The sequence below is a fragment of the Lathyrus oleraceus genome, chromosome 3 (assembly GCF_024323335.1).
Source record: "Lathyrus oleraceus cultivar Zhongwan6 chromosome 3, CAAS_Psat_ZW6_1.0, whole genome shotgun sequence".
NCBI lineage: Eukaryota > Viridiplantae > Streptophyta > Magnoliopsida > Fabales > Fabaceae > Lathyrus > Lathyrus oleraceus.
The window spans coordinates 513,342,469-513,486,647 of NC_066581.1; the positions used below are offsets into that span (position 1 = coordinate 513,342,469).

At 36.6% G+C, this 144,179-nt stretch overlaps 1 protein-coding gene and 1 non-coding gene across 2 annotated transcripts; both read right to left on the reverse strand.

The window, feature by feature from the left end:
* Window positions 1-57,992: 57,992 nt before the first annotated feature.
* Window positions 57,993-58,099, reverse strand: LOC127132928 (small nucleolar RNA R71). Its single transcript, XR_007806932.1, has one exon. It is a non-coding gene; the product is annotated as a small nucleolar RNA R71 (small nucleolar RNA).
* A 33,539-nt stretch (window positions 58,100-91,638) lies between these two features.
* Window positions 91,639-116,632, reverse strand: LOC127131900 (uncharacterized). The gene is made up of 4 exons (XM_051060788.1): window positions 116,255-116,632; window positions 112,613-112,787; window positions 111,668-112,561; window positions 91,639-92,138 (listed from the first exon to the last, which is right to left on the reverse strand). The coding sequence occupies exons 1-4, from the start codon at window positions 116,630-116,632 to the stop codon at window positions 91,639-91,641; spliced, it is 1,947 nt and encodes a 648-aa protein (XP_050916745.1).
* Window positions 116,633-144,179: the final 27,547 nt, after the last annotated feature.

Here is a 144,179-nt window from a genome sequence, read left to right on the forward strand (position 1 = left end):
CAGAGAGAAAACTCTACAGAAAATATTTTTCTTCTTCTCCAATGTTCTTTCTTTCTTTCTCAATTATTCTTTTCTTTACATTGTCATTGTATGAGTGATAACAATCTTGTTAACCAAGATTGATTGAAATTCTTCACAGATTGTGGTGGATTTTCAACATCTGGTACCAAGAACTCCGGTTTAAGCGATCCGTGGGAAGAAAATCACAATGGCAATGAATCATCCAACCGGGCATTTTCCAGCAAATCTTCTAATTCTTAAGAACAATAATTATGAGAATTGGTGCAAGCAGATAAATGTTGTGTTCTTTTATCAAGATATTTGGGATCTTGTGAAGGAAGGAGTAACAACGCTTGCAGAAAAAACGTCAGATCAAGAAAAGGTTGCACATAAAGAATTGAAGAAGAAAGATTATAAAGCTCTCTTTATAATCCATCAATATGTTGATACAAATAACTTTGAAACGGTTAGTGATGTAGAGTCAGCGAAAGAAGCATGGGAAATCTGGAGAAGTCGTTTGGAGGCACAGAGAAGGTGAAATAGGTGAGGTTACAAACTCACAAAAGGACGTATGAATTGCTTCAGATGGAAGACAATGAAAGCATAACTGATTTTTTCACTAAGATTACGAAATTGGTGAATCAAATCAAGGTATGTGGAGAAGTGTTGACATTAAGATATGTTGTTGAAAATATCTTGAGGTCATTGGCTCCAAAGTTCGACCACGTGGTAGTAGCCATAGAAGAGTCAAAAGATTTGTCAAAACTGACAAAGGAAAAGCTTCAAGGGACGCTTGAGTCTCATGAACAGAGAATGGATGAAAGAGTTATAGGAAAGTTAAAGAGTGATATGAATTTGCAAGCGCAATCAACAAAAGAAAGGAAATGCAAAGGAAGTTGGAGTGACAGCAAAGACAGAGGAGGATACAACAATTTGACTGTCTGAAATCAGTAAGAAGGAAACTGGTCAAATCAGAGAAAACCCTGGAACCAAGGCAACCAAAAAGGTGGTGCTGCAGGTAGAGGAAGAGGTGGTGGTCGAAATCCTGACAAGAGTCACATTCAGTGTTACAATTGTCAAAGGTATGGTCATTATTCTAGTGATTATCCAGAAAAGCAGAAGAATCAAGAAACTTATGCAAAGCTGACGAAACATGAAGAAGAAGAGATGTTGCTGATGGTTACAATGAGAGGTGAAGAGAGATTTAAGGACCAGTGGTACTTGAACTCAGAATGCTCATTACACATGTCTGGAAGGAAATTTTTTTTGTCAACATAAAGCCCTCAATGAAGAACATGGTGAAATTTGCAAATGACAACACTCTAGCAACTGAAGGTGTTGGCGATGTTCTAATTATCAGGAAAGATGGCAAGAGGTCAGTAATTTCAAATGTGTTATACATACTAGGCATGAAGAGTAATTTCCTCAGCATAGGGCAATTAGTCGAAAATAACTACAAGGTGTTGATCGTAGACAAGATGATGAAAGTTCTCGACTCAAATGGAAGGTTGATCTTGAAGGCTCCAATGTCTCAGAATAAAACCTTCAAGATTGAGCTAAATGTGATGGAGCATAAGTGTCTTGCAACAGAAGCCAGTAGAGGTGAATGGATATGACATTATAGACTTGGCCATCTCAATTTAAAAGACATCAGAGATTTGAAGAGAAGAAATATGGTTTTAGGATTACTAGAAATCGACATTCCAAATGAAGTGTGTAGGCGAAGCAACACAAGAACAACTTCAGTAAGTATGTGTTGATTGTAATTTTAAGTGTCGGGTTTTTGTTATCGTCTCCACAGGGATTGTGAGATATCGCCGCCTTTCGACAGTTGTTTTAATTCTTAGCTTAAGGTAACAATGGTTTTTGGTTTTAGTCACGGTATCTTGCATAAAAGTGTAAGAAAATGCGGTAAAAGATTTGGTTTTAATATTTGAGAAATATTGCCAAAGTTAGGGTTCGACAATCACTTTACATGCATATGTTCGATCGACAAGACTTATAAACTCCTTTAGATGATAAACTATTTCACAAAGTCCTCCCAATGTATTTATCTCTAACACACATTGTGGGTTTTCCCATTTTGATCCATTGTTTATCTCTAACACAATCTATCAAAATGACAACTTTTTGGTTCAACTTTATGGTGAACAAAATCATTCATTACTATCTCTAGCTAACAAACAAGATTGGATGAAAACCTAGGTAAAGAGTTGGTAAACATCTCTCGATCATAAACCAACACAAAGAGTTATCGATAAAATAAAGTTTTCACCATATATTCATCATTAAAGAGTTTACAAATGAAGATCATCCCATTTACATACAAAGCTAATGATTATCTACATCTAACCTTGACAAAATGAAGAACTTAGCTACTCATTTTCAGGGTAGCTTGGTCAACAAGTTTCAGAAGAAGGTTGATCAACATCAGAGTCGAATAATCGAGATTGGATGGGAATCCACCTTTTTTTTGTGAAAGATTGTTAAGAGATGAAGAGAAATGATAAAATGGGTTTCTAGGTCACAAAATGATCCAAAAACCAATGTAGGAAAATATCTAAGAAAATCTAAGTTGTTGTCCAAAAAGTAGCCCTTGCTACTTATAGTACTATGGTTTGAGTTGTCATGCTCGCTAGGCGATGCCTCGCCTAGCGAGCCCCCAAATGAGGCACCAAAGGCACCTGCGCCCAGAAATATCTAACTTCAGACTTCACATGTTCGCTAGGCGAACAAAACCTTCGCTAGGCGAAGCCCACGCTTCAACCTTCGCTCCAGCGAGCTTAGGAGGTTTTGCTACTGGAATTGCTCGCTGGGAGCTCGCTAATGGCTCGCCTAGCGAGTGAGTGTTGGTTGCGCTTTTGACCAAGTTTGGACGTGTTCGCTACCACCTTCGTTGGCTGCTCGCCTAGCGAGAACTTCGCCACAGCACTCGCCTAGCGAGCATGCTGATGAATGCTTTCTTTTCTTGGTCCCTTTGCCAACTTTCTTGTGCCTTCATTTTCTATTATTTCATGCCTAATTCCTCCACAATAACGCACAAATCAAAGGTACCAAGATCGTTTAACATTGTATTGCGATTCATCTAAAACAAAGGCGGTTTCGAACGCTTTAGCAACAAAAAGGAGTGAAAGATGCCCACATTTGATAACTCAAATAAGCACTTTTGGGCATCTAACAACTCTCCCCAACTAGATTCTTGCTTGTCCTCAAGCAAAGTATGCCTCTTGAAGGACAAGAGGATTTTCTTTAAGAAAAAAGTTTCTCCGAAGTCAGATAAAACGGCTCAAACACAAGAAAACCAACCAGGCATAAGTTCCCAATGGTTAGAATAACATAATGCACAAGAACTAAAACTTAATAGCAATGTGAAATATGTATCTATCCACAACAATATTATCTTGAATGAATCACCCTATCTCTCCTCTTCGAATAAGGATTGAAGAAATTACGCGTTTGCAACCACGGGGACAATCTCTCTCTCCCACAAACAATGAAGAAATCAATTCAATTCATACAATATCTAACAATTATAAATGGAAATACGGAAGCGAGAAGATCACTAAGGACTTTTCCGGTTGTAGCTTGGTTAGGTTTACAAACAAGAGTCATTTCTAAGGCCATTGAAAACGAAATTGCCGATGCAAAAGAGACATTCACTGTACATTATTCACACATCTCAACTTCGTTCCATTTGTTTCTCATTTGAAACCTTCACAACTCTTATTTCACAACTCAATTTTTGTTTTTCACTATTTTTCTTCCAAGCAAGCATTCATTTTCATTTTTTCTATTTTTTCTTTTCTTTCACATCATATTTACAAAACAGATGTTTCTCTTTTCTATATTTTATATATTTTTTTTTTCAATGCTTGCTCGGTTTTTCAAGAGTTGTGGCACTTACCGATTCTCATTTTCGTTCTCCCCAACTTATTTCTTTTACTCACCCTAAGTGAATGCTCTTGACTTTTACGGCAAAAGAACAATTATCAAAATTTTCCGGGTTTCAAGAAAAAAGATTTTTGACATCTCGCTTTATTTCAAGCCGAGATTCAACTGTTTAAGCTCAAAGAGGTTAACGAATACTCTCTCTGCTCACGGGTAAGTTGTATTTGGAACTGGTTATGCTCATAATAAAACAAGCGCCTTGATCATTTCTAATTGCTTCCACAAATTCACAATAATAAAAGACCAAGCATGAATCAAATGAATCAACAAAGTTTATTAGAATCCAACATTTAAGTGTACAATGGAGGTTTCCTCACAATTTGTGGTTCTAAGTCCTAAGTGAATCATTCTTTCAATTATGTTGCAAAAAGAACATACAAAAAAGAGTAAAGTTCTTAATGCATTCTAAAATTCTAACCGAAGGTAACCATGTATCTTAGCATTATTTGCCTGTTATTTTTATCATTGCCATCCAAGTTCGGATGCACCTTCATTGGATACTTCTTTGAGGAGCAACCAATCTAGAAGGTTTGACACTCACAACCAAAATTTTATTAAACAAAAGAAATTTGAACCAAACACACAAATTAAAAACATAAACAATAACTATTACTTAAAAATTTTAAAATGTGCATGGGGGACAAAACACCCCAAACGTACATAACCAAAATCAAAATACAACAAATCTGAAAAATACAATAAAATAAAACAAACTTAGCCCTCAAAGGACTCAAAACCCTCATCACTACCGGCTTCAGAACCGGTAGCATCATCATCATCATCATCGTCATCATCACCATCATCCTCAGCACCACCTGAAGCACCACCACCAGATGCACCGACACCCGCCCCCTCTCCAAACATAGGCTTGTCCACAGGCCAGCTAGCGTTCTGCAGAAACTGCTCACGCGTCATCATCGAGTGATCACCGGAGGGGTCACGTGCCTGCAACAGCAACAGCTGCATAGAATCGTGCACGTCATCCAATCCCAATTGTAGTTGCAGACAGCCTGCTGGAAAGGATCGGATCCATGAGGAAAAGTACCAGGACCATCAGAAGTCCTGGTATTACCAGCAGCTGCACCACTTCTTAAGTTCTTAGGCTTGCAAAACTTGGCCACATATCTATCATTGATGGCCGTCAGGATCCTTACTTGACTCCGGGAGGGTAGCTTCACCTTCGCATGTTGGCACAAAGCCATGATTAGACACGGGAAAGCAAGGGGGCAGTTAACTCGTGCCCCCGACTTTAGCCCGCTCTCGACCACGGACTTCATCTCCAAAGCAATTACCCTCGCCACATCAATTTGAATATTCGTGAAGATGCAGTGAACCAGATGTGCCACTGGGATCGGCACGGTAGAGGTGTGAGACTTGAGTTTTATATTTGTGAGAACCAACATGAGTATCAGCTGAGCCATGGGAATCATGTCCTCCCTATGGTATCTCATCGGAACCCCAGATGGGTTCAACTCAACTGATTTCCCTTCAAATAGTAGGGCAGTAGAAATGGAGTCAGTGTCTCGGTGAAGCCTCAAATCCTGGTGGTATGCGTCTCTCTCGTTTGCCCCCAGGTGGAGCGGTTCACCTAGAACACGGTTGATTGTATCCCGATCGAATGCAACCTGACGGCCAGACACTCGTGTTGTCCATGTGAAGGGCTCGTCGTCGTTAGGCAGTGCGTTCGCGTAGAACTCACGCACTGTTTCGATGTCATAGTGTTCAAGCGGAGATATCAACCGGTCCCACTTCTTACTATGAATCAACCCGGCAAATGTACGGTAGGTGCCTTCTGGGTTGATTATGAACCTTTTCTCCGGCAAAATCTTTCTCTTTTCCAAAGCCACATATCTAGCTGCTTGCTTAGGCCCGACGAATTTGTCGCTGTCGAATTGTATGGGCACGGTACGGGAAGTGCTCCCGACCTTTCTCTTTTTAGGCGCGCTTGATCTGGATGCCATCTGCAAAGACATAGAGAGGAAACAACACAAACACAAAACAGATTAGAAAGCAAAATAGAATATCCAATTACTGTCATGTTCGCTGCTGCTTCGCCTAGCGAGGTGCTAGCGAATCTTACGGGTTTTGGGTTCTGCAATGTTAAACAACCAAATTCCATAAAACCCAAAGTCTCATTGTATCCCTTTCAGAACAAAATGATTTATCATGAAAGGCATCGTTCTAAGGTACATGCAATTCTACACCCACATGCAAAACCTAATGTACCTATTCCCCCAAATTCACCCTAAATGACATATACATTAGAAATTTACAAAGTGAAAACATAAAGAAATGGAATTAGGGCAAACCTTAGTGAATGAGATTGATTGAATTCGAAGTGCACAGTGAGGTTTGCAATGCAATGTAACAGTTTAGGGTTTGAGTGAGATGAAAAATGAGAGAGTGTTTGTGAGTGCTAATTCAGACTACACCACTACAAAGAAAAATGGTATTTGGGCTCAAAATAGTGGCCTGCTGAAACTTAAATTGGTTCTGTCATGCATCGCTCGCTACTGCGTCGCCTAGCGAGCAGCTAGCGAAGCTTCGCTACTGCCTTCGCCTAGCGAGCAGCTAGCGAGCATGACAGTATTTTGCTTTTCAAAACAGAATGCAATGCACAATTCAGCAAGTTTCTTCAAGTTGAACACCAATACCAACACAACAAAAAAACTGTAAATACTTACAATGTTGGGGTGCCTCCCAACAAGCGCTTGTTTAACGTCGGATAAGCTCGACGGCTCGATGCTCACAGAGGAGCATCCAAGGGAATTGTGCAGCTTCCGCAATCCACTTTGTTGTTTGAGCTTCCGGGATCCATTTTGTTGAGCAACTTCCTCAAGGGCTTTGTTGTCTTCAAGAGGTTCTTGATGAACCTTCGATAAAATCTGATACCACCCTTTTTCGGAACTATTTGCACAACGCTCACCCATTCACCATCGGCGATAGAACAATTCATCCCGGCCTCTACTAGTTTGACAATATCCTTCTTTCTCAGCACCCACATCAATTGATTCTCCTCCTTTGTGGACAAAGTGCTGCTAATGATTACCGGTTTGGTACAGTTATCACCCAGGAACACATACTTCAAATTTGGCTCTAGTTTTGGCTCCTCCACTTTCTTTGTCATATCCAAGCCTTCCCTTGTTTCTTCATGATAGACAAGTTCTCCACAAGCCTCTAATTCATGCAACAATGCTTCCATCTCTTTTCCTTTATTTTTGGTCGAAACTTTGTAGACTCTGATAAGAGATCTTTCGGAAGGATTAGAAACATGAACCTGGTTTGCGACCTCCACTAGCTTCTCCTTGGTGGCATCGATTCGGAAAGAATGATGCTTCTCATTAAGATGCTTTTTGGCTTCAAAAAGATGGAAGGCTGCCTCTTCATTTTGGACCCTTACTTTCATCAAACCGTTGTCAACGTCAATCATCATGCGTGCGGTTTTCATGAATGGTCGACCGAGAATAAGCGGAGCATCATCGTCCTCTTCCATATCAATAACAATGAAATCAACCGGGAAGAAGAATTTATCAACTTTGACTAACATGTCTTGAGCCACTCCATATGGTGTAGTGGTAGACTTATCAACTAGTTGTAAAGTCATCTTAGCAGGTTTGATATCAACATTTCCCAATCTTTTGACAATGGATAGGGGAATTAAATTGATGCTAGATCCCAAGTCAATCAAGCCATTACCCGTGTAGGTGTCTCCGATGGTTACCGGTAAAGCGACTCGTCCCGGATCGGATTCCTTCCTTGGGAGAGTTTTTTGAATGATGGCACTACATCGTGCATCAAGCAAGATTGTCTCTGGTTCCGTGTACCTCCGCTTTTTAGTAAGTCTGTCTTTCATGAATTTTGCATACTTAGGCATTTGCTCCAATGCTTCGACAAACAAAATGTTCACTTTCAATTGTTTGAAAATATCCATGAATTGGGCGTAATGCCGTTCATTCTCCCTCTTAGATGGAGCATGTGAGTACGGAAGGTTTTGGATTGGAGTAGCGCTCACTACCTCCTTTCCTTTAGCAACTCTAGAACTTCTCCATCTAGGCTTTTTCACTGGCTCCACCTTCACTTCATCACTATCGTTTCTCTCAATTTCCACACTTTCTTTATTTTCAACTGCACCATTCTTTTCATCCTTTTCAACTTCTTCATCACTCCACTCCCCAACTTCATCATCAATACTATCCTCTATTATTCTCTCCTCATCAATTTTCTCATCCTCTTTTTTTTTACTCTCATGTCTCTTTTCACTCTCACTAATCAACTCCCTTCCACTTCTCGTCGTTATCGCTTTACAATGTTCCTTTGAATTCGTTTGCGTGTTCGCCGAAAAAGATGGTCCAGGTTGTTGTTCCGCTAGTTGCTTAGCAAGTTGACCGACTTGAGTCTCGAGATTTTTGATTGCCGCATCGTTACTCTTTTGATTAGCCATTGACATTTGCATAAATTGTGTCAATGTCTCTTCTAACTTTGAAGCAACGACCGGCGGTTGAGGTTGGTAAGGATTTTGGGGAGGGTTTTGACGGTTAGAAGCACCACCCCCATAACCTTGGTTATGGTAATAGTTACTCCTTGGTTGGAACCCTTGATTCCCTTGAAAGTGTTGTTGTGGATTTTGAGTATGTTGTTGGTTTTGAGGATGTTGTTGATACGGTTGTTGATACGGTTATTGTTGTTGTTGCCTCGGTTGGTAGTCTCGTTGGTTCGCCATGTAATTCACTTCTTCGAACCCGGGAGGTGGACAAAATCCGGTGTCATGCTCACCCTTGCAAAGCTCACAACAATCTATTTGTTTAGCTCTAGAAGGCTCTTTCAACTCTTTTATTTGTTGAGTTAAGAGTTCAACTTGTTGTGAAATGAGTTTGTTTTGGGCAAGAATGGCATCGTTCGTCCCAAGTTCAAGCACTCCCGGTTTCTTCAAAGAGTTGCCTCTACTTTGACTTTGGAGGTCATTTAGAGCCATTCGATTAATGATATCAGTAGCTTCTTCGGCACTTTTAGACAACAAAGAACCACCCGAGGTAGCATCCAACAAAGTCTTACAATTCGGTTGGAGGCCATTTTTGAAAATGTGGATTTGAGTCAATTCATCAAAACCATGTCCTTTACACTTCCGAAGCATGGATTTGAATCTTTCCCACGCCTCATTCAATGATTTGTTGGTCCCTTGTGAAAACACGGAGATTGCTGTTTTGGATTCCATGAAACGGTTGTGGGAGAAAAATCTTTCAATGAACTTCTCTTCCAACACGTTCCAATCTGTCATGACTGCAGGTGTTTGATCCAAGTACCAATCTTTTGCTTTGCCGAGCAAAGCGTGGGGAAATAATCTTTTGAACAACGGTAGCTCTTGAGCTTGATCAACTCCGGCCGCCAATGCTATCTCATAAAATTTGGTGAGAAAAGCAAAGGGGTCTTCATGGTCCATTCCGGTGAATGGACTTCCATATAGTAGGTTAAGAGTTTCCGTTTTCATCTCGGCTTGCCTTCCCGTATGGTTGGCAAACTGAGCAGTATTCCTTGGACTGTTGACACATGGTGTGGAAATGGGCGGTGGTTGTGGTGGTTGATCCATGATAGGTGTGAAAGGTGGTGGATGTGTTGTAGAAGAACTTTCTCCTTGTTCTTGTTGTTGTCTAGCTTGTTGCCTCCTTCGTCTCGTTCTACTATTCAGTCTCCTGGCGGTTCTTTCGATCTCAGGATCAAAAAGAAGTTCGTCCTCAGGAACCTGCCCTCGCATAAAACGAAAGCTGCACACTAAACCAAACAAATTACAAGCATATTTTGTTGATTGTAATTTTAAGTGTCGGGTTTTTGTTATCGTCTCCACAGGGATTGTGAGATATCGCCGCCTTTCGTCAGTTGTTTTAATTCTTAGCTTAAGGTAACAATGGTTTTTGGTTTTAGTCACGGTATCTTGCATAAAAGTGTAAGAAAATGCGGTAAAAGATTTGGTTTTAATATTTGAGAAATATTGCCAAAGTTAGGGTTCGACAATCACTTTGCATGCATATGTTCGATCAACAAGACTTATAAACTCCTTTAGATGATAAACTATTTCACAAAGTCCTCCCAATGTGTTTATCTCTAACACACATTGTGGGTTTTCCCATTTTGATCCATTGTTTATCTCTAACACAATCTATCAAAATGACAACTTTTTGGTTCAACTTTATGGTGAACAAAATCATTCATTACTATCTCTAGCTAACAAACAAGATTGGATGAAAACCTAGGTAAAGAGTTGGTAAACATCTCTCGATCATAAACCAACACAAAGAGTTATCGATAAAACAAAGTTTTCACCATATATTCATCATTAAAGAGTTTACAAATGAAGATCATCCCATTTACATACAAAGATAATGATTATCTACATCTAACCTTGACAAAATGAAGAACTTAGCTACTCATTTTCATGGTAGCTTGGTCAACAAGTTTCGGAAGAAGGTTGATCAACATCCGAGTCGAATAATCGAGATTGGATGGGAATCCACCTTCTTTTTGTGAAAGATTGTTAAGAGATGAAGAGAAATGATAAAATGGGTTTCTAGGTCACAAGATGATCCAAAAACCAATGCAGGAAAATATCTAAGAAAATCTAAGTTGTTGTCCAAAAAGTAGCCCTTGCTACTTATAGTACTATGGTCTGAGCTGTCATGCTCGCTAGGCGAGCAGAATGGCTCGCCTAGCGAGCCCCCAAATGAGGCACCAAAGGCACCTGCGCCCAGAAATATCTAACTTCAGACTTCACATGTTCACTAGGCGAACAAAACCTTCGCTAGGCGAAGCCCACGCTTCAACCTTCGCTTCAGCGAGCTTAGGAGGTTTTGCTACTGGAATTGCTCGCTGGGAGCTCGCTAATGGCTCGCCTAGCGAGTGAGTGCTGGCTGCACTTTTGACCAAGTCTGGACGTGTTCGCTACCACCTTCGATGGCTGCTCGCCTAGCGAGCACTTCGCCACAGCACTCGCCTAGCGAGCATGTTGATGAATGCTTTCTTCTCTTGGTCCCTTTGCCAACTTTCTTGTGCCTTCATTTTCTATTATTTCATGCCTAATTCCTGCACAATAACGCACAAATCAAAGCTACCAAGATCGTTTAACATTGTATTGCGATTCATCTAAAACAAAGGCGGTTTCGAACGCTTTAGCAACAAAAAGGAGTGAAAGATGCCCACATTTGATAGCTCAAATAAGCACTTTTGGGCATCTAACAGTATGAAGGAAGCAGGTCGAAGGCAACTCTTGAAGTCATATACTCTGATGTATGTGGCCCTATCCAGGTGGATTCGATTGGAGGTAACAGATACTTTGTTAGGTTCATGGATGATTACAGTCGAAAATTATGGACTTACTTGATCAAGAAGAAAAGTGAAGTGATCGAGGTATTTACCAAATTTAAATCTATGGTCGAAAGATAAAGCGGTCAAAAGATCAAGATTTTAAGGACTGCTGGTGGTGGAGAATATGTGTAGAAAGACTTCGATGCATTATGCGTGAAAGAAAGGCTTGTGAATGAGGTGGTACCACCCTACACTCCACAATAGAATGGAGTCACGGTAAGGAAGAATATAACCATCATGAATATGGTGAGAAATATGTTGAAAGGTAAGCATCTACCCAAAGAATTATGGGGAAAAGATGTGTCGACTGCAACATATATCCTGAACAGATGTCTGACGAAGAATCTAGAAGGAATCACGCCAGAAAAATGTTGGTCTCGTTTCAAGCCTAGCTTGAGTCATTTGAAGGTGTTTGGATCTATAGCACATAGACATGTGCTAGATCAGTTGACAAGAAAACTTGATGACAAATCGAGTCAGATGATCCTAATAGGATATCATTCGACTGAAGGATACAAGTTGTTCGACCCAGTGAACAAGCAAGTGGTGACCAGTAAGGACGTGATCACAAAATGAGCTTAAGGAATGGGATTGGGCTGAGAATGTTATGAAGGATTCAGTGAGAATCTTATGAGAGGAACCATCTAGTGAAGTCGAAAGAGAAGTTTGACAAGAAGTCAGAGGTGAAACAGGCCCAAGCAGACCTCAAATAACAAGACACATGCCTGCAAGGTTGCAAGAATGTATGATTACATCAAATGATATGGTCAATGAATAAGGTGAGCTGGTACACTAGGCTTTCTACGCAGATGTCAAACCAGTCAATATAGCTGAGGCATTGAAAGATTCGAAGTTGATGAAATCAATGAATGAATAACTGAAGTCAATCAAAGTCAACAACACTTGGTCACTTGTCGAATTGCCCTAAGGGAGAAGGATATTGTGAAGTGCATAACTCAATATGGAGTATATGTAAGAAGAAGCAAGATTGAATTGCGTATATTATCTCTCTATGTCGATGACTTGTTGATAACGGGTAGTTGCAAGAAGGAGATCGAAGACTTTAAAGGTGATCTCAACAAGGAATTCGAAATGTCAAATCTGGGTGACATTTCATATTTCCCTAGCATCGAATTCTACAAGAGTGGTAGGGGTTTGATGATGCATCAAAGAAGGTATGCAGGCGAAATACTCAAGATATTTGAGATGCAAGATTGCAACCCAACTTCAGCTCAAACTGATCCCAGATTACAGCTGTCGAAAGATTCAGATGAAGATGATGTCGACCCAACCCAATATAGAAGACTTATTGGGTCACTTCGATACCTTTGTCACACAAGGCTTGACTTAGCATACAATGTAGGTATGGTGAGTAGATTCATGCAAAAGTCAAAGGTATCACATTTAGCAGCGACGAAGAGGATATTAAGGTATTTCAAAGGAACTCTCGACTATGGTATTTTATTTCCTGCAGATGATGAAGAAAAAGAATGCAAACTAGTAGGATACACCGACTCAAGTTGGCGTAGTGATACTGAGGATCAAAAATCCATATTTGGATATGTGTTTATGCTAGGTGGTGCGCCAGTTGCTTGAAGTTTGAGAAAGGAACCAATAGTGGCATTATCATTGTGCGAAGTAGAATACATGGTTGTTTCCCTTTGTGCATGTCAAGTAACGTGGATGGTGAATCTGATCGAAGAGATAACAATGAAGAGTCATGGAGCAATTACCATGAAGATCGACATCATATCAACTATCAATCTGGCAAATAATCCAATAGCACATGGTCGAAATAAGTACATCGAAATGAGGTTCCATTATCTTCGCGAGCAGGTAGCAGATGGGAAGATGAATTTGGAACACTGCAGAACTGAAAATCAGATTGCAGACATCATGACGAAGGGAGTGCAGGTCGAAGTGCTCAGAAGACTAAGAGTTATGATGAATGTAGATAGCTTAGATACAATGAATTAGATGGTGTGTTAAATTGTAATTCCTTGTGTCGAAGTAGGTTGCTAGACAAAATCAAGAAAGTATCGAATCACCTAATGTGTTAAGTTGTATTAGTGTGTCGAAGTGTCGAAGCATGTTGCTTCACACATGATTTCGACTTAGGCCTATTTTTAGTAGCGTTAACTATTTTGAGCTTTTATAGTTTTGGGATTTTGGCTTGGGATGCAAGCTAACCTAAATCTATAAATAGAGGGCGTAACCCATATTTTTGTAATGCATAAGTCATAATATTGTATTCACAAAATTTTACAGTTGCAAAGTGAATAAAGAAGTTTTCCACAGATTGTGTACAGAGAGAAAACTCTACAGAAAATATTATCCTTCTTCTCTAACGTTCTTTCTTTCTTTCTCAATTGTTCTTTTCTTTTCATTGTCATTGTATGAGTGATAACAATCTTGTTTATCAAAATTGATTGAAATTCTTCATAGATTGTGGTGGATTTCCACCAATGTTAAAATATAGAAGAAATCGTGCATACCAAATATTCAAATCTATCGTTCAAAGATTGCTACTAAAGTGAAAACATTGCATTTCCTAGGAATATTACTATCAATTATTCTATTCATTCACACATATAATTACTTACTATGTCGTGTCGTATTTGCACCAGCAATCAATTAAAGCACTTAAACATCTCTTATAACAATATTTAAGGTTTCATTGCTTTATTAGAAAATCTCACCGCAATTACTAGAGTTAAACATCTCTAATAACAAGATTCAATGTTCCATTCCTAATGAATTGGGATTCCTAAACAATCTCACAAGATTAAATCTATCTTCCAATAGATTCAAAGCTGAGGTGCTTCTTTCAGTAAAAAAAATCTCACGAAACCCATTCATCTTAATTTGTACTTTAATTCTTTGTAGGTGACATCTCACTTTCACTAGCAAATTGCACACAACTACAAGAGCTAGACATCTCTAATAACAAGATTTAAGGCTTCATTCTTCATGAGTTAGAGTTTCGTAACAATCTCATAAGATTAGATCTATCGCATAATAGACTCAATAGAAACTTGTCTTTTTCTCTTACAAATTTCACCAAATTAAAATACATTGATATCTCTAACACTTTTCTCAATGATTCTCTCCCATCTTAGTGGTGAAATTCCTTCTCAACTTGGATATTTTATGAAACTTATTTTAACTAATAATAATATGACTGAAGTGATTCCTCAATCTCTCTGTAATAATACTTACGTAGAAAGTATTATAGAATTGTGTTGTTATGGTAGCTCAAAAGTATGTATGTATCCATGTCTATTGGTATTTTAATTAAGTTTAAAGAATGAAAGATATGCAATCACTTCATTCAAAACAGCAACGTTTAGTCATTCGCCACTTTTTTAAGCTTTACCTAAAAAAAATCGTTATAAAATATTATAAACAATTTTTATATGAATAGGAAGAATTGATATGTGTAATCACGTATTTTTCTAATGAAAAATAGATAGTTAGTTTATTCTTTGACGAAAATCATGTGTGGATAAAGGTTATTAATCATCAATTTATATACTTATAAAGGAAACTACAATTTATTTTATAATAAATTTCTAAATTTCTATAAACTTTTATATTTATTTTAGAATAATAACGTAAATCTCTACATGACTTTTTTAATTATATTATATACAAATAACAAATACTACATAAATCACTTAATTAATATCATTTATAAAAATAATTATATTAATGAGGACCTCATGCTCTACTTCTTTATCCTAAACATAATATATTATATTTGTCTCCCCAAAAAGTTGGTTTAGACGTATTTATTTCTTTAGAATCACAAAGCACTACATAGATCAATTAAAAAATATATTTTATATACCTAATTTATCGTGTTATTCATAAAAAAGTTTAAGACATACAAGCGATTAAAAAAATCTTGTCAGCATATTTTAGTATCAAATACTCTGATGTAAAATATAATTATAGCAATGCTATTCTTACACTCATTTTATACACCAATACTTAGATCATATATATTGTTCACCGTATTTATACGCTAAATAATATTTTTTAATAAAAAAATATATTTTATGAACAGTGTTATGAACAATATCATGAATAGTATCTTTTGAATATTATTCGTGAACAGTAATTTGAAATGAAAAAAATAAAGTTGATTAATAAAATATAAAAAAACTGGTTAATAAACACACAACTATTTAAAATAATCTTTAATGTAAAATAAAATTGGTTAATGAAATGTAAAATAAATTTGGTTAATGAAATGTAAAAGGTTAGTTAATGGAGTGATGAAAGTGATTAATAAACATCCAGATATTAAAAATATTTTTTTATAATAAAACAAAGTTGATTAATAAAATATAAAATAATGATTAATAAAAATATAAAATATTAAGCATATTAATTTTTCAAAAAAATAATAATAGTTTTTATATTTTTATAAAAAAAATATTTATTACTATAATATTTCAAATACATTTATGTTTATGTAACTGTAGCAGGTATATATATATATATATATATATATATATATATATATATATATATATATATATATATATATATTTCCATTAAAATATAAAGTTATGTAAATTAAAAATAAAGGCACATGTAGATGTAACAGGAAAGAGGAAAGAGAATTTAATAATAAAAAATTTAAAAAATATGATTTACGGTGTAGATTTAAAAGGGCCGTGTAAAAATATTATTTCTGTAATTATAATAATCTTTTGACATAACTTTTCATTTTGTCTTAATTTCCCCTAGTTTTTGTGATAATAGGAATAATGCATTGTGTATGAGTTATTATAAATATGTAATAATAAGGTTCATCATAGTTGATTGTTAGTAAAGAAATATGTCATATAAAGTACACTATTTCCTCCTATAATTAATGGTTGAGGTGAAAAATTAGATAGCCCATCACTTTTCCCCAAGTCTGGTCTGTCAACATAGGTGAAAAGTAACTTGATTATAGTTATTTACATACTTTTGGATGTGTGTATTTTGTTCACTTACCTCAGTTTGAACGAAATAAGTTTGGAGCACAGTCTATTCAATATGCATTTATGGGGTATAGCAACTCTCATAAGGGTTTTGTGTGTTATGATGTGTCTAATCACCGCTTTCGAGTTTCTAGGAATATTACATTTTTTTATAATCAATTTATGTTTCATTCTCTTTCTCCTGTCAAAAATGAAATTGTTATTCTTCCTAATTTTTCTGTTATGCCTCGATCTATAGAACGTTACAAACCAGGAATCACATATGTCAGACAACACAGAAAACAGGTTCCCACTGCCCCTCCCGACACAGATGCGCCACCTGATCCTGAACCGGTCAAACAACGACGTTCTAGTCGAATATCTAAAGCACCAGATAGATATTCACCAGACAGGTATGATTCCTCACATACTTCTCTGACCGCCTCACTGTCTAGCATATCTATTCCTACTTGTTATGCACAGGCTGTTAAAGACGTGCGCTGGATAAAAGCAATGAATGAGGAACTTCAGGCTCTTCAAGAGAATTTTACATGGGATAATGTCTCTTGTCCCCCTGATATCAAACCTATAGGTTGCAAATGGGTGTATTCTGTGAAACTGAATTCTGATGGGTCTCTCAATTGTTTCAAGGCTCGATTGGTTGCCTTAGGAAATAAGCAAGAATATGGAATTGATTATGATGAGACATTTGCACCGGTTGCCAAAATGACATCTGTTCGTACAATACTCTCCATAGCTGCTTCTAACGGGTGGTCTCTTCATCAAATGGATGTGAAAAATGCTTTTCTTTATGGTGACCTGACGGAAGATATTTATATGACTCCTCCTCAAGGTTTATTCTTGTCATCTAAGGGTGTGTGCAAGCTCAAACGCTCCTTATATGGTTTGAAACAAGTGCTTAGATCATGGTATGAAAAATTCCGCTCAACTCTACTTGGGTTCTCCTTTACTCAGAGTCAATATGATTCTTCTCTATTTCTTCATAGAACATCTACTGGAATTGTCCTACTTCTTTTGTATGTTGATGATATGATTATTACCGGTTCTGATCATGCTTCGATTCAAAGCCTTAAACAACAGTTACAAGCATCGTTTCATATGAAAGATCTTGGTAATTTGCATTACTTTCTTGGTCCTGAGGTTCATTCTACATCCAAGGGTATATTCCTCCATCAACACAAGTATGCCACGAATTTAATTTCTATGGCTGGTCTACAATTGGCTAATCTAGTGGATACTCCTCTTGAGGTTAATGTTAAATATCATCGTGATGATGGTGATCTCTTGCCTAATCCCTTATTGTATCGTCAACTCGTGGGTAGCCTTAATTACCTGACTATTACTCGCCCTGACATATCTTTTGCTGTTCAACAAGTAAGTCAATTCATGCACTCTCCTCGTCATCTTCACTTGGCAGCAGTTCGTCGCATAATTCGCTACCTGAAGGGAAGCTCTCATCGTGGTTTATTCTTTCTCACTGGAATTGCTCATAAACTGAGTGCTTATAGTGATGCCGATTGGGCAGGATATCCTGATACTCGGCGATCTGTCACTGGTTGGTGCATGTTTCTTGGCTCTTCATTGATATCATGGAAAAGTAAGAAACAAGCGAGAGTCTCTAAATCTTCTACTGAATCTGAGTATCGTGCCATGTCTGCTGCCTGTTCTGAAATAATTTGGCTCCGTGGTCTTTTGGCTGAACTTGGATTTCCTCAAACAGAGTCAACTTCACTTTATGCGGAAAATACAAGTGCCATCCAAATCGATGCGAATCCTGTTTTTCACGAACGCACCAAACATATCGAAGTTGATTGTCATTCGATCCGTGACGCATATGATGACAGACTAATATCACTTCCTCATGTCAGTACTCAGTTGCAGGTTACAGATATTCTTACCAAGGCCGTTCCGCGTCCACGTCATTAGTTTCTTGTTAGCAAATTGATGCTCATTGACCAACAACATCAATTTGAGGGGGGATGTGAATAGGAATTAGTTTATTCATAGATTAAGGGTTTGTTCCTAGAATAAGGGAAATAAATCAGTGTGAATAATAATTAATTTATTCATAGGGTTTGTTCCTAGAATAAGGGAAACAAATCAGAAATTGATTTGTTCTCATTAAATGTAATTAATTAATGTAATTACTTGTATAACCCTGTAATCTCTATATATACCAGAAATAATAATGAGAGAGGGATAAAACCTATTTTCCTGACAAATATTATTTTTATCTTTAGTAATTTAAGATTATATTATATTAATCAATATATATATATATATATATATATATATATATATATATATATATATATATATATATATATATATATATATATATATATATATATATATATATATATATATATATATATATATATATATATCTTTTATCATGCAAGATCAAAATTTGATAATTACATACACAAACTGGTATTGAAATAATAGTAATTATGAAATAGATACAATAAATAGAATGTGATTTTTTCTTTATATGTGAAAGAAAAGGATATCGTAGCAAATTTTAAGTATTTTCTTTAGATCCTTTAATATAACCATAGTGATTCGATTAATGCAGAACTTGGATATACTATGGTTGTGAACGAAAAATGTCCCATTATTCACATTATTTACTTTCCCATTTTCCTCTTGATTCTCATGGTTCCCTCCTTGCACCTCGTGCCTTTGTTTTTACTTGATCGCCTCACTTTTTTAACCATTGTCCTTTGTCTTATGCTACCCTATTGTTCTTCATTCAATTCTTTCTCAGTTACTTGTTCTTATCTATAACATCAGTATTAGGACGGAAGTTGGATCTCCATTTCTACACCGCAGGTAGTGACATAGATTCGCCAAGGGCCTTCGTAGAGCATGGAATTCTTATCTTCTTCACACATAAAGTTGACGAGATATCAAATATTGACCTTCTTTTTCCTTATGGTAGTGCTTTTTGAGCTGAGTTAGAATCAAGGGAGTTAGGGATGATATGGAGAGGAGGAGTGATTCATCTTCTATATGTTGCCGATTCAGGGTGTTTCCTTTCCAAGTTTGTAGAATATGTCGAAACTGAAACCCTGTAACTTTGTTGTTCTGGTGTTTGAATTGTTTGGACCAAAATATTTTTCAAACTCTTTTGATTGGTGAATATATGAAAATGCCTTCCTATTAGATACTAACACCCATTTTTAACAACTTCTGTGATGGTGATACTCCGCAAGCGTACGACAAATGTTAGAGTAATAAAAAGTATCGAACCTCCGAGTCAAATGGTTAATTACCAATTTCTATCTTATCGATGTAAAGCTAGAGCGGCCGAATAGTGAAAAAGCACTTAAGTTAAAATAGCTTATTTGAAAAAACACTTTTGTGAAAAACAACTTAATTGAATAAAAACACTTAAAATATATAAGACAAACAGAACTTAGGGTTATGACTCTTATCTTAGACGTCTCCACATGACTTAAGCATTTCTATTACGAGAATCTCGACTAGATTATAGAAAAATATATTATTATATACCTACTTTCGCCAACCTATTGCTCTACCTCTAATGAACGGGACGCTCCTCAGCTTTTGCTCGCGCAGAAACGTTCGTTAATGGTCATTACATTTGCACAACTATTAAAAATTGGAACTTTTCTCAATTTCGTCTGATTACTTTTGTGACTTTGGACTTAATTGTTTAAAAACCGCTTTCCGACATTCACCTATACCCTTTCAGCGTAAGAAAAACACCTAAAATCACTCCTACTTTCGTAGCGAGGTTTGAGTTAAAAATTTAGACTTTTAAAATAAAAAGGACGGAATTCTCGCAACTAGCTTAAGTTCATGTGAATAGTAATACGATATGGTTCATAACACTTAGTCCCTAGTGGACTACTCACTCATGGTGAGGCATAATCTAATAAAAGCAGTTACTATAGACAAAGACATAATTGATAAACATATCAATAAAATGATAAACAAAAACCCAGAAAACATAAAAGAAGTACTTGAATTAAGATCTAAAAGCAAAGGAAACACAATGCCAAAGCATTAAGCATGGTAAAATGAATGGAAAGCAAACGAAAACGGTAAAATAGGAAGAAAAAACAACTAGTAAAAACGATATAGAACCACTTATCAGATGTCGTGCATTTCTCTAACATAGATTGATGAGGCATGCATGCGATTATACATCTTGTTACTGAAGAACACTAAGGGATGACCATCTTGCAAAAGAACTGCACCAATGGCTACAATAGAAGCATATGTTTCCAGAATGAAGACCTTTGAGAAATCCGTAGTGCTAGTATTGGAGTTTCTATCATTTTTTTTCTTAAGTGTTATAAATAATGTATTTGCTGATGTACTCCATGTAAACTTAGTGAAACATAATAAATCGTGAGCGAAGCTGTGTGAGAGGCGTATTGGCGGACAAACCGTCTATAAAAGTCAGCGAGGCCTAACAAATCCCTAAGTTTGGTGAATGAACATGGCTTTGGCCAGTCCAATATTGCTTAAATCTTTGCCGAATTTAGGGTTACACCATGCAAGGAGATAATATGGCCTAAATAATCAATACTTGAAACAATAAACACACATTTTGACTATTTTGCAAAAAAAGTGATTAGAAACAAGCAACTTTAAAATCAATCGCAAATGACACACATGATTAGATAAGAAAGAACTGTAAATTAAAATGCCGTCAGAAAAGACTAAACTAAACCATCATAAATAAGGGCGAAGAAAATCATTCATCGTCAATTGAAGAGTACTAGGAGCATTAGTCAAACCGAATGGCATAACAAAAAACTCGTAATGCCCATCAAAGGTTCTGGATGTTGTTTTGTGGTGTCTTCTGGTGTCACCTTAATTTGGTGGTAGCCTCACCTTAAGTCAATCTAAGAAAAAATAGATGAAGAACACAGATCATCAAAGAGTTCATCAATGGTTGGTATAGGGAAACAATCATGTATTATAAGTGCATTAAGTGTGCGATAGTCAACACTGTTGGGGGAGGTTTTACTAGAGAGCATTGAACATTGTGGGACTTCTTTTTCTAGAGAAACACCTTTGTGAGAGACACACCACATATTCACCTAAAACCTTTGGGTGATAGTTGGGTGGGTTCTCTCACTTATAAATTCTCAAGTCTCCATATTACCAACCAATATGGGACTATTATCCACACTACTCACACTTGATACATTCTCAACACTCCCCCTCAAGTGTGAGTCCATAATGCTCCCCCTCAAGTGAAAGCTCTACTTACTTCTCTTGTATCGCACCAAACGTTTCTTATTCACCACACTGGCGCCATTGACACTCTTCAACGGAACGTTTCTTATTCACCATCCTGGCGTCGTTGACTTTCGATACAAGCAACTCGGTCCCTTTCTGAAACCAAAGGCTCGTGATACCATTGTTGGGGGAGTTATTTTATTAGGTAGCATTGAACATTATTGGACTCACACTTGAGGGGGAGTGTTGAGAATGTATCAAATGTGAGTAGTATGGATAATAGTCCCACATTGGTTGGTAATGTGGAGACTTGAGCATTTATAAGTGAGAGAACCCACCCACCTATCACCTTAAGGTTTTAGGTGAATATTTGGTGTGTCTCTCACAAAGGTGTTTCTCTAGAAAAAGAAGTCCCACAATGTTCAATGCTCCCTAGTAAAACCTCCCCCAACAAATCCCCCAAAACCTATGGAGAATTCCAATCAATCTTGATAAACAAGATTGTTATTACCCACACAATAACAACGAAAAGAGAAGAACAATGGAGAAAGAGAGTGTATAGAACGATGAAGGAGAATAAGCATTAAAATTCTGCAGAGTTTCTCTCTGCCCACAAACTGTGGAAAACTTGTTATTCACTTTGCAACTGCAAAACATTGTGAATACAATATGTTGTGAATACTATATTCACTTCTATATGAAAATAAAGGTTACTCCCTCTATTTATAGATTTAGGTTAACTTGGACCTCAATCCCCCAAAACTATAAAAGCCCAATATAGCTAACACTACTTAACACACTAGGTGGTTTGACACTTCCTTGCTCTGTCGAGCAATCTGCTTCGGCACAAGGAATTATAATTCAACAAACCACCTAATTCATTGTGTCTAAGATATCTACATTCATCATATCTCTTAGCCTTCTGAACACTTCGACCTGCACTCCTTTCATCATGATGTTTGTAATATGATTCTCAGTTCTGCAGTGTTCCACATTCATCTTCCCATCTGCTACCTGCTCTCGAAGATAATGGAACCTCATTTCGATGTGCTTGCTTCGACCATGTTTCACAAACCCAACTAGTTGTGCAACATAAACTTCTTCTTCTAAGGGGCCATTCAGGAATGCATATTTTATGTCCATCTGGCACATCTTCCAGTTGTTCATGTTTGCTAGACAAACAACCAACCAGATTGTTTCGATCCTAGTAACAGGTGTAAAAACTTCATCGAAGTCGATTCCTTCTTTCTGAAGAAATCCTTTCGCCACAAGTATCACCTTGTGTCGTGTCACTTCTCTTTTGGGATTCAACTTCACCTTGTATACCCATTTCACATCGATTGCCTTATTGTCTTGGGGTAATTCGACAAGTGACCAAGTGTTGTTGACTTCGATTGACTTCGGTTCTTCGTCCATTGCTTTTATCCACTTCGAATCTTTCAATGCCTCAACTGCATTGACAAGTTCGACATCTATGTAGAAAGAATAATGTACCATCTCACCTTCTTCATCGACCACATCATCTGATGTAATCACATATTCTTGCAACCTTGCAGGCATGTGTCTTGTTCTTTGAGGTCTGCTTGTACTTGCTTCACCTCTGACTTCTTCTTGTCGAACTTCTCTTTCGACTTCACTAGCTGGTTCATCAAAAAAGATTCTCACTGAATATTTCTTGACATTCTCAGTCCAATCCCACTCCTTAAGCTCATCTATGATCACATCCCTGCTGATCACTACTTGCTTATTCACTGGGTCGAACAACTTGTATCCTCCAGTCGAATGATATCCTATCAGGATTATCTGATTGGACTTGTCATCATGTTTTCTTCTCAACTGATCTGGAACATGTCTATGTTCTATAGATCCAAACACCCTCAGATGACTCAAGCTAGGCTTGACACCAAACCAGCATTTTTCTGGCGTGATTCCTTCTAGTTTCTTCGTCGGGCATCTGTTCATGATATATGTTGCAGTCGACACGACTTCTCCCCATAATTCTTTGGGTAGATGCTTGCCTTTCAACATACTTCTAAACATATTCATAATGGTTTTATTCTTCCTTTCTGCGACTCCATTCTGTGTGGATTGTAGGGTGGCACCACCTCATGCACAATCCCTTCTTTCACACATAATGCATCAAAGTCTTTCGACACATGTTCTCCACCACCATCAGTTCTCAAAATCTTGATCTTTCGACCGCTCTGTCTTTTGACCATAGATTTAAACTTGGAAAATACCTCGATCACTTCACTTTTCTTATGGATCTGGTAAGACCACAGATTCCGACTGAAATCATCTTGAATGTAACAAAGTATTTGTTACCTCTAATAGAATCCACCTGGAGAGGACCACATACATCAGAGTATATGACTTCAAGAATTGCCTTCGACATGCTTCTTGCATCCTTACTGAAGTTGTTCTTATGTTGCTTTGCCTGCACACATTCTTCACACACTTCGTTTGGAATGTCGATTTCTGGTAATCCTGAAACCATATTTCTTCTCTTCAAATCTCTGATGTCTTTGAAATTGAGATGGCCAAGTCTGTAATGCCATATCCATTCATCCTGAAACCATAGTTCAATCTTGAAGGTTCTATTCTGAGACATTGGAGCCTTCAAGATCAACCTTCCATTTGAGTCGAGAACTCTCATCATCTTGTCTTCGATTGACACCTTGTAGTTCTTTTCGACCAACTGTCCTATGCTAAGCAAATTACTCTGCATGCCTGGTATGTACAACACATTTGAAATTACTGACCTCTTGCCATCTTTCCTCATAATCAGAACATCACCAACACCTTCAGCTACTAGAGTGTTGTCATTTGCAAATTTCACCATGTTCTTCATTGAGAGCTTTATGTTGAAAAACCAATCTTTTCTTCCATGCATGTGTGATGAGCATCCTGAACAAGTACCACTGGTCCTTGAATCTGCCTTCTTCTCTTGTTGTAACCATCATCAACGTCTATTCTCCTATGCCTTTGTTGCCATTCCAGCTTCCTTTGCCTTTTCTTTCTTTCTCTAATTGAGCCTGCAAAGCCATATCACTCTTCGACTTTCCTGCAGCTCTTTCAGCCATTCTTTGTTCATGAGATTCAAGCGTCCCTTGAAGCTCTTCCTTTGTCAATTTTGACAGATCTTTCGACTCTTCTATGGCTACTACCACGTAGTCGAACTTTGGAGCCAACGACCTCAAGATCTTTCCAACAACAGATCTTGATGTCAACACTTCTCCACATACCTTGATTTGATTCACCAGTTTCGTAACCTTGGTGAAGAAATCAGTTATGCTTTCATTGTCTTCCATCTGAAGCAATTCATACGTTCTTTTGTGAGTTTGTAACCACACCTCTTTCACCTTCTCCGCGCCTCCAAACGATTTCTCCAGAACTTCCCATGCTTCTTTCTCTGACTCTGCATCACTAACCTTTTCAAAGTTATTTGCATCAACACATTAATGGATTATAAAGAGAGCTTTATAATCTTTCTTCTTCAATTCTTTATGTGCAACCTTTTCTTGATCCGTCGCGACTTCTGCAAGTGTTGCTACTCCTTCCTTCACAAGATCCCAAAGATCTTGATAACAGAACACAACCTTCATCTGCTTGCACCAATTCTCATAATTGTTGTTCTTGAGAATCAGAAGATTTGTTGGAAAATGCCCGTTTGAATGATTCGTTGTCATGTTGGTTTTCTTCCCACGAATCGATTAAACCGAAGCTCTTGATACTAGATGTTGGAAATTCCCCAAAACCTATGGAGAATTCCAATCAATCTTGATGAACAAGATTGTTATTACCCACACAATAACAACGAAAAGAGAAGAACAATGGAGAAAGAGAGTGTATAGAACGATGAAGGAGAAGAAGAATTAAAATTTTGCAGAGTTTCTCTCTGCCCACAAACTGTGAAAAACTTGTTATTCACTTTACAACTACAAAATACTGTGAATACAATATGTTATGAATACTCTACTCACTTCTATATGAAAATAAGGGTTACTCCCTCTATATATAAATTTAGGTTAACTTGGACCTCAAGCCCCCAAAACTATAAAATCCCAAAATAGCTAACACTACTTAACACACTAGGTGGTTGGACACTTCCTTGCTCTACCGAGCAATCTGCTTCGACACAAGGAATTACAATTCAACAAACACAAAAACTCTGTCTTCCATCTTTTTTTCACATGAGCAAAAAAGGTGATGAGTAATGGCTATCGTTGGCTTTATTAATTACCTCCTACAACATGTCATTAATGATTGTAGCCATAGATTCCTTTTGAGAGTGAGGGTATCGGTAAGGCTTAACATTAACAGGGGCAGTGTTGGGTGCAAGAGGGATGTGATGATTGTATGGTCTTTGGGGGGAGGGGGAGTTCATTAGTGTGTTGGAAAACTGAAGAATGTTATTTTAAGATTGTTGTGATTTTGGTTGGTAATGTTTGGGAGAGTGAGTCTAATGTATGTGTGGGATTTAGTTTGGTGTTATGAAGGTTTTCTTCGGTTGGTTAGTTAAGTAAAAGCTGTAGGGAGGCAATAAAGTCTGTTAGGATTAGGTGGAAAAGTTGGTTGTAGGTTGAGGGAGTTGGGAAAGTTTTTGGATCACCTATAATTGTAGCATCTTTGTGGTTATAGGTGAAAGAGATTTTAGGTATTGAAAAATCATCTAGGAGATAACTTAGTTTTCTCTACCATTCCATTCCTAGGACCACATCAACTCATTCAATAGGAAGTAAATATAATGGAATAAAAAATAAGTGATTTTACAACGTGATAAGGACTTGATGACATAGTCCCGAGTAGTGTAATTGAGAGTCGTTTCCAACCAAAACAGAGAAATTAGGAAATGGGTTGGTGGTAGTTTTTAGGTGGTGGGCTATATGAGGTAGAAGGATATTGTGGGTGTTGTCTGTATCAATTAACACAGTGATTGTTAATCCGTCTAGTGTTCCTTTAAATTTTAAGGTTTTGGGGGGAAAATTGACCGTTAATTGCTTGGGGTGAGAGCTGAAAGTAAGTTTCCTCGAGTTCAATCTCTATTTCCACACCCTATATAATGTCAGTATTAAGTTTTGTGTCCATAGGCAAGTCGCCATCCACCATGACCAAGAGAAACTTCCCTGCTGCACATTTGTGCCCTTGAATAAATTTCTCATCACTGTTAAAACGTAAGCCTTGAGCTCTACGTTCATCTCTTTGTGCAGCGGTGATACGTCTTATACGAAAACGATTTGGGGCAGTGTATGAGAGGGATGTCGCGGTAGGTTTAAATGGTGTTGGAGTGTTTTGGTTAGAAATTGGTTGTTTGGGGTATGTTTGGTGTGGTGTGTACAAAGAGTAAGGGTTTGGGTTGAGTGTTTTGTGAATTTTTGTTTAGAATCCTTCAACTTTGACTCAATTAATAGTCCCATAACACGTGAGATTGACTAAGGGTGGTGGATAGCTATTTCATTGCGAATTTCTGCTATCAAGCCATATATAAAGCAGTTGAGAATGGCCTATGATAGTAACCCTAGGAGGCATTGTGGAAGAAGTTGAAAGCACCAATGATAAATGGGTTATGCAGCTACTCCTCAAATTAGGATTTCACCATGAAAAAAAATTTAAACTAAGAAAATAAAAAACTATTATGAATGTTCATATCCATTGATAATAACCTAAGCCACTTGAAGGAAATCCAATATCTCATGGACTTAAGTCACTTGGAGAAATTCAAAATAAAAACTAGAGTCAATCTTTCATCTAAAAAAACTTTGTATTCATTCTTTTGGGTCTTCTATCACGTATGACCATCTTTGTATTACTTGTTATTTTGTCGACCCTGTGGCATAATATTCTAGGTAGTTTGGGTGGTGTTTAGTATTACCTATGAATATAAAAATCTAGTATCAAATGAGTAACAATTAAATTGTAATAAAAGATGATCAAATGCATCATTTGTTGCCGCAATTTCAGGCTCTCTAGACAAAGCTGATGACAAACACAGCTTACACGATTCTCCATCCCAAAACTCAGATTAACAAGACAGCATGAACCATTAGATATCACATAAAGGTTGTGAGTCCCACATTTCAACCAATAGTTAGCAAACTTCAAAACAACATTCACTTGAATTGATATATTAATAGCCTACACTTTCGCAACTTATAAGGAAACTCAACCTATGGATTTGTGCATATAGCAAGAGGCAGACAAACATACCATCCAAGAATAATTAGTTGCATAATTTATTGACATATTTTATATGTATCTTTCCATGTTTTCTTGGCACTGACTCGTATATTAATCATAACATTTGATTATATTAATAAGGATTAGTTATGGCTACTGTCTCTTGATTAATCTTCTTTATTTTCATTTTCACTTTAATTTTAAACAAGAATTTGATATGGAAAAACAAAATCACTTCAGCACCATGTGGCGGATTCATAATTTTTTTTATAGTATATAAGGGCAAAAATAAAGTCTTTGCCTATTCCTAATAAAATTTAAGTTTTTACAAAATTCACAACTTTATGAACAAAATAGTCTATAATGAATGATTTTTTTTTTGTTTTGAAAAAATGTCATAATGTTTAATGTTAAAGAAATTTTAAAATGATATATATTTTTGTTATTATGCATGTTTTTTTTTTGAAAATATTGCATAATGTTTAATGTTAAAGAAGTTATATAAATTGAAAAGAATTAGGAAAAAATAAAAAACAAAAAGATTAGATTATTTAAATTAATAATACTAATTTATTTTTGGTTTATCTCATTTAACAGTGTCATTAAATGACTATTTTACAATTCTCACCATTGGAATTTAAATAGGTGAAACAATATTTTAAAAACAATTAAAAAAGAGTTCTAAAATCGAGTAAAATGTAATCTGTTTATGATAACAACCTCTTGAACTTGTTTAATTTAAAGGCATGCTTTCATTAATGATCTCCTAAACAATAACAACTTTGTGGATTGGTGAGATTGAGTTTCCATTAACATATCATTAGTCATTTGGTACTTAAGGTGCTCACAACATATTTTTAAAACTTTTTTGTGTCATACTTTTTGTTTATATCTTGCCAAACTTCTTAGACAAACTTACAAAAAGTTATAAATTCGGTAATAATTATACACAGTATCAACTAAATTATTTGAGAATAAAATTGTTACAAAGGTACTTGATGACATGACAGTTTGTCATTACATGATTTTTATGAGTATTTATGATGAATTCAATGAAATATCAAGTTAAAGATGAGTTAAATATGAAGAAGTATGAAGAAAATGAAGAAGTCGAAGAAACTGAGCAGAACCAAAAAATTAGGAAGAAATTATGAAGAAACGAGTAATTTTAAACATAATTTTTACATCTTTACGTCTGTCAAGTAAATTGATCATATATGGAGTTCCGTAACTTGTTTTGACGTTGACTTTTTTTTTGCAAAATGAAGCGAAGAGAAATATCTTCATTCTGGAATAATCACGTGCACGATAGAAAGTATCGTGTGTGTGATGGTAATTTCTTGGGCCTTTTTCTGATGCATTTGTGATCCATTCTGACAGTTTTAAAAGGGGATTTTCTGCACTTTTTCAATGGGAGGGTAAGAGTTACGAAATTAGGCACTAGGAGCATGAATTTACAGCATCAAATGGTGATTTTGAGAGCATTGAAAACCATTGAAGGTCAATCCTTCAAGGAAATTCATATGATATTCTTCTTTAATCAGTTGGTATTGTAATTTAACTATGAGTAGCTCTAGGTTAGATTGTGTGATGATGAACCTTATTCAATCTTGTTGGCATTATATGTTGGTTTGACTTTGTATGAATCTTTTGAATTATAATCTTATCCAGTTGTTTCTTAATCTTAATGCTTTTTATTTGAGATACTCTATTAATCTGATATTTGACACATAGGGATTACTGGCCCTTAGCCTATGTGTTAGGTCTAGGACAATTGTTCTACTTACGCTGGTTGAATAGGGATATGAGACCCCGAGTAATGGCATAGGGAATTAACATTTTGTACATCGCCTAATCCTGCTTACGCTGGTGGACTAGGAATAGGAAGCTCCGAGTAGTGATTAATGAGTTATTTCCTAAGGAATCGGTTATAACGGTTTTGTTAATTTATCGTGAGATTATAAGGATAAGATCATTCATACAAGGCATCATACATCAACGAGAGAGGATAAGGGGATTCGATACACACCCTATTCGTCTAAATATTTCTGTTAAAACTCTAGTTTTGTTTTTCGTTCTGAAACCTGAACCCCTCCCCCCTCCCATTTACTGTTTTCCTTTATATTGAACAATTGTTGGCTTGTTCGAACACAGGCCATATGGATTCGATCTATTATTACTGCAACATTATCGGTACACTTGCCGAGAAGTCATCAAATTTTTGGCGTTGTTGTCGGGGACTGTTGATATTTCAACAAGGCAACGTTTGTGTAACGTTTAATTTCGTTTTGTTTAGGTTACATTTTTTTGTTTTCAGTTGTAAATATTTTTTTGTAATTAGTTATTTTTGTTTCTTCTTAATTTTTATTTTATATTCTTTCTATTTTCTATTTTATTTTTGTTTAATATTTTTATCTAGTGTAGTGCTACTAAGGTATTTTTCTTTTTATTTTGTATGTGGGGTCAAGATAGTCATGCAAGACGATGTTTATGCAACGTTTGCAAAATGTGAAACTTTTACAAAGGAACTTGCAGCAAAATCTCTCATTATGGAAAATACTAGTAATTATTCATAACCAGAACCTTACATCAACACTGATCATTCATGGGAAGAGGATTCATCATCTCAACTTGAAGAATCCTTGACTTGATTTATAAGGATGACTCAACTCAGTTTCGAGAAAATCAACAGGCATCAAGAAACCGTGCTAAGTGTCACGGAAACATCCTTCGAGAAGTTAGAGATGCAACTTGGTCAAATATTCAACCAATTAGCATTAAAACTAAGAACTAGTGGGAATTTCTATGAAAGTATGTTAGATAGTCCTAGAGATGCAGAAATTGAAAGAGAAGTCAAATAAGAATGTGAGGTGGCTGATGAGGGAGGAATTGATAAATAAAAAGAAGAAGAAAAATGCACAATACAGGATAAAGAGATAGAAGCAAGAATAGAAGAAGCTGAGGTGAAAATTATATGTGGGAAAAGAACCAGAATGCAATATAAAGATTATATAGTTTTGGATGAAGCTTCAAATTCAATGAGCCGTTTAGGCGTAGATGTCCAACTACAAGATCTTCAATAAAATGATAGTCCTGCACCTAGCAACAAGGTTGATAAAAGAGGAGAAATAGATGAATTACTGGATGAGATTTATGTCTTGCTCAATACTATCAAGCTGAAGAGAATATGGAAGAAAAACCTTTAATTCCTGAAAGTGATGAAATTCCTACCAAACAAAAGAAAGAAGAAGGATGTTGTGTTTTTCATGTCATATATGTCGTCCTAACACAAAATTCGAAAGGTCAAGCTTAGGACCTTAAAAAAGCACTTAATTGGAGGCAACCCATCAGATAAGTTTTTATTTCATTTGCAAAATTTAAATTTCAGTTTATTTCAAATAACTTTTTTTGTTTTGTAGCATGTCACATTTTGGAGTAGTAGGACAAAGACTTGAGAAAGGGATTGAAAGAAGAAAGAGAGACTAAAAACTCTCTCTAATCCTCTTATTTTTTTATAATCTCCTTATATTTTATAGTGTTGTTATTTTTGTTTTAGGGAATGGATCCAATGAGAAGTCGATCCTCTCGAGCATCATCATCAATCAGACGAGACCATAATGGATCAAACTGAACCAAGACTTCAACAACACTATGTAAGACGTACAAGACTTTTTCCGCTCCATTGACATGTTAATTTGGAGTCTTCTGAATTTGTATTAATTTATGTGATTCCCTTTTAAGTCCAACAAGTCAATCTCTCAATTCAATATAGCGTATTAGCTATAATACTTCATTCCCCTTTATACCAATAAATATATGTTTGTCTTTAATAAACAAGTTTTTTCCTGCTGTTTCTTTCAGATTTAAAAAATTGCAATTTTAGCAGTGAACATATGAACCATAATCATCATCAAAAACAAAGGTGATCATCAGGAAAGTTCCTTGTGGATTGAGAGTTAAGGAAGAAAGGAACAACCAACTACCTTGTACTCAATCTCCAGATACCTCAACTAGTAAGGTTCGAGCAAAATATTCTATTATTTACTTTTCCTTCTTATGAGAGTATCCCTGCGATTGCTATTTTCTAAAATTTGCATTATTTATGATTTAATCTATTGGTTTGGTAAATACACACTGAGACACTTGTTTGTGGTAAACTTTAAGCCTTTTCAAACTAACTCGTATATCATGTTTATATCATATGCTAACCACTTTGAGGTTAAGCTCTTTCTTTCGGTGACATAACCATAATAATTAGCCAATTGACTTGAAATATTAAATCTTTTCACCTTCTATTTGGAGTTACGTAGAAAATTTAGTTCTTTGATCATATGCAAAAGAATAAGTTTGGGGTTGCTCTTGGAAGTGAGCAAAGTTTAAGTTTGGGGTTGCTCTTGGAAGTGAGCAAAGTTTAAGTTTGGGGTTGCTCTTGGAAGTGAGTAAAGTTTAAGTTTGGGGTTGGTATACTAGAGATTTTAATCAAAAATTCAAAAATAAAAATCAGAAAAATCAAGAAGTCAAAGAAACTTCTTCAAAAAAAATGAGAAAAGCAATGTTTAGGACCATAAAATGTTAATTTCTAGTACCAAAGTAATTAACCAAGAGTTGATATGAAAAAAAAATATGATAAAATATGGAAAACTAGGTACCTAACTCCAAACATTTAAGCCTAATATTCTAAATTATCCTACTCTGACATAAGCCCCATTACAACCTTGGAAGACCTCCAAAAGTGTGTTTTTATATGACTTTGATTTATTTTATTATAAATTTTACAAACTTATGGTAAAATACTTTTATACGTTGACTGTGTAATTACCCTGTCAATTCGAGTGAAAAATTAGTGAACTGAGAGACACGTTAAGTACTTATTGTGTTGGAAGAAATTTTCCAAATTTGCTCGATTGAAGTCGATAACTAAATAATGATCAGGTGACACAATTGATGATGCTCATTTGTTATTGCAATTCATTTTTCTGTTTGAAATGTGCAGTTGCAGACGAGTTACTTGTGGACAAGCAACGATTCAAGTTTGGGGTTGTGATGACAGTTTCTCATTACATGATTTTTATGAGTATTTACGATAAATTCGATGAAATCCCGAGTTAAAGATGACCTAAATATGAAGAAGTGTGAATAAAATAAAGAAGTTGAAGAAATAGAGCGAAACCAAGAAGTCGGGAAGAAATTATGAAGAAACGAACAATTTTCAGCATAATTTAGATCTTGACGTATGTCCAGTAAATTGATCATATCTGGAGTTCCATAACTCATTTTGACGTGGGATTTTTTGAAAAATGAAGCTAAGAGAAATGTCTTCATTATGGAATAATCATGCGCACGATGGAAAGTATCACACGCACGATGCAGTGTGCGGGATGGAATAGTGACGCACGTGATGCTACCTTTTGGGGCCTTTTTTGACGCGTTTCTGATCCATTTTGACTGCTTTAAAATGATCTTTTCTTCACTTTTTAAGAGGAGAGTAAGAGTTACGAAATTTGGCACTGGGAGCATAAATTTACAACATCTAAGGGTGATTTTGAGAGTATTGAAAGCCATTGGAGGCCAATCTTTCAAGGGAATTCATATGATATTCTTCTTTATTCAATTGGTATTGTAATTTTAGCTATGAGTAGCTAAGATCATCTAGGTTAGGTTGTGTGATGATGAACCTTATTCAATCTTGTTGGAATTATATGTTGCCTTTGAATTATAATCTTATTCAGTTGTTTCTTAATTATAATGCTTTTTATTTGAGATACTATGTTGATATGATATTGGACACATAATGATTACTGACTCTTAGCCTATATGTTGGACCTAGGGAAATTGTTCTACTTATGCTGGTTGAATAGGGATAGAAGACCCTGAGTAGTGGCATAGGGATTAATAGGTTATTTCGTGAGAGATAGGTTATAACGGTTTTGTTAATTCTCCGTGAGATTATAAGGATAAGATCATTCATACAAGGCATCATACATCAACGAGGGAGGATAAGAGGATTCGATGCACAACATAATTATCTTAATATTTCTGTTAAAACTCTTATTTTGTTTTTCGTTCTGAAACCTGAACCCCCTCATTTATTGTTTTCCTTTACATTGCACAAATGTTGGCTTATTCGAACACGGCACATATGGATTCGATCTTTTATTACCTCGACATTATCGATACACTTTTCGGGAAGTCATCAATACTCATTTTCAATCCATAGAAGTATCATTCTCTAGCTTTTCATCCATTTCAAGAACTATAGGGATTTCATCTTTTAAAACATTAACAACATTTTCATTATTAAGAACTATATGTCTCTAATGTTTTTATTTTTAGATTATCTACACAATTTTGTAACGATTCTCGTTTGGGGTTTATTTAAATGAATGTCTTTACTTGCCTTCTTTGTTATTGTTGTGATATTATTTGTTAGCATTTTATTTGGGAAAATGCCTTAATTTTCATTTAGATTGAGAGGTAAGCAACCAAGATTTCCATTCTTATCAGAAATGTCTTCAAGAGCAACTCATGATTTGGGTGTGGTGCATTCTGATGTATGTGGTCCATTTAAGGTACCTTCACCTAAGGGAACAAGTGATTTGTGTCATTTATGGATGAGTTCACAAGAATGACATGAGTAACACTCATTAAGTTCAAGTATGAGGTGTTTGTTGAGTTACAGAAGTTCCAAGTGAAGGCTGAAAATTAAAGTGGACAAAGGTTGAAGATCCTTAGAATTGGTGGTGATAGTGAGTTCAACTCAACAGAGTTCGAGAAGTTATATGAGGAACATGGTATTGAGCATGAGGTGTCTGCCCCATACATTCCACAACATAATGGTCTTGCTAAAAGGAGAAATAGAACTCTGTTTGACATGACATTGAGCATGCTGAAGGAAAAGAATATATCTAAGAAAATGTGGGGAGAAGCAATTATCACTTAAGTATATGTGCTCAACAGATGCCCAACAAAGAAGTTAAAGGAAGTAGTTCATATTGAGAAGAGGTTTGGAAGAAAGCAAAATGCCATCCATTTCAAGGGGTTTGGTTCAGTATGTTACAAACATATACCCGATGTTACTAGAAGGAAATTGGATGACAGAAGCAAGGTCATGTTGCTTATAGGTTACCGTAGTACTTGTGCTTATAAGCTCTATTTCTCAGGAACCAACAAACTTGAAGTCAACAGAGATGTCATAGTGAAAAAATGATAAACATGGGATTGGATAAAGTCTAAATCCAACTCTAGTGCAGTGTCAACACTAGAGTCTGATTCTGCCTCTAAAGGAGATTCTGCCTCTGAAGGAGATTCTGCCTTTGAAGGTGATTCTGACTCTGAAGGAGAGTCTGAATCTGAAGATGACCTTGACTCTGAAAGTGAGTCTAAATCTGAAGATGACTTTGACTTTGATGGTGAGTCTAACTATGAAAGTGGAACTTCTGAAGGTGGAGCTTCTAAAGGTGGTCCAACCTCTGAAGGTGGAATTTCTGAAGGTTTCCAAAGGCCACAGAGAGATAGATAGATACCAATGAGACTTATAGATTTTGAGTTGCTGCAAGATATTGTGATTGATTTTGAATGGGAAGTCATACAGAGTATCATTATTGTGGAATCTGAACCTGTCAGCATCAATGAGGCTCTGGAGAGTAAGGTGTGGGTGAACGCCATGAATGAAGAGTTTGAGGCTATTGAAAGAAACAAGACATGGGAATTAACTGTTCTACCTCAGAAAAAGAAAGTCATCAGTGTGAGATAAGTTTTCAAGATAAAGTTGAAGTCATATGGTTTAGCTTCTAAGCATAAAGCAAGGTTAGTAGCTAGAGGATTTCTACAAAATTCTGGTTTAGACTATTTTGAAGTGTTTGCACCTGTAACTAGACATGAAACCATAAGGTTTGTTATTGCTATAGCTTCAAATAGGAATTGGACTCTGATACATTTAGATGTAAAGTCAGCTTATTTGAATGGTCAATTACAAGAGGAAGTTTATTTGTTACAACCTCTTGGATTTGTGAAAGAGAACAAAGAATGGATGGTATATAAACTGCATAAAGCCTTGTATGGGATAAAACAAGCTCCAAGGGCTTGGAATATGAAGATTGATTCATTTTTTAAGAATCTTGGATTCAAGAAATGTGAAATGGAGTATGATGTGTAGGTGTGGCATAATTCTGATGTCAATGTGATTCGGGTGCGTCTTTATGTGGATGACATACTTTTGAAAGAAAATTGTACTTCTAAGATAAACAAGATCGAGAAGGTGTTGATGAATGCTTTTGAATGTGACTGATCTTTGAAATATGGTATATTTTCTAGGGATGGAGATTTTGTATTCTAACAGGGGAATTATTATGCACCAACTGAAGTATGAACTTGATTTGCTGAAGAGATTTGAGCTAATGAATTGTAAGTCTGCAATCACGCCTGCTGAGACAAATCATAAGTTGGACTCTGATGATGATGGTGAAGATGTAGATGCTACAACCTTCAAACAGTTGGTTGGATGTATGAGATATATGTGTAACATTAGTCCTGACATATGTTATGCAGTTGGAACATTAAGTAGGCTTATGAGTAAATGTTAGGGACCAATTTGTACTACTTTTTATACCTTTTTATTGGTCCCTTTTACCAAGTTTTGATGTAATTACACACTTTTATCTTCATTAATTTGTATAAATGCAATTAGGTTTAATTTATTTTGTTTTGAATAGTTATTTCACATTTTTTGTTAGTTGTGTAGAATTATGGATAAGCAAGACCTTGGTTTCAACATGGCATTTTGGAGGAAGCTTGCCAAACAAGGAAGCTGGGAAAGCAACAGTTCGCGCCGCGAACTCCCTTCGCGCCGCGAAGGCTGCGAATCCAGCAAGCTGACCAAGGGTCAAATGTGCTGCTGTGCAGAAAAAGTAATTGCCATTTTGATGTCTGCCTGAAAAGTGCTTTTCTGCTTTAGATGACAATGTCCAATTAGGGAAATGTCAACCTTTTAGGTGGAGACAAAATAGTTTAACCTAGGGTATGGAGAGAAGGCCATTCATTCACACATTGGGCTGTAGAACTTTTGTAATAGAGAAAACCAGAGTTTTTCTTCTAAATCCTTCTGCTTTATAACAATGGTGATGAGGAGCTAAACTCCCTTTTGTCAAGATTGGAGGTAGTAGCTATTCTCATCTATCTATGTATTCACTTTGATTTATATATGAGATAAAGATTGTTGATGTATTGGAACTGTTTTTGCTTTACTTTGAAAACCAGATTTGAGTAGTTGTCGAGAGAGATTACTCGAGTTTAGACATAAAACAGATTTTCAAGTAGTGAATAAGTTGTAGAGATAGATTTATTCATTACTATTCTTTGATATTGAACATTAAAGGTTACTATATTGATAGTTAGGTGGAGAGATCGTCTAAGGATCAATATAATAACTATCACGATATCATTTAGACATAAATGACTTTGAGAGGATATTTGAACATCATCAATAATCTTGAATCTAATTATTCGTCATAGGGAATCATAGATATGTGAAATAGTGAACTCCAATCTTGCCAAGCTTTTATATTTGTCCAAAACCACTTAATAGTTTATGTTAACATTTATTAACAAGATATTTTTCCAAACAAAACAACCCTGTTACTTTCTAAACTTAAAACATTTGAATTATCGAACGGCGGTAATATCACCTAATCTCTGTGGATACGATACAAAAATATTTGCCAAAGATATACTCTTTCAACAAATTGGCGCCGTTGCCGGGGATTGGTGTCGATATTACAAGCATTGCAATAATTCTTTGTTTTTAAGTTTTGTTACTTTTATTGTTATTCCTCTTTTGTTTCACTTGGTTTGTTAGTTTTGTAGATTCTAGTGCATGCGAGGAAAAGTAACCGAGGAGCAACTTCAATTCGATCCTGAAATTGAAAGAACACTTCGGAAGCTCAATAGCAAAACACGAAGAAGAAGGAAACTAGCCGAAGAGAGGAACCGGAGAGAAGAAGCATCTACTTCCGCACTTGTTCCAATCGAAGAAGTGGTTGTAGAAGCTTGTGAAGGAAACATGGCGGAGGATAATCGTACTGAAATGTCCGCTAATAGTCCAAGAAGGAATGCTCAATTTGCCCGTGGAGGAAGAAATACGGAGATGAAGACCGGAATCCTCCAACTTCTCTATGCAACTCCATTCACCGGAATGGATCACGAAGATCCGTATACCCATCTCATCAAATTCTATGAGATTGCGGGTTCTACGGGAATAGACGAGGCAGGTGAAGAGACGTTATTCAAGAGGATGTTCCCACACTCATTAGTGGGAAAAGCAAAGGAGTGGTACCTTGATCAAGAATCAAGAGTGATGACGGATTGGAATCTCTTAGAAGAAAAGTTTTTAGAAAGATACTTCCCTCAATCCCGATTCATGGAAGCCAAGACGGCGATAGCGGTATTCACTCAAGGAGGAAACGAATCTCTAAATGAAGCTTGGGAGAGATTCAAATCAATGTTGAGGAAGTGTAAAGGACATGGTTTTGATGAGCTTACTCAAATCCACATCTTTTTGAATGGTCTCCAATCAACCCATAAGACACTTCTGGACGCCACCGCGGGTGGTTCGCTTATATCAAAAACTGCGGAGGAAGCTAAAGTCATTATTGAACGGATGGCCCGTAATGATCATCAAGGTCAACATGATCGTAGCCCTTCACAACGTAAGCCCGGAGTTTTGGAGTTGAATACCAATGATGCCATCCTTGCACAGAATAAGCTACTCTCTCAGCAAGTGGAGCTTCTTACTCAACAAATGGCCAAGCTTCCACAGCAAATAAAAGAGATTCAAGGTTTTCAAGTTCAGCATCAAGTAGCATGTTGTGAGTTGTGTCAAGGGGATCATCCTACTGGTTTTTGTCCTCCACCCCAAGAAGAAGTCAGTTATGTGAACAACCAAAACCAGGGATATCAAAGACAACAGCCTAACAATCAAGGCTATCAACCAAGAAACAATCAAGGGTATCAACCGTCAAGGTTCAACAATCAGAATTATCAACAGCAAAGCCCTTACCAACAACCAAACTCTCAAGGTCAGCAGTCGCAAGGAGGAAATTCCAAGCTAGAAGACACTCTTCAACAATTCATGCAAGCTTCTATGGCAAATCAGAAAAGTAACGAGGCGGCAATTAAAAATCTGGAAAATCAAGTAGGCCAACTCGCGAAGCAGCTGTCGGAACAAAATGCAGGGCCTTCTTTTTCTGCTAACACTCAACCAAATCCAAAGGAGCATTGCAAAGCAGTTGTCACAAGGAGCGGTAAAGCGTTGGTAAGTGAAAAAGGTAAAGAAATTGTAGAAGAGAACACCACTGATGGGATTCTGGAAGAAACAGATATAGTTGGTGAGAGGAAAAATGATTCTGGAAATGCTCAGTTCGCGCCGCGAACTACCTTCGCGCCGCGAAAAGAGCAGGTTCTGCCCACTGCTGTACAGACTGATTGTGAAGAGAAAAAAGATGCTGAATCGAAGAAAAAGAAGAAATCTGAGAAGGGAGTGAGTGTCATCCCAACTCAACATCTACCCTACCCACATGCTCCATCAAGGAAAGACAATGCTAGGCACTATGCACGATTCATGGACATCTTCAAGCAACTCCAAATCAACATTCCATTTTCTGATGCACTAGAACAAATGCCACGATATGCTAAATTTATGAAAGACATTCTTACCAAGAAAAGGCGACATGTGGAAAATGAGACCATCATTCTTGATGCACGGTGTAGCGCAATCATCCAGAAGACTTTACCTCGGAAGGAGTCCGACCCGGGCCGGGTTGTTCTACCGGTAACCATTGGAAGCACATACGTTGGGAACGGTTTGATAGATTTGGGCTCTAGTATAAATTTAATTCCTCTTTCTATTGTCAAACGATTAGGAAATGTGGAGATTAAATCAACAAGAATGACATTACAACTAGCAGACAAGTCTACAACCTCACCATACGGAATTGCCCAAGACATGCTCGTAAAAGTGGACAAATTTTTGTTTCCGGTGGATTTTGTAATAGTAGAGATGGATGAGGACCGCGATGTACCCTTAATTCTTGGAAGACCTTTTATGAAGACCGCTCGGATGATGATCGACATAGATGATGGGCTTATGAAGGTTAGAGTGCAAGATGAAGAGGTGACTTTTAACCTTTTCGAAGCAATGAAACATCCAACTGACAAGCATGATTCTTTTCGAATTGATGCAAGTGAAGAGGAAGTAGTGGAGGTCGTGAATCAAATCCATATGTCTAACCCTTTGGAAAGATCCCTTATCGGAGCATACAATGTGTTAACCGACAATGAGGAACGAGAGATCGAAGCGATGTTGCGTGAGTTAGAATCTTGTGGTGAGCTGGCCTATCAAGAAGAATTAGTGGAAGATTTGGATGCAAAGAAGGAAACTGAAGAGCAAAAGTTAGAATTGAAGATGCTTCCGTCGCATTTGAAGTATGTGTTTCTTGGAGATGAGTGTACCAAACCGGTGATTATAAGCAACACATTGTCCACGCAAGAGGAAGATAAGTTGATTCGAGTTTTGAAAAAGAACCAAGGTGCGATAGGGTGGGTTTTATCCGATTTGAAGGGTATTAGTCCAGCATATTGCATGCACAAGATAATGATGGAGGAAAACTTCAAACCGGTTGCACAACCTCAGAGGCGTTTGAATCCATCAATGAAAGAGGTGGTTCGGAAAGAAGTTGTTAAACTTTTAGAAGCAGGAATGATTTATCCCATATCTGATAGTGCATGGGTGAGTCCGGTACAAGTGGTCCCCAAGAAAGGCGGAATGACGGTGATTAAAAACGATAAAAACGAGTTGATTCCGACGAGAACAGTGACAGGGTGGAGGATGTGCATCGATTATAGAAGGTTGAACCAAGCCACAAGGAAAGATCATTTCCCACTACCTTTCATGGATCAAATGTTGGAGCGGCTCGCCGGCAAAAACTTCTACTGTTTCTTGGACGGATATTCGGGGTATAATCAAATTTCAGTAAATCCGGCAGACCATGAGAAAACAGCTTTTACATGTCCCTTCGGCATTTTTGCTTACCGAAGAATGCCTTTTGGATTATGTAACGCACCGGCCACATTTCAACGGTGTATGCAAGCTATCTTTTCAGACCTGATAGAAGAATGCATCGAGGTGTTCATGGACGATTTTTCTGTTTATGGATCATCTTTTGAAGTGTGTTTGAAGCACCTTGATGTAGTTCTAGAGAGATGCGTGGAGACCAACCTAGTGCTCAACTGGGAAAAATGCAATTTTATGGTCACTGAGGGTATAGTGCTTGGTCACAAGATTTCTTCTGAAGGGCTAGAGGTGGACAAGGCCAAGGTGGAAATTATTGAAAAGCTGCCACCTCCAACCAACATTAAAGGAATAAGAAGCTTTCTAGGACATGCCGGTTTCTACCGGAGATTCATACAAGACTTCTCAAAGATCGCAAAGCCACTGAGTAATTTACTCAACAAAGGTACGCCTTTTCTTTTTGATGAGTCATGTCTTAAAGCCTTCTTAGATTTGAAACAAAAGTTGATCACCGCACCAATAATTGTAGCACCAAACTGGAATCTTGATTTTGAACTCATGTGTGATGCTAGCGATTATGCAGTGGGTGCGGTGTTAGGACAAAGAAGCGATAAAGTTTTCCATGCCATACACTATGCTAGTAAGGTGTTGAATGACGCCCAAGTTAATTACGCAACAACTGAAAAAGAATTGCTAGCCATAGTATATGCATTGGAGAAATTTAGAGCTTATTTGATTGGTTCAAGAGTTGTAATCTACACTGACCATTCTGCAATCAAATATCTGCTTACCAAGCCGGATTCAAAACAAAGGCTTATTCGTTGGATCCTTTTATTACAAGAGTTTGATCTAGAGATTAGGGATAAAAAGGTTCCGAGAACTTGGTAGCAGATCATTTGTCTCGATTGGTCAATGTAGAAATTACAAACAAAGAAGAAGAGGTGAGAGAAGAATTTCCAGATGAAAAACTCTATGCGATTCAAGTGAGGCCTTGGTTTGCTGATTTTGCTAACTACAAAGCAACTGGTTTAACACCGGAAGACCTCACTTGCAATCAAAGAAGGAAATTCTTAGCTGATGCAAAATATTATGTCTGGGATGACCCTTACCTTTTTAAAGTAGGGGCAGACAATATTTTGAGAAGGTGTGTAACAATAGAGGAATCAAGAGACATTCTGTGGCACTGTCACAACTCTCCGTATGGAGGTCACTATAGTGGTTTGAGAACAGCCACTAAAGTACTCCAATCGGGTTTTTATTGGCCATCTTTATTCAAAGATGCGCACGAACATGCGAAGAGTTGTGATGCATGTCAACGGAGTGGCGGAATAGGAAAACGGGATGAAATGCCTCTGACCAACATGCTGGAAGTAGAAGTTTTTGACTGTTGGGGTATTGATTTCGTTGGCCCATTCCCCTCTTCCTTCTCTAATGAGTACATTTTAGTAGCTGTCGATTATGTTTCGAAGTGGGTGGAAGCAATTGCCTCACCCAAGGCCGATGCCAAAACCGTGATCAAATTTTTAAAGAAGAACATATTTTCACGTTTTGGTGTGCCTCGAGTGTTGGTGAGTGATGGAGGCTCACACTTCTGCAATACACCATTAGAAAAAGTTTTGCAACATTATGGTGTAAAGCATAAAGTGACCACTCCCTACCACCCACAAGCGAACGGTCAAACTGAGGTTTCAAACCGGGAAATCAAACGGATACTTGAGAAGACTGTTTCAAACTCAAGAAAGGATTGGTCCTTAAAACTTGATGAGGCTTTGTGGGCATATCGCACTGCTTACAAAGCACCTATTGGGCTGACTCCGTTTCAACTGGTGTATGGGAAGACTTGTCATCTTCCAGTTGAAATGGAGCATAGAGCATTATGGGCTCTTAAGTTCTTGAACTTCGACTCCACTCTAGCTGGAGAGAGAAGGAAAGGTCAACTCCATGAGTTGGAGGAACTAAGGAACAATGCATACCATTCCAATAAGCTGTACAAGGAGAAGACAAAAGCCTACCATGATGGGAAGGTCCGCCCCAAAGAGTTTCATGTTGGCCAGATGGTATTGCTTTTTAATTCAAGGTTAAAGTTGTTTCCGGGTAAATTGAAGTCCAAATGGTCTGGACCATTTGTTGTCAAAGAAGTACGGAATTATGGTGCCATTGTGATAGAGGACCCGAAGTCGCAAGAAAACTGGACTGTCAATGGGCAAAGACTGAAAGTCTATCATAGCGGTGACATAACCCGTGATGTGTGTGTCCTTTCCTTATCTGGATCAAGCTAATTGAGGTACCGTCGAGCTCTTAACGACGTTAAACAAAGCGCTGGTTGGGAGGCAACCCAACGTTGTTTGTGTGCATTTTAAATTTCTTTGTTGTGTGATTTTTAGCTCTGTTGAAGTTTTAAAAAAAAAAAAAAAAAAATTTTGAAGTTCTGTTTTTTGCAGTTCGCGCCGCGACCTCATGTTCGCGCCGCGAACTGAATGAATAAATTTGAGTGGTTTCTGTTTTTTGCAGTTCGCGCCGCGATCCCCTGTTCGCGCCGCGAACTGAATGAAAATTTTTTAATTGGTTCTGTTTTATGCAGTTCGCGCCGCGACCCCCTGTTCGCGCCGCGAACTCTGCGTGACAGAAAGCATTTAAATACTGTTTAGGTCAATTCAGTTTCATTTCAAACTTCCTCATTTCAAACCCCTTTGCCGCGCTTTCACCCCAACCCCCAAATTCCACCATTTCTCAACGTTTTTCGGTGTTTCACTCTTCCAATCTTCTTCTTTTTGCAAGTGTAGAGATTCCAAAGGTATGTAATCTTCATTTCCTCTCTTCCAATCCCTTTTTGGGGTTTTTCAATTTAGGGTTGGTTAGAGATCGTATTTTTCTGTGAATGCTGTTTGGAATTGCTATGTTTGTGTGAAATAGAATAGGATTAGGTTAGGGTTGTGCATTTTGACTGTTTGGGTATGTTAAATCCCTCTTTGGAGAAACCCTAGGAAGCAATTGGGGATTTCCTGAAATCGCAGGGTTCGCGCCGCGAACCTCCCTTCGCGCCGCGAACTGTGATTTCCAGCAACCATTTTCTTTTTGCTTTTTGACTAATGCTGTCATTTGTGTTTTGTGGTTGTGCTGGTTTTGATTGCAGATGTCTAAGAGAACTAAGACCACAGCACCTCCTCAGGCCCGTGCTACCCGAAGGTTCATCAGTGAGGAGCACGAAGCACGCTTTGAGAGTCTTGTCAAGAGGACTATTCTACCGGAAAGGTTTATCCGCCTGGCTCCAACTGGAGTGTATCACAGAGTGGTTGAGGTTTTCGAGCAAAGAAAATGGATGAAGTTGTGTGAGCCGGAAGCCGCAATCAACTACGACCTTGTCCGAGAATTCTACGCGAATGCGATGCATCGTGAGGAAGGTACGACCTTCATTCACCAGTCCAGGGTAAGGGGAAAGATTGTGTCATTTGGAAGGAATGACATTAATTCTTATCTAGGTCATCCCTTAACTCTTGGAGAGGGGGAGAGTTGTGAGTACAATACCATGGTGGCAGCTGACAGATGGAACCTAGAAGCAGTCAATGCCACCCTTTGTCTCAGAGGAAAATCTTATGAAGTGAATGACCAAGGGCACCCGAAATTGTGGAAGAGGGAAAATTTCAATTTGGAAGCTAGAGCTTTTTTGGTGCTACTGTTAACCAATATCAGACCAAGAAGCCACACCACCACAATTCCTATGGATGTCGGGTGTCTCTTGTACTGCATCATGATCGGGAAGACGGTGGATGTTGCAGCCCTCATTTCATGCGAGATGAGAAAGATTGTGTTAAGTGGAACAAATTTCGGGGGCAAAGCTGGTGTGCTAGCTTATCCAGGACTCATCATGGGATTGTGCCGTAGGGCCAATGTTCACATCCCTGAGGAAGTGCACTACTCGATCACCAGTGTGATCAGTGACGCTTATTTGAACAGGTTTCTGCAGAACCCGAATGAGAAGACTGATGCATCTGGTACTTCTTCCTCTCGGTCCCGAGCCAGATCCCGTTCTCAACCTCAACCTCAACCTCAGAGTACCCCAGGTTTTGATCAGATGGCTTTTGCCAACTACTGCTGTGAGAACTTTGAGGCCTCCAGGAGGTCTCAATCATTTCTTTTTGATGCCATGCAGCAGCAGTTCCAGAACACGTTTCTGGCGCCAGAGGCCCGCACTTTTCCATCGCAAGCTAACTATGCAGCTTATGCTAATTGGCCTGTGGGCAGGCCAAATTTTATGGGGGGTGCAGGAGGTAGTGCTGACCCAAATGAGGAGATGGAAGATGTTCTCGGAGGTGTAGGTGGTGATGAAGAGGAAGAGGATTGAATTTGTGGAGTTTTGAAGAGAATTGTTTGTTTGAATTTCTTTTGACTAATTCTGTTTTTGTTTTGGGAATTTTGTAATGTACTTTTTGGTGGCTCTAGTTCACCGTGACTTTATCTTAGCACTTTAATTTTTCTTTAGTATTTTTATAATTGCATGAGTACTTTGTGAAATTTAAGTGTGTTTTTAATCAAATTGGTTTACCAACAGTTCTAGTTAATTGTTCTTACGCTTAAGTCAAGCCTAAAGCAACCAAGAGTTGTTCGCAAAGAAAGAAGCATAGGATACTTCGAGTGGTGATGATAAGAATTAGTGTCGGCATTTCAAGGTACACTTTATCGCTTTCTAGACTTAACATGAGTAGGTTGATGTTGTGTGCAAATTTCATTTCATAAATTCATTGAAGTATATGTCAGTTTTGAATCAAAATAGGACTTAACCATTTGTGAGGAAACTTTCCATTGTGCACTAAAAAAGCGGGAAACTGAGCATTATTTTGACTCATTCTTATCATGCTAAATCATGCATCAATCTAATGTTGTGTGAAATTTTTGAAAATGATAGAGGCAATTTTTGTGAGAAAAACCACTTGACCAGAAAGCTTAAATCAACGAACCTTGTGAGGAGTAATCCTTAGTTAACCCCCTTTGAGCTTGTTAGGATTCATTTGATTGATCATTGTAAAATCAATTGAAAATTGTGGAATAAATGAATCCTAATTTCTTTCGCATCAGTTGAAACCTCAAACCGAGTTGTTTGCAAAAATTTTGCCTTTTGCTTATTCTTAAGTAGGGAGCATTATTGAATAAATCGGTTGTGGAATTTAAAGTTGGGGAGAGTAAAGTGAAGAGTTGATAGGGAACTTGGAATAGTGAGTTTCTTTGGAAGGGTAAGAATATGAAAAGAAACAAGAAAAAGAAATCACCCTCGAAACCATAGAGCATACAAAAAAAAAAAAAAAAAAAAAAAAAAATATGCTCATGGTTGTGTGGATTTGAAAAGAAAAGATAGGGACCAAGGAAAAGGAAATTGGTAGAGTTGAATCTTTGGGAATGCTCCCTTAGGATAGGCAACCTTTTTGAATTCTCTTAATCATATCCTTTCTTGCAACCTAAGCCAAATTACAACCTTTGAAAGACCTCTTGATTCTCATTTTTCACATGATTTGGTACTTGTTGTGATAGCCGCATGATTCGATTTGTTGTTGATTTAACTGCTTGGATGAGTGAAAGTAACCCTTCATGTTATTCATCAACATTGATGTGTGCGTAAGTTTGATTCAATTTTGACATGTATAACTTTGAGATACTTGGAATGATTTTTGCACTTTACCATTTCCCTTATTCATGTTTGTCTAGAATTGAGAGAGGTGAATTGAGAAGAGGCCAAACACTTTTGAACCATTTGAATGTCCTTGATAAATGCTTGTTTAAATCTTTTGTGTCATGATCTTGGTTGTGAGGGTGGAAACTTTTGTTTAGGGACAAACAAAATGCTAAGTTGGGGAGAGTTGTTAGGGACCAATTTGTACTACTTTTTATACCTTTTTATTGGTCCCTTTTACCAAGTTTTGATGTAATTACACACTTTTATCTTCATTAATTTGTATAAATGCAATTAGGTTTAATTTATTTTGTTTTGAATAGTTATTTCACATTTTTTGTTAGTTGTGTAGAATTATGGATAAGCAAGACCTTGGTTTCAACATGGCATTTTGGAGGAAGCTTGCCAAACAAGGAAGCTGGGAAAGCAACAGTTCGCGCCGCGAACTCCCTTCGCGCCGCGAAGGCTGCGAATCCAGCAAGCTGACCAAGGGTCAAATGTGCTGCTGTGCAGAAAAAGTAATTGCCATTTTGATGTCTGCCTGAAAAGTGCTTTTCTGCTTTAGATGACAATGTCCAATTAGGGAAATGTCAACCTTTTAGGTGGAGACAAAATAGTTTAACCTAGGGTATGGAGAGAAGGCCATTCATTCACACATTGGGCTGTAGAACTTTTGTAATAGAGAAAACCAGAGTTTTTCTTCTAAATCCTTCTGCTTTATAACAATGGTGATGAGGAGCTAAACTCCCTTTTGTCAAGATTGGAGGTAGTAGCTATTCTCATCTATCTATGTATTCACTTTGATTTATATATGAGATAAAGATTGTTGATGTATTGGAACTGTTTTTGCTTTACTTTGAAAACCAGATTTGAGTAGTTGTCGAGAGAGATTACTCGAGTTTAGACATAAAACAGATTTTCAAGTAGTGAATAAGTTGTAGAGATAGATTTATTCATTACTATTCTTTGATATTGAACATTAAAGGTTACTATATTGATAGTTAGGTGGAGAGATCGTCTAAGGATCAATATAATAACTATCACGATATCATTTAGACATAAATGACTTTGAGAGGATATTTGAACATCATCAATAATCTTGAATCTAATTATTCGTCATAGGGAATCATAGATATGTGAAATAGTGAACTCCAATCTTGCCAAGCTTTTATATTTGTCCAAAACCACTTAATAGTTTATGTTAACATTTATTAACAAGATATTTTTCCAAACAAAACAACCCTGTTACTTTCTAAACTTAAAACATTTGAATTATCGAACGACGGTAATATCACCTAATCTCTGTGGATACGATACAAAAATATTTGCCAAAGATATACTCTTTCAACAGTAAATCAAAATGGTCACATTATCAAGTTGCAGTCAGGATTCTGAGGTATGGAATTTTGTTTTCATTTGGAATATCAGTTGATGCTGAGCTAGTATGCTACTCAGACTCTGAATGGTGTGGTGACAGAGTACACAGAAGAAGCACTACAAGATAAATGTTTATGTATCTAGGAGCCCTAGTTTCTTGGTTTTCCAAGAAGCAACCAATGGTTGTATTGTCAACCTATGAAGCTGAATACATAGTTGGTGCTTTGTCAGCTTATCAGGCTATTTGGCTGATGAATTTGTTACAGGAACTAAAGCTCAAGGTGAACAAACTAGTCAGATTGATGATTGACAACAAATTTATCATAAGTCTTGCTAAGAATCCAGTGTTGCATGGAAGAAGCAAACACATTAATACCAAGTAATATTTTCTTTGCAATCAAGTTTAGAATGGAGTACTTGAGATTGTGCATGTCAACACTCAGAAGCAACTTCCAAATGTGATGACCAAGACAATCAAAACTGACCATTTCATCAATTTGAGAAATGGAATTGGTTTTGTTGATTTCTATACGTGAATGTGAATTAAGAGATGGTTTTGAATGTAATTCAACATTCAAGTTAGTTTAGTTTTGAATTTCATTTGCACATTTGAATTAGAATTTGCATTTAATGTGCATTTCAGTTTGGGTGAACCTATATAAACCCAAGGAAAGTGAATTTGTAATAAAATTTGTAATTTGAAGAAAGTTAGTTAGAAATTTCCTCTCTCTCTCTCTCTCTCTCTCTCTCTCTCTCTCTCTCTCTCTCTCTCTCTCTCTCTCTCTCTCTCTCTCTCTCTCTCTCTCTCTCTCTCTCTCTCTCTCTCTCTCTCTCTCTCTCTCTCTCTCTCTCTCTCTCTCTCTCTCTCTCTCTCTCTCTCTCTCTCTCTCTCTCTCTCTCTCTCTCTCTCTCTCTCTCATATTTTTCATCTCCTCCAAATTCTTATGCATTGTTAATGGAGGTTCCTTGTTGAACTATAACAGGGATTAGAGAAAATAAATCCATTTATTGCAATACTATATCTTTGTAATATGTTTTTCATATTATAATTATTAGATATTTGAATATACATATAGACTAAAAGTATATATATATATATATATATATATATATATATATATATATATATATATATATATATATATATATATATTGACTGGTCAATACGTAATATCGGAAAAAATCAGTGAGGAAGTAGGAATGATTTACACGGAAGTCGAGTATTAGTCAAACTAGAACACGAGTTTGCTTACGGAGTACGAGATATAATCCGGTCTAAGAAGGCATCAACTTGTTTGTTGGGTTGAGGGTCTTGAAGGCCGATGTGGTGAGTCTTGCATCATGGGATATTTAACCCGAATAAGCAGGAATGATGATTGGAGGGCTACCGTCTAGAAACGGTTTTGAAAGATAAAAGATCATAAAGGCTCCATAATGAAAGAGACATTACTGGTGATTAAGAAGTGAAATTGAATAGACAAAGCGGCGGCGGTTTCTAGCCTTTGAATGCTGAAAGGAAGAGGAAATAATTTTTCATAATTGATGGAGGCAGAGAGTGAGCCTATAAAAGGGCATAAAGAAATGAGAGGATGGACTAGAAAAAAAATACATAAACAGACATTTAAACCGATTATTTTAAGTTCTCCCTTACAGATAACGGGGAAGTCTTTCTTTTAGTATTTTTAATTATATATATATATATATATATATATATATATATATATATATATATATATATATATATATATATATATATATATATATTATTATATATATATATATATATATATTATATATATATATATATATATATATATATATATATATTCTTACTTATTTTAATAGAAAATTTATATTTGCATGAAAATAATAGAAGAATTTTTTACAAAAATAATCTAGTTTTTCAAAAAAAAATCCTGTTTTCAAAAAAATTCTCAAACTACCCCACTTTTAGATGAAGGCACCAATCCAATTGGCGTCTCCTCTTAAAATTAGAGTGTCGGGGCCAGTTGGATTGGTTAGGGTAGATGGTGCAGCCAATTTAATTGGCGTCCATGTGTATTTTTCCAAAGGAGGCGCCAATTAGATTGGCACCTCAGTGTATTTTGCAAAAAAAATTGTTAAACAGTGTACGTGATACATAATTTCGAAATAGGACTAATTCATGTTAATATAAATTCCCGTTTACACAAAAAAGCCTAATGTTGATGACCCGGATCACCTAAACGACCTCCGGTCCCACATCCCTTAGCTACCCGAACCCGTGGCCCTAACCCACTTTGATGATTCACCACTGGTGTTTGAGCATCTGAGGGGCCAGGAACATCACTACCAACTACAGGAAATGGCCTGTTGAAATAGTCAGACAAATCAGCATAGTCTTCAGTATGCATCGAAGGTGTACCGCCATAGCTGAGTTCATGACCCATGCCAAAGTCGTTGGGTTGTGTTTAACTCATTGGTGGGTGATCGGGACGGTTGAAGGGAGACATGGGTGTAAATGATGCATCGAGGAAAGGTTGGAAAGATTGTTGGGGTGTTTTGTAGAGATAGGATTGTTGGAGGTTTCGATTTTGTGAGGTTTGGGCTTCTTGGCTATGGTAGGAGGCGGGATAGTTGGTGTTGAATGATCATTGAGTGTTCTGGCTAAGGCGACTTTGGTAGGGTGATGTGTTGGGTGCGAAGTGATGTGGGTCTCTAGTTGATGATCAATTTGTTGGTGGTGGTATGTGGTATGCTCTTGGTATTGTGGTTGGGTGTATGACATATTTGGGTTGTATGTTTGTGTGTTTGTGGAACGGAAAGTTTGACGGACAAGGGGTTGTGTGTATCCGGTCTGACAATGTTGTTGGGGGTTATATGTTGAGGCGTCTGGTGTGTAAGTTTGTTGGCGTGGATCGTACAGGTACATATCCTCGGCGATGAACTGAAAACCAATTGATATGTACCAAGCCATATAAGTACGACTTAGTTTTTCTTCATTTGGCATCACTGCGTCAGTTAAGACATGGTCATGATGGTGCTTCCATTTGAGACACTCGGATCTTGCGAAGCTTTGCCATGGATTAAAGTTCCATTGGTAGTTAACTTTGTGCAGATGCCATTCTCCTAGGCTTGTTGGGGGATCTGGGATGTGTTGAAGCATACCGAACTGCAACTTCACACAATCACTGTTGTGCATCTCCACAATTGTGAATCTTACTATCAGTGTGCATGCAGTCCATACGGCTGCGTCTTCTTCGTTGACTTCATGGTCATGATCCAAATTTAGGTATGGACGGCAAATGAACTGAAATGAGAAAGTAACTTGGATTATAAAATTGGTAGAAGAAGTTAACAATTTATAACAAAATAATGAGGTTATTATCCATACGTCTGTCGGTCAAAGGTGATCCAAGAGATTGCGATATTGGGTAATACAGTGTCAAGGACATCTGTTATAACTCATATCACGTGTCAACCATCTGCACCAAAAAGGTAAAAATATTAGTTAGAGATGATAATCGTTAAAGTAAGTAAATATATAGAATTTTAAACAACTTACTTTTGTGCATATGGAAATGTGAAAGGGTTGTTGTTGACAGACGCTGGGGACGGTAGTCTTGACCAACCCCATGCTTGGAGCAAAATAGCACATCCAGAAAAGATAGATGTGTCTTTGTGTGAGTTTTTACACAAAGAACTATAAAGATAGGCCAGACAAGCGGATCCCCAACTATAACTTCCCATTCTATCTACATGTCTTAGTAAAGGTAAATACATAACATGCATACTAGAATCACTACCTTCGGGAAATAGAAAAGAACCAATTAAAAGCATAATGTAACACCTAGTTTTTATTATTTGAGACTCTTCGGTAGAATGCTCATCTAAATGTAAACTGTTATAATATGACTTAAGGCGTGAAAGGAGTATATCTTGACCTCTTGAGTTATCATCTAACAAATCAGTATCCAAGAGGTCCATGCAAATTGAAATTCGCATAGTTGGTTTTACCATTTACAATTTTACCTTCAATAGGCAGTCTCAAAAGCATGTAGACGTCTTCTAACATCACGGTACACTCACCGGTTGGAAAATAGAATGTGTGTGTTTCGGGACGCCATTTTTCGCATAAATCAAGAATGAATTTATTATCCACTGACCAAGACATAATTTTGCTTATATGTCCAAAATCGGCGAGTTCAACATAAGGTTGAATCATCGGGTCCATGTGGACATATTCGTGGACCCGAGTACGGAACCTTGAAACATCCTATAAAAGAAACAAGAAAATACTTTACTAAGTTGATATGTTATTAAAAGGTACTCTATTAAAAGGTACTCTAGACAAATAACAAAACAATAAAACGCTTACATAAGTTGTTATGTTTGAAACTGTTCCTCTGTGCGATTTGCCCATTGTGAGGATAGACATCTTGTGGAGATGAAAGAGGTTGGTGCATATGAAAGAGGTTGTTGCAGATGAAAGACTTGATGTTATAGAGGAAGTAGTGAGTGATGGTGTGGAAGAAGTGTTAGAGTTATCTTTCTATCTATAGGCAAAAGTGTGGAGCATAGAAAAATGTGATTGCATGTGGTAGCTAAATGAATTGGCGCCCATGTTCTATTTTGTACATGGTGTCGCCATTCAAATTGGCGCCTCCATAGGGACATGCATGACACACCTAGGTTTGAATGCTTGGTTACGAGGTTTGCATGCATGCAACATATGGTGTAGCCAAATGGATTAGCGCCCATGTGCAAGGATTGTAAGGAGGCACCAATTCATTTGGAGCTAGTGCTTGCATGTGTGACACGTGGCTTTCCTCTCTCTTGCATGTTGGACACATCACTTCAGAGTAGATTGCATGTTTGACACATCATTTCCGACTAGCTTGCATGTGTGACACATCATTTCCGACTTACCTATTTAAGTGTCTTACTATCAACATCCAACACTCAACACACATTCATCTGCAGCAAGAAATTAATTTTCATCTGCACCAGAAATATTACAATGTCATTTTCACCTAAATATAGTGTCAATGTTCACTGCAATGGTGAGACATACGAGTCTGAGTTATACAGATTTTGTTTTCGAAACATCGATACCATTCGACTTACGATCAAGAGAAATTCAAATTTCTTGCATTTGAAAAAAAGAATACAATCCTGCATAAGATCGGGTATTGTGTCAAAGATCACATATCAAAATCCAATATTTTTTTAGAATAGTCAATGCAAGTTTTTCCCGCTTAAGGTACGGGATGATGAAGATGTTGAATACATGTTTGTTAGTCATGAACATTCAGGCTGCAATTGTATTGAGTTTAATATTACTCTTCAACCATGTATACCATCTTAGAAATCTCAAATAACCAATAAGGATGAATCTGGTGAATTTGATTCATAATGCTCAGATGACGTCGACCCAGAAGCAGAAGCAGAAGTCAACGTCGTTGATGAAGAAGAAGAGGAGATCGAGATATAGGTCGATCATATGTTGAATAACGACATTGAAGATGATGATCAACCAGCGCCAATACCTCCTAGTCATGTCTACAATCCGTCTCAACATATGACAAACTTGGATCTGCATGACGATGAAACATCCAACAGTGTTTTCTATAACCCGTATCCACGATCAGAAGGCGAGTTAAAGATGGGAGACATGTTCCGCACTAAAGAAGAATGTGTGCGAGCTATCAAAAAATTCCACATGAACAATTCTGTTGATTTTACAATGAAACACACTGATTCGAGAAGGTATGTCATCGAATGTCATAACATCCTTTGTAAGTTTCGGTTGGCTGCATCTTACAAAAATAAAAACGACTCTTGGGAGATATCTTCAATAGACCCACCTCACAGTTGCATTGCAACTAACGTTGAACAAGATCATCGTAAATTAAGCATTGCATTGATATGTCAAGACATTCTGCCGCTTGTTAACAAAGACCCATCAGTGAAGGTGAGTATAATTATATCCCATATCAGAACAAGATATAAATATACTCCATCTTACAAGAAAGCGTGGATTGCAAGGACAAAGGCTGTTGAACAGGTATTCGGCAATTGGGAGGATTCATACAAAGAATTGCCATGATTTTTATGGGCACTAAAAACATATGTCACAGGAATTGTGGCAATTATGGCGACATTTCCAGCAATGACGCCGGACGGAACCTGTGTTACATGTAATAGAATCTTTCACCGTCTCTTTTGGGCGTTTGACCCATGCATCAAAGGTTTTGCATTCTGCAAACCTATTATTCAAATTGATGGCACTTGGTTATATGGAAAATACAAGGGTACTTTGATTATGGAGGTTGCACAAGACGGAAACAACAATGTATTTCTCATTGCCTTTGCTCTGGTTGAAGGTGAAACGGCTGGTGGTTGGGGTTTCTTTCTTCGACATCTCAAAATGCATGTGGCTCCACAAGCCAAACTCTGTTTGATTTCTGATAGACATGTTGCCATTGAGAGTGCCTAGAACAACCATGACAACGAATGACATGATCCTCCTTCTACTCATGTCTATTACATTAGACATATTGCACAAAACTTCATGTGTGCAATAAAAGATAAGAATCTTCGCAAGAAGGTGGTGAATGTTGGGTATGCTCTAACTCAGCCTTCATTTCAATATTATCGTGATGAAATTAGACTGTCTAATGAAGACGCGGGAAGATGGCTGAATAACATACCAGTAGAGAAGTGGACAAGGGCATTTGACGGAGGTTGTCGATGGGGCCACATGACAACAAACCTTGTGGAATGCATGAACGGGGTATTCAAAGGCATTAGAAATCTGCCAATAACCGTCTTGGTCAGATCAACCTATTATAGGCTGGCTTCTAAGTTCGCAACCAGAGGTGAAAGATGGAGTGCAGTGCTAATGTTTGGGCAAGTATTCAGTGAGTGTTGCATGAAAGTCATGAAAGAGGAGAGCATCAAAGCTAGCACACACGTTGTAACAGTCTTTGACCATCATAGGAAAAATTTCAGCGTCCAAGAAACAATGGACCACAACGAGGGGAGACCAAATTTAGCCTATGTTGTCAGACTAAACAGAAGTTGGCGCGACTGTGGAAAATTCCAGGCCTTCCACATTCCTTGCTCACATGTTATTGCAGCATGCGCATATACTCGCCAAGACGCTTACAAACATTTATCTGATATGTACAAGGTTGTCACCGTCATGAATGTATATAATAAAAGCTTCTCGGTGCTACCAATGGAGGAATATTGACCTCCATACGAAGGTGACATAGTTTGACACAACGACGAGATGCGTAGAAAGAAAAAGGAAGACCAAACAGCACATGTATCAGGACAGAAATGGATACGGCGGATAAAATGATAAGACTATGTAGTATATGTCGTCAACCAGGACATAACAAGAATAATTGTCCCAATCGAGGAGCATCATCTGGGTCATAATCTTTTTGTAACATTGTATTTTTGTAACCTTCAATTTTTATATATCATTAAGTTTTTGTTACACCGAGGTTCACAACAAACATCACTACAACATAAGCAAACTAAAAACATAATATTTATAACTGATTACAACAATCAAAGTGATGTCATCTCGTCCGAACATCATTTCCCTAACAACCTTATCAGTTTTCATTCGCATCCAATCAAAGATACTGTCGAGTCTCTCAGTACTTCTAATTTTTTTCTCTTATGGTATTTTCCCATCTAACCAACGAACCAGCCCCCTCTTCAATTGATCGAAAGTAGTGATGTTCCAGAAGAACATCAACATCTGAGGTTTGTCTCTCGCATAAATCACCTTTCCATAACGGCGACGAATGATAACATGAAATAATATCACACTTTTGGACTCGATTTAATTAAATTATATTATTATTTGTTTCGATTTATTTTATATTATTCGATATTACTTGATATTTTCCTTCTATTTATTCTAGGCAACATTATTTGAAGCATACGTGAAAAAGAAAGAAAAGGAGGTGCAAAAAGATGATGAGAAGCAATTTCCACTAAAGCCCAGCCCACAACTATCAACTAGAACCGCTGAAGCTGTGACGACCGCCACACAAGGTGTGACGAGCGTCACGCCCCCATGCTTTGTGTTACGAGCGTAACACATGATGTGACGAACGTCACACCCCCATTCCTATATTTTTGGGTTTGACGCGTAACAGAAGCACGTTCTTCCTCTTTCTTCGCTTGACCAGTTGACGTGAGGAAACCTACTGAATGGAAGAAACGGTCACTTGATGGATTGATATAAATAGGACCAATTGTGGAACCCTGCTGCTCTCGCTCAATTTTCCAGTTTTCGGCACCGCATTATTTTTACTGTTTTTCTTATTCTCCAGCACTCTACTTTCCTAGCAATTTTTATTTCCTTTTCTTTTCCAGTCAATTTTAAAGCATTCAATTAATTTTCTCACAATAGTTTCTACACCGGAAACTATTGTGTAATTTTTACTGGATCTAACCTTACGTTAGATCATAGTATTTTATTCCTTCGTTTTTATTTTCTTGTCCGATCGAAGATTGTAAGAACAAATCCAACCGGTTTGTGATGGAGAGTTCAAGCATCGAAGCTAGGAATAATCAAGACTTCTATTAATTTTACAGGTTCTTTAATTTTATTGTTTAAATTTATATATGCTCTGCACTACTATTTATTTATACTGTCTGTCTGATATGGCTGTATGTAAGCATAATTATTGTTTAGGCTTGTTTAGCATGTCTGGCTAAATAAACTTAGATATCGGTATGTAAAGTAAGCGGAATGAAGGAATCAAAACTAAGTTGGTTTAATTTTGTTTAAAAACATAATCACTCTTTTTATGGTCTCAATTTACAGAGTTAATACCAAGGTTTTTGTACGAGAGTAAAAGACATAAAGAAGTTAAAATCAATAGAACGACGGTTTGAGCTTTTAACTGGACAGTGTAAATTGGACATTAATTTTAAATCAGGGCGAAAGCAATTTTTAGAGTTAATTAAATTCTAATCATTTTCAAAAAGTATTTTTAAAGGTTAAATGTGAGGACGAGAGTTAAGCATTTAAGTTTAATTATATAATCTAAGTCAACAGAGCGAGAGTTTGAGACAAGGGTGTTTAAATGGTTAGCATTTTCTTAAAAAGAGTTTCTATAGATTCTATTGTTTTCAAAAAGTGATTTTGGACTTAACTAATTAGTGACAGCGCACGTTAATATAAAGTCATAGTCTATTCAACAGAGTGAGAGTTTGAGAAAAGGCTTTTAACACAATAGTGTCTACTGAAAAGATTTACTTTAAAACTACGAAACCAACGAAGATTTGATTCCCTAATTACGACGAACTGCATACCGATATCCGCTTATTTGATATTTAATCTAGATCTTATTTTAGTTTTATTTTTCCCCCCTAATCAACAAAGTATCATCCGCCTTAGCTTTACGAAGTAACCTTAGAAAAACGGTATATCGATTCATAAGTCCCTGTGGGATCGATATCTTTTAAAACTACGCGATAAGACTGTGCACTTGCAGTTAATACCCCATTCGACTCATAAAGTTGCGATCAAGTTTTTGGCGCCGTTGTCGGGGACTTTTATTTAGTCGATATCGTAACTCTTCCGTTACGCTGTAGAGACTAAGGCAATTTTTATTTCTTTCTTTCGTTGATTTGTATGCCACATACTCGCTCACAAGGCGAACCGTTTTACTTACGAATCAACGACGTTGAACTATATCTCCGAGTCTTACGACGAATTCGGGAGTATCGTGCTGCAAACAGTCTTCCTCCTATCGAAGTTCCCGATCTCAAAAATCTTCTTCCTTCGCCGATACCCGAGATGGCAGAACCAGCTCGTGCTCTTCGAGATTACGCTGCTCCATCGCAAGATGAGCCACATTCGAGTATTGCTACACCCGCAATCGAAGCAAACAACTTCAAACTTAAACCTTCGCTGTTACAAGCAGTACAACAGAATCAATTCTCTGGAAATCCTACCGAGGATCCAAACCTTCATTTATCTGTATTTGTCCAATACGCTGATACTGTTAAAGCTAATGGTGTCACTTCAGAGGCAATTCGACTTCGTCTCTTTCCTTTCTCGTTAAGAGATAAAGCTAGAAGATGGCTTCAGTCTCTTCCTTCCAACTCAGTCACCACATGGAATGAGTTGAAGAAAGTCTTTCTTGCCCGATATTTTCCTCCAAGCAAAACAGCTATGCTAAGAGCCCAGATAAATGGATTTAAACAGAAAGATAACGAGTCTCTTTTCGAAGCATGGGAAAGATACAAAGACATGATGAGACTTTGTCCACACCATGGTTTAGAGGACTGGTTAGTAATTCATACCTTCTATAATGGTCTCTTATATAACACAAGGTTGACAATAGACGCCGCCGCAGGTGGCGCGCTTATGGATAAAGCTTACACCGATGCTTATCAACTTATCGAGAGTATGGCCCAAAACCATTATCAGTGGGGAAGCGACCGAACAATGGTAGAGAAACCTCAAACGAAAAGTGGCATCTACGAGATAAGTAGCCTTGATCATGTTAATGCAAAAGTGGATGCTCTGGCCCAGAAAATTGAGAGTTTAAATGTATCACCTCCAGCCACCGTGGTTGCCGTAACTCAAAATTGCGAAGTCTGTGGAATCCAAGGTCACACTCCTACAGATTGTCAACTCCTAACAGGAATCCAAGCAGAGCAAGTGAACTATGCTCAAGGAAATCCCTACACGCATACCTATAACTCAAACTGGAAGAATCATCCTAATTTTTCATACAAGAGTAATAATGCTTTATACGCACCAGGTCAATCTCCCAGTCAAGCCCCAGCTATACCTCCTGGATATCAAAAGCCGACCCCATCTACACCTAACAATAACGTTCCTAGGAAATCCAACTTGGAAATCATGATGGAGAACTTCATAGCTTCTCAACAGCAAACCAATAAAGATTTCTTAAACCAGAATGTACACACTTACGAACAGATTAAACAATTAGCAAGTAAAGTAGATGCCTTGGCTACCCATAACAAAATGCTAGAAACACAAATCTCACAAGTAGCTCAACAACAAGTTCCTACTGCTGCCCCAAGTGGTACATTTCCTGGACAGTCCCAACCTAACCCGAAAAGCCACGCTCATGCAATTATATTAAGAAGTGGAACAGAGGTAGAAGGACCATCTGATCCGAGAATTGAAAACCAAAACTCTAAAAAGTTAACTGAGGAAGAAAATAAACCTAAGGAAAAGGAAGAGAGTAATAAGGAAACCATAGAAAAGAAAGAACCTTATGTACCTCCACCGCCTTATAAACCACCTATCCCTTACCCTCAAAGGCTTATTAAAACCAAAGACGCGGGCCAGTTTAAAAAATTTATTGACCTACTGAAACAATTAAACGTCACAATTCCGTTTACAGAAGCTATTACGCAGATGCCTTCATATGCTAAGTTCTTAAAAGAAATTCTTTCCAATAAAAGGAAACTTGAAGATAGCGAAACCGTTACACTCACTGCTGAGTGTAGCGCTATAATCCAGAATATGCCTCCAAAACTTAAAGATCCTGGTAGTTTCTCTATACCCTGTCACATAGGAAAATTTGTCATAGATAAAGCCTTATGCGATTTAGGAGCCGGTATCAGTGTTATGCCCTTATCCATATGCAAGAAACTGGAAATTGGAGAATTAAGACCAACTAAAATGTCTGTGCAATTAGCAGATCGTTCCGTTAGATATCCTGTAGGAATTCTTGAAAACGTTCTCGTGCGCATAGGTCAATTCTACATCCCAACCGATTTTATAATTATGGACATAAGAGAAGATGAAGTTACACCCATTATATTGGGAAGACCATTCTTAGCAACCGCCGGTGCTATCATAGACGTAAAACGAGGACGACTCACTTTCGAAGTAGGAGAAGAGAAAATTGAGTTCATTCTTTCCCAATTTTTGAAAGCACCTGCAATAGATGACACATGTTACTTCATGGATATCATCGACGAATGCATAAAAGAAACAGAGTTAGAAAATGACAAATGGTCTGACTATTGTGTAGAAGACAGACTGAACCATTGTTTAGCAATAACACCGGATCCTATGCAATTCCTTAAGAAACCAACCCTCGACCTGAAAACACTTCCCAAGAATCTGAGATATGAATTCCTAGACTTAGAACTTGAACGACCAGTGATAGTCAATGCAGACCTAGGAAAACTCGAAACCGAAAAACTCCTACATATCTTAAGAAAATATCCAACCGCACTAGGATACAACATCACCGATCTTAAAGGGATAAGTCCTTCTATTTGTATGCATCGCATCATGCTAGAAGAAGACTGTAAAACTTCTAGGGAACATCAGAGGAGACTAAACCCGATCCTGAGTGAGGTAGTGAAGAAGGAAGTAACGAAGTTATTAGAGGCAGGTATCATATATCCTATATCTGATAGCAAATGGGTTAGCCCTGTACACGTAGTACCAAAGAAAGGAGGTATAACAGTTATCGAAAATGAAAAAGGAGAAACTATATAACCAAACGAATCGAATCGGGATGGAGAATGTGCATTGACTATAGGAAACTAAACAAAGCAACCCGAAAAGATCATTTTCCTTTACCATTCATAGACCAGATGTTAGAACGATTAGCAAAGCATTCTCATTTCTGCTATCTAGACGGTTACTCAGGCTTCTTTCAAATACCAATTCATCCTGATGACCAAGAAAAGACAACATTCACATGTCCTTTTGGTACCTTCGCTTATCGACGAATGCCGTTTGGCTTGTGCAATGCTCCTGCAACCTTCCAAAGGTGCATGATGGCAATATTCTCCGATTTTCTCGAAAACATCATGGAAGTCTTTATGGATGACTTTTTCGTATGCGGGCAAAGTTTCGAAGAATGTCTTGAAAACCTAGAAAGAGTTCTAGAACGATGTGTAAAAGTAAATCTAGTACTTAATTGGGAAAAATGTCACTTTATGATACAAGAAGGAATTGTTTTAGGACACATTATATCAAATAGAGGAATTGAAGTAGACAAAGCTAAAATAGAAGTAATCGAAAACCTTCAACCTCCGAAAACTGTGAGAGAAGTACGAAGCTTCTTAGGACATGCTGGTTTTTATCGATGATTTATTATGGATTTCTCTAAAATAACTAAACCTTTAACCGGATTATTAATGAAAGATGCTGAATTCATCTTCGACAATAAATGTTTAGAAGCATTTCAAACGCTTAAACAAGCATTAATCTCCGTGCCCATAATGCATACTCCGGATTGGAATGAACCATTCGAAATAATGTGTGACGCAAGTGACTACGCCGTAGGCGCTGTTTTAGGACAACGAAAGGATAAAAAACTTCACGTCATATATTATGCAAGTAGAACTCTAGATGAAGCACAGATGAATTACGCCACGACCGAGAAAGAACTTTTAGCAGTAGTATTTGCACTAGATAAATTTCGTTCTTACTTGGTCGGAGCTAAAATAATCGTTTACACTGACCACGCTGCCATTAAGTACCTCTTAACAAAAAAGGATGCTAAACCTAGACTTCTAAGGTGGATCTTGTTGTTACAAGAATTTGATTTGGAAATCAAAGATAAAAAAGGAACTGAAAACGTAGTGGCAGATCACCTTTCTAGACTTGAAAACCTGGAACCGGAAAGAACATCGATCAATGATGACTTCTCGTACGATAAACTTATAGCTAATTTGGAAGAAAATAGAGCTGATGAACAGGTAAAGACCACCTTGGCTGTATGCGTTACACCATGGTACGCCGACTTTGTCAATTATTTAGCCGCCGGAATAGTTCCACTTGATTTATCCTACCAGCAAAAGAAACGATTCCTCCATGACTTGAAACATTATTATTGGGACGACCCTTTACGTTTTAAAAGAGGCCCCGATGGTATTTTCCGTCGGTGTATACCTGAAGAAGAGATAGAAAGTATAATTCAACATTGTCATTCCGCTCCCTATGGTGGACACGCAAGTACATCCAAGACCTGCTCTAAAATCCTACAAGCCGGTTTTTATTGGCCAAACATATGGAAGGATGTGCATGCTGCTATCAAGAAATGTGATAGATGTCAACGCACAGGAAACATATCTAGACGTGACGAGATGCCACAAAAGGGCATTTTCGAAGTAGAGATTTTCGACGTGTGGGGAATGATTTCATGGAACCTTTTCCACCTTCTTTCGGTAACAAGTACATACTCGTAGCGGTTGATTACGTATCAAAATGGATTGAAGCCATAGCTTCTCCAACAAACGACACACGAGTAGTAACTAAACTCTTTAAGAATATAATCTTTCGAAGATTTGGTGTCCCAAGAATAGTCGTCAGTGATGGTGGATCGCATTTCATATCTAAGATACTCGAAAAACTACTGTTTAAGTATGGTGTAAAACATCGAGTAGCAACACCTTACCATCCTCAAACCAGTGGACAAGTGGAAGTGTATAACAGGGAAATTAAACAAATATTGGAAAAAACAGTCGCCACCTCAAGGAAAGACTGGTCATCAAAATTACCCGAAGCTTTATGGGCATATCGAACTGCTTACAAAACTCCCATAGGAACAACCCCATTTAAGCTTATTTATGGTAAATCTTGCCACCTCCCAGTAGAGCTAGAACATAAGGCCTATTGGGCTATTAAAAATTTAAATTTAAACTATAAGGCCGCCGATGAAAAGCGAATCCTTGATATAAACGAATTAGATCAACTTAGACGAGACGCTTACGAAAATGCCAGAATCTACAAAGAAATGACGAAAAAATGGCATGATAAGCGCATATCAAGGAAAACTTTCAAACAAGGCGACGTAGTCCTGTTGTTTAACTCTAGACTTAAGTTATTCCCAGGAAAACTACGATCTAGATGGTCAGGCCCTTTCCAAGTTACTAATGTTTTCCCTAGTGGAGCTGTGGAAATTAAAGGCAAATCTATGGAAGCATTTATCGTAAACGGGCAACGTCTGAAACATTATCACTATGATGAAAACAATGAAGACTCGCAAGTCCTGCACTTAGACGTATTGTCTCCTAAGCCTATAGATTAACATTTACTAATTTTATGTCGAGCTTGCGACATTAAACAAAGCGCTTCGTGGGAGACAACCCACAACTTTCTATTTTATTTTCTATTTTTATTTTATTTAGTATTCATTCTTCATTTATTTTATTTTATAAAACTTTTCTTCTTTTCTCCTTTCGGCATCTGGCCAAATCCTGACTAAATTCTTGTTTTTCTTTTCTTTAGTTAACACTAACCTGATGGGACAAATTGATCGTATGGGTATCAAATTCAGAGGGAAAGCTCAGAAACAAAAGTTTGAAGAACTAGCAGAGAGAGAGATGCTACCTAGTTTCTATGCTGATGATTGGGCAATGACTGCCCTTGGACTAAGAGAGAGTGTCATGTATCTGCTGAGTCAAATAGGGTGGGAAACCACTCCTATTCGAAGACAATTTGTCACTTACCGGAGGCTAACTCTAGAATTCCTTAGCTCCCTGATCTATCTACCCAGCCATGGAAAAGGAATAAGCAGAGGTTTCATCCAGTTCAGGATGTTCAATATGGAGTATCAATTTAACATTCAAGACTTTACTAACCTTTTAGGGTTTCCAACCTCTTTTGATACATTCACCATGAGCCAAGAAGACCTTTTTGAATATAGAGAACTTGAACATTTTTAGGGAAGTTTAACGGGAAATGACGACCCTGAGGAGCATGAGTTTCTTTCTGGAAACATACATAACCCAGCTTTTCATTATTTCCATAAAATCCTTGCACACACTCTTTTTGGGAAGAAATCAAACATTACCACAGTTTCACGTGGTGAACTCTTCATCATATTTTGTGCTTCCCAGAACCGTCCAGTGAATGGTGCCACTTATATGTTGGCGAATTTTGACCGTCTTATTCAAGATGACCGAGCACCAATTCAAATAGGCGGATTGATAACCATGATTGGTAATGCTATCGGATTACGCCAACCCATGCTTGGCTTGAGCCCTTTTTGTGGCATTGCGCCTATGAGTATACCCTTCCTCTTCAACATTATGTTTATAGGAAACCTAGGGCCTGAAGAGTTTGAGCTAATAATTAACAACCAAGTTCTTTGCCTATTCACCTTGCCTAGTCCGATGACTAGTGTTCATAACCGAAACAATTGGCTCTACAACCTGAATGGAATACCCTCCCCTGTTAAATCTATTGAATCCATCCAAGACTATGAGATTTGTGACGACCCGATTCCTTATGCCGAGTCTGACCCACAAACACCTACTGGTTACCATGATGTTACCTCTCCACCTCATCCTATCCCGACCGTAGAGTCGGCAATACCTGATCTTAGACATCATATGCCCGGAACTGATTATAACACCGCCATTCAAGCTTTGATGTCAGAACAAGACGCCATCAGAAAAGAGCTAACTAATATGGGACATGAATTTCTGGGATACATGAGCAGTATGACAAATCAATTCCACGAGTTGCTAAACCGTGTTAACTCCTTTGCTCCTCCGGCCAAAGATCCTACAAGTGGCTAGAAGTTTTTAGTTAATTAGTTTTAGTTTTAGGGAAGCTATAGTTTCGTTTAACATTGTCTTAATCTTAGTATTTATTTTTCGCATATTTTCTCTTATCTTCAAATGTTACATTATGTTTATTTTATGAAGCTATTGCATTATTGGTTTATTTTATTTTGTTCTATGCAATATCTACAATTATCAATAATGATATTTACTGTATGTTGCTTACATAGCCTATTAGAAAAAAAAATATATTTACACTATGGTGTGTAATAGAATAGCACACATGGTATTTCTAAAATATAACAATAGCAAAATATAATAAACATAAACATAAACAAAAAAAAATAATAATAATAAAGCACCCACGTAAGTGACCGTTGCAAGCTGACTGGTGTGACGAGCGTCACACAAGCCATCACGGTCGTCACGCAAATGCATGTGACGCCCGTAACACCTTCCGTCACGAGCGTGACAGCTTCAGAATAGGTGAACGTTAGTGACCGTTGGGGACACGACCGTTACCCACCCACATTTTTATTTTCCCCATTCATTCACCTCTTTACTCCATCCCAATCACATTTATCCACATTTATTTTCCTTTCACCCACTTCTCTTCCAACTTCCAAAAACTCTCCCTATAAATACCTACACTCCATTTCTCCCTAAACCACATTATTCTAACAAAAAATTCTATACAAATACATTTTCATCTTCTTTCCTTCTTTCAACCCACCTATCAATATGGCGGAAAACCAACAATTCGGAAATATTATCTTCCGATCTAAAGATGATAATTATCAACGGGAGCAGTTCGATCGGTTTTAACAACGAGGTGTCGTCTCTACCAGGTATCCTGATTTAAATTGTTTACAAGAATTAGGACTACTTCAAGGTGTGCAGTGGCTACTTAGGCTTGCTGATTTAACCTTTCTGTGCACACACAATCAACCTACCTACCCATCACTCACCTTAGAATTTTTAAGTTCTTATTCTTACAACACTCCAACCGGTGAAGACGAGTACTTAACCGGTACCGCAACTTTCCGCATGTTCAACACCGAGTACTCACTATCCCAGAACCAATTGAGTGACATGCTACACTTCCCTGTAGGAGACCAGGTCCACCCAAGAATCCCTCCGAACTCACAGTGGCACATAAACGCCTTTGACCTCTTTAGAAAAATATCCGGTGTGGAAACCAACAACTGGGATGTACTACTTGCTTCGCATATACATAACCCAACCATCCGATATTTTATCCGCATCCTGCAAAACACCGTTTTTGGAAGACCGAACAACAGCAAATTCAACGCGAAGGAATTATTCTTCCTCCACTGCGTCTTTGAAATGGATACAAAGGTAAACGCTGCCTCTTTCTTATTCCATCATATCCGCACCCTATGTGCTAGAGGCCGCCAACCTTTTGTGATTGGGGGATTAATAACCACCATAGCACTTGGCTTAAATCTAGGGGACCGCCTTCAAAATTTACACTCCTTGCCACCTCTTTTTATGGATATAAGCTATTGCCGTTCCAGCCGCCTAATCAAAAAGAGGGTAGGCGGAAGGTACTATCTTATGGTAAATAACCAAGAAGTCCCAAGCGTTGTCTTGCCCAACATAGCCCTCACTGATGTCACCAACCCCGACCGATTCCTCTACGATCTGAATGCTCTCGAAGCTACCGAGCCTACACACGCAAACCCGCCCCCGGACGAGTTTGAGGAAATGGAGCAGGGTGATCAAGGTCCTGAGCAACAATCAACCCCGCTTAACCCTTCCGACAATGCAACTGGTCCATCCTCCCGACGTCGTCGAAGAAGAAGGCCAGCAACTAATGATGACATCATGGATGATATTGATGCTATGCATGCGCAGAATAACGAAGTGATGCAACTGATGCGTCAGATGCAACAACAACAGGAAGCGAGGAATGCAATAACCGACCAGCGGTTCACCGATTTGCTCAGCAGGTTTGATGACTTAGAGGTTCGTCAACGATCACCGGGGCCGAGAACAAGAGGACGTCGGCAAAATTAAGCATATTTATCTATTTATTTCCTTTCTTTTCGCTTTTCTCTAAAAACATTGGGGACAATGTTTCATTTAAGTGTGGGGGGGAAAAACTTTGTTTCAGTTATGATTACTCCTCTTTCAACATTTCTTTTTCAAGTATGTATTTCCCTTTTCATTGTTATTTCCCTTTCATTTAAATGTTTATCTATATAAAAAAAAATATTTATAATATATATTTATTTTAAAGTTAAGTCCCTAGTGTGAAAAAATTTTATTATCTATTCCCCTCAATTTTCTTGAGCCATAACAAAAATTCAACACACTCAATACGTATAAAGGTCGCTTATTTTATCAAACTTGAGTAAAATTAAGACAAAAATTATTACCGCCCCAACGCTCTAAACAAACCTCAACATGTTAGATCAGAAAAGTACATATTATACAAGTCCCTTGAACTTTTAGTTTTATAGTAACCCCGAGTAGTTTATACGAGAAGTCGGCACCATCCTAATAGCAAACTACGTGGAGAGCCGATGAATATAAGTGAATGATTCCCAAGACAATATATTAGAAAAAAATCAGGAAATGCATTAACTAAGTTAGGTGATCCTTACCCGATCATTTAATCCAAAGGTTGCGAATCCTACAAAAACATTGTATGAACGATCCATTGTGAGTTGGTTCAGCGGTTTCTGGTGCTGAACTTGGTAGGGCGGACTACGGTCCGACCCCCCGCAATCTGCAATGGACTAAATAACGAAGTTATCCAACTTATGTACCAAAACTTCAAGCTAAAAAGGGGATCAGAATCACTAACCGGTTACTCCACTATGTGCGCGAAAAGATAAAGGGCTTAATGTGATTTCGCTAGAATGAAAACGGGTGAAATAAGAGTAAAGGAACTAGGATAGCTATAATAGCGTGACTCGAACTGGTTTGTATAAGGTGGGGTTATCTAAGGTTGTAACGGTAGTTGTTGATGTTAAGATTAAGCTCAGGTTATTTCTAAATGAAATTTACTTGCAACCTAGCGCGAATTGATGTGTGTTTAGAAATTTCATCTGGCTAATATTTTAAAACGATTTCTATACTGTATCTTGCTTGAGGACAAGCAAAAGTCTAAGTATGGGGGAGTTTGATAACATGAAATAATATCACACTTTTGGACTCGATTTAATTAAATTAAATTATTATTTGTTTCGATTTATTTTATATTATTCGATATTACTTGGTATTTTCCTTCTATTTATTCCAGGCAACATTATTTGAAGCATACATGAAAAAGAGGTGCAAAAAGATGATGAGAAGCAATTTCCACTAAAGCCCAGCCCACAACTATCAACTAGAAGCGCTGAAGCTGTGTCGACCGCCACACAAGGTGTGACGAGCGTCACGCCCCCCTGCTTTGTGTTACGAGCGTAACACATGGTGTGACGAACGTCACACCCCCATTCCTATATTTTTGGGTTTGACGCGTAACAGAAGCACGTTCTTCCTCTTTCTTCGCTTGACCAGTTGACGTGAGGAAACCTACTGAATGGAAGAAACGGTCACTTGATGGATTGATATAAATAGGACCAATTATGGAACCCTGCTGCTCTCGCTCAATTTTCCAGTTTTCGGCACCGCATTATTTTTACTGTTTTTCTTATTTTCCAGCACTCTACTTTCCTAGCAATTTTTATTTCCTTTTCTTTTCCAGTCAATTTTAAAGCATTCAATTAATTTTCTCACAATAGTTTCTACACTGGAAACTATTGTGTAATTTTTACTGGATCTAACCTTACGTTAGATCATAGTATTTTATTCCTTCGTTTTTATTTTCTTGTCCGATCGAAGATTGTAAGAACAAATCCAACCGGTTTGTGATGGAGAGTTCAAGCATCGAAGTTAGGAATAATCAAGACTTCTATTAATTTTACAGGTTCTTTAATTTTATTGTTTAAATTTATATATGCTCTGCACTGCTATTTATTTATACTGTCTGTCTGATATGGCTGTATGTAAGCATAATTATTGTTTAGGCTTGTTTAGCATGTCTGGCTAAATAAACTTAGATATCGGTATGTAAAGTAAGCGGAATGAAGGAATCAAAACTAAGTTGGTTTAATTTTGTTTAAAAACATAATCACTCTTTTTATGGTCTCAATTTACAGAGTTAATACCAAGGTTTTTGTACGAGAGTAAAAGACATAAAGAAGTTAAAATCAATAGAACGACGGTTTGAGCTTTTAACTGGACAGTGTAAATTGGACATTAATTTTAAATCAGGGCGAAAGCAATTTTTAGAGTTAATTAAATTCTAATCATTTTCAAAAAGTATTTTTAAAGGTTAAATGTGAGGACGAGAGTTAAACATTTAAGTTTAATTATATAATCTAAGTCAACAGAGCGAGAGTTTGAGACAAGGGTGTTTAAATGGTTAGCATTTTCTTAAAAAGAGTTTCTATAGATTCTATTGTTTTCAAAAAGTGATTTTGGACTTAACTAATTAGTGACAGCGCACGTTAATATAAAGTCATAGTCTATTCAACAGAGCGAGAGTTTGAGAAAAGGCTTTTAACTCAATAGTGTCTACTGAAAAGATTTACTTTAAAACTACGAAACCAACGAAGATTTGATTCCCTAATTACGACGAACTGCATACCGATATCCGCTTATTTGATATTTAATCTAGATCTTATTTTAGTTTTATTTTCCCCCCCTAATCAACAAAGTATCATCCGCCTTAGCTTTACGAAGTAACCTTAGAAAAACGGTATATCGATTCATAAGTCCCTGTGGGATCGATATCTTTTAAAACTACGCGATAAGACTGTGCACTTGCAGTTAATACCCCATTCGACTCATAAAGTCACGATCAACGAACACCAAACATGATTGCCAAATGATGAAATGAGATGTGGAAAAATGACGAACACCTCTATTTATAACAAAAAAAATGCATAATACACTGAGGTGTCAATCCAATTGACGCCTCTTTTGAAAAAATACACATGGGCGCCAATTGGATTGACTGCACCATGTGCCCTAACCAATCCAATTGGCGCATGCACTCTATTTTTAAGAGGAGTCGCTAATTGGATTGACGCATCCTCCTAAAAGTGAGGTACTTTGGGAAAAAAAAATTAAAAACAAAATTATTTTGAGAATTTTCTTTAAAGATTGGATTCTTTTAGTAAAAAATTCACAATAGAATGACATTAATTTTTATAATAATTTGTTGAGAAATTATTATAGACGGTAAAATTTATTTCCTAAAGATTTAACACTATTTTGTGTCTAAATTGTATTGAAAAAAAAGATTTAGTTAAGTAAAAAGAAATGTTTATCATTTTATTAAGTGCTCTTGAGTTAAAGATGATAAAAATATAAAAGAAAAACGTGTTGTTGAACTGTAAAGTGAAATAGCAAGCAGGATGAAAAAGAAAATGAACGTGGAAAAGCTGTTGATGCAAATAGAGGCATTGATTAGGGGAAACTAAAGTTGTTCCCTAGACAGTTGTAATCATAATTAGAGCAACAATCTTTAGAGTAGAGGAAAAAGCAAAATACGATAACCAAAAAATTGTATGTATGCTTGTCCTCACGTGTAACCCTTGATGCCAAATCATAATAATAGTAATTTGCCGGCACAATTCAGTCTTCAATGGCAATCAATGAGAAATTGTTATCTTCTTCCACTATCACAAATTATATGTAATTTGATTAACTAAGATAACAATTTAAGATTACAAATTTTCAGGTATAATCAACAATCAGAATTATTCATAAGATCTAATACATGCCTACACTAACATGAAATCTCTATTAATAGAAATTTAAACTGAACAACATGCACACTATTAAAAAACAATGCACATAAAGCATGTAAAACTATACATAAAATAAAGAGATAGAGTAAAATAGATGGGACTCCAAAAATTGTTTTTTTTTTTAAATAATCAGGATTTTCAAAAAAGAAAACGAAAATAATCATCTTTTAAAAATAAAACTAAAATAATCAATTTTGGGAGAGGATGCGTCGGGGGAGCTGGCGCACCCCCTAAAAAATAAGAGGAGGCGCCAGATGCATTGGCGCACATGCATTGGGCCTCATGAAGAGACGTCAATGCTTGTGGCGCCTGCATGACCCTCCTAAAGGAGGCGTCCATGCATCTGGCGCCTACATGGCCCTCCTAAAGGAGGTGCCAAGGGCAATGGCGCCTGTGTGGCCTTTGTTTGGTGGGTGTATGTGACACCACATCTGGCGCATACACCCCCTCCTAGTATTTTTTTTAATTTTTTTTTAATTTTAATTTTTTTTAGTTATATATATTTTTTAAATATTTTTTGTTTTTAATATTTAATATTTATTATTTAATACATAATAAATAAAAATGAAAATAAAATAACTTCATTAAGTATATAATAATTGATTACATTGGAAAGACCAAAAACCTAATGACCCGCCCGATTATAACGTCCCCCGATTCCACATCCTGGTGCGTTAGGTTGTCTCCATGGTCTCCCACGATTTTCTTGAGGTGTTTGTGGTCTTTAGGTGCTAACCTGATCGAGCGATGGTTGGTTGGAAGGTCCGGCAGAAGTTCCAGCGGTATTTGACAGATGTGTCATCATTTGCTCCCAATATCCGGAGGGGCTCTGGCCAACGGCGCTTCCGTAATGGAGTTCGGTGCCCATGTCATCGTAGTTAGGGCGTTGGGGTTGGGTAAATTGGGGACGGTATAGTTGCCCAAATTGAGCCATTGAGTCGTTTTGAAAACGAAGCAATGGTTCTTGGGGCGTACTATAGTTAAACAGTGGTTGGGTGTTAATTGGTGGGGGGCTACGATGACGTGACCCATATGAATCATCTGGGCTATAGACGGTTGTGGTTGCGGGGTTTGGTTCTTGGTTTTGTGTTTGGGTGGGTGGTATGAATGAATTGCGACGTTGGATGGTGCGTTGTTGGGTGGTTGGCATGAACGGGTTGCGATGTTGGGTGTGTGGTTGTTGTGTGTATGTGGTCGGTTGATGTTGTGTGGTTGGTTGTTGAGTTTGGGTGGGTTCACATTGGTGTTGGATGGTGAATTGATGTGGGGCATACGATGACGAAGCAAGTTGGTGCGGATCCATCAAATACCGCGGCTCAGATAGAAATTGTTGAGTTGTTACAGACCTAAACCATGCCATATATTGTTGAGTCGGTCTTGCACCTTGGATGACTGGTTCGTTCAAGATGTGTTGTCGACGATTCCTCCATTGACGACACATGTCTTTTGCAAAGTCTCTCAAGTCAGAATAATCTCACTGTGCATCGACCCTCTTTTGATGCCAATTCCCCAAACACGTGGGAGATTCTGGAATATGTTGTAGCATTCCGAACTGCAGTTTGACCCGGTCACTTTGGTGCATTTCAATTGTAGTGAATCGGATAATCGGTGTCTTCGCTGTCCAAACTGCAGCATCGTCATAGTTCACATCATGATTCAGACCCAGATATGGCCTCCAAACAAACTGGAAAAAAATACCAAATCGTTAGATGGAAAATAATTTGAGAAGTATTTTTAAATTAAAATATAGTTTGGTAGGAGTATTACATCATCATGTCCAATGTGGTCCAATAGATTTCGATAGACTACAATAGCGTGTTTCGGACACCTATTATAGTTCATTCCCCTTACTGACCACCTAAGATAATAAGAAGAAGTGAAAAATATTATTTACTATTAATTATAATAATAAATATAATTAACTAAATGGTGAATGGTAAAGTGCTAGACTTACTTGGTTGCAAAGGGGAACACGAATTGGCGCTCATTTATCGGGGCGAGCGACGGCATCCTAGACCACCCCCAAGCTTGAAGCAAATAAGCACATGAAAAAAAAGTACAGGTATTCTTTTTTGCAGTTCTACACATTGCACTATATAGATGGGCCAACACAGTTGAACCTCAACTATAATTGTTTACCTTATTGATGTTGCGTAATAAAGGTAAATACATTATATTCACAGAATTACCTGTACTTTCTGGAAACAAAAAGTTACCAAATAAAATCATAATATAACGCTGAGCTTTTATTATTTTCTCATACTCGGTTGAATCTTCGGACGGTACTATACTGACATAATATTGTTTAAGGTATTTTAAATTTATACCTTGGCCCCTTGCTTGACCGGATGTATCTCCCTCAGTTTTGTCGTCTAACAAAGGGGCACCCAGTAATTCATTGCATATATTGTTGTCTTGGTTAACTTGCCCATTCACTGCCTTTCCATCTATACGAAGACCCAACAACATGTACACGTCCTCAAGTGTGACGGTACACTCGGGTCTCCACCTCTCCAACAAAGCCAGAATGAACTTGTAGTCCACCGAGTACGAAACAATGTTTAGTAGATTTCCAAATCCACATCCTCTAATATATGGTTCTATTAAAGGATCGTGGGGGTACATATTCATGTACATGGCATCTAAACCGCTTCGGATCCTAATAACAAAAAAATAAGAAAATACAATTAGAAGAAGAAATACATACTCAAGAAATATGTATTAGATGTAATCCAGAAATAGAAACTAAAAAGAGAGAGATTACAAAGGTATAACACAAAGAAGATATGTATTAGAGGTAATCCAGAAATAGTAACTAAAAGAGAGAGATAACATACAAATCCCGAGATATTCTCGATTGTGCCTCTGTGTTCATCGCCCATAGTTAACAAGGACATGATTCGATTTTGCAAAGCTTGAGTTTGTTAGATGAAAGAAATGTGGTAGAAGAAAAGAGTGTGATGAAGATGATTTGATATTGTTGATATGAGAGACTATTTATAGATGAATGAGTGAGTAGGTTTAGAAACCAAAAAGAGTGTGATTGGTTGCATGCAAAGGCAAGAGGAGACAAGTGAATGACAAAATTCAGCATGGAAGATCATGTGAGGAATCTACTAGGCGCATGTGAAGAAATCACATGCAAGGGAAGAGGAGCCCTTGAGTTTGGCGCCTACATGTGATTTCTCACATGCAAGGAAGAGGCGCCCTTTCTCTTGGCGCCTAAGTGTAGGGCAATTGGAAGGGGCGCCCTTCCTAGTGGCGCCTTTGTTTTGTTTTGTGAAGGGGCGCCCAAGCCTTAGGCGCCTCAGTTACTTTATGGCGCCTAGGGAATGGGCGCCTAGGTTTGGAATCTTAGGGCACAGAACTCAAAGATTCTTTGATTCCCTGGCTATTGAGTATTCTTTTCACTCTTTTCTCTGCGTGTTGGATTCCTTCAACTGCATGTATTATTTTCACTCTTTTCTCTGCGTGCTGGATTCCTTCAACTGCATGCATGGTCAAGTCTGTACAGACAATTATCAAGTTATCAATGCATTGGCCAACTATTTATGTTGTGCAGTTGAACAACTTAGCAATGCATTCAATTTCAATTCCATTCAACACAATGTCTTCCACACAACATTATATGATCAGTGCACATGTTGAAGGTGAAATATTTGATCATCAGTTGTTCGGTTTTTGTTTTCGAGACACAGAGGTGACTCGGTTTACAATAAATCGGCGATCAAATTTTTCACACCTATTATACAAATTGATGGTACATGGTTTTATGGAAAATACAAAGGAACGTTACTGATGGCAGTGGCACAAGATGGGAACAACAATATTTTTCCGATCGCCTTTGCCCTAGTTGAAGGGGAGACTGTTGAGGGATGGAGTTTTTTCCTAAGAAATCTCCGATTGCACGTTGCACCTCAGCCTAACTTGTGTTTGATCTCTGATAGACACCCCTCAATCATCTGTGCATTTAATAACATTGACAATGGCTGGAAAAATCCTCATTCGACGCATGTGTTTTGTATTAGACATATTGCTCAGAATTTCATGCGGGAAATCAAAGATAAGACGTTGCGTAAGAAGGTTGTCAATGCAGGTTACGCATTAACAGAACCTTCTTTCAAACACTACCGCGAGGAAATAAGATTGTCGAACGAAGATGCGGTTCGGTGGATCGATAGTATTCCGTTGGAGAAGTGGATTAGGGCATACGACAGCGGACAACGTTTGGGCCACATGACAACAAATCTTGTGGAATCAATGAACTCTGTCTTCAAAGGAATTCGTAACCTACCAATAACCGATTTGGTGCAAGCTACATATTTCAGGCCAGGGGCGATGTTTGAAACCAGACGCTCAAAATGAAGTTCCGTGTTGCAATTTGGACAGTTGTTCAGTGATGCTTCAATGAAATTCATCAGACATGAAGCTGCCAAAGCAAACACACACGTGGTTACGGTATTTGACCGAACAAAAGGTTGGTTTAGTGTTGCCGAGTCCATGGATCACAATGAGGGCATGCCAATGGGACAGTACAAAGGCGAATTAGATAGAGGTTGGTGCGACTGCGGAAGGTTCCAAGCCTTTCGTACCCCCTGCTCCCATGTCATAGCGGCGTGCTCAAAGGTTCGAAGGGATCCATCCTACTTGCTATCTGAAGTTTACAAAGTCGCCAGCCTTTCAAATGTTTATAAAATTAGTTTTTCAGTAGTGGCAAAAGAGGATTATTGGCCAGAATATCAAAGGGACATCGTCTGGCACAACGAAGTTATGCGAAGGAAGAAAAAGGGTCGCCCTAACAGCACCCGGACTCAAACCGAAATGGATACGGCAAACAAAATGGTTAGACTATGTAGTTCATGCCGTCAACCAGGTCACAATCGTAATAACTGTCATAGCGTTGCAACGAGCACAACCAGATAAATTCAGATGTACCTTTGTTGCTATATATGGAAAGTTAAATTTATTTCAAAGTACCTCTGTTGCAATATATGGAAAATTAATTTTACTTCATAGTAGACGTCTGTGACGAAAAGACAGTTGTTCATAAAAAATGACACAAACAATTAAAACAACTAGAATACAAAAACTATGCGATTACAACCATCAAAACAATTTTGAATATGTACTGCATCATCCTACGAGCGTCTTGGTCGGTCTTAATATCCACCCATTCACGCACTTCTCCGTTTTGGTTGAACATGGACACAAGCCATTGTATTCTTCTAATCCGTTCACCCTCTCCAATTTCTCCCTCTAACCAACTATACAACGTCCGATTAAGACGTTCAAACGTATTTGTGTTCCAAAGTCGAACCTATATCGGAGCCGCAACGGCAGAAAATATTACATCAGCATTTCGTTTCTGAATGTATGCAGACATTATTGAAACAAAGAAAATTAAAATTGATGGTTGAACTAGACTAGGAGATGAATTTGAGTGAAAATAATTGTATGCAAGGTGATGGTATTTATAGAGATGGAAGATGAATTGGACAAAACACGTAGGCGTCAGTTGAATTGGCACCCACATGACACACACACACAGGCGCCACAAAAAATTGCGCCTTGCACACACAGGCGCCGTTTCCCTTGGCGCCTCCTTTAGGAGGGCCATGCAGGCGCCACAAGCATTGGCGCCTCTTCATGAGGCCCAATGCATGTGCGCCAATGCATCTGGCGCCTCCTCTTATTTTTTGGGGGGTGTGCCAACTCCCCCGGCGCATCCTCTCCCAAATTGATTATTTTGGTTTTTTTTTAAAAGATGGTTATTTTTGTTTTTTTTTTTAAAATCCTGGTTATTTTAAAAAAAAATCCCAAAAATTATATTAATTCGATGCATTGTTCTCGTTTACACAATCTCAATGGCAAGCTGTTAAAAATTGTTGTTGCCTTCCACTATCAAATTTATTTAGTGTCTTTTTAGTACAGATGATAATCACATATCAAATTAAAAATTATTATTAAGTTAAAACACTTATATTTCTTAATTTTCCTTTAACTGCACATATCTCATAAGGTTGCAATAACTCCAAGATTCACGATCTTGAGGAGATAAACCTTCACTCATATCTTCAATTCACTTCAAGATCCCATCTGCAATAATCTTCACTTGATTCTATTGGAATGTCCTTGCCGAGTCTTAGTCAGTTTACAGATACTAGAAACTCCAAGACTTTTGGGAGAAAACTTCTTCCTTTTCCTCATCGAAACTCAATCTCCATAAACCACAACCTCATTCTAATATCTGGAAAAAAAATCATCACAAAAACATTGGAAAACCTATGAACCACCTCACAACAAGAGTTGAGAAACACTCATCAATGGGATTTTAGTTTGAGGTTGAAGATGAATTTTCTAAAAATCTCACACAAACAACATTTCTCACTCAAGAAATTAACACTCAGAAAAAAGATTTTCTTTATGGGAGATTTTGTGTGAATAATTAACACAAAAAGTTTATCAAAGGTTGTTGTGTGATTATTTCAATTTTCATTATGAAAATTGGAGAGAGAGAGAGAGAGAGAGAGAGAAAACAATTGTATATATGTGCAAGCGATAAGGCACAAAAATAGTGTAAAAATTACACTTTGATTCGAGTCAAAGAAAAAACAAGTGATTCAAATCTAGTGAGAGAACGATTTGAATCAAGAAGAGAAAAACTCATACTTTTTCTTAGTGATTTGAGTCATGATTCGAAACATGTGATTAGAGTCATACTCAATCATGATTCGAATCAAGAATCAATTACTAATTTTAAAAACCAATATTTAGTTCATGGTCTGAACCAAACTAGGCCATTATTTGAATCAAAACACCTCATAATTTGAGTCATATGATGGTATGATTTGAATCACAGTTCCATTACAAAAATTCTAATTTTCAAACTTACTCATAATTTGAATCAAAGTTTTTCATGATTAGAATCATTTTTTCAAGAGTTTTTTATTCAAGTCATAAACTATATGATTCAAATCATCTTGCAATGACTTTTAATCAAAGGTATGATTTACGCATGCAAAAGAGATCTTAACCTAGGAGCTAGTGAAAGACTTATTGTGAAGGAATCAAATAAGAAAAAAATAAAATACAAAAAACATTAAAATAACTAAAATTATATTGTTACCAACAAAACAATTTAAGTAGTAGTTTATAAGTTATGTTTTATTAATTTGTATAATTTACAACATTTTTTTTATGAAAAATACTTAGAGTTTATCCATTCAAATATTTTCACATATTTTTTCATAGGGAAAAATCTCCTAGTGAGCAAGTTTATTCCCAAAGAGAAACTTGAAAACTTAAGCAACCTTAGAGGATGAGCTAGCAGAAACTTCAGGATAAAGGAATCTATGATTGCGAGGTGAATCAAGTTTCACACAGGGTGAATTTTGATGACCCATACACATGAAGGTGGAAAGAAACATAAGAAAATGGGGTTTGAATTGGATTTATAAAAACAAAAGCTTTTTCAAAATCAACTCAATCAAACAAAAATATGAAAAAGAAAAATAACAAAGTTATTTTTATACTGGTTCGTTGTTAATAAAGATATCTCTAGTCCATCCTACAAGGGTGATTTCGCTTTCTCAAGAAGGATTTAATCCACTATAATCAAAACCTGATTACAGACACCACAAAGACAAATTGTCCTTATCTTCTTGAGTCTATCTAACTAAAACCTAGTCACTCAAGGAAACCACTCAAACAAATTTGAGATTTACAAGTTGTGTTTACAAAGAATGCTTCTAAGAAAGCAGATTAACACAAGTTAATACAATGAATATTTCTCACACCGTAACGAGCAAAAAAATTGTGTGTTTACAAAACTATACACATAAACAATACGACTTCAGCAAGAGCGTGTGTAATAGCGTAGTTATGAGCGCGGTGAACTAGCAGCTTCTTCCAAACATAAAGTATCCTTTATATATGAATATAAAAGAACCGTTGGAGGGTAGAATTGGAATACTTAATTACAGTTGTCTCTTTCATAACGGTTTGCATATATGAGGCAAAATGGTATAATGTATTGTCCTTATCCCACAAAATCAGCGTAGTGGAGGAAATGTTGATTTTATACTGTGTACCATTTTCTGACGCAAAAACTTTTGCTCTTATCTTCTAATTTTCAGAGGCTTATGATGAAATGATGTTGAAGCATGCTTAGAAGGATCAAGAGACAAGTTGACATAATCTTCAGAACCTTGGTCTTCAGAGTCTTCAGATATTGTTCTTCAAAATCTTCAGAACTTGAGCGCAGAATCTTGAAGGCAGATAAACTTTCAGAGGCTCTTCAATCACAGTCACAGTCAGAAGCTTTAACACAAATGTTCATCAGAACCGTTGTCTAAGAACTTTCTAGAACTTGACAGCATCTTGTAAAATCACTTGTATCTCCTCAGAGTCAGTGTGTGTTGATTCTATAATCTGATAACGTCACACGTCATTGCTTCAGAGTTAGAACCTATTAGCAAAATCTACACACTAGATAAAAACCATTAGTGTACAAAAATATTCTCTAAAAAATAATGCATTGTTATCATCAAAACTAAAGACCAAATGCATAACCAAATTTTGTTCTAACAATCTCCCATTTTTTATGATGACAAAACCATGAATTTTAATAAACAATTTTTACTTGGTTTAATCACATAAAAATATCAGAGTGAGGTTTGTAAGCTCCCCCTGAATTTTATATTGTTAAAAATTATTTTTCAACTTAGAATGTCAAAGTTAGAGTGTTGGAGGTTAAGGGTAAAATATTTATTTTACCACAAAGGTTACTTTGGTCATTTCTCAATGATATCATTGTTGGGTTGAATATGGACATTGAAATTATGTTCTTCGAATGACGCCACAATATTTTATCAGTATTTTAGTATGAAATCAATAAAATAATAAGGAATCAATATTTTTCGAATGACGCCATAATTAATGATTCTATTATTTTTTTCAATAAAATTTTTCTATTTGTGGGTTTCTTAACTTGTGCCCCAAGGGCACAAGTTAGCATTACCCTTATTATTTTTTAATTTTTAATGAAATTTTGGAATTATTAAATTAATATAGAACATAAAACTAAGATTTGTCCTAAGAGAGGAATCAAACCCTCTCCCTTTGGATGAAAAGGCACTAACTCACCCAATTAAGCTATACTTTGTAATGTTTATTTCTTCTAAAATAAATAATCATAACTTATCCTTAGATTCTTCAACATTCTCCGTACTTGAACTCAGTCTCTTCTTCAACAAAGATATTCTGTAAATTCATGATGTTGGAACTGGAAACTTGAAAGATCCATTTTCTTCAACACTGCTTGTTTTCGGTGAGCATTGTTCATTCATGCATGGAGACAAAGAAATAATTTGAATACATTAAAACTTCTGCGCAAATGTTAAATCAATGTTACAATGGCCATAATGGTAAAGTGAATCGCCATTTTGAAAGAATTTGTGGGTTTGAATCCCACCATTGCCAAAATAAGTCATTCATCCATTGACATATGGCCACATATTATTTAATAAATATTATTCAATTAATGAATTATTAATTATATTAAATAATATTATTAAAAAAATTATATAAAAATTTGACATGGCAACCATTTTATGATATGGCGCCACATACTCAACTTTACGTCATAAAATGAGGTGCCAACTAGACAAAACTGAATAGGGTTAAAAAAATCCAAGAAATATTGAACAAAACAATCAAAAAATTGATTTTTTTTAAAGGGGACTAAAAAATTTTAAAAATGAAAGTTAAGGGATCAAAAGTGCATTTAAGCCAAATAATAATGATAAGAAAAATGACACAAGGAATTGGTAACACATTACGGTGCAAAGTCACCTACGTCTGAAGGGCGTAATTCAAGAAAGAAAATTCACTCTTAATAGTAAAAAGTACAAGTTTATATGATTTGAACTTTCCTTGTTCAATGTCATTTTTCTTAATACTACCCGTGAATTTCTATACATGACTCCCCATGAATATGAGACCCCTCTCGCTTTCTCTCAAGCACTCTACCAAGTATTTGGATAGTTACAATATATTGAGAATGATGGAACAAATTACAATACAAAATACTTTATTCCTTAACATAGGAGGTTTACAAATAGAGTATAAAAACACAAAATAAAAGACTCAACCAAATAAACCTGATTGGCCTGATTCTTCAGGTCTCAGTCTTTACAATGGATAGCTTCTCCTTAAAAAGTATGGCTGCAAAGCCTATTAGGGTTTCCACCTTTGAAAGCGGCTAAAAAATCACACAAGTGCAAGAAACAATTATTCATTCAGTTGATTTGCAATGTTTGATTGGTTAATTCTTCACCATATCATATTTGTTCTATTTAAATCTTGGTGAATGATCTTTTGGAAAAACTTCCATATTCTAAAAAGCACATAAAACATTTAAGCATGATTAGATGAATATATAAATAAATCTTCAGTCAAGCATGAGATTCACTCAGCGCACAACAACTTTTGGGCGAGACATAATGTCTCACAATCTGGGGACATTCTACTCCACATGTTGCTTCCTGGTATGCGCTCATAAATACAAAATGTCTCACATAATATTATGACGTATTGTTCCACATGTTGCCAATAACATAACGCCAATAAGATGTAACAATGATCTCCCTCATTTGACCAATTTTTAGGCAAATACAACATGCAAGATGTATTGCGTTATGTTATAGGCATACTTCATAACATGGTCATCAAAAATTATTAGAGAGCAGTGAAAATAGACATGTTATCATACTTATCACTTAAAATGAAAGCATAATAAAACATGTAGAAAAAAATATAGAAAACATGAATTTAGAACAACAGTTAGAATAACAATCAACTTCTGAGGATTTAGGAGCTTGTTTTGCATAAAGTCATCATCATCAAAATAAACTATTCTCCCACTTATTTCCTCAAAATGGGAAAGGGGTAAAAGTACTAGAAATATCCAGAAAACTCTAGCCCAAGATAAGCACAAGGATTATAAAAAACATAACAATAGGAACTAACCCACCAAATGGGGATTAGGAACCATTATGCAACCCGTAAGGCATTTAACAAAATGTAAAAAAAAACATGAAGGGGAAGAGAATATCATTAATGAAAATAAATAAAAAACTTCTTGATCAGTGCATTTTGATGCACATTCTTCTATAATTATAATTAGGCATTTCCCTAGTTTATTTTGCTTATTTGACTATTTTACTTTGTTTTTAGATTTAAGTTCATGTTTGCCTTTAATGTATTTTCGTTTGTTGTTTTCAGTTTTAGCGGTTATTTGATACTTGTTCATTGTTCGAATCATACCTTGAGCCACGGAATGTCGTTTTGTGCATTCTGATATGTATTTAAAAGCTAATAGAAAGAGATATCACTTTTATGTTGAAGTCAAAATCAGATTCAAAGTGCAGGAGTCTCACATGATTCGTTGAAGTTTTGTACTTTAGAAAATAATTTGTTTTTGGTCATTTTTGGGTCGGGTTTATGTTTTCTGACCCATTTTGAATTATAAGTGCAATCTTTATTTTTTTTTTAAAAGGGATCATACATGGTACTGTAGCTTCATACACTTTTCACGATAAACTTTTTGCTGTGAACGATTATGATAAGGAATTAATCTTTCAGAGTTGATTTGTTGTAATCGAGTTTCCAACGCTTTGAGGTTTTTATTCTATCAATTAAATTTTGTTTCGATTTCAATTCTATTCTATGAAAATTCATTTGCTTAATATGTATTTTATGGGATGGTTTTGATTAAATTCTTATGATTGTATTCCTAAATGTTAATCGTCGTTTACATCGCTTTATCGTTAAATCGCGTTTGTAAATCGTTTTTGCTTAATTCACAATTAAATTAATCTGTTTGCTTAATTCGGAATTTAGGAATACCAATTTATCTTATATCTATTGCGTTTATCAATTGATATTGAATCGAATAGAGATCGAAGCCGCATAGGGATTTGGTAGGTAAAACTAGTGATTAGCCAGAAACCGAAAGCAATAGATTGACTTATTTTATAATCGCTTATTTTAATAACTTATTTACTTTGTTTTCTTAATTGATCCCTAAACCATAACCCCTCCCCCCAAATTAATTTCAATAGGTTAATAGTAATACAAGAATCCTTGTGATACGATACTCGAGTTGTCGCTTCCACTAAACTATAGTTTTCTAATTACTTGTTTTGACCTGTGTGCGACAGCGAATCACTTCTACAACCACCAACTAAATTACCCAGAGTCACTCGAAGAGACAAATTTGTATTCCTCATTAATAACTTCCACATTTTCTTCACTGACATCCTTCTTTGCATCTTGTCTATAATCATTCTCTACATCTTGCCCTGCAGCTTAAGAAGTTTACGTCTCAAACATCTTGGGATTCATTAACCTGATAAAATCATCAATTTTGCTCTTCCTTGCTGTAGAAGTGACAATCAGGTCCAGGAGTGTCTTGGTGACCTACATTGACTCCTGCAACCATGACCTCTAGCAGTTCTAGACATGATGGTATCCCAAGAAATTTTCCTTCTATAGTCAAATATGCAATTCCAAAGTTTGGGGAGTGATCAAATTTCCTCTTCCTAAATATTCATTTATAATTGCAGGGGAGAACCAAAAACAGTAATCTCTAACATGAACTTTTCTGAAGTCTCTACTTCCAGCATCATTAAATTCTTTAGGCAGGTTGACAATAAATTCCTTGACTAACTTGGGATAAAATGGTCCAATTTTGGACATGTTTTTCATAATTTGAGTATTTTCAAGCAACTCTATAACTTCCTAGAACTTTAATTATTCTTTTGAAAGCTCGCTTTAGAGGGTTATTCTTTTCTGATAGACAAGCGTCCACTTAAGAACACTCTCCTCTAAATGAAATGGCACATTATCCAGGGGAGTGGTTGGAGCATTAACAAGAATATAATTTCAAATAATTAGCAGCAGAAAATCATTTCAAATAATTAGCAGCAGAAAATAATTTACAGAAGCAGATAAGTAAAGAGTTAAGACCAAGAGATGAACACCACGATGTATAGAGATTCGATCAAGTAATAAAATGACCTACTCCTCTCCCTAAGAATTGATCTTGAGAGTACACAATAAATATTGAGAGATTTTAGTATGAAAGACTCACGAACCCCCTCATACAAGGATCTTGGAGCAGTTAGTCTTCAAATTCTTAAACCTTACAAGCTTTTACGCGAGTTGAGTTCACGAACCTTAAACCTTGGTTTTACACAGGATAATCAACAACCTATGAGATTTTAATATCATGCTAATCTCGAACTATGAAGTTTTTAATACCGGACAGAGCCTCAACCTATCTTGGTTTTATCATGGGTTGACCAAGAACCTATGATATTTTATAACGGGCTAATATTGAACCTATGAAGCTTTTAATACCGGGAAAGGCTTCACCCTATCTTGGTTTTATCACGAAATCACCAAGAACCTATGAGATTTTATAATGGGATAATCTCGAACCTAAATCGAAACTAAATCACACAATCCCAAACCAAATCTTTTTACGGGTTTAACTCCTAACGCACAAATAATCCATAAATGGATAATATTCAACCAAGGTGTGCACAAAAGATTCCTTTGATGAATTTACAATTCTAGCCTTCCAGAATTATAGAATAATTTCACTCGCAATAGGACTTTTCTCACAAAATCACTTAGGCTAAAATATTAGTGAGAGAAAGTTTAAGGAAAAGTTTTGTGAGAGAGGGAGAGAGAGAGTGTGTGAGAGTTGAAGTGTCAAAACATGATTCTAGACGAAATGATATAAGAAAACGAACCTATATTGATAGCTAGAGGTTTGCCCAAAACTGAATTTCAAATAAACGCTTTTTATGACAATATAATCGATTGGCACATGTTCACAGTCGATTAAAAGTTTGAAATATAATCGATTGTAAGTTTTAAAAAGGAATGAAAAGATATTTAGACGTTGCATGTCATTAAAGAGTTGTTTTAATTTCTTGTGACTCAATTTTAAACTGAGCTAATCGATTAGACAAATATCCCAATCGATTAGATAAATCAAAAACTTTATTATAGAAATTTTGATAGTTCCTAATTCATCTGGCACAAGTTCAAGATGTTTTATGAAGATATTTTCTTTAGTAAAAATAGTTTGAATATATATTTTAGTGTGTGCGCACACTTTTGCCATGCATTTTTATGATAAAGTCCTTATGCTTTATAATTTGTTCACTCACTATTAAATTATGAGGTTCTCCGGTACTTCAAGACTTGCCAGATGTTTTCTCTTTTGTGGACACTTGCTTGAGTAGCTTGAGATGAGGCATTAGTTTCCATTCCATTTGATTGCCATCATCGGGTAGTCAAGTTCATCAAACCCTAATGATTAGGTTTTCATCTTTATCCGCTTAATTGTTCATGTTTGACTTATCATAAGACATTAGTTGTCATCATCAAAAGTTGATGTCCTTGTTAAAATCATATCACCTGTAAAACAAAGTTCCACATTCCCCCTTTTTTTATGATGACAATGCATATCTTAGGGGAGGTGGTAAAAGAAAAAAAAACATATATATATATATATATATATATATATATATATATATATATATATATATATATATATATATATATATATATATATATATATATATATATATATATATATATATATATATATATATATATATATATATATTTGAAGTGATTTATTTTCCCTTGAGTTAAATAGAGAGTATATCCTACTTCCTCTAAGAGTATACTTCTCCCCTTTTTTCAAAATAAAAAAGGTGGATAAAGATGCATTATGAAAAATAAATATACAGACAAGGGAAATTTAGACATTCAAATAAGAAAAACGAGCACTCGTATTATTATTAAGCAATTCAAATTACAAAAATAAATTTTACGGAATTGAAAATACTATAAGGGAATATACTTAATTTAAAGTTTACGAGAAAAACAGAAAATAACAAGAAATTAAAAACACATAAGTGAAACTATTCTATGCCATGATTTTTTTCCATTCATTGCCATGAATTTCTTCATATCCTCAGCTATACTTTGGCAGTGGTTGAGGTTTTTTTTAGTCTTGGTGCTCTCGTCCTCAGTTGGTTTATCCTTTTCTTCTTCCTTAAAAGATGAATCTTCTTATCTCTCTATGCTTGATATGAACTCTAATATCTTTTAGGGCATTGTAAGTGATCTTATAGTTTGTCGAGTCTTATATTTCGTCCACTATATAGACATTGAAGGTGGCTAGAAATTTTGTGATTATTAGTCCATAGGGTAGCCATGCAGGTGAATTTTTCTTGCATTATATCATGTGGTTGAATATGGCTTATACCCAATTGGTTGAGATTTCTCAATTTATGATCCATAAGGGTGTTCCCTGACCACATAACCATGGTTTATGACCATTAGAAAGAGGATCCTAGTGAGAATTTAGTGGATGATTATAAGCATTGGTTTTAGATGAGTGGCTTTGAAAGGTATTCTCTTCTTTTTCATGGGGATGATTACCAGATGGTTGATGGAGATGGAGTGCTTAAATTTCTTGAAGACTATTGGTCTATCAAGAGTGTGGGTCATCCCTTTAGAGGGAAACTCAAAGCTTCTCCCAAAGTGGTCCTTATGAAAAGCAATTTAAACTCCTCTTACAGATGTTCTTAGATGACATCCAACAAGTCTTATGTTTGATTAGAATTCTTTTACTAAGCTTGGAAAAATCCTATTGAGTAAGTTTGTGAATATTTCTATGAGGGAAGCCTGACAGATTTGGTGGTAGGGGTTAAGGATTTTCCAAAGTCTAGAATCAAGGAACCAGTGTTGAATAACTCTCTTGGATAAGGTTGTCATCTTTTCTTCTTGTTTCTGATTTATGAAAATGGCAGTGAAGTGATTTGTTTTGAATTTTTAGCTTGAGGAGGTCATGATGATACTTATGGCAAGAAGAAAAACTCACAAAAGAAAAGATGCAGAAAAGTATGAGATGCATGAATAAGTGAAGAGATGTATACCTATTTATAGTGTGTCATCTGAGAATTTAAGTGTGTATTCCTAACAAGCATACAATGTCGATTGTGCTAATCAAATAAAAAACTTTTTTATTTGAGTCTCCTAATCGATTGGCTAAGGAATCCAATTGGTTAGATTTTCAAATTTTTCCGAATTTTGTGAAATCTTTATTAATTCTAAAATTTGATTTTACAACGATTACTCTTCGATTTTACTTTAACTTGTTTCTAAATGGTTTTTTTCATAAAAATTTATTTTATCAAAAGATTAAAATTAATTAAGAAAAACAAAAATGGTCAACAATTGACCCCTATATTTTCAACCCAACTTTTACTCTTTTGATATTTTTAATTTTGACTATCATGAAAGGCTAAAAGAGAATTAAATATAATAAAATGTCATTGAAAACATTAATGAATTTGGATAACAAACAATATTTTATGTGAGATAACTACAAATATCAAATAATCAATTGAATAATGTGAAAGGATAAACTCAACAACTATTCTATTTTCCAAAGGGTTTCTTGCAATTCAATAAATGCTAAGAAGTATTAAAGTGAACTAAATTAAGAATAGATTTTTTTATTATATAAAGTAGTTTCATTTTGTTACATGCCCATGAGTAAAAATATGGTTAAAGTTTTCAAATTTGTTTGTGTTATGATTCTCTTTTCTTTCCCAATTTTTGTTTTGGCAAATGCCTTTTGTAAGCTCTTCTTTTCTCTCTCTTTCAAATTTTCTTCTATAACTTTTACACAATCTTTCATCTTCTTTCAATAATATTCTTATTTTATATCACAGTTACTTCTTGTGAGACTGACGTTGATTGCGTAAATCATAAATGCACTTTACCTGAAACATCAATGTGCTTGATCAATTTGTGTTTATGTGCTTTTAACATGTAAGTTGGAAAATAATTCTATTACTTCAATTCTTATATTTTTATTTGCATATAATAATAGTCTTTTTCTTTTAATTATTTATCTCGCAAATTTAGTTATGTTTCTTTGACCGTTCATGATCTTTGACAGGACAAGCAACTCAAGACAAATATTTTAGTCACACTAGTGTTGTTTAATGTAGTTTTTCTACATCTCCCTTTGTAAAATAATGTGATTTTACTAAATTTTCAATTACTTCCGTATAAAGATATCAAGTGATATAAAAATATATGTGAGGTGGTTGTAACAATATTGTATAATTACAAAATCATAAATATATGTTTTATTATAATATTGTCGATATTTTAATTAATTTATCTTAAATAATTATGCGGTCAAATTATTTTTTAGTATGGTAAAATTAGATAGAATGTCGGGGTAGCGTCTATAGTGGAGAAGATTGTGCAAAATAGATTTAGGTGGTTTGTGTATTTAGAGAGAAGAGGAAAGATTCTGTAATAAGGATGATAGACCAGATGGAGAGAAGACAATGTTGGACTTTTGCCAAATTTCTGACGTGAATTTCACCAAACTATGGAAAACTCTGAATCAATCTTGATGAAGAAGAATCAATCTTTCTGATTGATTATTCCTCTTGTTCTTCACTCTTCACTCGAGTGAACCAACCAACCTTAGTTGCAAGATGATTCCATTGCACAACAATTATGGAAGATTAAAAGAAAAGATGAATTGGGGAAGAAGGCAGAATTTAGGGTTTGGGAGAAAAGGGGAAAAAGAAGAATATTTTTGCAGCATTTCTCTCTTTGTCTTCAAATTAAAGTTTATTCAATATGTTTTCTATGATATTGCATTACAATCAATGACAGGGTACGCGATGTCGCACACGGATAAAAAACGAGTAATTAAGAACGGTAGTGTAGGGAAGCGACACTCGAGTATCGTATCATAAGGACTCTTGATAAATTAACCAAATAAGAAAACGAAATAGGGGGATTTTGATTCGATTAAGAATAAGTGATTATAAAATGTGATTATAAAAATTGATTATAAAAAGTGATTATGAAATAAGCTGATCTGCTGGTTTGGTTAATATAATTTTTATTTCCTAAGCAGATCCTAATTCCCTTTTGATTACAGTAACAATAACAAACACATTGCTATTAATATATGATATGTGTTCCTAATTTATGAATTAAGTAAACAGATTCTGAATTAAGCAAACGGGTTAAGCACACGCGAATTAAGCAAACACGATTATGGAACATATATCAATCGAAATTAATCAACATATATTCTATAGAACTTGAATAAAGCATACAAGACATATAACAAAATATTGAAAGGGAAAAGACATTTGATTGAAAATTAGGAAACCTCAAAGTATCGGCGGAAATCGATTACAATAGATCAACCTTGTGAACTTTAGCTCTCCATGAAATCTTCTAAGCAATATAGTATCATCAAAATTCAGAATAGGATTCATGTAGCAGTGAAAGACTTAATATAATAAAAGGGAAATTCGGGCCCTTAAGGGATCCGACCCGAAAATTACGAAAATCGGCTAAAACTAACTATTTTAATTAAGTCTGGACCTTCAACGAATTATTCGACCCTTCTTCATTCTGGATCTGCTTTTGACTTCAACATGAAACTTGTAGTTCTTTTTCTTAGCTTTCCAACTCATATTAGAACGCATCAATTCGACTCTTATAGCTCAAGTTATGATTTACATAGTAACAAAGTATTAAATAACTGTTTATGCTGAAAATAAAGTACGAAAATAAAATAAAGAAAAAAATAAACTTAAATATAAAAACACACACAAATAGTAAAAATAATAGAACAAATCATAGAGTTTCCTAAGTAGAATAGTAGAAGAATGTGCATCAAAATGCACTAATCAAATTCCCCCACACTTGAACTTTTGCACTCCAAGCAAAATTATAAATTCAAAACTCAAAACAGAAAAAACAAGAACAAACAAAACATGCAATTTCAAAGGTTATCAAGATACAAGGTACAAACAGAATTATAAGTTTAAGCTTCAAGAATATGGTGTTAGTGAGAAACTTCTTGTGACATTCAAAGAAGATAGGAAAACAAATTATCAAATAGTACATCCAAAAGCAGTAAGATCCTCACAGGATAAAATTCACTCAACTCTCTAGTGTTCAGGTTAACTGTTTACACTCAAAGCACAACATGAAAGTTAGTACTACCATAAGCTTGAAAAGACTCTAACATCCATAATTGAAATGCATGCACACAATGATCAAAAGGATTTTTATTTGGTTGTAACATGGCCAAGGTAAGAGTGAGATAAATCATAAGGGGGTACTAGGCTAAAATTTAAAGAGACAAAAGAGACTTGAAAGAAACTGCGGGAGTTGAATTTACAAAAGATTTCATTCACTTCAACAACTCTATAGCAACTGTTTTCTCTTCTTCTTTCTCTTTTTATTCTCTTTTTTTCTTTTTCAGAAGGAGTATGTATTGACATGTATTGACATCCTTCTATTTTTTTTATTCATTTTTTTCTTTTTCTATTTTTTTTTCCTACCAACTTCTGAAATATTACAAACATAATTATTCAATCTCACACAACTTCAAACAAGACTCTTTCAACCCTTTGAATAAGGTGATAACATTGTTTTTCACTTCTCGGTTTATAATGAGTTTTAAACAAAAAAATGGATAATAGGCTCAAGGGGGTTTCAAACAAATGATGATATTATTCAGGGCTGACTTTTTGGCTAATGGCTGGAGAGAAAAAAAACAAGTTGCCTTTATCATATCAATGTGTATAAGTAAACAAAAAGTTTCAACAAGACTCTTTCAACCCTTTGAATAAGGTGATAACATTGTTTTTCACTTCTCGGTTTATAATGAGTTTTAAACAAAAAAATGGATAATAGACTCAAGGGGGTTTCAAACAAAGGATGATATTATTCAGGGCTGACTTTTTGGCTAATGGCTGGAAAAAAAAAATAAGTTGCCTTTATCATATCAATGTGTATAAGTAAACAAAAAGTTTCAACAAGAGTCAATTCAAGTTCTAGAGACTAACAGACATGAGTGAAATCACACAAGAAAAAAAGAGATGGATTTTTAAATGTTATCAATTAAAAGGCTCAAAATCTCACAAGGTTAATTGATCTACCATAAATGATGTATAATTTAGAGTTTAGTCTTACCTATCATACTAAAAATGCACAATAAATTTTTCACATCACACCACAAAATTTTAGTCAAGAGAACTAAGAAAAATACTCATAATTGTAACTCAAAAACCAAAGGAAAAAACAAACAATTTATTTTATTTATTTTTTATTTAGAAACTAAAAACCAAAAACAGAGAAAAACTGAAAATAAAATAAAGAAAACAAAACAAGTAAATGGTTCCCTCCCACACACTTAAAACATGCATTGTCCTTAATGAAAGGACACGACTATTAAATAAGAGTGATAGAAAAGGAAAAGGTGCTCCCTGGTCAAGTTGTAGAGTAGGTGGGCTTTTCCAAGGAAAGCTCTTCTAAGGGTACATCTTCAGGCATCGAACTTTCATGGAATATCTTCAAGCGTTGCCCATTGACCTTAAAGGTTTTGTCAGTACCTGCACTTTTTATCTCTACTGCACCATGAGGGAAAACATTATTAATAACAAAAGGGTCAATCCACTTGGATCGAAGTTTCCCAGCCATAAGCTTAAGGCGGGAGTTAAACAGTAAAACCTGTTGGCCCATAGAGAACTCCTTCCTAGAAATCATCTTATCATGGAAGTGTTTAGTTTTCATTTTTATAAATCCTAGAGCTCTCATAAGCCTCTAGCCTAAGTTCTTCAAGTTGTTGTAATTGGAGTTTTCTTTCAATACCTGCTTGTTGCATCTCCAAATTATAACTTTTCACCGCCCAATAAGCACGATGTTCTATCTCTACAGGAAGGTGACATGCCTTACCAAAAATAAGTCGATAAAGAGACATCCATATTGGTGTCTTAAAAGTTGTTCTTTGAGCCCAAAGTGCGTCTTCTAGATGGAGGCTTCAGTCCTTCCTGTTTGGTTGAACCATTTTCTCTAAAACATGCTTGATCTCCCTCTTTGAGATCTCAGTTTTCCCATTAGTTTATGGGTGATATGCGGTAGAGAATTTATGCACAACTCCATACTTCCGGAGCAAAGATTCCATGATGCGGTTACATAAATGAGTGCCTTGATCACTTATGATAGCTCGGGGAATTCCAAACCTGCAAAAAATATTGGACCTGACAAAATCTGCAACAACTCTAGAATCATTAGACCTAGTGGGGATAGCTTCCACCCATTTTCAAACATAATTAACAGCAAGCAAAATGTAGAGAAAACCAAATGATATAGGAAAGGGACCCATGAAGTCGATTCCCCATACATCAAATACCTCACAGAAAAGCATAGGTTGTTGGGGCATTTCACTCTTATGAGTGATGGTTGTACCTGCTAATTGACACTCTTTGCAAGTTCGATAGGTCTCATAGGCATCTTTAAAAATAGTGGGCCAATAGAAACCCGAGTCTAAGACTTTTCTTGCAGTCCTTTAAGGACCAAAGTGCCCCCTACTTGAGAAGCATGAGAAAGCTGCAAAATAGATTCAATCTCATAGTCGGGGACATATCTCCTAAATACCCGATCACTACCAAACTTCCAAAGATATGGATCATCCCAAACATAATGTTTGGCATCACTTTTGAGTTTATGAATTTGTGTCCTAGATGCACCTGTAGGAAAAACACCAGCAATAAGATAATTAACAATATCAACAAACGAAAGAGTAACCCCATGGAAAAGTAAAAGCTGCTCATCAAGAAAGTCATCCTGAATGGGAAAATGATCTTCGTCCCCCTTTATCCTGCTCAAATGATCAACCACCAAGTTCTCAGCTCCACTTTTATCTTTAATCTCCATATTAAACTCTTGGAGCAACAACATCCACCGAATAAATCTCGGTTTTGCTTCTGGATTCTTCAACAAGTATTTTAAGGTTGCATGGTCAGTAAAAACAACAACCCTGGAACCTAGCAAATATGATCTGAATTTATCAAGAGCAAAAGTAACAGCTAGAAGTTCTTGTAGCGGGGTATTTGTTACCTTTAGATTTAATTACTAAATCAAAAGTAAACCATACAATTCTAGTCTCCACCGCACTTCTATTTATCCAAAGGAAAGGTTAGAAAGCGAACAAAAACCGAGAAGTTTTATCAAATCAAAAACTAATAAAAATGTCAGAGATCTGGGTAAGGGGGTTGGTTATGCAATGGGAAGGTTTTAAGCACCCAAAACATCCTTAGTACTCTAAGGGAGCCCTTTTTACAAATGTTGTAAGGTAGGTTGGTATTTGTGAAAATATTTGTGCAAACATGATTGGGGAGATAAGAAAAGAATATACAATTTATTTACAATTTTGTGTTTGAATGGATAAACCAATTGCCTACGTACCATCTTAAAAAAGAGTAGGATCAAAACCTCGTAGTTCGGGGTAAAAATATCAAAAGAAGTTGGTGAATTGATTGGTCAAAAGCCTTAAGGTCTTTTGTTATCAAAGGGAGAAAACTCAACCTAAACCACAAATCCACCATGTGAGGAGAGCTTCAACATACTAGTGAGGGATCCACCCTATAATAAGTATGGAAGACTTATAGTCCAATCAGTAAGGACAAGATGAGGTTTACATCAACCACTATGATAACTCAAACCTAATAGCTAATGTTTATGAAAAGCTTTGGCAAAGATGGTTGTTGGAACCACAAAAAGAATTTGAAGTGAGTTGGATTTACCAATTAAAAGTATTCACAAAAGGGAGTCAAAGTTGACTTAAAATTCAATTCAAAATAAGTATTATGAAAAGAGTTTGAAAAATCAAAGGCATATGGCCTAGGTTTCTAGTTTTGAAAACAATGTTAGTGTTTGCACAAAAGTTTGGCTTGGGTTAGAGTGGAGAGAAGAAGAGAATGGCTAGATCCTAAACATGCAAAGATGAGGGAAGAGAAATAAAACCACTTGGAGTTCCCTTCTTGAGATCATAAAGACGATCCAAGTTGCTCCTTTCCTTTGGATTTAGCAAGCAATAAGCAATTAACTCAAGCAATCAAGCAAATATTCAATCAAGCTCCTAGGAATCTTCCAATTGGCTTTTGTATCTCTTATCTTGGATGTCCATGACAATGGCTCTTCTAATTGGCTCAAGTTTAGGATCCCTATCACACAAGAACACACAAATCAAAAAGTTCCACAATATAAATAAAAGAATGGACAAGAGTGAGTTTAGAATTAGGGGTCCTTTTCAATTCATCTTCAAGATTAAGCATTCTAAAGGCATGAGGCCTAGTTGCTCTTCAACATATATAGCATTCTAAAGGCATGAGGCCTAGTTGCTCTTGAAACTCCATTAGCATAGGTAAGGTCTTAAATCTAAGTCCTTTCTCCATTTGCATTGGGTTCACACAAACAAGACAAAACAAGCACAAGGCAATAGTATATACACAATAATGTGCTCAAGTGAGCAAAAGGCAAATTGCATTAACATAAACATGAGCTCAAGTGAGCAAAGGACAAAGACAAATGAATTAATGAGCAAGAAATTAAATTGCATTAAAGTAAATTGCAAGAATTAAATGCTTGAATTAAAAATTAGTAATCAGTAGTTAGTGTTAGTGTGTCATAAGGCAATTTAGCGCTATGTTAAGCAATCGTAAGTGGACTAATGTAGTAGTCACACCTATCTGAGACCGATCAATAAAACTATAGGCAAACCAACACAAGTTAGAGACCATGACTAGTAAGCCAAGATCCTACAACTTGCCATGCCAAAAGAAAAGAAGAATGATCTTGTATGGATTTAGGTTTTTTACTTGACCAAGAAGCAACCTATCTCTAATGCAAAGCAATTCACTTGATCTTTGATCAAGATGAATTTGATTTGGATCAAAGAAGGTTAAGCCCCTCATATATCAAGACTAACCACCAATCATTAACTCATTGATCAAAAAAGAAAAAGAAGAAAAAGAAGAAGAAGAAATGGAATGTACATAATTGAAATTCAAATGACATAAGTAAAACACATTGACCAAATATGAATGGAATCAACATCAATCAATGGTAAACAGAAGTGAGATGAAGCTTAGAAGTCAAGAAACAATAAAAATATTTTTCGTATTTTTTGGAATTAAAATAATACTTGAATTAAAATAAACAAATAAGGGTCAAACTTCAAATTCAATTCAAATCAACTTGGAAAAGTCCAATTGGATCATCATAAGTTCAACATGGTCAAACAAGGTTTGACAAAAAAATTCATCATTTTTTGAAAACAGAAACTAATTTTAAACAATTAAAAAATGAAGAAAAATAACATAATTGAACTAAAATCTCAAATAAATCTCAAATCAATTAAGAAATTGATGAGAATATTTTTCATAGATTCATCATCATTCAAAGATGTTAAGAAAATATTTTTGCATTTTTTGAATATTGAAAAGCATTTTAGATGAATTAAAAACAACCAGAAAAGAAATAATTCACAAAAAATATTAAATGGAATCACAAAAAAATATTAAAAATCATTTTTAGAAACTAGAAATTAAGAGCAAAATTATGCAATTGGTCCCATATTTTTATGATTAAAAATGAAGAAGTTATGAATTTTTAAAAATAATTGGAATAAAAGAAAATAAAATGGAATTTCAGAAATTACGAAAAAACAAGGAGCGTCTGATCCTGATTCATTAAATGACGTGGATCATCACAAGGCTGATAAGCGCGCGCTCATGGTGTACTTGGGTCAACAGCAACACATGAAGCATTAAATGAAGTCAATACAATGCGTGGCCAAGATTAGATCCCCAGATCCATATCCAAGGGCTAGGAACTCGTCCACGTGGGGACGGTGGTGAAAACCATCGTCTTCTCCGGCGAGACTCACAGTTCCGGCCAAAATTTGTAGGTTTCAAAACCTTCATTAAAATGCACGATCTATATATCTTTAGAAAGCTGGGGTGATGTACATCACCCCTGTACCCTTGGTTTCCACTCAAGATCTCTATAGAGAGAGAAATCTGAGATGGAAATTTATGGTGTTCAAACTGAACTTACTCAATTCATGAAATTAAAAGCTCAAATCAATTGCCTCTCACATGAGGACTTCAGAGGTACTAAGCAATGCAAGAAATGATCAATATCCAAGGAGTTTTGAATGAAAACAGTTTGAACAACAACCTTTGAAGTGCAGCTTTCAATGGCACGATCCACTCCAACTCTTTGATGCAACTTGTTCTTGAGATAGCAAGGAAGCAAGGTTCAGGAATTGAAGTTCAAAGATCAACCAATGAAGTTGAAAATTGAACTTGAAAATTGAAAGAGAAAACTCAAAATTCCTTTTAATGGAGGTTGGGATTTCACTTCTGCAGAATATCAGGCGCCTTTAGGTTGGATTTTGAAGTGAATGCAGCCTTTTATTTATAGCCAAGCATGATGCAAGCAATGAAATACTCATGTGCATGTGAAGTTGGGTCCTCCATGCATGGGCCTGCACAGGCGCATGGGAGGCCCAAATGCAAGCTGAGATGAGTGTGAGATGATTTGGACGTGCAACCTGCAATGTGTAACACCCTTCTAAAATACCCCAAATTATTATAATTAAAATAACAATATATTCATCAGAGTAATTATGCCCCGAAGGGTGTCACACAATCATTTAACAAAATTATCAAGCATCCTGTCATGCTCATTTATTTAAATCAAAATAAGGTTCTTTTGCATAATTCGCAGCGGAATAATTCAACATCAATGTAAAACATGTAACACAATACATGTAAATCATTCAACAACCAATATCAATTTAATTAAAACATCCCCTCCCGATGTTACATCTATCAGAGCATGACCCATAAGAACTACTCTAGACTCCAAGCATTAGCTTCTACTCAACTCATTTCTCGTTACCTGAAAAATAGGCGTAAGGGTGAGTTCCTCAATCAATATAATAAGCATTATAGAACAACATGTAATGCCAAGTAATTAACACATTAATTCACCCTAATCAGACTACGCATTCAGCAACAGCAATATCCATTCAAGCATCATATTCAACGGTAAAATCTCAATCACATTCAACATTAACAGCACAACATACAACACACATATAATACTGGAATACATCCATTCATATTATATGCCATACATTCATTATGCAATGAGACTCTATGCATGCGGTACCGACTATTAGTGAACATATAGTTCAACCTCACCGTCCAAATCCAGGCACGGCTACCAAGCTCACTAGTCCCACTCAATTGAGACATAGTGACTCACTCACTAATTCCTCACCATGGGAATTAGCTACCACCCCAAATGGGCCATGAAATGCACGCTACTCACCTAGCATGCAAACAATCAACAACAGTCCAAAAATGACTAAACTCACTAATTCCTCACCATGGGAATTAGCTACCACCCGAAGGCCACAATATGCATGCTAATCACCTAGCAATGCAACATCAACAATAATCAAGAATAGACACATGCTCACACTCTAAGCCATAATACAGTCTATTCACAAATGTATACATTCACATCATCATGTATACCATCACACATCATCAACATAATTAATCACAAAAGCATATCATATCATGCCACAAAAGCAAACACAGTATTAGCACACTCTACTAATACCTATGCCACTCAAAACAACGGGAAATGATCCCTATCACATCATATCTCAGCTAAGTCGCATCACTCAGCCTAAACAACCAAAAACTGCACAACAGTAGCACAGCAAAAACACAATTCTGCCCATACGCGTATTGCCTCTGCCATACGCGTATTGCCCAAACTTGGCCAAACTCATACGCGTAATGCCCACTCTCATACGCGTATTGCGCGTTCCCTCGCCCAACTCATACGCGTATCACCTGTCTCATACGCGTATGCTACGCGTATCAATCTCCTATTACGCGTACCAACAGAGACCAATTCACGTTCAAATTGTCATCTTTCTCACCCATACGCGTAAGGCTTCCCCTCATACGCGTACCAACATCTCATACGCGTATTGCCTAGTGCCATACGCGTATGACCAGAAACCAGAGCTCACAGATCTGCAATGGCTTTCTCTGCTACGAGATCCACCCAATTCAACCTTCTACAGTCCAAATTTTACACACAATTCATTCCTATCATCTATCACTAATCATACACTTTCGATTTTCACAATTTGCTAACCTTTCCATCTCAAATTCCTACGAATTTCGTCAATTATAATCAAATTTTCGTTCATCCCAAAAGTTTCACAATTCAGCATATATCATCCAATCAGAGGTAAAACAAATGGTCTATTACTACCCAGTACATATCATCCCATAATACCCGTTAATTGATGATAAACCCCCCTTACCTGAGTTAATCCGGCAGCTTCCGAGCTCCAAGCTTCTCCTTCCTTCAACCTTCGTTCTCTGGCTTTTTGCCCTTTCTGCCTCTTTTCCTTTTTCACGTGAAAATAACCTTTTTACCAAAAATGGGATTTTTCTAAATTCCAACTTATATATTTTCCAAAATAATAATAATAATCCAAATTCCAATTATTTAATTAAATTAATAAATAAAATATTAATTTAAATTAAATAAGTGTCTTATTTTTATTGGGGTGTTACAACTCTCCCCCACTAAAAGAGTTTTCGTCCTCGAAAACATACCTCAATCGAACAACTCCGGATAAGATTCTTTCATCTGGCTCTCCAGTTCCCAAGTCACATTGCCACCTGCTGGCCCCCCCCAAGCTACCTTCACCAAGGCAATCTCTTTACTCCGCAACTGCTTCAACTCTCGATCCTCGATCCTCATAGGTGATGTCTCAACAGTCAGGTTATCTCTCACCTGTACATCATCTATTTGGACAACATGCGACGGGTCATGAATGTATCTCCTCAACTGAGACACATGGAAAACATCATGCAAATTCGCAAGCGACGGCGGTAAAGCGATACGATAGGCTACCTCTCCTATCCTTTCTAAAATCTGATAGGGACCAATAAATCGAGGTGTCAACTTCTTCGACTTCAAAGCTCGACCAACACCAGTTACCGGAGTAACACGAAGAAACACATGATCTCTCTCTTGGAACTCAAGTGACTTCCTCCTCTTGTCATGATAACTCTTCTGACGACTCTGAGCAATTCTCATCTTCTCCTGAATCATCTTAATCTTTTCCGTAGTTTGTTGAACAATCTCCGGTCCAACCACAGCACTCTCACCGGACTCATACCAACATAAAGGTGTCTGACATCTCCTACCATACAAAGCTTCAAACGGTGCCATACCAATACTCGAATGAAAACTATTGTTGTAGGTGAACTCAATCAAAGGCAAATAACAATCCCAAGCACCTCCTTTTTCCAAAACACAAGCTCTCAAAAGATCTTCTAATGACTGAATCGTCCTCTCAGTCTGACCATCAGTCTGCGGATGATATGCAGAACTCAACCTCAGCTTAGTTCCCAAAGCCCTCTGCAAACCTTCCCAGAACTTCGATGTAAATCTAGGATCTCTGTCCGAAACAATACTCGACGGAATACCATGCAAACTTACAATCTTCTCAATATACAACTCGGCTAGCCTCTCTAACGGATAATCCATTCTGATCGGAATGAAATGAGCCGACTTCGTCAATCTGTCAACAATCACCCAAATAGCCTCAAAATTCTTACTTGTCTTCGGCAAACCAGAAACAAAATCCATACTGATACTATCCCACTTCCACTCTGGAATAGCCAACGGTTGCATTAGCCCAGACGGCTTCTGATGCTCAATCTTTGACTTCTGACAAGTCAAACAGGAATAAACAAAACTCGCAATTTCTCTCTTCATTCCTGGCCACCAAAATAATCTTTTCAAATCATGATACATCTTCGTAGCTCCAGGATGAATACTCAAACCACTACGATGTCCTTCTTCAAGAATACTCTTCTTAAGTCCTGTAACATCTGGAATACACACCCGATTACCAAATCTCAAAACACCATTCTCATCAACTCGGAATTCACCACCCTGACCTTGATTCACTAAAGTCAACTTATCAACCAAAAGCATATCAGATTTCTGACCCTCTCTAATCTCATCCAGAATACTACTTGTTAACTTCAACATTCCCAATTTAACACTATTGTGGGTACTCTCACACACCAAACTCAAGTCTCTGAACTGCTCAATTAAATCCAATTCCTTAACCATTAACATAGACATATGCAATGATTTCCGACTCAATGCATCAGCCACCACGTTTGCTTTACCCGGATGGTAATTCAAACCAAAGTCATAATCCTTCAGAAATTCTAACCATCTTCTCTGTCTCATATTCAGCTCTCTCTGATCAAACAAATACTTCAAACTTTTATGGTCACTGAAAACTTCAAATCTTGATCCATACAAATAATGCCTCCACAACTTCAGAACAAATACCACAGCTGCCAACTCTAAATCATGTGTCGGATAGTTCCTCTCATGAACCCTTAGCTGTCTCGAAGCATAAGCTATAACCTGCTTATTCTGCATCAACACGCCACCCAAACCCAACAAGGAAGCATCACAGTAAACCTCAAATGGTTCCGACGAACTCGGTAATATCAGAATAGGAGCAGTAGTCAACCTTCTCTTTAACTCTTGGAAACCTTCTTCACATTTGAGTCCCAAACAAACGCTTGCCCCTTTCTGGTCAACATTGTCAACGGTAACGCCAACTTGGAAAATCCCTCAATGAATTTTCTATAATAACCTGCAAGTCCAAGAAAACTCTTTATCTCAGAAACTGACTTCGGAGCTTCCCACTTAGATACCGCTTCTATCTTAGAAGGGTCAACAGCAACACCACCTCTTGAAATCACATGACCAAGGAAACTGACCTCTTCCAACCAAAATTCACACTTTGACAGTTTAGCAAATAACTTCTTTTCTCGTAAAACTCCTAAAACCACTCTCAAATGCTCAACATGCTCTTCTTCAGATTTCGAATACACCAAAATGTCATCAATAAACACCACCACAAACTGATCTAGGTACGGATGGAAAATCCTATTCATATACTCCATAAATACTCCAGGCGCATTAGTCACACCGAAAGGCATTACAGAATACTCATAATGTCCATACCTTGTTCTGAAAGCAGTCTTCTGAATATCCTCAGTTTTCACACGTATCTGATGATACCCAGACCTCAAATCTATCTTGCTGAACACACTAGCACCAACCAATTGATCCATCAAATCATCAATCCTCGGTAAAGGATACCGATTCTTGATCGTCACTTTATTCAATTGCCTGTAGTCCACACACAACCTCATAGTACCTTCTTTCTTTTTAACCAGCAACACTGGTGCACCCCAAGGTGACACACTCGGGCGAATAAATTTCTTATCCAACAAATCTTCCAACTGACTCTTCAATTCAGCTAGCTCAACAGCAGACATACGGTAAGGAGCCATCGATATCGGTCTAGTACCAGGTACCAAATCAATCGAGAACTCAACTTCACGCTCTGGCGGCAATTCATTCACTTCTTCCGGAAACACATCAGGAAAATCACACACCACAGCGAGATTGCCAATCACCAGTTTATCTTTAGCCTCCAAAGTTGCTAACAGCATAAACAACTCTGCCCCATCTGCCACTTCCTCATTCACCTGCCTGGCTGATAGAAACAAACTCTTGCCTTCCTCAATCTCAGGAAAGATCACAGTCTTATCAAAACAGTTGAGGGAAACTCGGTTAAACACCAACCAGTTCATACCCAAGATAACATCAATCTGCACTAATGGAAGACACACAAGGTCTATCCCAAAGTTCCTACCAAAAATACTCAAAGGGCAACTTAAACAAATTGAAGTAGTAGTCACTGAACCCTTCGCAGGAGTGTCAATCACCATACTACCAAACATCTCAGATATTTCTAACTTAAGTTTCACAGCACAATCCAAAGATATAAAGGAATGAGTAGCACCGGTGTCAATAATAGCTACAAGAGGAAAGCCCTTAATATAACACGTACCTCGGATCAAACGCTCATCTGCAAAAGTCTCAGAACCTGATAAAGCAAAAACCTTGCCTCCCGACTGATTCTCTTTCTTTGGCTTAGGACACTGTGGACTGATATGGCCCACCTCTCCACAGTTGAAGCAAGTCACAGTCTTCAACCGGCAATCTGCAGCCAAATGACCACCTTTTCCACATTTGAAACACTTCTTCTCATTACTGGTGCACTCATGGATACGATGTCCAGCCTGACCACACCTGTAACACTTAACAGGAGCACTAGAGTCTCCCCCACTAGGCCTCTTCATCCCACTCTGTCTCTGGAAACCTTTGCCAGCTGCATACGGTTTCCCACGATCAATCTGATTCTTACCTTTCCTATCAACCCTTTGCTGATAGCTCTCTGCTCTAGCCTTGGAATCCTGTTCGAAAATCCTGCAACAGTCAACCAAATCAGAAAACACTCTAATCCTCTGATATCCAATCGCCTGCTTGATTTCGGGACGCAACCCGTTCTCAAACTTCACACACTTTGAAAATTCCCCAGCAGCCTCAGCATAGGGAGTATAATACTTCGACAGCTCTGTGAACTTAGCAGCATACTCCGTAACAGACCTGTTACCCTGCTTCAATTCCAAGAACTCTATCTCCTTCTTTCCTCTGACATCCTCTGGAAAGTACTTCCTCAGAAATCTCTCTCTGAACACTGCCCAAGTAATCTCAGCATTCCCAGCAGTTTCCAACTCAGTGCGGGTAGCAACCCACCAATCATCAGCTTCTTCTGACAGCATATGTGTACCGAACCTGACCTTCTGGTTATCAGCACACTCAGTTACTCTGAAAATCCTTTCTATCTCCTTCAACCACTTCTGGGCACCATCTGGATCGTATGCTCCCTTGAACATTGGAGGATTGTTCTTCTGGAACTCACTCAACTGACGAGCAGCTCCCATTCCCACAACATTCGGATTTCCTCCAAGTACACCAGCCAGCATACCCAGAGCCTCAGCAATTGCAGCATCATCTCTACCTCTTCCAGCCATCTCTATTCTGAAAACCCAAACAAGCTAAACAATAAGTACTGATAGGGTTAAACAACACCTATCCCGTACAGGGGAAACAGAATAACTACGACTCGACACGACCGACTATGCTCTGATACCACTAATGTAACACCCTTCTAAAATACCCCAAATTATTATAATTAAAATAACAATATATTCATCAGAGTAATTATGCCCCGAAGGGTGTCACACAATCATTTAACAAAATTATCAAGCATCCTGTCATGCTCATTTATTTAAATCAAAATAAGGTTCTTTTGCATAATTCGCAGCGGAATAATTCAACATCAATGTAAAACATGTAACACAATACATGTAAATCATTCAACAACCAATATCAATTTAATTAAAACATCCCCTCCCGATGTTACATCTATCAGAGCATGACCCATAAGAACTACTCTAGACTCCAAGCATTAGCTTCTACTCAACTCATTTCTCGTTACCTGAAAAATAGGCGTAAGGGTGAGTTCCTCAATCAATATAATAAGCATTATAGAACAACATGTAATGCCAAGTAATTAACACATTAATTCACCCTAATCAGACTACGCATTCAGCAACAGCAATATCCATTCAAGCATCATATTCAACGGTAAAATCTCAATCACATTCAACATTAACAGCACAACATACAACACACATATAATACTGGAATACATCCATTCATATTATATGCCATACATTCATTATGCAATGAGACTCTATGCATGCGGTACCGACTATTAGTGAACATATAGTTCAACCTCACCGTCCAAATCCAGGCACGGCTACCAAGCTCACTAGTCCCACTCAATTGAGACATAGTGACTCACTCACTAATTCCTCACCATGGGAATTAGCTACCACCCCAAATGGGCCATGAAATGCACGCTACTCACCTAGCATGCAAACAATCAACAACAGTCCAAAAATGACTAAACTCACTAATTCCTCACCATGGGAATTAGCTACCACCCGAAGGCCACAATATGCATGCTAATCACCTAGCAATGCAACATCAACAATAATCAAGAATAGACACATGCTCACACTCTAAGCCATAATACAGTCTATTCACAAATGTATACATTCACATCATCATGTATACCATCACACATCATCAACATAATTAATCACAAAAGCATATCATATCATGCCACAAAAGCAAACACAGTATTAGCACACTCTACTAATACCTATGCCACTCAAAACAACGGGAAATGATCCCTATCACATCATATCTCAGCTAAGTCGCATCACTCAGCCTAAACAACCAAAAATTGCACAACAGTAGCACAGCAAAAACACAATTCTGCCCATACGCGTATTGCCTCTGCCATACGCGTATTGCCCAAACTTGGCCAAACTCATACGCGTAATGCCCACTCTCATACGCGTATTGCGCGTTCCCTCGCCCAACTCATACGCGTATCACCTGTCTCATACGCGTATGCTACGCGTATCAATCTCCTATTACGCGTACCAACAGAGACCAATTCACGTTCAAATTGTCATCTTTCTCACCCATACGCGTAAGGCTTCCCCTCATACGCGTACCAACATCTCATACGCGTATTGCCTAGTGCCATACGCGTATGACCAGAAACCAGAGCTCACAGATCTGCAATGGCTTTCTCTGCTACGAGATCCACCCAATTCAACCTTCTACAGTCCAAATTTTACACACAATTCATTCCTATCATCTATCACTAATCATACACTTTCGATTTTCACAATTTGCTAACCTTTCCATCTCAAATTCCTACGAATTTCGTCAATTATAATCAAATTTTCGTTCATCCCAAAAGTTTCACAATTCAGCATATATCATCCAATCAGAGGTAAAACAAATGGTCTATTACTACCCAGTACATATCATCCCATAATACCCGTTAATTGATGATAAACCCCCCTTACCTGAGTTAATCCGGCAGCTTCCGAGCTCCAAGCTTCTCCTTCCTTCAACCTTCGTTCTCTGGCTTTTTGCCCTTTCTGCCTCTTTTCCTTTTTCACGTGAAAATAACCTTTTTACCAAAAATGGGATTTTTCTAAATTCCAACTTATATATTTTCCAAAATAATAATAATAATCCAAATTCCAATTATTTAATTAAATTAATAAATAAAATATTAATTTAAATTAAATAAGTGTCTTATTTTTATTGGGGTGTTACACAATGTATTAGCTTGTGCACAAAGATTCAACATGGTTTCCATAAATGAACACAAACCTTCACCTCTTCGAAAATACCATTTTCCAAATTAAAACATAGGCATGTGGGTAATGGTTGGAAAGGTCTTGATATAGGGAATAAATGTTATGTTGAACAAAAATCCATTTGAAGTTGGGAAAATATTGAAAACTGGCCATGAAGTTCAAGGTACAAAACATGTATATGGAAATTTTGCCAAAATGGACCAACTTCAAGCCCTTCTGTTTCAATGATGCAAGCCTCAAATAACAAAACCTCCAACATAAAAGTTGTATATCTTTTCAAGAAAAACAATTTAGAATTAAATTTTGCATCATTTGGATTTTTGATGAGAAAGTTATGGGCACTTGAAGTTTTGGACTTTTTCACATTTCAATGACTTTGGTCCAAAGTGACCTATAATGTTTTGTATTATCATATGTATTTATTTTAGGATTATGAAATTTTGTCCAACATAACAATTGAAGTCTACATCTTAAAATTTCCAATGCATTTGGTCCCACCTCCAAATCATAGAAAATGAGTGAGTTAGGTCCTTGGTAAGTTGACCTAAAATTAGGGTTTCAGTCAAAATGACCTATAATATTTTTAAATGAATGATGACCTTCAAAGCTTCAAATCAATTTTTAATGAACATGAGAGTTGTTCATATGGTCCTTAAGAACATTTTTTCTCTTGGGGTTATCTTCATTTGACAAACACGTTAAAAGTTAGGTCTCAGTGGATTTCAAAATGGTCAGATGAATTGACTGATCAACTTCTCAAGTCCAAACTTCAAATTTTGATGAATAAAGGATTGAGGACACTCACATGAGCTCAAATATGCATAAAATGATGATTTAAATAACTTCCCTTGATTGTATTTGATCATAGGTTGAGGTTGCTTCATGAGCAAGGCATAGTCAATGCACAGTTAAATTAGGGTTTCCTTGGGACACAATCCTCAAGCCCTTTGGTTTATCTTGATCAAATTGAAAAACTGAGATACTTGGGAGGAATATATGATGATTGAGAGCTTTTTGAACCATTGTCATGCTTGCTTTCATCCTCATCTGGCCAATTCATTGAGCATAGGAGCCTCCTAGGAGCCTTGGATCACAAGATTGCTCAAGCTTCAAAACAAACAAAGTTAGTGACATATTTTTGTGCTTTTTGTTAGTAAACAAAATAGTAAAAACAATAATATAGAATTCAAGCATGCTTGGTGGTCTCAAACCAACTCACACAAGTCCCAACCCAAAGGCAAAGGAACCAAGATGCTATGATCCTTGAGGCAAATGCAAATGAGCAATGATATGATGCCATGAGGGATCTTAGGGTCAAAATTAGGGTCTTACAGTTCCTTTTGAGTGGTGGTGTAATTAGACTGTGTAGAATCTAAAGTCCTAGAAGCATAAAATATTGTTAGAACAAGATTTTGGGTCTACAATGTATCTCTAAGTTTTGATGATAACAAAGGATGAAACATTTTGGTACTCTAATGAATTTATCTAAGTGTGCAGGACTCTAACAGGAAATGAATCTGACGAAACAACATCTGACGTCGCCTTAGTCTAGAACAGCTGACTTAGAGTCAAAAGCATTCTTTTTGACTCTGAAGACAACGATGTCCACACTGAAGACTCTGATATTCTGCATATGAAGGATCCCACACATGATTACTCTGATGATCCTTACATCTGACGAAGGTCTAACTGAAGATTAATCAAGAACTTAAGCAGAGAAACTCATCTAGTAACTATCTGAAGAATATAAGATCTAAAAGAAGTATCTAGATTCTGCGCAATCTGATTCACACCTAACAGATCAACATCAAGACTTAACAACGAAGTATTCCAAATATGGTATGAATCTTTATATGGAGAAAATTGAATACTCTCCTAAACTGCTATGGAAAGGAGAATAAACTTAATTTCATTTAAGTCCCTTCATTGGCAAGATATCAGCATCAATGCTTCATCCAACATTATCATTTTCAAGCACTATAAAAAGGCCCAACTATCATCATACCAAATACGAAGCTATTATACAAGAATATTGCAAATCAAATTCAATCATTCACTAATTCTTGTTCTATATTTCACACGAGTTGTTGCTCTTAGTGTGAAATTCTATTGTTCTTACTATGTTCATATTGCTTACTTAGAAACACTAAACACCTTCTTGTAATTCTAAAATAGTTGTTGTATAATTCCTCAAGTGACTTGTGAAGTCTGTAGACTTGAGAGGGATAAGAGATCACTGTACTCTTAGACGTTTGTTGTAACCTTTCTAGATTATTGGATTAAGTCCTTATTGAATGCAAAATCACCTTGGCCGGGTGGACTGGAGTAGCTTTGAATTTCAAGCGAACCAGAATAAACTTCTATGTTGTTTGCTTTGATTTTTCGTGTGTGTGGCTGTAAGACCCCAATTTTCACCCTAAGATCCCTCATGGCATCATAACATTGCATTTGCATCTTGCCTCAAGGATCATAGCATCTTGGCCCCTAACCTTTGAGTGGGAACATCTGTGAGTTGGTTTGAGATCACCAAGCATGCTTGAATTGTATATTATTGCGTTTCTTACTTTGTTTACTAACCAAAAGCATAAAAAGATGTCATTAACATCTTTTGTTTTGTAGCCTAAGCAATCATAAGATCCAAGGCTTTTAGGAGACCCTATGCTCATTGATATGGCCATGTGAAGATGAAAGCAAGCATGATAATGGTTCACAAATCTCTCAATCATCATATATGCCTCCCAAGTATCTCAATTCATCATTTTGATCAAAGCAAACCAAAGGGCTTGAGGATTGTTTCCCAAGGAAACCCTAATTCATCTGTGCATCAACTATGCCTTGCTCATGAAGCAACCTCAACCCATGATCAAATACAATCAAGGGGAGTTCTTTCATTCATCATTTCATGCATATTTGAGCTTATTTGAGTGTCCTCAATCATCAATTCATCAAGATTTGAGGCATGGACTTGAGAAGTTGATAAGTCAATTCATCTGACTATTTTGAAGTGCACTGAGAAGTTGATAAGTCAATTCATCTGACTATTTTCAAGTGCCCATAACTTTCTCATCAAAAATTCAAATGATTCCATATTTGATTCCAAATTGATTGACTTGAAAATATCTACAACTTTTATGTTGAAGGATTTTTAATTTGAAGCGTGCATCATTGAAACAGAAGGGCTTGAAGTTTGCCCATTTTGGAAATTTTCACATACACATGTTTTGCACCTTGCACTTTATGATCAATTTTCATCAATTTCCCAATTCAAAATGAAGTTTTGTTCAACATAACAATTGATCCTCATGTCAAGAGCTTTCCAACCACTACCCATAAGGCTATGTTTTATTTTTGGAAATATCATTTTCGAAGAGGAGAAAGTTTTGGTACATTTTTGGAAACTAGTTGAAAACTCATTGCACAAGCTAATGGTATCATTTCTGCACGTCCATTCCATCTAAATGTGATATCAGCTTGCTATTCCAATTGGAATTGGGCCCTCCATGCGCCTGTACAGGCCCATGCATGGAGGCCCTCTCCATTCATGCACATGCATTGCTCATGTATACCTTTGCCAATTGCTATAAATAAGAGTGCAAGGCTTCATAATTTGATAACCTGAAGGCGCCTGTTATGCTGCACAACTCCCTCCATAGCCATACTTAAAGGAATTTTCACTTGCTTTTCAAAAATTCAGATCTGAATTTCAACTACATTGGTTGATTTTCAGACTCATAATTCCTTGACCTTGCTTCATCTTCATCTCTAGATCACGCTGCAACCAAAGGCTTTGGAGAATTATGCTCAACAGATCCACATTTCAGAGGTGGATATCCAAACTTTCCTTCTTCGAAACTCTTTGTTTATAGCTTGTTTCTTGCATTTATTGGGTTGGCCGAAGTCCTCTCATCAGAGGCAATTCATTTATGCTTTGAATTTTGAAATTCCATCAAGTTTCAGTTGAACACCATATTTTTCAACCTCTGATTTCTCTCTCCATGAAAGTCTAGAGTGAAAATAGATGGCACGGGGGTGATGTACATCACCCCAGCTTTCCATTGATGTGTAGATCGCCTGGTTTGGATGAGTGTGCCATGACTGTAATTCTCACCGGAGCTGTTGAGCTCGCCGGAGAAGACGGCGGTGCACACCACCGTCCCAGCTCCAGATCAAACCATGGCCGTTGGATTCATTTTCCAGATCTAATCTGGACCTTCCTTTGTTATGACTTATTTAATGGCCATGTGTATCTCATTGACTTAAGTGTTTGGTGGACGCGCGCATGTGAGCCGTCTGATGCGCCAGCTCAATTAATGAGCTTGAATCCAACGCCTCACGCTTTTCCTTATTTTTTATTTCTGATTTTAATTTCCATTTTATTTCTTTTATTCCATTTAATTTCAAAAAATCATATCTCATTCATTTTAATTCCAAAAAATGTGAGACCAATTGCATTATTTCTCTTTTAATTTCTAATTTCTAAAAATGATTTTTAATATTTTTTATGAATTTTCTCTTTTCTGATTGTTTTTAATTCATTTTAAATAGTTTTTTATATTCAAAAAATACAAAAATATTTTCTGAACCTCTTTGAATGGTGATGGATCTATGAAAAATATTCTCATCAATTTATTAATTGATTTGAGATTTATTTGAGATTTTAATTCAATTAGGTTATTTTTTATGCCTTTTAATTGATTAAAAATAGTTCCTGGTTTCTAAAAATGCTGAAATTTTTTGTCAAACTTTGTTTGACCTTATTGAACTTAGGATGATCCATTTGGACTTTTCAAAGTTGATTTGAAATGGATTTGAAGTTTGACCTTTAATTATTTATTTTAATTCAAGTATTATTTTAATTTCCAAAAATACCAAAAATATTTTATTTGTTTCTTGACTCCTAAGTTTCATTATGCTTCTGTTTACTAATGTTTGACCTTGATTCCATCTATCTTTGGTCAATGTATGTTGATTACTTCATTTGAATTTCCATTAATGTTCCTTCTTATTCAACTCCTTCTTCATCTTTTTCTTTTTTTTATCAATGAGTTAAAGATTGGTGGTTAGCCTTGATGAATGGGAGGTTTAACCTTCCTTGATTCAAATCTAATTATTTTGATCATAGATCAAGTGAATGGCTTTGCATTAAGGATAAGTTGCTATAATCAAGCAAAGAACCTAAATCAATACAAGATCATTTCTCATCTTCTTTTGGCATGGCAAGTTGTAGGAGCTTGATTCACTAATCAAGATCTCTAACTTGTGTTGTTGCCTATATTTTTATTGACCGACCTCAGATAGGTGTGACTACTACATTAGTCCACTTACGATTGCTTAACATAGCGCTAAATTGCCTTATGGCACACTAACTCTAACTATTGACCATTAACATTTAATTCTTACACTTTACATTTATGCAATTTAATATTCTTGTACATATTATTCATTTGCTTTTGCCCTTTGCTCATTTGAGCACATGTTTATGTTAATGTAATTTGCCTTTTGCTCACTTGAGCACATAATTGTGTATATACTATTGTGCTTGTGTTTTGTTTTGATTGTTGTGAACCAATTGCAAATGGACAAAAGGACTTAGACTTTAGGACATTCCCTATGCAAAAATGGAGTCAACGAGCAACTAGGCCTCATGCCTTTCGAGTGCTATAAAAGTCAAATAGCAACTAGGCCTCCTGCCTTTAGAATGCTTAATATTGAAGAGGAATTGAAAGGACCTATTCTCTAAACTCCCTCTTGTCCATTCTTTGTTTGCATTATAGAACTTTTTGATGTGTGTGTTCTTGTGCTAGGGATTCCAACTTGAGCCTAAGTGAAGAACCATTATCATGAGCTTCTAAAGTGAGAGATATAAGAGCCATTGGAGGATTCCTAAGAGCTTGCTTGATTGATTGATTGCTTGAGTATTTGCTTATTTGCTTGCTTATTCCAAAGGATGGGAGCTACTTGGATCATCACTATGATCTCAAGAAGGGAACTCCATTTATGGTCTTATTTCTTTTCCTTCATATCTTGTATGTTTAGGACTTAGCCATTCTTCTTCTTCCCTCCACTCTAACCCAAGCCAAAACTTTTGTGCAAACATTAACATTTGTTTTCAAACATTAGAAACCTAAGCATTATGCTTTTGATTTTCAAACTTCCTTTTCATAACACTTATTTTGAATTGAATCTTTAAGTCAACTTTGACCATATTTTGTAAATACTTTTCATTGGTAAATATAACTCATTTAAATGTTTTGTGGTTTCAATGGCCACTTTCTTATCAAAACTTTTCGTAACCATTAGCTATTAGGTTTGAGTTATCCTTGAGGTTGATATAATACTCACCTATATCCTTAGTGATGGACAATGAGTCTTCCATGCTTATTATAGGGTTAACCCCTCACTAGCATGTTGAAGCTATCCTCACATGGTGGATTTGTGGTTTTAGGTTGAGTTTTCTCCCTTGGATAACAAAAGACCTTAAGGCTTTTGGACCAATCAATTCACCAACTTCTTTTGAGATTTTTACCCCAAACTACGAGGTTTTGATCCTAATCTTTTTTAAGATGGTACGTAGGCAGTGGGTTTATCCATTCAAACACAAAATTGTAAATAACTTGTATATTCTTCTCTCATCTCCCCAATCATGTTTGCACAAATAATTTTCATAAATACCAACCTACCTTACAACAAATTGTGAAAAGGGCTCCCTAGGAGTACCTAGGATGTTTTGGGTGCTTAAAACCTTCCCATTGCATAACCAACCCCCTTACCCAGATCTCTGACATTTTTATTAGTTTTTGATTCGATAAAACTTCTCGGTTTTTGTTCGCTTTCTAACCTTTCCTTTGGATAAATAGAAGTGCGGTGGCGACTCGATTTGTATGATTTACTTTTGATTTAGTCAATAAATCTCAAGGTAACGAATACCCCGCTACAGTGGCGTCTACAAAAGTTTTTATTATCAGTGAAAACAATTCAAACCCCCAATTTCTTGTTTTTCTATACCTTCATATATAACATGGGCAACCTTGTCAACTCTTTGTGCAAGGACCTCCCCAACAGCGTAGTTAGAAGCATCACACATAATCTTGAAATGGAGGTCCAGTCAGAGGTCTGGATGATGGGAGCGGAGGTCAATGCTCTCTTCAAGAAGTCAAATGCTTTTTTGTAATTGTCATCGAAGTTGAAAGTGACGTCATTCTTCAACAAGTTTGACAGCGGAAGAGTTATCTTGTTGAAATCCTTTATGAAGCACCTGTACAAACCTGCATGACCAAGAAAAGAATGAATATCGTGAATGCAAGATGGATAAGACAGTGTAGAAATAACATCAACCTTAGCAGGGTCTAATGAAATTCCTTTTTCAGAAATCATGTGACCCAAGACAATTCCATATTCTACCATAAAATGGCATTTTTCATAATTTAAAACAAGGTCAGTTTCGATGCATCTCTCTAAAACTAAATTTAAACTATTCAAACATGCATCAAATGAAGAACCATAAACAGTGAAATCATCCATAAACACTTCCTTGCAATTTTCTATAAAATCAGCAAAAATGCTAATCATGCATCTCTGAAATGTGTTAGGAGCATTGCAAATACCAAAAGGCATCCTCTTGTAAGCAAATGTATCGAATGGGCACGTAAAAGTGGTCTTTTCTTGATCTTCTGGTGCAATATGAATCTGAAAGTAACCTGAAAAACCATCAAGAAAACAATAGTGTGATTTACCAGCTAGCCATTCAAGCATTTGGTCAATGAACGACAAAGGGAAGTGATCCTTTCTAGTAGCCTGATTCAATCTCTTGTAATCAATACAAACTCTCCAACTATTTTGAACTCTAGTGGGAGCAAGTTCATTTTTTTCATTTTTGACCATTGTGAGTCCAGATTTCTTAGGTACAACCTGGAAAGGGCTTACCCATTTACTGTCAGAGATAGGATAAATGATACCTACTTGCAATAGTTTGGTTACCTTTTTCCTCACAACATCGAGAATCAAAGGATTAAGCCTCCTTTGGGGATGCCTCACTGTTTTACAACCATCCTCAAGTAAAATCCTTTGCATACACATTGAAGGACTAATGCCTAGGATGTCAGCCAATGTCCACCCAATCGCCTTTTTATGCTTCCTCAAAACCTGCAAAAGCTTATTTTCTTGATCAAAATCAAGGTTAGAAGAAATTATAATCGGGAGTTTTTCATTACTCTTTAAATAAGCATATTTCATATTTCCAGGGAGTTGTTTCAGCTCTATGGAAGGTGGTTGCTCAATGGATGGGATGTTTGGGGCAGCCAGGATGTCTAGAGCTTCAACAGCATAAACAGCTTCATCGACAACTTCAAATGTAGGAAAAATGTTACCCAACAAGGCAGCATAAATCTCAGCACATACAACACATAGGTTAGTGTCAGTACAATCATCACATGAATAAACATCATCAAAACCAGATAGAGATGGGAAATCAAGTGAAAACAATTCAGAAAAAGTGTCATCAACCAACTCATAGATCAATTCAATATGAAAAACGGAATGCTCCTCCAAGGGATGTTTCATGGCATCGAAAATGTTAAACTTCGCGACAATGTCACCAAATTACATGAACATGGTTCCATTGTCAGCATCAATTTTTGTTTTCGCCATTTTCATGAAAGGTCTGCCTAAAATGATGGAATTTGGCTCAAGATAATATAACCAATCTTATGCAGCACCTTATAGCGAGAATGGAAATGCTCTAAGCTTGACATGATCTTCAGTAATTCCTTGAGGCCTCAATGGTGTAGAACACACAACTTGAAATTCTTTTAGATGCCTATGTGGATCCTCATCTGCAAGACCATTAAACCTTGGCAACAAGTGTATTAAACCAGATTTCAATTTGAAAGGTACATCAGCAACAGGATATTCAATACACAAAGCATTATAATCAACATCAAGGGCAACAAGTTCTCTCAGAGTTCTTTGGTCAACCATGTTAAACTCAATAGAAAAGAAAAAAAAATCAACAAACAATGAAAAAACACATAACTAATTCAGCAATGCAGCAACAAATAGGAAAATACCGATAATGTCCCTTTTAAGCAAAAACAATTTAAATACGAAAAAAACAATTAAAATAAAAGAAAGAAAAAAAAACAAAAACACGAAAATTAATCTAATAAAGTCAATTAAGAATTTTGAGAATTTTTTCGAAATTTTCTAAAACTACCAAAACAGAAATAAAATCATAAAAATAGAAAAATAAGGAATTTCGATTTTTTAGGGTGGCGTCCACTATTTAGCCTCTAAATAGAGGCTTTTGATCCTTGATTTTTTTCTAATGAATCTACAAAGAATTGGAATAATCTGAGACGATTTTCTTAAAAACAGATTTTTTTTAATGCTAAAACGTGAAAAGGCCAGAACGCAAGAACGCTAGGGCAAGAACGCTGAAACATAACACCTATGATTATAATAATTGTTAAAATCTACAAGAGTCCCCGGTAGCGGTGCCAATTTGTTCTGATGTCGCACACGGGTCAAAACGAGTAATTAAGAACGGTAATCTAGGGAAGTGACACTCGAGTATCGTATCACAAGGACTCTTGATAAATTAACCAAATAAAAAAACGAAATAGGAGATTTTGATTCGACTAAGAATAAGTGATTATAAAATATGATTATAAAAAGTGATTATGAAATAAGCTGACCTACTGGTTTGGTTTCCTAACTTATTATTGGTTAATATAATTTTCATGCCCTAAGCGGATTCTAATCCTCTTTCGATTACAGTAACAATAACAAGCGCATTGCTACTAATATATGATATGTGTTCCTAATTTATGAATTAAACAAACGAGTTAAGCACACATGAATTAAGCAAACGTGGTTATGGAACATATATCAATCGAAATTAATTAACACATATTCTATAGAACTTGAATAAAGCATACAAGACATATAACAAAATATTGAAAGGGAAAATACATTGGATTGAAAATTAGGAAACCTCAAAGTATCAGCGGAAATCGATTACAGCAGATCAACCTTGTGAACTTTAGTTCTCCATAAAATCTTCTAAGCAATATTGTATCATCTAAATTCAGAATAGGATTCCTATAGTTGTGAAAGACCTAATATAATAAAAGGGAAATTCGGGCCCTTATGGGATCCGACCCGAAAATTACAAAAATCGGCCCAAACTAACTATTTTAATTAAGTTTGGAACTTCAATGAATTATTCGATCCTTCTTCATTCTAAATCTACTTTTGACTTCAACATAAAACTTATAATTCTTTTTCTTAGCTTTCCAACGCATATTAGAACGCGTCAATTTGACTCATATAGCTCAAGTTATGATTTGCATAGTGACAAGGTATCAAATAACTATTTATGCTGAAAATAAAGTACGAAAATAAAATAAAGCAAAAAATAAACTTAAATATAAAAACAAACACAAATAGTAAAAATAATAGAATAAATTATAGAGTTTCCTAAGTAGAATAGTAGAAGAATGTGCATCAAAATGCACTAATCAGGTACCTCCCTATTTATAGGTTGAGATTGCTTACTCATCAAGCAATGTCCAACTAACCTAACTAACTCAGTTAAAACAAACAAATAAAGTTAAGTCAAAACTATGTCGAGATATGCTTCTTCAAATTTTCAATATTTCAAAATTCCGACAACTCTTTTTTTTTATCGAGCAACATACTTCGACACAAGGAATTACATTCTCAACATATCACTTAGTTCATTGTGTCTAAGTTATCTATATTCATCATAGATCTTAATTTCTTAAACACTTCGACCTGGACTCCTTTTGTCATGATGTCTACAATCTAATCTTTAATTCTGCAGTGTTCCAGTTTCAGCTTCTCTTTTGCTACTTGCTCTCGAAGATAATGGAACCTCATTTCGATGTGTTTCCTTCTTCCATATGCTATCGGGTTCTTCACCAGATTGATAGCATACATGTTATCAATCTTCATGGTAATTGCTCCATGATTCTTCGTTGTAATTTCTTTGACCAAATTGACCATCCATATTGCTTTACATGCACAAAGAGAAACAACTATGTATTCTTCTTCACACGACGACAATGTCACTATTGGTTATTTTCTCGAGTTCCAAGAAACTGGTGCACCACCTAACATGAACATATATCCATGTGTGGATTTTCTATCCTCTGCATCACTACACCAACTTGAGTCTATGTAATCTACTAGCTTTCATTATTTTCCTTCATCAGTTTTAGGAAACAAAATTCCATAATCGAGAGTTCCTTTCAGATACCTTAGTATCCTCTTTGTTGCTGCTAGATGTGATACCTTTGGCTTCTGCATGAATCTACCCATCATGCCCATATTGTATGCTAGATCATGCCTTGTGTGACAAAGGTATCTTAATGACCCAATAAATCTTCTGTATTATGTTGGGTCGATATCATCTTCCTTTAAGTCTTTCAATAATTGCAGTCTTTGTTCAGTAGCCATCAAAGTCGAATTGCAATCTTCCATCTCAAATCTTTTGAATATCTCACTTTCATATCTTCTTTCATGCATCATTAATCCTCTACTACTCTTGTATAATTCTATGCCAATGAAGTATGAAATGTTTCCCATATCACACATTTCGAACTACTAACTAAGATCACCTTTGAATTTTTCGATCTCTTTCTTGCAACTACCTGCTATCAACAAGTCATCAACATATAGACATGGTATAAGAAATTCATTATTGCTTCTTATTACATATACTTTATGCTCAGTTGTACACTTCATAGATTCCTTTTTCCCTTAAAAAGTTATATATCTTCTTATTCCAAGCTCTTGGATCTTGCTTAAAGGGTTTTATGCAACCTTTATACCTTGCTTTCTTCACCTTGTTTCACAAATCCAGCTGGTTGTACAACATAAACTTCTTCGTCTAAGGAGCCATTTAGGATTGCACATTTCATGTCCATCTGAAACATATTCCATTTCTTCATGTTTGTTAGACCAACCATCAACCTGATTATTTCGATCCTAGCAACAAGTGAAAAAACTTCGTCAAATTCAATTCCTTCTTTCTGAAGAAATTCTTTCGCCATAAGTCTTGTCTTGTGCCGAGTTACTTCTCCTTTGCAATTCAACTTCACCTTGTATACCCATTTCACATTGATCTCCTTCTTGCCTTGAGGCAATTCGATAAGTGACCAAGTCTTGTTGACTTCAATGGACTTCAGTTCCTCATTTATTGCTTTCATCCACTTTGAATCCTTTAATGCCTCAACTGCATTGACTGGTTCGAAATCTGCATAGAAAGCATAGTGTACCAAGTCACCTTCATCATATACCACACCATCTGAGGTAATCAGACATTCCTGCAACCATGTGTCTTGTTCTTTGAGGACTGCTTCTGCTTGCTTTACCTCTAACTTCTTCTTATCGAACTTCTCTTTCGACTTCACTTATTGGTGTCACTGTGATACGGTGAACTGACTTTGTGTTTTTGCTTTGAAAAGACCTTGATTAGATTTTGAGTTCGGGAGGTACATTATACAAAGGGAAGGTGTTAGCACCCTTTGTATCCATGGTTATCCATGGGCTCTTAATTGCTTAACTCACTTATGTTTTCCTTGTTTGAGAAAGTGTTTGAGAAATGAGGTGTGTTTAGAAAATATTTTGAAAGGAGAGTTTAACTTTGTAATGATTCTTGTACGAATGTATACAAAGTGTTTATCTCGTTTGATTTTGAAAGATGTTTAGAAAAATATAACTCGGCGATGATTTTGGTGCGAATGTATACCAAGTGGTGATTTTCTAAAAGATGTTTTGAAAAGTGTGAGGTGTGAAAAGTATTTTAAGCTGTGAGCAAGCATTTAAGAGTTATACCTAACCAAGGTCTTTATAGGTATTTCCTATCCTTAGGAGGGTAAAAGTGTCCTTACTATTGAGAAGTAAGTAGTCTTATCCTTTGGATGTAAAGGGACATCGTGGGGTCGTCGATTGGCCATTGAAGGCAACATTTGTAAGGATACCTTAGCATTCGAAGGGACGATCATCATTTAATAATAGGCTACAACGAAGGGTCATCGAGGGACAAAGTCATATATTGGAAGGCAACGTTCAAGGGACAAGGTCATATATTTGAAGGCAACGTTCGAGGGACTATGATTTATCTTGTAGGGACATTGACCTTTTGATCGAAGGGACTATGACTTATCTGTTTAGGGATGATGATAATTTAATCGAAAGGGTCTTTGCTAAGGGTATCCCCACATTCGCGGGACATGACCGTAATATCGTAAGGCAACAAAGAGAGGGTTACCCTAGAGGTGCAAGTGTGGAAATGATTGGATTCGGATATATTATCTTGAATTAATTTATCTAAGTTCGATTATTTATCTTTCCATGCAATCCTATTAGCATACATGTAGACAGATATATTCATAGTATGGAAAAATTAAAGTGCAAAAAAATAAGACTACGCTATTACATGGCTTCGGGATGGGGGTACATAATTTAAAAGGGGATATAAAATATCTAAATCTTAATTAACGAGTACAAAATTAAAAGGGCATACAAAATAATAAAACCTAATTAAACTAAAAAGAAAGAAATAAAAAAAAATCCTAATTAAATCTATTACATAGAAAGTTCATGACAAATGAAATAAATAAACTAAATTTAAGAATGAATTAAGAATATTTTTAGTCTATAATAATAGAAACTTTTTTTTATGAATTTATGAAAAAACTTAGACTAAATTGATAGAAATTTTAAAAGAAAAGAGAAAAAAAACATATAATTAGATTTTTATTATTCAAAATAGCTCATTTTAATTAATTAAGTGATATATGAAAATTTAATTAAAAACTATATTAAATTGATAGAAATTTAATAAACACTGAAAAGCTAAAAAATAGGTCCTAGGGGCTCGAACCCAAGACCTTTACGTTAAAATGAGAAGGGAGCTACCAACGAGCCATGTTGGTTCATTCGTTATTTATTCGCCTTCCTTAAAATATATATTAATTCTACATAGATTTTTCCATTTTGACACAACACCACCATGCATGTTACAGCTTTCTCTCTTACGGCAAGCTACTTTATTTTTTCTCATGATGTTTCTTTCATGTGAATACAACAAACCTGCAACTTCATCTTATATCAAACCGCACACATACAATAAGATCATATGTAATCATCATGCAATAATAAAAATAGCCATGCACAAATCAAGAAGCTTATATTATTTTACTCATGTATTAGTTCTCTTTACTACAAGTGATAATGATAAAACAAACCTTACACATACATGTTAAAGACAACCAAGGATTTATATTATCACCATTATATCATCATCATCATTATTATGTAATAACAGCATGTGAAATAAACATAATCATGCTAGAAACAACACTCATATAATAATAATTAAATGGCAGATATATATCTTTAATCATGCAAACAGAATTTCTCCAACATGCTATGACATATCAAGAACAGATGCATACTTGAATAAAGCAATATCAACATCCACCAAACCATGAATACATCATCTCAATATATATATTAAACCAATATTATTCATGCATGAATTAAGGAGTATTGCAAGGTAATCATGCTGGATGCAAATTCCATAATGAACACTTACTGAGGATTTGATTCTTCTAGCTTGCTCACTGTATGTGTGTTGTTCTTATTCAGGCTATGAGTGCTTTATGGTTGCTTCTCTTTTCCCTGCCCGTGAATCTTCTTGCTTCTGTCTTGCCTTGTGTATCTTCTTCTGCTGTATTTCTCCTCTTTTTCCCCTTCCCCTTTTTGCTGCAGCCATATGAAGTATTTATAATGGTGTGGATTAGGGTTTAACCTTGCTAAATATTTGGATCCCTTCCTATACTTTAGGATCTCACCCTATAATTTAGGAGAGTTAGCTCTAACATTTTGCATGGGCTGGTATTTCAAAAGTTCAAATTCCACGTGAGGCATGGAATACTCATTCAAACTTCATTTTTCTAAATTATAATAAAATGAAATTTAATAATAAACCAAAAATAAAATTAATTTAAAGCTTTAATTGCACAATTAAAATTAAAATTTTTGTTATTAAATTAGAGCCAAAATTATTTTTTATAAAACAAAACCATCATATGATAAATAATACTATGATTATTTATATATTTTTTGTTTGGATTTGGTCTTAAATATCTATTATTATAAATAAATATTTATTAAATACAAATATTATTATAAATAATGAATAATTTAAATGACTTTTAACAAATAAAAATTAATTTAAATTTTAGTTACATAATTGAATTAAAATTTAAACCTATTTCTATTTTTACTTTCATCATTTAAAAAAATCAAAATTATTCTTACTTATATCAACCAAAGTTATTTTATAATTTATGGGCTTTTTTAAAAAAATGTTACTCTTATAAATAAATTTTATTAAGTAAAAAACGTGAATTACTAAATAAATACTATTTATAAATAATGAATAAATGGAACATGAGTCACTAAATTATAAAAAATAGTTATTATAATTTAATGAGCTTTAACAAATAAAATTAATTTAAAATTTTAATTATACAATTAAAATTCAAATCTATTTTTATTTATCATTAAATTAAAACTATTTTATTTATATATATAAAATTTATTTATATCATACAGATAACCAAAATCATTATTATTTTTTATATCTGTATCACATAATAAATAAATTAAAATTTATAATTTATATGAGAATGTATGCTAATGTGAAATGAATGTCATGCATGAATCAATTTATCATAAAAATTAACATGCAAATTTTGGGGTATGACAGTGTCATACCCCAAAATTTGCCCTCCCATTTCATTTTCATCTAACCTTTTGGTTTAAGGTTCATATGCATTCATGAACATCCATATCATCTAGTATTTTAACATCATCATAGATTCAAAGATTTGAGGTTGATTTTACTTAACAAGGACCTAGGGTTTGTTTTAGAATCAAGCCCTAGGAGTTATGGTGCTACAGTAATTGTGGATAGCTTATCATGGTAATCAAAGGTGCAAAACCCTAATCAAGGACAATTGGTGCTTGATACCTAGGAGGTTGCATCATGGTTTGAAGTTTTAAACAACCTCTGGTCTTACAAACTTCTCACCTAATCACTACCCTTGGAATTTCTATCTAGGACTCTTCTACATATGAGACCTCTCTCACTTCCCTTCAATCACACACAGTGATAATGACTTTAATCAAATAATAGAAGACACTTTTCCAAAACATATAATCCACTCTTTCTTAAAAGTTTATGAGTGATTTAACAATTACAACTCAAACACAGTCCAACTCTAATATCAATGAGATATAAGAGTGGCTCACAAGTAACAAAGAACACTAAAAACCCTAATTTGACAATGCTCAAGTGTAGCTCTCTCTTCTTCTTCAATTAGGCTAACAATGTTTTCTTTAATAGCCTTTGGTATGTGCAAGCTTAGGCTTAAAACCACAAAATCTGCAGAAACTTCTGCATAAAATCAGGAACAAGATCACTTGTTTCCTAAAATGTCTCAACATCCTTTTTTATGAAACAAGTGCACAGTTGGAAACGAAACAAGAGTTCCTAAAATAAACCTTATTGGACAGTCAGATATGATAGCTGAATATTCAGAGAATCTTCAGAGATCTCATAATAAAATAAGTCTTACAAGAAGAAAAACAAAACCTGCAAAGATGTTTGATCTACATGTCACGACATCTTGCTCAACATCTTGTTGTGATACATGTTTTAAGAAAATTGCTGCCAATCATAAAAACACAGACCTAACAATCTCTCCCTTTGGAAAATTTTGGCTAAAACAACATTTGCATCATATAGCTAGAGAAAAGATAAAACAACAACAATAATCACAAGCATAAAAATAAACAACCAAACACTTGGTATAGCACCAAGACATATCAGAGGCACAAGCAACAAAAATAAATAGTAACCCAGACTCACAGAAAACACTGAGAGAAATAAACTCTCACACTCCAAGCCTCCTTCAGAAACAAAATGTCAAGACATTATGTCTGACATCACAGCAAGCATACAACAACCTAAGCACAAACATATCAAACTCCCCCTGAATGACATGATCAGCAACACAAAAACTACTCCCTCTGTCACACAGGAAACATACTTCCCCTCAAAGAAAACAACCTTCAAACAGAGCACACAACATAGAGAAATATTCAAGAGCACACCTCTACACTATTTACTCCCCCTTTTTAGCCAGAATATGACAAACCAAACAGACATTCTTTAATGGCAACAAAATAATATAGCAAAGCATTAGCAGAACATGTGAGTTAGAGGTACAGACCATGGCACACAGAGGTGCAATATTCAGGGCAAAGGCCCACAAAAAAAACATACAAAATCACACAGAAAAACAAACAACTCGAATGTCAACAGAAGCATTTGATTCATCTATAGAGGTAGCACCAACAATAACATCCTCTTCTTCCTCATTTCCTTCTTCAGCATCACCAGGCACATTCTCATTAGGACTCTCTTCAACCAAAGATTTTATCAGTCTTTCAAGCCTGATCTTCCTCAAAAATGCAAATTCCAAATTCACCCCTTAGTTTTTCAAAATGATTTGCGTCCAATGCCTTAATGAAAATATCAATCAGTTGTTTCTCAATGGCCACATGCTCAAGGGTAACAACCTTGTCTTTAATAATATACCTGATAAAATGATGATGGATGTCAATATGCTTTGTCCTTCTGCGTTGAATAGGATTTTGGAGATATTGATAGCACTCATGTTGTCACAATATAATATCATGACATCTTGTTTGACATTATATTCTTTTAACATCTGCTTCATCCTAATCAACCAAGAACAATTGCTTTCTGTTGCAATATACTCAGCCTCATCAGTGGATAGGGACACACAACTTTGCTTCTTGTTGAACCAAGATATAAGATTGTTCTCTAAGAAGAAGCAACCTTCCGACGTGTTTTCCCTATCATCAGCATTACCGGCCCAATCTGCATCACAATACCCTACTAGTATGTAATTTGATCCATGAGAGTATAAAATGCCATACTCACTTGTACCATTGATGTAATTCAGAATCCTCTTCATTTGATTGATGTGACTCATTTTGGGCTCAACTTGATATCTTACACAAATACCTACAACAAATATGATGTCGGGTCTGCTAGCTGTAAGGTATAACAGGCTACCAATCATGCTCCTGTACAGACTTTGATCCACATTAACACATTTCTCATCTTTAGATAACTTCAAATGAGTAGGTGCATGTGTCCTCTTGTGACTAGTATTCTCCATACCAAACTTATTCACCATGTTCTTGGCATACTTACTTTGAGATATGAAGATAGAATCATCCATCTGATTCACTTGAAGACCAAGAAAATAGGTTAATTCACCAACTAGACTCATCTCAAATTCAGATTGCATCTGCTTGACAAAATGTTGAATCATCTCACTTGACATTCCACCAAACACAATGTCATCCACATATATCTGAGAAATCATGAGTTTTCCATCCTTCTCCCAAACAAACATGGTCTTGTATATTCCTCCTTTCCTTTAGCCATTATTAAGAAACCCTGTCAGCCTTTCATACCAAGCCCTGGGAGCTTGCTTTAGCCCATAAAGAGCTTTCTTCAGTTTGAACACATAATTTGGAAAAGTAGGATCTATGAACCCCTTGGGTTGTTCAACATACACCTCTTCATTTAAGTACCCATTCAAAAAGGAACTTTTCACATCCATCTGAAATAGTTTGAACTTTAGTTACATGCCACTTGTAACACCCCGATTAAAATAAGAGAATTATTTAATTGAGTTAATATTATTTTATTAATTTAATTAAATAAAGTTGAATTATTGGATTATTATTATTATTATTATAGATGTTATTTATTTTAATAATAATTAAATAAATAAAGTAATTGGAATATGAAGAGTGGAAGGGTAAAAGTGGAAATTGATATAAGAAGCCAAATGAGAACTCAGTGGTTTTTCACGTGTTTTGCCTCAGAGTCAGAGAGAAAGGGAAACGCTGAAGAGAAAGAGAACGAAGAGGAAAAGGCCAAAGATTGCTCGGAGCTTCCTTCAATCCAAAGAGGTAAGGGGTCTGAACCTTATTAAACGATAATATGCGAGCAATTTCATGAATATCTGTGGGATTGTTGATGAATTTTGGGAATTTTAGAGAGATTGGGAAAGTTGGGGTTTTGATGGAAAATTCTCCAATCTGTGAGTTTTGTTGTGTTATATGCACTGTAATCGAAGTATGTTGTGTATATATGACTGTTAAATGTTGATTTTGGGTTATTAGCTGTGGGGTACGGGTTATGGCGAGTAGAGAAGCAAAGCTGCGCTAATTTCTGCAGCAGAGGGTTCTGTTCGCGCGCGATTCGCGGCGCGAAGCCCAGTTCGCGGCGCGAACTGGGCAGGATTTAGAGGAGTTCTGTAATTCATTGTTCGCGGCGCGAACCCTGCTTCGCGGCGCGTACTGAAGCGAAATAAGTTGTTCGCGACGCGATCCTTCGTTCGCGGCGCGAACTGTGTTGTATTGGAGGAGTTCGCGGCGCGTCCCTATGTTGGCGGCGCGAACTGGAGAAATGCAGAAGCTAATGTTGGTGAGTTTTGAGTACGTTGAGTTGCGAGATTCTTAGTAAGTCGATGTAGTTGTATTATAAACAATTAATAGCGATTGTATGATTGTGTATGAGGTGTTTATGATGATGAGATGTTGGATTTACGTGTTTAGTTATAATTATTGTTGTTGTTGTGTTGAGTTGTATGTCATGCTATTAACGATGATGATAACATGACTATATGATGTTGTTGTTGCTATGTTGATTATGATGCATGTTTGATGTGCATGCATTCATGAAAGGCCGATGCCTAGTGATGAACGGACTGAGTTCCAATTATGTTGTTGACTCCGGGCTTGTTGAGAGGCTTGGTTCCTTACGGGGAACTCGGATTCTATGGTGATGAATCTGGGAGTGGTGATCCTGTAGTTGGTCACAAAATGGGTATACCGAGTCGTGTTGAGTCATGCATGGGTGTGTGCATTGCATTTGATGTGTTGTTTTGTTGATGTTCATGAGTATGTTGATTATGATGATTATGATGAGTTGTGTTAGCATATGTGAAATATATTTATGTTTATATTTCTGTCGTTATATTATTATTTAATAATGTAATTCTCACCCCTTCTGCATGTGTTTATGTTCATCTATGATGAGCAATGTGCAGATAAAGCGGAGTAGCTATTGTTGAGGTTTGAAGAATAAGTGTAGAGTTATTCTACAGAGTCGAGTCAAATGCTCTGGTCATGTGACACCGGGGTTATGGGATTCGATAGATAGTTGGTTATTATTTACGTTGTTATGATGACTAAATGTTGAGATGTTTTGTTGAGAAAATGTTGAGATATTATTATGAATTGTTATATGATGAATTATAATACTAATGTTGTTGTCCGCTGCGAAGTTTTAAATATTAAATAATACGTTTTATGTTTTAACGTAATGAGTGTTATGTTGTGAGAAATGTAAACTCTTCTACATGTTGTACTCTGATAATATATATAAATATGTCGTTTGGGTAGAAGGGTGTTACATTAGTGGTATCAGAGCATGGTCAGTCCAGTCGAGTCATAATGTGATGTTTTCCCTGTTGGTCGATTAGTGTGAATGACACTGTCGATATTTAACGGTTGTAGTTGTGTCGTGCAGAGTATGGCTGGAGAAAATGACCGTGCGATTGCTGAAGCTTTGGCTGCTATGGCGCAGGCTATGCAGGCGCAGCAGAATCCGCCGGTCGACGAGTTTAGGAATTTGGGAAGGTTTCTGAAGAATAACCCTCCTACGTTCAAAGGGCGCTATGATCCAGATGGTGCTCAGATTTGGCTGAAGGAAATTGAGAAGATTTTCCGGGTGATGACGTGTACTGAAGCACAGAAGGTGCAGTTCGGTACGCATATGTTATCTGAAGAGGCTGAAAACTGGTGGGATAACACCCGACAGAGGATTGAAGTACCAGGTGCTGAGATGACTTGGGAAAGGTTCAAGACGGCCTTTCTGGAGAAATATTTTCCTGCTGATGTGCGATGTAAGAAGGAGATGGAATTTCTAGGACTGAAGCAGGGTAACATGTCTGTTGCTGATTACGCTTCGAAGTTTGAGGAGCTGGTGCAGTATTGTCCTCATTATAATAATGCTGATGCTGAGGAATCCAAGTGTGTCAAGTTTGAGAATGGGTTGCGTCCAGAGATCAAACAAGGCATTGGTTACCAGGAGATTCGTAGGTTTCCTACACTGGTTAATAAGTGCAGGATATTTGATGAAGATAGCAAGGCTAGGACTGCTCACTACAAGAGTCTTAGTGAGAAGAAGAATAAGGATCGTGGTAGTCCTTATGCATCTCCGAATGGTAAAGGTAAGCAGAAAGTGGTAGATGCGAAGAAGCCAAGTGGGGGAGGATCTCCCATAGCTGGTAAATGTTTCAAGTGTGGCGAGCCAGGCCACCGTGCTGATAGTTGTACCAAGAAAGTGCTGAGATGTTTCCGATGCGGTCAGGCTGGTCATAGAGTTACTGAATGTAAGGATGCTGGTCCGACATGTTTTAATTGTGGCGAGAAAGGCCATATCAGTTCGCAGTGCTCGAAACCGAAGAAGGCGGCTACTGCAGCTCATACTACTGGTAGGGTGTTTGCTCTGAGTGGGACTGAAGCTCCTAAAGAAGATAATCTGATTAAAGGTACTTGCTTGATTAACAATGTTGAATTGCTTGCTATTGTTGACACTGGTGCTACTCATTCGTTTATTTCATATGAGTGTGCGACCAGGATTGGTGTGATTATGTCGTCCCTAGGCGGAAGTATGGTGATAGATACTCCTGCTAATGGTTCGGTGAAGACTTCTGTTGTCTGTCGAGGTTGTCATTTGACGATCTTTGAGAGAGAGTTCGTGGTTGATTTGGTATGCCTACCCTTGCACCAAATTGATATTATTCTGGGAATGAATTGGCTAGAATTCTATGGCGTGTTTATCAACTGCTATAGTAAGACGGTGCGGTTTTCTGAAGTTGGTGAGAATGATGAGGCAAGATTTCTATCTGCTAGGCAGGTGGGGGAATTTGGGAAAGATGAAGCTCAGATATTCGCTTTATTTGCGTCTCTGCAAGCGGATAAGAAAGTGGTGAGTGTAGATTTGCCTGTTGTCTGTGAATTTCAGGATGTGTTTCCGGAGGATGTAAGTGAATTACCTCCAGAACGTGAAGTCGAATTTGCCATTGACTTAGTACCAGGTACGAGTCCAGTGTCGATGTCTCCTTATAGAATGTCGGCAACTGAATTAGTTGAATTGAAGAAGCAACTTGAAGAATTGCTTGAGAAGAAGTTTGTGCGTCCAAGTGTTTCTCCTTGGGGTGCACCAGTATTGTTAGTGAAGAAGAAAGAAGGTACGATGAGGTTGTGTGTCGATTATCGGCAGCTGAATAAGGTGACTATCAAGAATCGGTATCCATTGCCGAGGATTGATGATTTGATGGATCAGTTGGTTGGAGCTCATGTTTTCAGTAAGATTGATTTGCGGTCGGGTTATCATCAGATCCGAGTGAAGTCAGATGATATTGCGAAGACTGCTTTCCGTACGAGGTATGGTCATTATGAATACACTGTGATGCCGTTCGGTGTGTCTAATGCTCCAGGTGTGTTTATGGAATATATGAATCGTATATTTCATCCGTACCTTGATAATTTTGTTGTGGTGTTCATAGATGATATATTGATATATTCTAAGACGGAAGAAGAGCATGCAGGACATCTGAGAATTGTTTTGCAGGTGTTAAGAGAAAAGAAATTCTATGCAAAGTTATCTAAATGTGAGTTCTGGTTGAAAGAAGTGAGTTTCCTTGGCCATGTGATTTCGAGTGGTGGGATTTCTGTTGATCCTGCTAAAGTTGTTGCTGTATTACAGTGGGAGACTCCGAAGTCTGCTACTGAGATACGCAGTTTTCTGGGGTTAGCTGGTTATTATCGCAGATTTATTGAGGGCTTCTCTAAGTTGGCATTGCCGTTGACGCAGTTGACTAAGAAGGGTCAAGTGTACGTGTGGGATGCAGCTTGCGAAGCGAGTTTTGTTGAGTTGAAGAGGCGGTTGACCAGTGCTCCAGTGTTGATCTTGCCTAATCCTGGTGAGTCCTTCGTTGTTTATTGTGATGCTTCTTTGATGGGTCTTGGTGGTGTTTTGATGCAGAATGGTAAAGTTGTAGCTTATGCTTCTAGACAGTTGAAAGTTCATGAGAGGAATTATCCTACGCATGATCTAGAACTTGCAGCTGTTGTATTTGTGTTGAAAATGTGGAGGCATTATCTGTATGGTTCCAGATTCGAAGTGTTCAGTGATCACAAGAGTCTGGAGTATCTGTTTGATCAGAAAGAGTTAAATATGAGGCAGAGAAGGTGGTTAGAATTACTGAAGGATTTTGACTTTGAATTGAGTTATCATCCCGGTAAGGCTAATGTAGTTGCAGATGCGCTGAGTAGAAAGTCTCTACATATGTCTATGATGATGGTTCGGGAGCTTGAGTTAATTGAACAGTTCCGTGATATGAGTTTGGGTTGTGAAGTTTCCGCTGATAGTGTAAAGTTGGGTATGCTGAAGTTGACTAGTGGAATTCTGGAAGATATTCGGAATGGTCAGCAAGTTGATGTCGCTCTAGTCGATCATATTACTATGGTTAACCAGGGTAATGGTGGTAATTTTGAGATTGATGAGAATGGCATCCTGCGATTTAAAGGTAGAGTTTGTGTTCCTGAGGTATCTGAATTGAAAAAGAGTATTCTTGAAGAGGGCCATAGGAGTGGATTGAGTATCCATCCAGGTGCAACTAAAATGTATCAAGATTTGAAGAAGTTGTTTTGGTGGGCTGGTATGAAAAGAGATGTTGCTAAGTTTGTGTATGCCTGTTTGACTTGTCAGAAGTCAAAGATTGAACATCAGAAACCGGCAGGTATGATGCAACCTTTGAAGATTCCTGAATGGAAGTGGGATAGCATTTCCATGGATTTTGTGACGGGATTGCCGAGGACGGTGAAAGGTAATGATTCTATTTGGGTGATTGTGGATCGATTGACTAAGTCGGCGCATTTCTTGCCGATGAAGATTAATCACTCTTTAGAGAAGTTGGTAGAGTTGTATATTGGGGAGATAGTGAGGCTGCATGGTATTCCATCCAGTATTGTGTCTGATAGAGATCCCAGATTTACTTCTAGATTTTGGGAAAGTTTGCAGAAAGCGTTGGGGACTAAGTTGAGGTTGAGTTCAGCTTATCATCCTCAGACTGATGGTCAGACTGAAAGAACTATCCAATCCTTGGAGGATTTGTTGAGAGCTTGTGTGTTGGAGCAGAGTGGTTCTTGGGATAGTTATTTGCCGTTGGTGGAGTTTACTTATAATAATAGCTTTCATGCTAGTATCGGTATGGCTCCATATGAAGCATTGTATGGTAGGAGGTGTAGAACTCCATTGTGTTGGTATGAATCAGGTGAGAGTGTTGTACTCGGACCTGAGATTGTGCAGCAGACGACTGAGAGGGTTAAGATGATTCAGGAGAAAATGAAGATTTCTCAGAGTCGTCAGAAGAGTTATCATAATAACAGGAGAAAGGCACTTGAGTTCCAAGAGGGAGATCATGTGTTCTTGAGAGTTACTCCGACGACAGGTGTGGGTAGAGCTTTAAAGTCTAAAAAGCTTACTCCGAGGTTTGTGGGTCCGTATCAGATTTTGAAGAGGGTTGGGGAAGTGGCGTATCGGATAGCTTTACCGCCGTCGCTTTCTAATCTGCATGATGTGTTTCATGTATCTCAGTTGAGAAAATATATTGCGGATCCTTCGCATGTTGTTCAGTTGGATGATATCCAGGTGAGGGATAATTTGACCGTTGAGGTGTTGCCAATTCGGATAGATGACCGAGAAGAGAAGACCCTGAGAGGTAAGAAGATTGCTCTAGTGAAAGTTGTTTGGGGAGGTCCAGCTGGTGAGAGCTTGACTTGGGAGCGTGAAGATCAGATGAAGGAGTCGTATCCGGCTCTATTTGCTTGAGGTATGTTTTCGAGGACGAAAACTCTTTTAGTGGGGGAGAGTTGTAACACCCCGATTAAAATAAGAGAATTATTTAATTGAGTTAATATTATTTTATTAATTTAATTAAATAAAGTTGAATTATTGGATTATTATTATTATTATTATTATAGATGTTATTTATTTTAATAATAATTAAATAAATAAAGTAATTGGAATATGAAGAGTGGAAGGGTAAAAGTGGAAATTGATATAAGAAGCCAAATGAGAACTCAGTGGTTTTTCACGTGTTTTGCCTCAGAGTCAGAGAGAAAGGGAAACGCTGAAGAGAAAGAGAACGAAGAGGAAAAGGCCAAAGATTGCTCGGAGCTTCCTTCAATCCAAAGAGGTAAGGGGTCTGAACCTTATTAAACGATAATATGCGAGCAATTTCATGAATATCTGTGGGATTGTTGATGAATTTTGGGAATTTTAGAGAGATTGGGAAAGTTGGGGTTTTGATGGAAAATTCTCCAATCTGTGAGTTTTGTTGTGTTATATGCACTGTAATCGAAGTATGTTGTGTATATATGACTGTTAAATGTTGATTTTGGGTTATTAGCTGTGGGGTACGGGTTATGGCGAGTAGAGAAGCAAAGCTGCGCTAATTTCTGCAGCAGAGGGTTCTGTTCGCGCGCGATTCGTGGCGCGAAGCCCAGTTCGCGGCGCGAAGCCCAGTTCGCGGCGCGAACTGGGCAGGATTTAGAGGAGTTCTGTAATTCATTGTTCGCGGCGCGAACCCTGCTTCGCGGCGCGTACTGAAGCGAAATAAGTTGTTCGCGACGCGATCCTTCGTTCGCGGCGCGAACTGTGTTGTATTGGAGGAGTTCGCGGCGCGTCCCTATGTTGGCGGCGCGAACTGGAGAAATGCAGAAGCTAATGTTGGTGAGTTTTGAGTACGTTGAGTTGCGAGATTCTTAGTAAGTCGCTGTAGTTGTATTATAAACAATTAATAGCGATTGTATGATTGTGTATGAGGTGTTTATGATGATGAGATGTTGGATTTACGTGTTTAGTTATAATTGTTGTTGTTGTTGTGTTGAGTTGTATGTCATGCTATTAACGATGATGATAACATGACTATATGATGTTGTTGTTGCTATGTTGATTATGATGCATGTTTGATGTGCATGCATTCATGAAAGGCCGATGCCTAGTGATGAACGGACTGAGTTCCAATGATGTTGTTGACTCCGGGCTTGTTGAGAGGCTTGGTTCCTTACGGGGAACTCGGATTCTATGGTGATGAATCTGGGAGTGGTGATCCTGTAGTTGGTCACAAAATGGGTATACCGAGTCGTGTTGAGTCATGCATGGGTGTGTGCATTGCATTTGATGTGTTGTTTTGTTGATGTTCATGAGTATGTTGATTATGATGATTATGATGAGCTGTGTTAGCATATGTGAAATATATTTATGTTTATATTTCTGTCGTTATATTATTATTTAATAATGTAATTCTCACCCCTTCTGCATGTGTTTATGTTCATCTATGATGAGCAATGTGCAGATAAAGCGGAGTAGCTATTGTTGAGGTTTGAAGAATAAGTGTAGAGTTATTCTACAGAGTCGAGTCAAATGCTCTGGTCATGTGACACCGGGGTTATGGGATTCGATAGATAGTTGGTTATTATTTACGTTGTTATGATGACTAAATGTTGAGATGTTTTGTTGAGAAAATGTTGAGATATTATTATGAATTGTTATATGATGAATTATAATACTAATGTTGTTGTCCGCTGCGAAGTTTTAAATATTAAATAATACGTTTTATGTTTTAACGTAATGAGTGTTATGTTGTGAGAAATGTAAACTCTTCTACATGTTGTACTCTGATAATATATATAAATATGTCGTTTGGGTAGAAGGGTGTTACACCACTCCTAACAACGGTCTTATGGATTCAAGACGAGCAACTGGAGCAAAGGTCTCATCAAAATCTACTCCTTCAATTTGAGTGTATTCTTGAGCCACAAGGCTGGCCTTATTTTTTGTGGCAACTCCCTTTTCATCATATTTATTCTTATAGACCCATTTTGTACCAATGATATTTGTTCCTTCAGGCCTAGGAACCAAATCACGTACTTCATTCCTCTTGAATTGACCTAGTTCTTCTTGCATAACATTGATCAAGAATTCATCAGTTAGAGCCTCCTTCACATTCTTAGGTTCAAACTTAGAGACAAAGCAAGAAATGGATACAACCTCTCTTGATCTAGTGGTTATTCCTTCGTTAAGGTTCCCTATAATGAGCTCTTTGGGGTGATCTTTCTAGATTCTGATTGAAGGACCTTTGTTGGCTTGATTGACCTCTGATTCAGTACCTGCAGACTCAGTGTTGGACTTCATGTCTGCTACATCTTCTGGAGCATCATTCATCTAAGATGATGTTCCAACATCTTAGTCGATGTCATTTTCCTTCTCTATGGTTGAATTATCCACTACAAAATTAATGGATTCCATCATGGCTTTGGTCCTTGAGTTCAATACCTTGTAAGCTCTGTTGTTTGTAGAGTAACCAAGAAATATTCCTTCATCACTTTTGGGATCCATTTTTATTCTTTGTTCTCGATCAGCCAAGATGTAACATTTACTTCCAAACACATGAAAGTATTTGATAGTAGGCTTCCTCCCTTTCCATAATTCATATAGAGCAGCTGAAGTACCAGTTCTCAGAGTGACCCTATTATGAACATAACAAGCAGTATTCATTGTTTCAACCCAAAATTGGTAGGGAAGATTCTTAGCATGAAGCACGACTCTAGCTGACTCTTGTAGAGTCTTATTCTTGCACTCAACAACTCCATTTTGCTTAAGGGTGACGGGAGAAGAGAACTCATGGTCAATACCTTCAGTGGAGCAAAACTCAACAAATTTTCTATTTTCAAATTCCTTGCCATGGTCACTTCTAATTTTAACAATTCCACTTTCACTCTCTCTTTGAAGCCTTTGACATAAATCTTTGAAGACCTCAAAGACATCCGATTTTTCCTTTATGAAGTTCACCCAAGTTAATCTTGAAAAATCACCAACAACAATATAGGCATACCTTTTTCCAACCAAGGTTGTCAACCTGCATGGGCCCTATAAAATCCATATGAAGAAGTTCCAGAACCTTTGAAGTGGTCTAATGTTGCAACTTTGGGCGTGACATCTTAGTTTGCTTCCAAATTTGACACTCACCACATATTTTTCCTTCCTAGATCTTGAGCTTAGGAATACCTATGATAGCTTATTTAGACACAATCTTTTTCATGCCTTTAAGATGTAAATGTCCAAGTTTTTGGTGTCACTGTTTCGCTTCATCTTCTTTGGACAACAAGCATGTGGAAGAATAATTAATTTCTTGAGGTGTCCATAAGTAACAATTATCCTTAGACCTGACTCCCCTCATTAGAAATCCATTCTTCTCATTAGTGACCAAAGATTCAGACTTAGTGAAATTAACTTTAAGACCTTGATCACATAACTCACTGATACTAATCAGATTAGCAGTCAGACCTTTTACAAACAGAACATCATCAAGACTCGGGAGTCCTGAACAAGCTAGTCTTCTAACTCCTTTAATTTCACCTTTATCCCCATCACCAAAAGTGACATAACCGATGGAGTAAGACTTGATGTCCACCAAGAACTTCTTGACCCCTGTCATATGTCTAGAACATCCACTGTCAAAGTACCAGTCTTCTCTAGCTGAAGCTCTAAGAGAGGTGTGAGCTATAAGAATAGTGATGATATGCTTGGGTATTCACTCTCTTATAGTTTTAATCACCACTTGATTAGTCCTATGTTGTGTTGGATGCCTTTGATAGCCATACATTTTGAAGCAGAAAGGCTTTATATGAACAAATTTTCCACAATAATGACACCCTCAACGCAATAGCTTGCCTCCAGTTTGAGTATTCTGATGTCTGGCGCGATGCTGAGGCATATGATTAGACATCATAGGCTCAGGCTCCCTTTTTGGAAGAACAAAGTTTGTCATAGGGCTTTCTCCTTGTTTGTTTAAAGATCGATAATTAAAGCCTATCCCTCTCAGGTCTCCAGCCACTCTCCCAACTTGTAGAACTTCATCTAACACATCAGAACCATTATTCAACATTATTACAAACTTTGTCATGTTATAAAGTTTGGAAGTCAACATAGTCACCTCATCTTGAAGATCAGAGATGGTAGACATATATTTTTCTTTTTCAGCCTGCAATTGAGATATAATTTTCTTATGTTTTTCTCCTAGATGACAAACTTCTTCATTTCTGATGCACAGTTCTTTGTAAGAGGCAGCCAATTCACCATAACATACTTCTTCATCACGAGAATCTTCATCAGAATCATATCTTCCAGTTAAATCAGATACATGTTTAGGAAATTCATTCTCATGCTCCCTTTTAGAGTTATCATCATTAGACCAAGATATAGATAATCCCTTTTTTGTTCCTTGATATATGTAGGGCATTATGCTCTAATGTGTCTAAATCCTTCACACCCATGCACTGAATGTCTTTACCTTGATTAGGTTTCTCTTCTGTTCTTGTTCTTCTCTGAACGTCACTTTACTTGTTGATGTCAGATGAAATGTTCTTGACATTTGGTCTTGACTTCCTGTACATTCCCTTCGGAACCTTGTTGAATTGTCTCCCAAGTAGTACAATAACATTAAACATTCCCTCATCAGTATCCAAGTCACATTGGTCCTCTTCATCTTCAGTGTTGGATACAAAAGTTATGCTCTTGTTCTTCTTTTGAGATCTGTCACTAATACCCAATTCAAAAGTTTGTAGTGACCCAACAAGTTCATCTACTCTCATATTGCTGATGTCTTGGGCTTCTTCAATGGTTATGACCTTCACGTCAAATTTCTTAGGTGTGGACCTGAGAATTTTTCTAACCAGCTTTGCTTCTGACATCTTCACTCCCAAGGCACTAGATGAATTTGCTATTTAAAGAACATTCATGTGAAAATCATGAATACTCCCACCATCTTTCATCTTTAGATTCTCAAATCTGGTAGTAAGAAGCTGAAGTTTAGACATCTTCACTTTATATGTGCCTTAATGAGTGGTTCTGAGAATTTCCCATGCATCTTTGGCCACAGTACATGTGTTTATTAACCTGAATATGTTTTTGTTAACTCCATTGAATATAGCATTCAAAGCTTTGGATTTTCCAAGAGCCATTTCATCTTCTTCCTTAAACCAATCCTCTCCAGGCTTCAAGTCAGTAGTAGACTTTCCATCTTTGTTCTTCACAACAGGAACCTTTGATGACAGCTTTCCAAGTCTTGTTATCCATAGATTTTAGGAATGTCACCATATGTGCCTTCCAATAATCATAGTTGGTGTTATCTAAGATGAGTGGTCTATTAATAAATCCTCCTTCCTTGTCCATGGTACCAGAAAGTATCTTCCCCGGATCTCACCCAGAAACAGAGCAGGAAGTCTGCTCTAATACCAATTGAAATTCTAGTATTCAGATATCAGATATCGTATGCGATGTTACAAACTAATACCAGGACTTCACACAACAATAATAGTAAGTAGATAAACGATATCTTATATGATGTCACGACACCAGGATTAGGAACATGTCACACCAGAAACAATTACAGCGTAAAAAGCATGAAAAAAATAACACAGGTCAATTGTTAATCCAGTTCGGTGCAACGTCACCTACATCTGGTGGCATCCAAGCCAATAAGAAACTCCACTATAATAGTATTAGTTTGAAGTTCTAAACAACCTCTGGTTTTACAAACTTCTCACCTAATCACTACTCTTGAAATTTCTGTCTAGGACTCTCATAGATATGAGACTCCTCTCACTTTTCTTCAATCACACACAATGATAATGACTCTAATCAAATAATAGAAGACAATCTTCAAAAAAACGTATATGATATAGGATTCCAAAAGGACATTTTTTTGTTTTGAACCCTTCAATTTAATCTCGAATCTTTAAAGATGGACAAATGTTACCCTAACTTTCTCCTCAAATATATAATATAGGATTTTCATCATGCGTGGTTTTTTATAATCTAATAAGAAACAATATTACCTTAATTTTCTCCTCAAATATATAATATAGGATTTTGACCATGCATGATTTTTTATAATCTAATAAGAAACATCACAATAGAAAATTTTCAAAATATAATTGAGCAAAATAGAGCATGAATGACGAGAATTATATATACATGAATAAAAGTCGTTATAAATATTTATTTCTGCCCAATCTATTTTTAAGAATGATTATCACTTCAAAAAATTTATTTAGAGTTTTTTTTAATAAATAAACAATTTTAAAATAAAATAAAATAAAATAGATGTGACATTATATAACACTGTATTATGGTTTGATAAATTCAAAAAATACCAAAATGTTCATCTAAAAATAATCACCTAAGAAATTACTTACGGCGTAAGGCAAAGGGCAGTTAGAAATAGCATTCTAATGTCAACACCTCTCAGTAGCTGGTATTTAACGCGCCTACGTACAGAGTGGATACCACGCGCGAATCAAACAAAAGGTGCGGCACTTTAAGTGACTTCCACGCTCTGTTAAGTGCGACTTAAAGTATCATCACTTTTAGGTCACCTTTCTATAAACCTATAAATACTGTAGAATAGGAATAAATTCAGTATTTGATTTAAAAATGATAACGAATGTTATAGTTTTTGTTTCATAATTTAAATGTAGATTTAATAATGTCCGGTAGAATTTGTCCAATGATAATGTGCGGGGAAGTTTGAAAAAATTTGTCTGTTAGAGAGAAATTTGACGGAGTGATTCAAGCAATGATCCTCGCATTTAGTTATTTTGTCATGTTTCCATTTTAATTTCTTTGTTATTAATTGTTTTTTCATCATTTACACTTATGTATAAAGAGAATTTTTTTATTAAAAAGAGAGAATTTTTTTTGACTAAATAAAAAAATGAGTATTTAATTTTGGTGTATCATGTTTTCTTCCTATTATACTATTCATTTAATATATGAGATTAATTATTATATCCCGTCAGTATAAAAAGTTTTACACTATCAATTTATTATCCGTTTGCATTATTTTATAGATTTTTAAAATAAAAGTAAAAATTGTTTCAATATCCAACGTCTATTATTAATGGATGGTGTAGAATCCTTTTACACTGTCAGTATATTTCAATTAAACTCTTAATATATTATATTTTTCTTTTATAATATTTAGCATTTTAACTTAAAAATTCAATAAAGTTTTATTGAAATAAAAACAATGTGATATGTTCCAGTAAATAAGTTTTGTTAGTTATGCAAAAACATCATATGAGTTTCGGTCTATGACATCTAGGCATGGCAACATAATCCGTACCCGCGGATACCCACCCGAACTTGCCCCGAAGTTGACGGGGAAAACCCACTTTGACTGGGTTTGGGTTTGGATTTTCCCCGATTATAAAATATAGGGACGAGTCGGGTAATGGGGATACTAGTACCCAACCCGAACCCGCCCCCGAACCCGTCCCGTTTATTTTATTATGTATATTATTATTTATTTTTGATGATTTAAAATATTAAATAAGTGATCAATGTTTTAATATTTTGATTTGTATTAATTATTTAAAATATTCGAAATGTATGTATGGTATTTTTTTAGATTTTTTTATTTTATTATTTGTAATGTAATTTGATTTTTAAAAAATTAAATATTTTTATTAAAAAAATTGATTTCATTAAATGGATGGTGACGGGGCGGGGATACACGAACCCAACCCGAACCCGTTTGGAACGGATTTGGATTTTAATTATCCATCCCCGTTTGGGTTTGAGGCAGGGAACGAGGATTGTTTGGAGATTCGGGTTTGGGTTTGGGTTTGGGGGAGGTAAAAATCGTCTCCGACCCGCCCCATTGTCGTGCCTAATGACATCTCACGTATCATCTTAAGGTGATAGTCATTATCAAACTAAATATAAATGAGTGGCTCATAGAAGTGGTGAGCAAGCACTCATGCTTTAAATTGGTTGTTGCCGATGATGGTAGTGATAGAATAGAATATTTTGTTATAATTAGTCATAATTAGTTTCCTATAATTATGTTGTATCATAATTAGATAGTTGACCAAATGTTACACATTGATGTGTATATATATATATATATATATATATATATATATATATATATATATATATATATATATATATATATATATATATATATATATATATATATATATATATATATATTATATTCAGATCAATGAGAAGGACACGGTTTTCATTATCTTACATGGTATCAATCCTAACTGATCTCTCTCTCTAAAAAAAACGCAGAATCACGTTTCTTCTTCTCCCTCATTACAGTCCGTCGCCGCATGCTTCTTCTCCCTTTTTGAAGTCTGTCGCCGCAACATGACTATCGTATTATGTACTGTCGCCGCCGTCGAACACGAGAACCACCATATTCTCTCGCCTTCCGCCTCTGTTCGTGCCACCGCCGTCGCACCTGCAACCATGTCTGAATTAGACCATCCAGATCACAGTGACGTCGATACCCACAAATCCACCGATACTGGTGATTCCGGCCAGCCCAAGAACACCACGTTTCGAGGTTCCAAATCGGAGTTTCATCCCGCTCTTGCCGTCTCCAATATTAGGAACCCCATTCCTATTATTCTTGAGATGGAAAAAGATCAATATGGTACCTGGGTCAAACTTTTCCGCATCCATGCTCACTCACATCGAGTACTGCATCACATCGTTCCATCTATCTGAAAAGAGCCATCAGTCGTTACCGACGCCAACCATGAACAATGGTCCACTCTTTATGCCACCGTTCTTCAGTGGATTTATTCCACCATTTCTACCGATTTGCTGACCATTATTCTAGAACCCAACCCCACTGCAATGGAAGCATGGAATCACTTGGAAAATATTTTTTAGGACAACCAAAATGCTCGAGCTGTCACTCTAGAGCAAGAGTTTTCTAACACTCGTATGGAGGATTTTCCCAATATCTCAACTTACTATTAGCGTCTTAAGATGCTTTCCGATTAGTTGAGAAATGTCGGCTCCCCTGTCAACAATCATCGTCTCGTCCTTCAGCTGATCTCTGGTCTCCCAGAAGCTTACTGCAGTGTTGCTACTTTGATTCTCCAGAGCAACCCTCTTCCGGCATTCTATCAGGCTCGTTCCATGCTCACTTTAGAAGAAGTCGATATGGTTAAGATGAAAAACACATGCTCTCATACTGCTATGCACACCACTCAGCCGAAACCTACTGAAGACACCTCTCAGCGTGGCAACCGCCGCCCCGACAACCGTTCTCGCTACCGTGGCAACCAGGGTCGCGGAGGGGGATGTGGTAACCGCAGTTCACCTCAGTCTGAAGCTCCCAACGCACCCTCACCTTGGTCCGCTCCTCCTTGGCAACAACAACAGCAGTACCCAACCTGGCAACCATGGGGTTGGACTCCACCACCATGGACTATGTCGTCGTGTCCGTATCCCACCTCTCAGTGGACACGCCTTGCCGGTCCTCCTAAGCAGCCAGGAATTCTATGACAGCGTCCTCAGGTGTATGCAACCTCTACTTCATCTCAGATACCGACAGACATTGAGACCGCAATGCACACCATGTCACTCCACACTCCTGACAATCAGTGGTACATGGACACGGGCACAACATCTCATACAACCGCATCACAATATAATCTCTCGTCTTATTTTCCAATAAGTAATTCAAATCAGAAAGTCATTGTTGGCAGTGGCCATGGAATTCCAATTCACGGTACCATACACACACAAATAACCACATCTCACCAACCACTTCACCTTAACCATGTCCTGCATGACCCAAAAATTATTAAAAATTTAATTTCTGTGAGACGACTCACCACTGACAACAATGTTTCTGTTTCCTTTGATCCTTTTGGTTTTACTGTCTCTGATTTTCAAACAGGGATCACCCTTCTCAGATGTGACAGTCGTAGAGATCTTTATCCAGTTACCACTCCTCCCAGTTTTACCGGTCTCACATCCAATCTTTGGCATAGTCGTCTTGGTCATCCTGGCGTGTCTTTTTTGAATTCCCTTTGCAAAAATAAGTTCATATGTTGTGAACCTTTTAATTCTTCTGTCGTTTGTGACTACTGTGTTTTAGGAAAACAGGTTAAATTGCCATTTTTTGATTCTTAAACTACGACTTTAATGCCTTTTGACATTTTACATAGTGATTTATGGACGTCTCCAATTTTAAGTTTTGCTAGTCATAAGTATTATGTCTTATTCTTAGATGATTTTATAAACTTCTTGTGGACTTTTCCTATTAGCAGAAAATCTCATGTGTTTGAAACGTTCAAGTCACTTACTCAACTCATTCAAACTCAATTTTTGAAAAAAGTTAAAACATTTCAATGTGACAATGGCGGTGAATATAATAATGAGCTTTTTCAAAAATATTGCACTGATCATGGTCTAGTTTTTCATTTCTCTTTTCCCCACATATCCTCATAAAATGGGAAAGCAGAACGCAAAATAAGAACCATTAATAATATGGTACACGCTATGCTAGCTCATTCTTCTGCTCCCCCCTCGTTTTGGCATCATGCTCTCCACATGGCAACTTACCTGTTAAATATTATTCACTGTAAAACACTTCATAATCAGTCACCAACATAACTCATGTATCATCGTGATCCCACCTACACACATATCAGAGTCTTTGGTTGTCTATGTTATCCATTATTCCCGTCATCTACCATTCATAAGTTACAACCCCGCTCTACTCTGTGTGTCTTCTTGGGTTATCCGCCGAATCATAGAGGTTACAAGTGTTTTGATTTGTCTAATAGAAAATTAATAATTTTGAGGCATGTTATCTTTGATGAAACTCAATTTCCCTTCACCAAGATACACTCCCCTTCACCTCACTCTTATCAATTCCTAGATGATGACCTTCACCCCTACCTTATACATCAGTGGCAAAATCAAATTTCACCACCTGTCGCACATAACCAACCAACACCCACAATCCCAATTGACCAACCATTACCCTCAATAAACCAACAATCATCATCTCTTACCTCTTAGTTCAACACACCCATTACAATAAACTCTCCATCACCACCATCAATTCAACCGCATCAACCTCCACCTACACGAACCATCACCACCCGAAGCATGAAAGGCATTGTCAAACCCCGCACGATATTTAACTTATCAATCTCTCACTCTGATCACTCCATCTCTCGCATACCTAAAACCCCCTAAACTAGCCTTATCAGACCCGAATTAGAAATTTGCAATGCAATCTGAATTTGATGCTCTTATTCGAAATAAGACGTGGGATTTAGTTCCTCGTCCTTGTGATGCTAATCTTATTCGATGTATGTGGATTTTTAGGCATTTGAAAAATTCTGATGGCTCCTTTGAGCATTATAAGGCTCGTCTTGTAGGTGATGGCAGGTCACAGGTTGCAGGTGTGGATTGTGATGAGACTTTTAGCCCCATGGTGAAACCCGCTACCATTCGAACAATACTTACCATTGCTCTCTCCAAATCCTGGCCCATTCATCAACTGGATGTCCAGAATGCCTTTTTACATGGTGATCTTCATGAGACTGTTTACATGCATCATCCATTGGGTTTCCGCGACCTCGGTCATCCAGATTATGTATGTCGGTTGAAGAAGTCATTGTATAGTATCAAGCAAGCGCCTAGGGCATGGTACCAACGTTTTGCTGACTATGTCGCCACCATTGGCTTTCTCCATAGCACATCATACCACTCCCTCTTCATATATAGACAAGGTTTAGACATGGCCTACATTCTGCTGTATGTAGACGACATCATCCTCATCACCTCCACTCAGGTCCTCTGCCAATCAATTATGTCACTCTTAGCATCTGAGTTTACAATGAAGGATTTGAGTCCTCTTAGTTACTTTCTGGGTATTGCAGTATCTCGTCATCCTGATGACATATTTCTCAGTCAAAGCACTTATGCTTCAGAGATCATTGAACCTGTTGGCATGGCATCTTGTAAACCATCATCCACTCCTGTTGACACCAAGCAGAAACTTAGCACCTCCTCTGACACTTCTTATGAGGATCCCTTCTTGTATCATAGTCTTGCAGGGCCCCTACAGTATCTCACCTTCACTCGACCTGATATATCATATGTTGTTCAACAAGTTTGTCTTCACATGCATGCCCCTCGCACGAAACACATGCTTGCTCTTAAGCTCATTTTGTGCTATGTTCAGGGCATCTTACATTTTGGACTACACTTATCCCCATCTCCCATTACAAATCTTATCTCATACACTAATGCTGATTGGGGTGGATGTCCTGACACCAGACGTTCTACATCTAGTTACTGTGTTTTTCTAGGTGACAACCTTATTTCTTGGTCTTCCAAAAGGCAACCAACTCTCTCACGTTCCAGTGTTGAAGCCGAATATAGGGGGGTTGCCAATGTTGTCTCCGAATCGTGTTGGATTCGCAATCTTCTCATGGAACTACATTTTCCTATTCCTCAGACCACTTTGGTGTATTGTGAGAATGTTAGTGTCATCTATCTATCTGGTAATCCTGTGCAACATCAGCGCACTAAGCATATTGAGATGGACATTCATTTTGTTCAGGAAAAGGTAGCTCGTGGTCAGGCTCGCGTCCCCTTCATGTTCCCTCAAGACATCAGATTGCAGAGATCTTCACCAAAGGACTTCCTCGTACTCTCTTTGATGATTTTCGGACCAGTCTAGGCATATGTGGACCTCCCGCTTCGACTGTGGGGGTGTGATAGAATAGAATATTTTGTTATAATTAGTCATAATTAGTTTCCTATAATTATGTTGTATCATAATTAGATAGTTGACCAAACGTTACACATTGATGTATATATATTATATTCAGATCAATGAGAAGGACGCGATTTCTATTATCTTACAGGTAGGTGCAAAAATAGTTTATAATAAGATGTTGTATATGTTTTTAATTTTTATTTAGAGGCTTTATACAATTATTCCGGAGAGATAGACTTAAGAAGCAAATTATGACAATTGATAGACTAAAAAAATTGTTGATGTTGTTAGGGACTATTCTGAGATTCGTTGAATGATATATTATATTTAAGCCCAATCCATAAAAAATTATCCCTAATTCACCAGTCTGAGATGACAAAGAATGTGGACTTGACACTAAAAATGAAGAGTCACGCGGAGAAAGGTTCCATCGGAGGCCCAACCTAGATAAGGCATTTGATGGGGTGAGTAAAACTTGAGGAATATTTGCCTCACTTAATGTGATCTTGAATACCCTAGTTCTAAGAGGAGGAAGGTTGATTAATAGTTTAACCATGGAATCTCCTTGTTTCTTTCCACCTTAAGATCAGTAGAAGATCCTAAAATTAAGATAATATGTGTTTTTGTGATGGCATTAGAGGGAAAGATGTTGAAACTTTACCTTAAGTGTTCAAACAACAATCTCTTCACAAACTAGGTTGCCATAAAAGTCTCATGGCAGACATGACATGCATTCGATATTTTAGACCTAATAGGAAGATGGAGTATCTAGTAGCTAACATCTTTGTCGTTGTTCAGATGAATTCAATGGTTCAAGTTTCAAATGATATATAGTGCAAGTTCATCACCGATAAAGAGACGTGGCACACTAAGGCACAAGGTTTTCAGAATACCTTTAATGAATTACATGAGAAAGTATCAGGTTCGATGGGCTTAGCCATCGAGTTGGCTTCCAAGACCAAATAAGCAAAGGTTTTAACTAAAGAATGGACAAACTCCTAGAGATGGTGGGGGCTTTAAAGGAGGTGAGGAAGATTGGAGAAGATAAGTCCTCTCGCCTTATCTTGAGTAGCTTAAAAGAGAGATGAAAAGTTGGTGGGATTGGTCTAAAAAACTTTGAGGAGATCCTTTAGAGTTAGAATTTCGTCAAGGTTTGAGTCAAGAAGACCTGATTGCTAAGATCGAAAAATTTGATTGAGGATGTCATAGAGTCCGCCTCTTATGTGCTTGAGAATGTTGCGATTCTAGTCAAAAAAATTTAATCTTAAGATCCACTTCAATACTAAGAGGATAAGTCGGCTAAAATCATTTATTAATGGGTTCTGGATCATCCAGAAGGTTTCCAAGAAGAAGACGAGGATCCTGAGAATGATTAGAAAGGAATTTTTGCCCCTATACTGGAATATTTTAACGTAAGATCTTTGAGAATATTTTAAGTATACTTTGGTGGATTTTTAGTAGTATTTAACATCTTCATATATACTACATTGTCTTATGTTTTTTGTTTATATTCATAATTTCTTTTCTTTATGTGTTTTTTAAACCCATATTTGTTACACTAAGTTTGTTTTTTTATTGTGAACTCGGAATTTTACTGCTCAACCTTCTTCGTTGGTAGAATTTATTGTACAACTTTACAATCATCAACAAGACGATATTAGAACCTCATCTCAATTTTTCTCACATTTGATTGTATCCTAGAGACATGGAATTTGTTTTGAGAGTCTTTTGTTTTAATTTGGTATTCAATGAGACTTCTTCCTGTTAGATATATTTGGTAAGTAAATTGTTTTTATTACTTTTAACTTATTTACAATCATTTCTTTAAGTAAACAGATGCAGTATCTCTTCAGTTTGTTTATATTCCACATTCTTAGAA

Coding starts and splice junctions, on each gene's coding strand:
- LOC127131900 (XM_051060788.1), bottom strand. CDS start 116,632: ATGAAAGCAATAAATGAGGAACTGAAGTCCATTGAAGTCAACAAGACT. Junction 112,788..116,254: donor AACAAGGTGAAGAAAGCAAG/GTATAAAGGTTG, acceptor GTATGTGCTGAG/ATTTATGCTGCCTTGTTGGG. Junction 112,562..112,612: donor GAAATATGCTTATTTAAAGA/GTAATGAAAAAC, acceptor ATTTTGATCAAG/AAAATAAGCTTTTGCAGGTT.